Source organism: Odocoileus virginianus, chromosome 27 (assembly GCF_023699985.2).
Source record: "Odocoileus virginianus isolate 20LAN1187 ecotype Illinois chromosome 27, Ovbor_1.2, whole genome shotgun sequence".
Classification (NCBI taxonomy): Eukaryota; Metazoa; Chordata; class Mammalia; order Artiodactyla; family Cervidae; genus Odocoileus; species Odocoileus virginianus.
Window position 1 is genome coordinate 38,149,882 of NC_069700.1, and position 109,152 is coordinate 38,259,033.

Sequence of the window (109,152 nt, forward strand, 5' to 3'; positions counted from 1 at the left end):
GCACACGGTTTGAGTTAATATGTTAAATCTAAAAGGAAGAATGGTACAAATAAAATGTTTATGAGGTGGGAGATTTGTAGCAGACCATGGCAACCCAACACTCAATTTATTGCAGATGTGACAACAAGAGCATCTCCAGGAAGAAGTGCTGCTCCCTCTCAAGGGGGTGCAGATCTGAAAGCTGTCCTTATGCCGTTAAAGTGGACAGACTGGAACTTGTTTACAAAGCTCAGCCTCAGTCATGCACGATACCCATTAAGGAATGGAGAAATGGTCATTTAAGAATACTCTCATTATACATGCATGCATGAATGAATCTGTATAACTGAGTGACTTAGCAGATATTGTTTTGACTTAGAGGAAATGATGACTTTGTGATTTCAAATATAAAGGGAAGCCCTTTATAACAGTTCAGTTGAGTCACTCAGTCATGTCCGACTCATTGCGACCCCATGGACTGCAACACGCCAGGCTTCTCTGTCCATCACCAACTCCCACAGCTTGCTCAAACTCATGTCCATCGAGTAGGTGATGTCATCCAACCATCTCATCCTCTGTCATTCCCTTCTCTTCCTGACCTCAATCTTGCCCAGCGTCAGGGTCCTTTCCAATGAGTCAGTCCTTCCTAACAGGTGGCCAAAATATTGGAGCTTCAGCTTCAGCATCAGTTCTTCCAATGAATGTTCAGGATTGATCTCCTCTAGGGTGGACTGGGTGGATCTCCTTGCAGTCCAAGGGACTCTCAAGAATCTTCTCCAACACCACAGTTCACAAGCATCAATTATTCAGCACTCAGCTTTCCTAGTCCAACTCTCACATCCATACATGACTACTGGAAAAACCATGGTTTTGACTAGATGAACCTTTGTTGGTAGGGTAATGTCTCTGCTTTTTAATATGCTGTCTAGGTTGGTCATAGCTTTTCTTCCAAAGAGCAAGCATCTTTTAATTTCATGGCTGCAGTCACCATCTGCAGTGATCTTGGAGCCCATAAAAATAAACTCTGTCACTGTTTCCATTGTTTCCCCATCTATATGCCATGAAGTGATGAGACCGGATTCCATGATCTTTGTTTTTTGAATGTTGAGTTTTAAGCCAGCTTTTTCACTCTCTTCTTTCACTTTCATCAGGAGGCTCTTTAGTTCCTCTTTCCTTTCTGCCATAAGAATGGTGTCATCTGCATATCTGAGGTTATTGATATTTCTCCCGGCAATCTTGATTCCAGCTTGTGCTTCACCCAGCCCAGAATTTTGCATGGTGTACTCTGCATGTAAGTTAGATAAGCAGGGTGACAATATACAGCCTTGATGTGCTGCATTCCCTATTTGGAACCAGTCCTTTGTTTTGTGTCTGGTTCTAACTGTTGCTTCCTGACCTGCATGCAGATTTCTCAGGAGGCAGGTCAGGTGGTCTGGTATTCCCATCTCTTTAAGAATTTTCCACAGTTTCTTGTGACCCACCCAGTGAAAGGCTTTGGTATAGTCAATAAATCATAAGCAGATGTTTTTCTGGAACTCTTGCTTTTTGTGATGATCCAATGGATGTTGACAATTTAATCTCTGGTTCCTCTGCCTTTTCTAAATCTAGCTTGAACATCTGGAAGTTTTCAGTTCACATACTGTTGTTGAAGCCTCACTTGGAGATTTTTGAGCATTATGTTCCTAGTGTGTGAGATGAGTGCAATTGTGCAGCATTTTGAGCCTTCTTTAGCATTACCTTTCTTTGGGATTGGAATGAAAACTGACCTTTTCCAGTCCTGTGGCCACTGCTGAGTTTTCCAAATTTGCCGGCATGTTGAGTGCAGCACTTTCACAGCATTGTCTTTTAGGACTTGAAATAGCTCAGCTGGAATTCCATCACCTCCACTAGCTTTATTTGTAGTGATGCTTCCTACAGCCCAGTTGACTTTAGATTCCAGGATTTTTCACTCTAGGTGAATGATCACACCATCGTAGTTATCTGTGTCATTAAGATCTGTTTTGTAGAGTTCTTCTGTGTATTCCTCCCACCTTTTCTTCATATCTTCTGCTTCTGTTAGGTTTGTATCATTTCTGTCCTTTATTGTGCCCATCTTTGCATGAAATGCTCCCTTGGTATCTCTGATTTTCTTGAAGAGATCTCTAGTCTTTCCCAGTCTATTGTTTTCCTCTGTTTCCTTGCATTGATCACCAAGGAAGGCTTTTTTATATCTCCTTGTTCCTGCAGTGCAGGTGGGTTTTTTACCATTGACCTATCAGGGAAACCCAGCCCTTTATATACACATATGTATATATTGTGGGGCTTCATGGGTCGCACTAGTTGTAAGAAATCCACCTGCTAAAACAGCAGACACAAGAAATAAGGGCTCAACCACTCAGCTGGGCAGAGCCCTGGAGTAGGAAACGGCACCCCACGAGCCACCGAGCACACAGACATGTGGGTATATCTCATATACACACAACTGATCCTGGAATAGCACAGACTCAACCTGCACAGACCTACTTATACTAAGATTTTTTAATGGTAAATTCTTCAGTTGTGGATAAAGATCCCCTAGAAAGTTATATGCAGATTTTCTACTAAGTGAGGGTGTTCTAACCTCAATATTGTTCAAGGGTCAATTGTAGATTGATAAATAGATGAAGAGATAGATGGATAGGTAGAGGGATAGAGAAATAGATCAATAAATATCTAAGTAAAGAAATAGATAATCTCACTGAGTTGTCTAGTATGAGAATATCTCACAAAGTATAGTAGCTTCGTATCCCAGCCATTTAGAGTTTGCTTTTCAACTAGTTTGGTGATGCTTGAGTCACTAAGTCATATCCAACATTGACTGTAGCCTGCCAGGCTCCACTGTCCATGGAATTTCCCAGGAATACTGGAGGTGGGTTGCCATTTACTTCTCCAGTGTGTCTTCCTGACCCAGGGATCAAACCCACATCTCTTGTGTCTCCTGCGTTGGCAGGTGGATTCTTTACCTCTGAGCTACCTGGGAGCTCCTTCTCATCTACTTTGCTCCCTCTTTTATCTTTCAGTTTGGTGGCTAGTTTTTCTCACGCTTACAAATACACAGATTTTATGGTTTTGCTATTCCAGACAGCCGTTTACCTAAGACCATTATTTTCTCCTTTCTTTTATTTATTATTTATTAGTTTGTTGATTTATTTTACTAGCACTCATATAGTTATAATAATTTGGAACAAGTGTAAAGGAGAGGTCTGTAAACTGTCTGTAAATCTTCTCTAATGTAACCAGTAAGAATCTAAAGTCCTTGATGCCACAGACGTTTTCTATGTTGTTTAGTACTACATTCCTGGTTCTTGGAAGGAATGGAGCCTGTCAAAAAGAAGTCACCTGATAAACATCCGTTGAATTAATGAAATAATAATAATTGCATGTAAATTATTTCCCCAGCTCATCCTTTTATCCCATTTTGTCCCAGTTCTTTCCATGTGCTCCCTGGAACTTCCTTTTCAAGGTGAATAATCAATGCCTTATGTTCTCAGAGTCTACATCACTCATGCGTTTTTGTTTTTTACCAAAATTAAACTATATGTGGAGGTTAACAGCAGAGATTCCCTTTCTCCTTGTACTATCCAAGGGAGAGGTAGCACCAAAACTGTCCTTTGCACCAGTCCAAGCCCAAATGACTGCTTGTCTATCCGTAAGTGAAACCTGGCCCATGGAGAGGCTCACCACTGTGGACTCCCCCCATTGCTGACTTGTCCGCCTTTCGGTCTCCCTTCTCCTCACTCATGTACATCATCACTTGGATCTGTGTGGATGATGCACCCAGGAATCCAGCTTCACATTTCTTGTTCTCCTTAATGTGAAAGACTTGAGTCCACTTTTCTTTCTCAACAAGCCCACACAGCCCCACAAGTGCAGATCACATGCTCCACCTTGTCCTTTATCGTCTCCTGGGATGAGAGGTATTTTGCAGAAATGCAAGACTTTCATCGTATTCTGAGTCAACAGTTGCTTATCTATTTCCTCTCACACTTATGTTCCCACCACAGCTTCCCTCCTCAACCCCAGAGAGATGACTGGATTCTTTACCCTTTTATTTAATTCTAATCTGTCCCAACCTGGACTTAACTTCTTCCCCAACCAGAATAAACCAAGACCCAAGTGGTACTGTACTCATTAGGAAATTTTATTTAATTTTTTTTTTTGCTAGAAAATCCAAGCTTTTAATGTATTTATTTTTATTGAATATAGCTGATTTATAGTGTTGTGTTAGTTTCTAGTGTATAGCAAAGTAATTCAATTATACATATACATACATATATATGTGTGTGTGTGTATATTCTCTTCCATTATGGTTTATCCTATGGTACTTAACATAATCCCCTGTGCTATACAGTAGGATCTTGTTGTTTATCTAGCCTATATAATATATATAGCTGGCATCTGCTAATCCAAAACTCCCAATCCTTCCCCCCTCCATCAGTTTGGTAACCAAAGCCGGTTCTCTACAGCTCTGAGTCTGTTCCAAGATGCATTCATTCGTGCCAGATTTTAGATTCCACATGTAACTGGTATCATATGGTGTTTATCCTTCTCCGTCTGACTTACTTAGTGTGATCATCTGCAGGTCCATCAGTGCTGCTGTTAATGATGTTTCATTCTTTTTTATGGCTGAATAATATTCCAGTGTGTGTGTGTGTGTGTGTGTGTGTGTGTGTGAGTACACACGCATACACGCTCAAGTGTGTGTGTATCAATTCACTTCAGTCACTCAGTCGTGTCCGACTCTTTGCAACCCCATAGACTGCAGCACCCCAGGCTTCCCTGTCCATCACCAACTCCCAGAGTTTAATCAAACTCATGTGCATTGATTCAGTGATGCCATCCAACCACCTCGTCCTCTGTTGTCCCCTTCTCCTCCTGCATTCAATCTTTCCCAGCATCAGGGGCTTTCCAAATGAGTCAGTTCTTCACATCAAGAGGCCAAAGTATTAGAGTTTCAGCTTCAGCATTAGTCCTTCCAATGAATATTCAGGACTGATTTCCTTTAGGGTGGACTGGTTGGATCTCCTTGCAGTCCAAGGGACTCTCAAGGGTCTTCTCCAACACTAGTTTAAAAGCACCAATTCTTTGGTGCTCAGCTTTCTTTATAGTTCAACTCTCACATCCGTACATGACTACTGGAAAAACCATAGCTTTGAATAGATGGAAATTTCTCGGCAATGTAATGTCTCTGCTTTTTAATACGCTGTCTAGGTTGGTCATAACTTTTCTTCCAAGGAGCAAATGTCTTTTAATTTACAGTCACCATCTGCAGTGATTTTGGAGATTCAAAAAATAAAGTCTCTCACTGTTTCCATTGTTTCCCCATCTATTTGCCATGAAGTGATGGGACCGAATACCATGCTTTTAGTTTTCTGAATGTTGAGTTTTAAGCCAACTGTTTCACTCTCCTCTCTCACTTTCATCAGGAGGCTCTTTAGTTCCTCTTTGCTTTCTGCCCTAAGGGTGGCATCCTCTGCATCCCCGAGGTTAACTGATGTTTCTCCCGCATGTGCAATGGTGAAGAATCCACCTGCCAGTACAGGGGTCCAGAAGACAAGGTTCAATCCCTAGCTTGGGAAGATCCCCTGGAGTGAGAATGGTAACCCAACCCAGTGTTCGCCCAGAAATTTCCATGGACAGAGGAGCCTGGGGCAGTCCATGGGGTCACAGAGAGTCAGATACAACAAAGTAACCACACACACAAGGCAGATACATACAGGCCACACCCTCCTTATCCATTCATCTATCAACGAACATTAAGGTTGTTGCCATGTCTCGGCTATTGTGAATAATGTTGCTATGAGCATAGGGATGTGTGTATCTTTTCAAGTCATAGTTTTTCTGTATATATGCCCAGGAGTGGGATTGCTGCATCATATGGTGGATCTATTTTTAGTTTTCTGAGGAGCCTCCATACTGTTTCCCATAGTGGCTGCACTAACTTACATTCCCCCTGATAGTGTAGGAGGGTTCCCTTTTAGGATACATTATTTACTTAAAAAAATAATTTTTTCCCTGATGAAGTTCATGACAGTTTTCACAGCACAGAGAGCCTACTGACCTATGATTTGGGAATAAATGAGTTGGGCAAAGAGTAAAAGTCACTGAGTTTGGTAGCTAGGCAGTCGCTCCTCTTTGGCTTAGAGATGCCCGTCTCCAGGTGGAAAATCAGCCTTGGCATTAGTCACATCACCTTCCTTACCCTGTCTCTGCCATCACAAGCTCTTATGGTTTTTCCTCCTGCATCAGAAGCTGTTTCAAAGATAATTCAATTATTTAGAAATACTTATTAAGACAATATAAATTTGCTTAACTTGATCTTGCAAATCCTCTCTAATTCTTCCTTCTCATTGTCCAATCTTCGCTTTTCATTGTGTATTTGAGGGCAGGAGTGGGTCATCTCATTTTCTCCTGGGCTAGCTATGAGTATATCCTTTATTTATTCATCTTTTAAAAATAGTAAATAGTAGATTATCCCTTACAAATGCATCTGGAGCCGGGACATTTTGCTTTCTAAATCTTGAACGTCATTTCTTCCACTGTGCCGTCATCATACTGGAACTTGCCTTACCATCTTCCTCATCATGACGAGGCAGCAACATGCCCTTCATCTAATTGTAAAGCTAATCATGTTGCATTGTTTCCCACTCTAAGGGGAATATTCTCCCAGCACTCTGTCCAATGTTTTATCTTTTAAGAATAGAATGAATTTATTTAAACCCTTTAATTTAAAACTGTACCTTTCTCTTTACATATTATACATCTTCCTTTGCAGTTGCTAATTCTCAAACCCTACTTTTCTCCTGTGAAAATATCAGGTCTTTAGGATGAATTATTATAAAGAAGCATCTATAGACCTTGTTTTATTCTGTCCATTTTGCTTTTGTTTTACCAATAGAATCTGAATATTTCGCTTCAGCTATGCCTCCCTGGTCGTTATTCTCCTGTTGTTGAAGGGGGCCGTCTCTTCCATACCTTCTTGCCCCTAAACAGTGCCCTTATGATGACTTGTTTTACACATAGCTGGATCGAGGAAGCCAAAAGATGGAAAAAGACAAAATCCTCCCTTCATTCCATTCACACAAATCTGTGGTTCCAAAGTTAACAGCATTCTGGTAGTCTCATGGGAGTTTTGTTCATGCTTATCACTCATTAACGACTTACAAGCAGGTTAAAAGCAGCTACGATTGCAACTTGTTCAGAAACCAAAACCTTCTCCCTACCCCATCAAAGTCCAAGGGTAAGCCTGCTACTAATGCTTAAATAAATATTTTCTCAAGAGTCAAGCTCTGTTAGATGGTCCCCTCTTAAGATTTTCCAATGCAATGACACAGTAATGAGCTCTGCCCCCTCCTTTAAATATTTGAAAAACTTGGTTTAATACAACATCTACATCTACTAGAATAAAGGGTGCCTTTCCCTGTTACCCTGGAGAAGGAAATGGCAACCCACTCCAGTATTTTTGCCTGGAGAATCCCATGGATGGAGGAGCCTGGTGGGGTTGCAAAGAGTCAGATACGACTGAGCGACTTCACTTTCACTTTCCCTGTTACAGAGCACAGAAGAAAAGCCAGTGTTTTACATACATGTGCAAAATCAGGTTGCTACTAGGGGTATACAGATAGATCACTGAAACAGCTTCCAACTACTACCATCTAAAGAGACTTTAAATACAGAACTTTAAATAAATGTCATTTTTTGTATAGTTATGCCTCAGCAAGACCAGCAACCAAAAGTAGCACAGTTCAGTGCTCCTGCCCTAAGATATCAGCTGGTAGAAAGCCTGCTTATCCAAATAGCAAGACACCTCATCCAGTCGTGTTGGTGTTTATTTTTCAACCAGGTGGTCTTGGAGAGTGTATCCAGGTAGTGATGTGTAAAGAAGTTTGATGTTCTGTAAATGATGGACTGGTATGTTTTTAAATGGCTGCAATATTTGACTATATTTTGTTTCCAAGCTAAAATCAGTGTGGCCAGGCTTTCACGTCAGGAACTATCAATCCATCTCTGCTTCAGCATCCTCTGAGATTCTTGCTAAAAAGACAGCTCCCTGACACCACCTGGATACACTGTTTTAGTCAGATGAGACTCAGTTATTCTGATTCAGCTGGTCAAGACTGGCGTTTGACCACTGAAGTATTACCTGGGGACTTGGGGGTCAAATGTCTGTTTTAGTCTTGAGTCCACTATGTCTTGAGGTTGCTTGTTGTCTGTAGACTTCTCAGCTGGAATGAGCAGCATTTCATTGAAGTCATTGTCTTTGTTGGGCTTCTTTGCAGAAATGTCAACACAATCCTGTTTTCATGAGAGGTGAAGTGTATGACTCTGTTAATTTTCAGTTAACATAGCAGCATTCCAGGCTCTTATCAAGACTGCTGAGTATTTTCCTAGTTATGAATCTTCAGTCAGCAATATTGGATCTCAAAAAAGTTACAAGCCAAAGCAAAGCTCATTCCTCCCGATGATGTTAATTTGGACTTAGGTATAAATATACTTCCAAATGGCCGTTTAGAAACTGACTGGAGATAATTTGAAGATAATTAGAACTTAGGGAACTCATATATGTCCTTCACATATCAAATCCTATGACAAGAAACAGTATCTTTAGAGAATTTTCTGTAGGATATGTAGGCTTTTTTTCCTTCCAGTTAAAATGAAATACATCATTATATTATCCTCAGGTGGAGTTGTATTCCTTTATTTCATTGTGTGTATGTGCCAGTGGATAGGTAGATAGATTGACAGATAAAACAAATTGTAGATTTGGGTCTTTAATTTGGGAATTTTCTTCCTTGTTAGCACACAAGCTATATGAAGTCAGGAATTGGGTTGTATTCATAAGATTTGTATGCTAGACACTGGTCTGAGCAGTCCCTCACAAGATGCAGGCACTCAGTAAATCTTCATTGAGGGACTTCCTCAGGGGTCCAGTGGTTAAGACTTTGTGCTTCCCATGCAGGAGGCCCAGGTCCACCCCGGTCAGGGAAGTACATCCCTCATCCCACAACTAAGAGTTTGCAAACCATGACTAAGACTCAGTGTGGCCAAATAAATAAATTAAAAAATTTAAATAAACCTTCATCTACCAAATCGCTAGATGAAGAACCCCTGTCCATCCTTGTACTTTATCTCTGAAAAATGTTAGCAGCAATATGATACATCCTTCAGGAAGGAGAAAAATATTTTGCTTATCACCTACCTAAACATTGTTCTAATATGAAGACCTGACTCTTTGGTGAAGACTCTGATGCTGGGAAAGATTAGGGCAGGAGGAGAAGGGGGCAACATAGGATGAGATGGTTGGATGGCATCATTGACTCAGCGGACATGAGTTTGAGCAAACTCCAGGAGGTAGTGAAGGACAGGGAAGTCTGGTCTGCTGCAGTCCATGGGGTCACAGAGTCAGACACGACTGAGTAACTAACAACAACAACAAACGCTGTTCTAAGGATATAGAGATGAAAAGGATTCAGTCCCTACCCAAGGAAGCTAAACCTTCTGGGAGAAAGAAAATAAATCAAGTTTAAAAATTGCTTTCTAGGTATTAGATATTAGGAGAAAACGTCAGCTTTCTCCAGGGAAAAGAGGCTTTGGAAGAAAAGGCTCCACTGTTGTTGGAAGGCAGAGCTGAGGAAGGCATTCTGAGCAAAAGAGACAAATCCACAATGACGTAGTCATGGAGCAGCGTGAACCCTCCAGAGAACTGCACTTGATCTAAATGAAAGGAAATGGGAGCCCACAGCAGGAAACGGTATTAAATGGGTGGGAAAGTGTGGATAATAAAAGCCTTTGGTTATATTCAAGGAAATCGGAAGCGTGTTATGTAAAGAACAGTTTGGGAATTCTATCTCAAGGAGTGATATGATTAGACTTAGGTTCTTCAGAGTATATGAACAGTCTGTAGCTGGAGAATCTGAGAGCCGCACATTGTTAAGTTTAATTCTCAGATCAGTTTCTATGCATCTATTGATCCTGAAGAATAATGATTGGATCTCATCCAAAGTGGTGGCAATGGGACTGGAAAATAAACATTAGATTTAAATATCCAGGTGAAGATTTGAAGGGAGAGAAGATCACGTTTATGTCTATTTCTATTTATAATAAATCCCAGTCACCACCCATTTTTACAGAAATGAGGCTGTTCCAGTAGCAGTGGTGCTTTAAATGCATATGTGAAATTGTCCTCCCCTCCTTCTCACACTTCTGAAATACGGTGATCAGGGAGGCAAAGGTAGGTGGGGTTTCACACTGTGAGCTGTCCTCTGAATCGTTTATGCCCAGCCAGTGACCTCCACACACACTGGCACAGGTTGCATCCTGTATCCAAACACTGCTGACAGCCCTCTAGACTGACAGTCGGGACTCTGCCCTCACTGGGACCACCGCCCACTCTGTACAGGGGCTGGTGGCCACCTTGCCCTGCAAGGATGATCAGTTAAGACACGGGTGGCTCAGTAAATAATCAACTTAGAATACAGTTAAAACTGAAATGACATTATTCATTAAAAAAACATTAAAAAAGAGAACACTTCAAGAACAAGAAATGGAAAATAGTTTGGGCCTCCCTGGTGATTCAGATGGTGAAGAACCCACCTACCAATTCAGGAGACATAAGAGACATGGGTTTGCTGGAGAAGGGAATAGCTACCTACTCCAGTATTTTTGCCTGGAGAACCCCATGGACAGAAGAGCCTGGTGGGCTACAGTCGGTGGAGTTGCAAAAAAGTTGGACATGACTGGAAGACTAACACACACACATATATGTAAAAGAAACACTGGGTATTAACATGTTGCTGCTTATAAAACATGATGACAAGAAACTAATTTTTGAGTTTTAGAAATTAAATGTTGGGGAAATTAAATTAGGAAAAAAGAGAGATTTTGGATAGAAGCAGACCAAGGTTTATGCTGATAGGAGAGAGAGAAGTGAAAAGGTAGACTTTAGAAAGTTGTTTGATATTTGCAATAAGTCCGTTTGAGAAGTGGGAATTTTCTAAGGAGCACCGAATGCTTGAAGGCCTGGTAAAAAATGGTGTTATGGACTGAGTTGTGCCCCCCCCCCCCCACCAGAAAATACATATCAAAGTCATAACCCCCAGAAGCTCAGAATGTGACCTTATATGGAGATAGAGATTTTGCACAAGCAGTAAAGATGTGGATTTTTGCTTGGCCCTAATCCCTTATGAGTGGCGTCTCTATAAAAAAGGGAGATTTAGGGACAGCACACACAGGATGATGACATATGTGGGTGAAGGCAGAGACTGAAGTGATGGTTCTACAAGCTGAGGACATCAAGGCTAGTGGATAAGCCATTGGAAGCTAAAGATTCAACCCCACAGCCCTCAAGAGGAACCAGCCCCACCTGCACCTTGATTTTGGACTTCTGGCATCCAGAATCGTGAGATAACGCCTTAATGCTGTTCTAAGCCACTCAGCTTGTGGTGCTTTGTTACATTAGCCCCCGGATCACTGCTTTGTGTTTGGAAGTGCCTGTGCCTGCTGAGAGTGTGGAGGAGCTGCTTTGGAAGCCGGTTTGAATGTGTCTGAACCAGGTAGCCTATCTCACAGACCCACCCCCCAGCCCAGGGCCTCACCCATCTCCTCTGACCACTGTTTGGGAGACACTTGGCTCACACAGATCTGCCAGCTTCCTACTCCAAGTCTTCTGTCCTGCCCCTGGAATTAGGCCTGTGCCCTCTCATCAGGAAGCTATGCTTTGGGTCTTCCCACGGTTCTCCATCTGGCTGTTGACTCCAATGACCCTTCACCTGGTCCTACCTACACTGACATTCTTTCCCAGTTCCTGAACCCCTAGCAGGGTTGAGTACTCATTGTTCACATACTGGAGGTTGAGAAGCTCATCCCTCCCCCAGTGCCTGGGGCTCCACCCCTGGGACAAAATCCACCACGCATAGAAACATTTTTCCTTGTGAAATAAACATTTCTACTGACCAGTACTGCAAAGTGAATGCTTTGGATTGCTTCTTTCATGTAAATCTCTCTATGAAAGTTCATGAATGACATGTGGGATGAAGCACAAATCATTTCCATCCTGGGCTTACCATATTCACACAGCATGAGTGGTGAATATTTTTTTATACTTGGAATATTTTTATACTTGGAAGTATAAAAAACTTTGGTTGAAAGTAGAAGTTACCAACAGCAATGCCAGAAAACATAGTACTATAGTTGTGGAAGCAAAATCATTTGATTTAGAGGTTGACGTGCTCAGTGTATTTTAGGATCACAAGTAGAAAGCATCTAAGGCTATCAAAAAGTGTGAAAAAAAGGTCCTTAGCTTGAGTTTTGGAATGGGAGGCAAGGATGTGAAGCCAGGAGAAAAATGGGAATAAGAAAATCACACAGGACTGAAGGGTATGCTGAAGTATAAGAAGATAGAAGGGGGAACAAGATTTGAAAAGAAAGGAGATTGTGTGCTTGGGAGATGTGGTTGATGGTAACTGTCAAAGATGGGTATATAAATATAGTTTCAACCCTGCATTCCATTTGTGCACGGCTACCTTGGCATCATTCCATCTGGAAGTGGGGGTCTGTGTTTCCTTCCCTGGAAAGTAAGCAGAACTTTGCAACTTCCTGGGCCAATAGGATGCAGGAGAAGTGATGCTGCATGATTTCAAAGCCAGACTCATGAAAGGCCATGACAATGTCTGTCTGAATGTCTCAGGACACAGGCTGCAGGAACCCGGAGCTGCATGTAAGAAGCTGGGCTGTCCTGAAGTTACTCTCCTCGACCTCATCGAAAAACTACGTAGAGATAAAGTCTGTGTTTCAGAAATCCTAGCTGTTCAAGGTCCCCCAGTTTAGGCTCTAGACAAGTGACAAAGAGGTTTTCAAGACCAACCCTTTAAAAAAACTGTCTGAGTGCAACCTCAGAGCACTCCTGAGCCAGAACGACTCAGACAAGCCATCCCCACTTCCAGATGCGCAGAAACAGCAAGGGACAGTAAATAATTATTGCAGTTTTAAGACACTATGCTCTGGGATGATTTTTACATACTAATAGAAGAAATAATGAATTGGAAACATAAAGAAAAATGTCAGGGTCAGGAAAACGGGGGTTGCAAGGAACTTTTGTGTATTAATTTTATATCCTTCATCTTTACCAAATTCATTGATTAGTCCTACTAATTTTCTGGTGGCAGCCAGTTATATTACAGATGTGACCCAAAAAGTCGTTTGATTTTTATTTGCACTCAGGAAAAGCGTTTTAGGGTAGAACAAAGATAATCCAATACCTTTGATCCCTCTCCCTTGACCTCCCATCCTTCTCCAGATACTGTCTGAATTTTCTGCTTCATTTTATAATAAACTTCCTTGAAAAAGGAAATACCAGTTACCAAAGATTATTCTGCTTTCACTTTACCCTGAATGCATCTACCTCCAAAATATTCCTCTTATTATCACAAATGACCCTCACATTGCTAAGTCAGTAACCTGTCCTCATTTTATGAGAGTTATTGGTAGTTCATTAAATGCATATCTCTGAGATATTTTAGACTACTGCAACTAAGCACATATCACAATAAAGCAAGTCATAATTATTTCTTGTTGTTGTTTTCCAGTGCGTATCAAAGTTATGTGTTTTGTTTGTTTATTGTCTGCTTATTTTTGGCCACGTGGCGTGTGAGATCTTAGTTCTCTGACCAGAGGTAGAACCCATGCCCCCTGCATGGGAAGCATAGAGTTTTAACCTCTGGATGCCAGAGAAGTCCCAAAAGTTATGTTTATAGTATATGGAGTCTGTTACATGTTCAACACCTTTATGTTTAAAAAATTATGTACATACATTAATTAAAAAATGCTTTATTGCTAAAAAATATGGTGTACCGGGGAATAGAGAGATTCAGGGAGTGAGATGTTATATAATGTCCATATGTATGTATGTTAAAAAAACCTAAGAAATATAGCCCAATATTTGCATGTGTTACCCATCTGTAGTAGGATCACTGTGATTTTTTCCTAGACATTTACAATCAGGAAAAAAATGACAGATACTGTTAATGTTTAAATTATTAAAAATGTATACAAATATGGTAGCAATGAAGTTTTAAAGGTAATAAATAAAGAAAAAACTTTTAAAGGAAAGAAAAGACAGCTGGTAATAAAATAGTGACTATCTCTGGGTGATTTAAAGAAAGATATGTTTGTTTGTTGTTTTTCAAATGATATGCATAAGGACCAAATTCTTTAAAATGAAAAGAAACTGTACCTTGTAAAGGAAAAGAAAGTAATTTAAATAGTATAAAAATGTCTCAACTGGTCTCAACAGCATATTAAAAATTAAAAGTCCTTGTAGGTTATTGCTTGCCATCTCTTTCTTTTTCACTTTTTTTACTGCAGTATAGTTGCTTTACAATGTTAATTTCTGCTGTACTGCGAAGTGAACAAACTTTATGCATACATGTACTCCCTCTTTCTTTTGAATTCTCTTCCCGTTTAGGTCACGGCCATCTCTTTCAGGGTGTACCTTTCTTCCATACTTTCACAGGGAGACTGACCTTATGAAATCATCCAGTGTAATTCAGCAAAAAGCTTCTCCTGTCCTCCTTCAATCACTCATCTCTCTGGAGGGCAATCTCTGAGCAATAGATGACCACATTTCAAAAAATACCACTTCCCAACATAAAGGAAGAAGGTATTAAACTTATGCATAAATGTATGTTGAAGTAATCTGGTAGCAAAAGGTCCCTTCTCCATTTAATAACAAATTGCTGAATCAACAGATATATAACCGTTCCCATAATGGTTGGAATGTGCAATAGACTCTGTGATTAACATGAAACTTCAAGCAGAGCACAGATACCAAGTTAAGAAACAAAAATTTGAAGGAATTAAGTATGTTTTTCAATAGTTGGTCTGGATTATAGTTTTTAGAGCTGTTACAAATTCCTGAAAAATCAGACTCTACTAATAGAAGTTCTAGAACAATTCAAAAAACAGATACAGAGCCACTTTTTTCATATAGGAATAATAGCTCTTTACAGATAAAATCTTCCATGGAACACATTTTTGTAGGAAAATACATAATTTGGCCCTTATATTAGTTTGATTATAAATGATGTTCTACTCTGGCTATAAATTATCTGTGTCAAAGAAAAAATATTATTATTATGTTATAGTTACACTATTTCCCAAGAGCTTGGAAGAAATATTCCCCCCCAAAATTAAAAAGAGGTCAACAAAATACAGTCACAGAGAGATGTTCAATTTTATTTAGAAGTAGCACTGTGAGACCACTGAGATGCTTATGATTGAGGAGATTCATTTACCCAAAGAAAGCAAGACCACATTATCATGCAGTGATACATGGGGACTAACCTAACTTGATGCTGTTAAATATTAAGGCCATACAGATTTAATTATAGATCTAATACCCTTTAATCAAAATTTCTTTTCATTTCTTGGCTTTTCCCTATTGACATTCTACGTGAAAAAAGTACCCAGGCCAGCAGTTAGATTTCTTTTCATGAATAAAGACATTGGCAGTGTGATTAATATTTGCATTTCTCAGATCCTTTTCATTGTTAATAAAGTCCTAAAAGATGGATCTAGTCTTGATTCCATTAGACGAAGTGCCAGAATTGTACTACAGTTTCTCCCAAGGTCATGCTCCTGGTGGAGCTGTTTTGATCTTCACAGGGACAGCCAGTTTCTTCACTAGTGACACATGAACACAGTTCATAGGAACTGTTGTTCCTTTTTTTTTTAATTACTTTTATTTTATATTGAAGTATAGCTGATTTACAATGTGTACAGCAAAGTGATTCAGTTATCCATACACGTATATCCACTCTTTTTTTAGATTCTTTTCCCATATAAGTTAGTACAGAATATTGAGTAGGAATTCCTATGCCTATACAGTAGGTCCTTGTTGATTATCTATTTTATACATAATAGTGTTGTTTCATCCTAAAGTTTAACTTCTTCAATGGATAGAATTCTATCAATGAACACAATTATATGGTTTTTCTAGCAATGAATTGTGAGCCAGTTGCCCAGGTACCTGGGAACAATCACCCAAGCCACACAAACCTGAAGCATGGACTCCTCCCCACCTTCCCCTCCTCCGTTTCTAAAGGTCCCCGCATCCTGTAAATTTCAAATCCTTAACTTTTGAATCTACCATCTCCTCTCCATTGCCACTATTTAGTTCAGGTCTGAACCACGTCTCTCCTAATCTACTGAAACAACCACAAAACACACCATTGCCCTGTTTCCAAACCATCTTCCCTAGCATCGCTGAAGCAGATTTCAAAATCCTGACCCAGATGTTTAAACGTCACCAGCAGTTTTCCTCTTCTCTGTGGATAAACTCTGGCCTCCTTGGCATAAAGGCTGCCTATCATCCAGTCATTTGTCTGTTTTTCCCTGCTCACTATGAATTTCGCTGAAATTAGTTCACTGGAGTGCCCCTCCACGCCCTGGAGCGGTCCTCCCAGGCGCGTTTTCACACTGTGTCTCTGCTTCTCCCCATCCTGTCCCCACCCTGCCCTGGCCACTTCCTACCAGCTCATTAGCAAGACCAGTTCACGGTGGGTGAGGTGACTTAAGTACATCATCATGTTGACCTATTTTTTTCTTTCCTGGTGAGACTCTCCAGTAAAAGACATTGAAAGCCTCTTATTTTACCCTGAATACTGAATGTCCTCATTAATTACTAAATGTCTTAGAACACTGTTTACAGACCTTGTAGCCAAGGAACTCATCACTCTATTTATCTATGTGCGCTACATGTTATATATTATATATTCTATATTCTGCATATAGCCTCTTCCCAGAGCTCTCAAATTTAGGTTAACTCCAAATCTGAAACTGACTAGAATTTTTTTCCTCCAGAAACGGGCATCTTACACAATCTTAAGTAGACAAATGCAAATTTAAGGGCAATGTAGTGGGATATTTTGGGGGGGGGGGGGGAGAAGGGTGGTTCAAATGCCATTAAACACAAAGTAGTTATCTATGCTCCAAAAACAAATGTCTTCCAACATACAGATTTTTCTAACTCATTTACAGTATTTTTATTTTTTAATAAGTTTTTCTTTCTTTCTTTTTATGGTTTATCTGATCCATGAAACTAGGAGCCTTGCCTCAGTTTTTGTTTTTTTCAAAAAGCTCTATGTAGGCTTTAGTAAGTTTTGGTTGGATAGAAATCATAGTATTTTTTTTTTCCCTGTGATAAGGTTTGAGGTCTAGTGCATTTTATTTAGCAGTTATGAGAAAGGATTCTTTATGTGACAAAAAATTGCAGTTAAATGAGATCAATGATTTTTTAGCAGAATTTTATTTATTTATTATTTTACTTTTGTCCGTGTGGGGTCTTCGTTGCTGCCTGGACTTTCCCCTAGTTTTGGAGAGCCGGGCTACTCTCCCGCGGCGGGGCTCAGACATCATCGCGGTGGCTTCTCCGTTGCGGAGCGCGGGCTCCGGGTGCGTGGCTCCCGCAGCGGCGGCACGCGGGCTCCGCTGCCGCTCCCGGCTCTGGGGCACAGGCTGAATCCTTGTGGCGCACGGGCTTAGCTGCTGCGTGTCATGTGGGGTCTTCCCAGTGCAGGGATGGAAACCGTCTCCTGCATTGGCAGGCGGATTCTTCCCCACTGAGGCACCAGGGAAGCCCGAGATCAGTGATTTCTGAGCACGAATTCTGAGGTTTTGGGGTGCCTCTCTGGCAGCTGTGGATGGTGAAGCCAAGCCTCCTGACCAGCGCTTGAGACTTCCCCCCCGCCCCAGATTTCAACCAGAACAACTCTGCTTCCTTCTGATTCGTTTATTTATTGACGGCATTTTATTCAAAACACAATACATGTTAAAATCACGCACCCATTATCATTGGAAACTACTGAAGCTGATCTTTTTACTATTTTCTCTCATCTTAAAACTGTTCTGATTCAACTGCCGCTTTCCACTTCCATAAATAATTGAGTTGAAGGCACTGTTTATTCATCTGGGGGATATACATTTGCATGGGAGCAAAACTGTGTTCTAATTTTTATTATACTCTAATTTAAAATTCAGCACTTCTTGTGCTGTATTGTCACAAAGAAAATCGCAGATATTTTTACACAGTTCTACATTAATGGAAAAATTTCAAATTAGCATCTAGAGTCATCGCTATATTGAAATTACAGTCTTATTAGACCTGCCTGAATTTTGATATTTGCTCTCCTAATAAAGAAGTGCATATATTACTCTGTCATAAATGTGTTTAAATTATTTTGACAAATATGTTTCAATATGATTAACTTCTTTTATAATACCTTTTTTCCAGTCTTCATGGATTTAAAAAGTTATCTTGGAGTACAGTTGATTTAGAATGTTGTGTTAGTTTCAAGCATACAGCAAAGTGACCCAGGTATACATACATATATATCATTCTTTCTCAGATTCTTTTTCCATATAGGCTATTACAGAGTATTGAGTAGAATTCCATGTGCTACATAGTAAGTTCTCTGTTGAAGTATTGCTTTTTTAAAAAAGTACATATATATATGCCTTTAAAAATACTCCTAGGAGGAGGTGTAGGGAGAAAGGAACTTGATGGCACAATAAAATGCTAAAAAGACCCTGCTTTAGATGGTGACGCAGCTGACAATTATTATTTTGAAATAAGCGAGAATATAACCACAGATGCTTTCTCTACCTGTAGGCAATAGCCCTCAACAGCTGTACCTGTTTGGAAAAGATTAGCACCATTCTCCTGATGCCCTGCATTCAGTTCTGCATACGCTCCACTCCAGAAAGTCATAACTAACCTTCCTTGAACAGGAAATTGTGTTTTGGTGTTCTTTTCTTTTGTTCCATCAGTTTATTTTTCTTGTTGCAGTCCCACATAAATTTAACATTTATATGTTTTACTGTGTGTTTTTCTCCTTCCCAAGACCCCTTCACATGCTGCTTCTAACACCATAGTTTCCCCTGGTGATGCCTCCCTGTCCCACCATCAGTTCTGTGGGTTAAAGAGGGCCGATTCCACTGCCTCTGTGATACTGGGCACCCAGCAGGACCAGTGCCTCTTGGCAGGCATGGGTGTGGGAGCATCTAGAGGAGATGGTATTCAATTCAGGAGAAAAAAAAAAAACACAGAGCTGTTACTTAGTCAACAAAGGTCCATCTCGTCAAAGCTGTGGTTTTTCCACTAGTCAGGTGTGGATGTGAGAGTTGGACTATAAAGAAAGCTGAGTGCCAAAGAATTGATGCTTTTGAACGGTGGTGTTGGAGAAGACTCTTGAGAATCCCTTGGGCTGCAAGGAGATCCAACCAGTCAGTCCTAGAGGAAATCAGTCCTGAATATTCATTGGAAGGACTGATGCTGAAGCTGAAACTCCAATACTTTGGCCTCCTAATGCGAAGAACTGACTCATTGGATAAGACCCTGATGCTGGGAAAGATTGAGGGCAGGAGGAGAAGGGGCAACAGAGGGTGAGATGGTTGGATGGCATCACCGACTTGATGGACATGAGTGTGAGCAAGCTCCAGGAGTTGGTAAAGGACAGGGAAGTCTGGCGTGCTGCAGTCCATGGGGTCACAAAGAGTCGGACACGACTGAGCAACTGAACATCAACAGTGGGAAGAGGCCCACTTCCCACTGTGCTTGTAAGAGAGAAGGACGTGGGCTGAGGGCTTGACAGCCTCTCCCACCGAGAGGAAAGAAGCTGCCTGTGGATGGAGCTGACAGACAGGAGGGCAAAGCCTTCAGACCTTGGAGGTTTAAGACCTATAGGAGGTCAGCTCTGCACCCTGATTCTCCAACTCCTGAAACCTCTTTGAGGAAGTCATCAAGGGCGTATGACTGTAGTTTGACCTGTGACCTGGACCTGGGCAATGGGAAGATCCCCCACCCTCACCCCAAATGTACATTGTATCCCCGGTCCCCACAGCAGGGCCATTCTGATGGGCACAGTCTTGAGAGAACTCTCCGAGGCTGAGACCCTCTGGATGGAGCACATGACTGAACCCAGCTAAGGCCTCTCTATACACTTGTAAGATTCTGGCAGGTGAGTGAGGGCATGTAATTGTCTTTGTCCCACCCAAGACCACTTCCTTCTATGTAGGTTCCCCTGCATATTAAATCTGACATCCACCAACCTGGAGTTATCTGCCCCTCTATTCACATTCTTCTTGTCTTTTGTATAAGAGGCCAGTTTGCAAACCAACAGAGTCACTGAATCCCTCTTGAGCTTAAGCCAGTTTTAGTTGGCTTGTATCATAAAGAATAATCATCTTGATAAAATTTGTAATACAAGATTAGTGGCAGTGCCTTTTAAAAGAAAGTAATTGATTGATTTTATGATGCTATAATTACTTGTTAAATAATAATTGTCTTGTGCAATATAACTGGCATTTGTTAATTTTTTGTGATATAAACCCCATATGCCTTCTTAATATTTATAGCAACCATGGCTACCATCAGCACATTTTATAGAGTAGTAAATATAATGATGTCTGATGTAAAGTTATTTACCTACATTTAAGGATAAAGCAATTTTAGTTTGCTGGACTCCAGAGTCTGTATTCTTCCATCAGGCATTCTGAGAACAAAATACGCTATTCCGTTGTATGTGTGTGTATAACTGTATAACTTTACTGTAAAACAGAGATTGACCCAACACTGTAAATCAACTATACTTCAACTTTAAAATATATGCTATAACATATCTTGTGTGTAAATTAAATGCGAGCAATTGCAACCAACAACTCTCCCACTGTGCATCTGCAAACACACAAATACTCCTCCCCCCCTCACTGTAGTCAGTTATTCATACCCATTTTTTCCTAGTTTCCTGTTTAGCAGCATGTTTTATTTCCTAAGTGTCCACTACAAACAGGTCTCAGGCTGTTTGAAAAGTGGAAGCCTCAGGCTGTCCCCAGGTAAATGATTGTGAGGAACAGTGCAATTAAAGTAATGTCAGATCAGTGATGCCTGTCTAGTCCATTCAGGTTGCTATAACAAAATACTGCAGACAGGGAAGCTGACAAGCAACAGGAATTTGTTTCTCACAGTTCCGGAGGCTGGAAGTCAAAGATCAAGGTGCCAACACAGTCATGGTCTGATGAGGACCATCTTCCTAGTCCGTCGCTGACAAGTTGTCACTGTGTCCTCACAAGATGGCAGGAGCAAGGCTCTCTGGACTTCCCTTTCTAAGACACTAATCTCATGCATGAGAATTGCGTCCCATGAGTTGTGTAACCTCCAAATGCTGTATCTATTAATACCATCTCCTCTTGGGTTTAAGAGTTCAGCCTATGAGCTTGGGGGGTCACGAATATTCAGACCATGGCAATGCCTCTCATTAAAACTCAGACAAAAACAGTGTCAAGTGGCAAATACAAGTGGATGATACCTTTCCAGGGGATGAGAAATTTCTGCATAATGGTGAGGAGTCATTTTATAAACATTGTTCTATTGGAAGTGTGAGAGGAACTGTAACTGAAACAACCCAAGTTTTAAATGCACTGGAGTTTGGAGCACCTGTTAAGAAAGATGAGGTAAGCTGGTTTGATCCTAGTGGAACTTGAATTCCCCATATGTTTTCCTGGGCTTTCTTTATGCCTTTTATCCTTTTCCCTGTCCTCAAAGACATAACATTGCCTGAATGATGCAAATTAATGAAGTAGAAACTGAGCATGTTCAAGTGTCTAGGAGCTCTGGAGTTATACTTGAGAGTTTGTATACAAAACAGTTTAGTATTCTAGTTGAAGGAGAAAATAAAAGCACCTTTTTCCCTGAATGTGCAGAGGATGTATAATTTCTTAGTATTTGGCTCTTGTGCTTTCTTAGAAGCATAATATCTGAGATCAGTACACTCAGAAGAAAATAATTGAATTTGGACCTAATTAGGAAAGTTCACAGCTCAGGAAAGATTGGTGAGGAAGTGGTGACAGGAAGCCGCCTTGAATCAGGGATGCTTTCAGAAAGCACGAGCAGAAACCAAAGCTTTATTCTGGACAGTTACTGTTAAGGAGGTTGTTGGAAAAAACACATCTGCTCTTCTTGCAGGTCAACAGCCCCAAGTTGGCCACCATGATAGTCTTCATTTTCTTCGGTAAGTGAATTATTCTTCTGGTTTTTCTGAATTCATAACATCAGTTCTTTGTCAATCAGATGCTGTCTCCAGTCACTTAAATATCAAGCTATGAAAGCTTTATAATATAAAGTATTAATTACAAATTTGTACTCTAATATAGATTGTTACTTTTACAAAAATGTATACCTACTTTTACTCATTTATAACTCTATAGAAAATGCACAATGTGAGAATTGCATTTACCACTCAGATTTTTTCATATATATATATATATATATATATACTAATCCAGTTACTTCAGGTAATTGATTAGGATTTATAAAATTTACATATATATTAGGGCCTTTTAGAAATGAAACCTTCTGGTATTTATTTACAAGTTATAAGATGATAAATTTCATAATATTATCCATTTTTCTTTTAATTTACATTGAAACAAGATCCATTCAGTTTCCCTGATTTTAGATGTTAATATTTAATAAATAGGTGACTGTTCATAGAGTAACACAACATAACCTCAAATGCTTCACATTTCAGTTAATTTTTTAACACAGAGATAAAGTGTGAGCTTATCTCTGTAAAAATAATGTATGCTTAAAGTGGAATCTATGCAGAGCTACTTGGCATACATGCGATAGGAGAAGCTATTATATATTCATCAGCATGCAGTAGAATCTACAAACTGAATTCAGAAAAAGGGACAGTTATAATCATAGATGATTATTGATACTTCACTAATTAAAACAAAGCCAGTACATTTTCTGGTTTCTTTCTGCCAGCAGATATTCATGAATAAAGGCATACTTGTGGGCAACAAGAAAACAAAGATGATTATTTCAAATGTGTTGAAAATGAAAAAGAGTCTGAATAGATTTAGTCAAAATTAAGGCAAGAAGGAAAGGAATCTTTTATATATTTATGTATTTTCAGGTTTGGAGGAGTAAATACTAGTTATTCAAAATTTTGCTCCTTGCACTGATTTCTAAGAATGTTTCTTATTTCTATTATTTATAATAAGGAAAAATCTAGAATACTTTAATCTTTGAAGATCAGGCAGCAATATAATGAGATACACAAAATATATTACAATCTCATTATGCACCCCCATATTCCTGCCCTTGAAAATACAGTGACAGCTTCCTGTTTTCAACTTTCACTTCTAAATTAACCTTGTCAGTAGAATGCAAGAAATCTTATCTAACACTTAGGGTCAAAATTATGCTATTTAATAGGATTAACCAATATTTCCCATAATGCATTCTTTGGAATATTTATTCAGCCTCAAGATTTTAAATAAATCTTGTGATGCCAGAAAGTTCTGCAGCCAAAGAAATGTGAGACAGTAAATTTTTAAAACAAAGCATTTAATATCCTAATGAGTCTTTAAGAGTGTGAAAAAATGTGCACTATTCTCCATCTTATTTATTTTTAAATAGAACCTGTTTTTCACTTGGCATTTCAAAAGGATCCTTGAAAACTCCTGTCTTAAATATAGAGCCACAAGTCCTAGTCCACAATGGATAAGGCTTTGGAAAATTTATTACTTTGATTCTTATGGGCCAAATCCTTGAAGTGGTTTTCCTGCTTGATCCAGTATTTCCTCTGAGTGGAAGATGTGAAAAATCATGTAAAACAATCAAATTGTTATTCAACTTAGAATTTTAAATATGGAAGAAAATAAAACACATGTGGGAAATATAATATGTAGAATTCATTAATGATCATTGCACTGACATATCAGTGAGATTTTGATAATCTACTCAGGAGACCATCACCTATAAGTTTCTTGAGAGAAGTAGTCCCAAGATACAATGATCAGTGGCAAATAAAGGTGTAGCTTCTTATATATTGAGTTTCTGACATAAAATCCTTACTTTAGTATCTTTGGCAAGCTGGAAAGAAACAAGTAACATTGGTACAGAATGGAAGAGGCGCTATTTCTCTTTCTTCAGGTTTTCTTTTTTTTTAATTTTTTAACTAATTTATTTTAATTGGAAGCTAATTACTTTACAATATTGTATTGGTTTTTGCCATACATTGACATGAATCAGCCATGGGTGTGCATGTGTTCCCCATCTTCAGGCTTTCTAACCTAGAATAGAAACTTGGCTAGGTGAGGTTATCCATGAACATACAAAAACAGAAAGCTGATATGTCAATTTCCACTCCAGCCCTCAACAAGAAAAATGTGACCAATCCACACTCATGAGCCTAATCTCCAAATGCAGTGACTCAGTCAGTAGTACATATGATCCAAACAGTTGCCATGGATTCCCCTTAGAAGAGGTTTAGAAAAAGGTAAGATTAAAAAAAAAAAAGATGTTATGGCTTTACTTGAAGCCTATAACTCTATGCTGTGACAGGTCATTCATAATTACCATCATCTTTTTAAAAATTCATATAATTTTTTTGCATAATTTATTTTTTTATTTTTTATTATTTTTTTTCATTTATTTTTATTAGTTGGAGGCTAATTACTTTACAATATTGTAGTGGTTTTTGTCATACATTGACATGAATCAGCCATGGATTTACATGTATTCCCCATCCCAATCCCCCTCCCACCTCCCTCTCTACCCGATCCCTCTGGGTCTTCCCAGTGCACCAGGCCCAAGCACTTGTCTCATGGATCCAACCTGGGCTGGTGATCTGTTTCACCCTAGATAATATACATGTTTCAATGCTGTTCTCTCGAAACATCCCACCCTCGCCTTCTCCCACAGAGTCCAAAAAAAATTCAGATAATTTGACTCTGATGAAGACATAGCTTTTAGGTCTCTTGATTACAGCTAATATACTGTCTTTAAAACTCAATTGTAATTTCCATATTTTTCTATGGATTGAGTAAGCAAGTGTCAGTTTGTATGCTTGCAGAATCAGTTTAAATAATTGTTACAATACATTAAATTAATGTTGCTACTTTCTTAATACTTTTAAAAATTTGCTGAAACCTTTTCTCTTCTACCCAAAATAACTTGTAAATATCTGAAAGGTGTCATTTTTATTAAATACTATCAGTTATTTGTGTATAACTCATCCATAAGCAGCTATTTAAGTTGGTTAAATCAGCATGCATTTATTGAATATATGTAATTCATCATTGCATTGATGATGGGCATACCATTGTGAATTATTCCTAATGCCTGCTGAGTAAAATCCCAGAACCCAGTGATAAAGGCAAAAATGTAAATATACACTTTCCTTACAGAGCAGTAAATTCTATAGCTGGGAAGGTCCCAAGATTGTAGTGAAACAGGCAAGGGATGTTAAATTCAATCTGAATGCAGGAAAGGGGTATTGAATTTAGGAACAGTTTCCATAAAATTGGTAGTTATTGTGTTGAGTCCTAAAGGACCAAATAGGCTTAGTCCAGAATTAAAAGAAAAGCAGCATCTGGTAGTGACTACACAGTAAATGCTCAGACGAACAAGGCAGCATTTAGCATTTGAGAAACTATAAATGCTCAAGGATATCTAGATTGCACATGATGAAGAATATGAGAGTCATGCTATGAGGACCCATTCAGAGGAGGAAGCAGAGAAATGACTGGACTGGATGGTGCATAAGGCAGAGTAAAGGGTGTGAAGAATTTTCCTGAATAAGATGAAGGCAGACTGACTATCTGATGAGTTGTTCAGTTCACAAGATGAGAATCACTGATCTATGTAAGAGTGGATGTGGGAGCGTGAAATTGAGGCTAGAAAAGGAACCTATCATGAACTCAAGCTTCCTAGTATGGGTGCCATTGTGGATGGTGGAATTGCTAATGAAACAGGTGGTCCAACAGATGAGGAGGACAATACCGATGATAGTATTATACGGAAGTGTGTCTGGAACATTTAGGTGGAGAAAACAGCATCTGTGACTAAAATATTGGAAAATAGCAAGATTGCATTAGATATCTGAGAATCATCAATCTTGAGATTTCAGTAAAAACCATAAGTGAATGGAGGTGTCCATGAAGAGCATGTAAAATGAGAATGAGAAAAGTCTGAGGACAGAACCTAAGCTACAGATACACTTTAACAGAAAAGTAAGAGGGTCCTGGGAAGAACACCATGAGCAGAAAATATCAAATGAAGAAGTGGCAAGAGAATTAGAAGGGAGGGTTGCCAAAAGAAAAAAGTTTCAAGAACAAAGTGACAACAAAATTCCCAATGATAAATGCAGGCAAGATGAAGCCTTTAAACTATTAAGTGCATGTTATGGAGATTATTTGGGAGCATTTTTCAGAACAGTTTCAATGGAGCAATAGTCATAACAATAAATTATAAACTGAGAAATAAATAGGCAGAAATAAAAAAAGAGGGCAAATATATATGTTTTGTTTAAGAACCTTATAAAAAAGAAACAAATCTATAGCTGGAGGGGAGGTTAAGATCCATCCTAGTTTTCTTAATGACTTAATCACATTTCCATTTTTATAATTCTGGTCTTGATTATTAAAAACTTAGGTTTGAAGTAGGTAACTACCATGTTGTCATATTGCTGTTTCTGTTGTTCTCTTATTGTTGTTATTCAAGCTGTGGGGCTATGCCTGAACAAGTCCACTTCCCAAACCACAGATTGCACGTCTTTAAAAGAGCTCTGCCTACGTGATGCCGATGGTTGTAAACATGCCTGGAGAATAATGGAAGATGCCTGCAATGTGTCAGGTAAAACAAGTAGTTTAAAATGCACTCAAATACCTTCTATTTACTGAGATTAAAAATAGGAGTTGGTCTTTTTATTTTTTCACTATCCTAGAAAATAAATTTTTCTCTAAATGCCTTACTTAAACTTGGTATTCAAGTGATTCACCTTCAGTTACTTATTAGTGAATTTATATACCTAAGAGTATTCTTTTAAAAAAATATTTATTTTTGGCTGTGCTGCGTCTTTATTGCTGCACACAGGTATTTTACTGTTGTAGAGCATGGGCTTTAGGCAAATGGGCTTCAGTGGTTTTGTCATACAGACTTAGTTGCTCATGGAGTGTAGAATCGTCTCAGACCGGGGACTGAACCTGTGTCCCCAGCATTGGCAGGCAAATTCTTAATCACTGGACCATCACTACTCAAGAACCTTAATGTGCTGACACTGCAGGCAACTTTATGCAAGGTTTCAGATTATTCTTTTACTTATTTTATAATATATAATGTTACAGTTATACGCATGCCTCTCAAAAACATGGCAACATTTTTTACATAAAATATTTTTTGTTCATATGTTACTATGTCAGTGATAACATAGAAAGATATTTGTGAAAATCAAGCACATTATTTGCATGGATGTAACATGATAACACTGGGCTGGAAGAAGCACAAGCTGGAATTAAGATTGCTGGGAGAAATATTAATAATCTCAGATATGCAGATGACACCACCCTTATGGCAGAAAGTGACGAGGAACTAAAAAGCTTCTTGATGAAAGTGAAAGAGGAGAGTGAAAAAGTTGGCTTAAAGCTTAACATTCAGAAAAGTAAGATCATGGCATCTGGTCTCATCACCTCATGGGAAATAGATGAGGAGACACTGGAAACAGTGTCAGACTTTATTTTATTGGACTCCAAAATCACTGCAGATGGTGACTGCAGCTATGAAATTAAAAATGCTTACTCCTTGGAAGGAAAGTTATGACCAACCTAGATAGCATATTAAAAAGCAGAGACATTACTTTGTCAACAAAGGTCTGTCTGGTCAAGGCTATGGTTTTTCCAGTGGCCATGTATGGATGTGAGAGGTTGGACTGTGAAGAAAGCTGAGAGCCGAAAACTTGATGCTTTTGAACTGTGGTGTTGGAAAAGACTCTTGAGAGTCCCTTGGACTGCAAGGAGATCCAACCAGTCCATCCTGAAGGATATCAGTCCTGGGTATTCAGTGGAAGGACTGATGTTGAAGCTGAAATTCCAATACTTTGGCCACCTCATGGGAAGAGTTGACTCATTGGAAAAGACTCTGATGCTGGGAGGGATTGGGGGCAGGAGGAGAAGGGGATGACAGAGGATGAGATGGCTGGATGGCATCACTGGCTCAATGGGCATGAGTTTGAGTGAACTCCAGGAGCTGGTGATGGACAGGGAGGCCTGGCGTGCTGCGATTCATGGGGTCACGAAGAGTTGGACACGACTGAGAGACTGAACTGAACTGAACATGACTTTTATATTCTTTCAACATATATACTCTCTTCTATTTCAACTACATCAAGAGCAAGTTAAAATATATTTTTATTTTTAGTTTGTCCTATGTTACAAACATGTGAAGAGAGGCCCAAGGGGTTAGAGAATATGAAGATTAAAAAGTCATTGTCATTTGTTTAAAAGAAAAAAAAATTCTAGCTATATCAAGTAGCTGAATATATGTTCAATGAGAGCATTATTGTAAGACTCGATTCACTAAAAGTAGATAAAAGATTATGTAGGGAATAATATCCTAATGCTATTAGGACAGAACATTTCAAAAAAAGCTTTTTCTAACATGACAAATTTTATCAACTTGAATAATGAGTGTGATAATACCATAAAAATCCAATTAATTTTTGGCATATTCAGTAAGACAAATTCAAAGTGAAAAAGAAAAACTATATTTTTTCATGGCTCACTTTATTTCTCCAGCTGCTTCATAGAAGAATAAATTCTGTACTATTTGGGGCCCTTGTCTATCTGCCCGTGCTCCTTCTACTTTCCAAAGATGTAAGGTGAAGTGTGTTAGATTAATATACAAAAACCTATAGTTCTGACAATGGAAAAATTTACAATCTCCACTATCAGAGCTCCTGTCTAGCCACAAGATCTCAAGGAATTACACAGGATATAGATAAGGAGTGAGATTTCTTCTCTACCCTGCCCTTGAACAGGGTGCATGTGATGTTCAAATGCCAAGGAAAGTTGTAGGTCTCTATTCAGCATTCTCATTCAGTCAGTTCACTCGCTCAGTCGTGTCTGACTCTTTGTGACCCCATGGACTACAGCATGCCAGGCCTCCCAGTCCATCACCAATTCCCAGAGCTTGGTCAAACTCATGTCCATTGAGTCAGTGATGCCATCCAAACATCTCACCCTCTATCGTCCTCTTCTCCTCCCGCCTTCAATCTTTCCCAGCATCGGCGTCTTTTCAAATGAGTCAATTATTCACATCAGGAGGGCTAAGTACTGGAGTTTCAGCTTCAGCATCAGTCCTTCCAGTGAGCACTCAGGACTGATTGCCTTTAGGATGAACTGGTTGGATCTCCTTGCAGTCCAAGGGGCTCTCAAGAGTCTTCTCCAACACCACAGTTTTCAAAAGCAACATTCTCATTACAGTTCAGGAAAAGAATTTCAAAGGCAAATTTTCTCAAATAGCACAATAATTTTAAGATGAGAATAAAGGACAATGACAAAAAAATCCATTATTTGTTTTGATAATGAAGCTCCTTGGTATATTTTATATGGTAACTTAAACTGTTGCATTCAGTGTATCATAAATTATAGCACATTTATTGAATTTAGTATACAAATAGCAAGTAATTTTTAGTGAATGGTAAGACTTGCATAATTATACTATGCATGAAGCTGAAATAGAAATATTCTCAAACAGACAAATAGTTTTATTTGTAGTTTTATTCAGGAAAAATGAATAAAAGAAAATAGTTGGATGGATGAATAAGGCTTTCTATATTAAAGCAGAGTATGAAATGTTGGTAATTACAAAAGACGCAATAATATTTACTGCATGCTTTCTAAGTGTCAGGACCACGTCGCTTTATATGATAAATTTAGAGTCACTTGGATGTCTCTTACTATAATCTTGGAATGGCATATAAAATAAAATAGCAGGTTAAGATCAAATAGCTAATAAAATTGCTAAACAGACAAAATAGCTAAAATTACAGAGTGTTCTGGTTGCCTCATTTTAAAGGCAGCTTTGATTATTATTAAAGAGCACAAATTGACATTCTAAGTGGGGACAAAGTTCTTTTAAAATACAGAAAGTTTTAGTCTATTTTAGAAAGAAAATACTGGGGGTGAAAACAGTAGAAATAGAGTGCTTTGGTTTTTGTTTTTTGGTTTTTTTTTTTTGCTTGAAAAGTAAATTATATGAACATGCTGTAGTAACCCTAGATAATTTCACTCTAATAATGAATCACTAAAATCAAGGTATTAAAAGCTTTGGGTAGGAGGTGCTACCCAAAGTTTTAGCATAGTTTGGGTAGGAAGACTGAAAACTTTTATTCAGATTAATATCTAGAATGTTGTATGTTTGACTATGAAATCCAGGCAACACCTGCCAGATGAAGGACTCATCCAGCTGTGACCTAAGTATCCAGTCCTTAGCGGAAAGCAATTTACAATTTAAAGATTGTCTCTGCTCTGATGACCTTTACTGCACTATTAACAAATTGCTTGGGAAAAAATGCATCAACGAATCAGGTAATACATTGTTATATGAAATGCTTACAGTCACACATAAGAAAGTACAATGTCAAAAAGAATCACAGCTATGTAGTTTGATGAATTCTTTTGTTTTTTATCTGGTGATTTGATTAGTTCTTCATGTAATTTAAGATTCTGGGAAGTGTAGGTCTCAGTAAGTATATATTTCTATAATCGCTAACCACAATTTCAAGCTTCATTCAACAATAATTCATTAGAATGATAGATTCACTCATCAGTACATTTATTTATGAGGCTCACTATGGCTTTGTACAAGACTTAAATGATAAAAGATAAATAAAGTACCACTTTTCTTGGTAAAGAAAACAAGACCTCTTGAGAAAGATCAAAGTGTAACCACTTACCTAGCATTGTGCTTGCCTTTGCATAGGCACATTAAATTATTTAATATGCATTTATTTACTGCATACTCAAGGTGTTGGCCTGATGGTGAAGTAAAATGAAGTCACTCAGTCGTGTCCAACTCTTTGCCTACCACGCTCCTCTGTCCATGGGATTTTCCAGGCAAGAATACTGGAGTGGGTTGCCACTTCCTTCTGCAGGGGATCTTCCCCACCCAGGGATCGACCTGGGTCTCCCGCATTGTAGGCAGATGCTTTACCATATGAGCCACCAGGAAGTCCTGGTGTCATGTGGTGAAATATGTCATTTGGTGAAGTATGTCATATGGTGAAGTAGTGGTATTCAAAATAGTCGGCTCATGTCTTGAGAGTATGTGCGTATTTTCCAAGGGATGCGTGGGATCCAGTAATCTGAAAGTCATCAGCTTCTAGATCTTCAATGTGTCTATGTACACTCCTCCAGAGTGGTTAGGAATACACCTGTTATCACAGAATTCTCACCTTTTCCTTTTTCAGATTCACCCTTCCCCCACTTTATAAGAAAGAGTTTCATATCTCATCTATCTTAAATGGTCACATAGCACAACCTCTCCAATTTTTCATAGTAAAACTTACTAGACAGTTTCTTATTCCATCATTTTGCCTTTTCCAAAATTTCATATGAATGAAATTATAGAACATGTAGGCTTTTGAGCCACTTTTCCTTTATTTAAAATTATCCATTTGTGATTCACAAAATATTGTCCTCTTTTTTGAGGAGTAGTATTCCTCTGTATGGTTATTCCTTGAATTGGTTATTCATTCACCACTGAAAGTCACTGACATTGTTTCCAGATTTGTAGAGATTATAAAACTGCTGTAAAATATTTGTACAAATATATTATTTCTCCTCAGTTTTATTTATTTATTATTTATTTATATATAATTTATATAATTTATTATTTCTCCTCAATTATTGGGTCATATAGTAAAGTGTATGTTTAACTTTACAAGAATCTTTCACACTGTATTTCAAATTTGAAGTAACCATAAATGTATGAAAGTTCTGGTTGCTCCACATTCAGGGCAGGACTTGATTTCTGGTTTTTTTTTTTTTTTTTTGGCATTTCAAAACATGTTTAATGGTATCACACTAGGATTTTAATTTACACTTAAATAATAATAATGTTGACCATATTTTCATGTGCTTATGTGCCAAAGAAATATATCATTTGGTAAAGTCTCTCTTCAAAATTATGTGGCTTAGGTTTTCTGTTTATGTGTATGATGCATTTTGAGTCAATTTTCACAAGTGATGCAAGTTAACACTCAGGTATGTTCTATTGCCATATGGACATCTAACTGTTCCATCACATTTATTGAAGATATTTTCAGTTTCTGTTTTCTCAAAAGATCACTGGGCTGTATACTAGTGGCTGTCCTCCCAGTTTTCCCAGTCTGTCCCAATGATGTCTATATTTCTATACTTTTGCCAATGCTCCACAGTCTAATTTATTGCAGTTTCATGAGATGTCTTGAAAGCAAGTTGTGTAATTCCTATCATTTTTTTCTTTTAAGTGATTGAATTTTAAAGATATTTGTTGGATTTATGTTGAATTTTTGTTTTTGTTTGCATTTTATTCTTTATTGTAGTTTCTGTCTCTCTAAGTTGTTCTTAATATTCCCAAATTGTCCTTTAATCAACTTGAAGGAGTTATGATGGTGTCATTTTCTTATTCAGGTACTAGACATTCATGTCCTTTTCTCTCTTCTGTCTCTGTCTCTCTGTATTTCCCTCTCTCTCTCTTTTCTCTCAATTTCTCTCTCAGTTTTGCTCTATGTTATTTTGTTGCTGTTGTTGCATTTGATTTGAGTTAAAATTATTGATTTGACTCATCACTCTTGGTTTCTTAAGATGAAATCTTATATCACTGATTTGAGACTTCTTTTCTTATTTAAACATCTCCTTACATAAATTTCCTCCCAAGTGGTGTTTTAGTTACATCCACTAATTTTAAATTAAATAAAAATATGTTTTCATTTTTATTCAGTTCAAAATAGTTTCTTTTTTTACGGCAGACTTCATCTTTGATTCAAGTTTTATTCATAATACCATTGTTTAGTTTCCAAATATTTGAGTATTCCTTAGATATGTTTGTTATTCATCCCTAATTCCAATAGCATTATAGAACATATTTTGTATGATCTCAATTCTTAATTAAAATGATAATTTCTAAATATCACCTATGCAATGTAATACACATAAGATGACACTTACTTGAGGCTATAGAGAAGAAATAATGGCTCCTTGGTGGCTCAGAGGGTAAAGCGTCTGCCTGCAATGTGGGAGACCTGGGTTCGATCCCTGGGTTGGGAAGAGTCCCTGGATAAGGAAATGGCAACCCACTCCAGTATTCTTGCCTGGAGAATCCCATGGACGGAGGAGCCTGGTAGGCTATAGTCCGTGGGGTCACAAAGAGTTGGACATGACTGAGCGACTTCATTTGATTTTTTTTTTTTTTTTTTCGAATGGTGTTTCAGAAGCCTTCAAAGAAGAAATGACAGACTCGAGCCTTTTAGGGTGAATTGGACTCCTTGGGCAGATGAAATAAAATGATATTCCAGACAGAGGAAATAGAATGAACCAGGAGACATTGGAAGAAACACATTCCTGATTAGGCTGGATTATAGAACAGAGGAGTCAGGAGATGATACTGGAAAGAAATCAGACTTTCGAGGAACTTCTAATGCATTTTGGACAGAAGAATCTGGAATCAGTATTTTTCAGGACTCCATTGGCGGTGGTTTAGAGGATGGAATGGAGGCAGGGTAAGATGCAGGCCAAGGATAAGAGCCAACAAAAAGATTTGGGAGCAATGTGACATGTGCCTAGACTTCTGCACTGGTGCTGAGGACTGCAAGGAGAAGAGACGCTTAAGAAATGCTTATGACTCATAATCAGTGGGAATTGGCTACCACTGGATATGAGGAGTGTAGAATGTTATTAAATGTGTGATACAAGTTGCTGGCTTGGGACAAGGGTATCATTCTATATGGAGACAGAGCTGAAAGACAACAGTGGTGAGTTATATTTGGAGAGTTTGCACAGAGGTGGCACACTTTGGCACATTTGTGTTAGGAATGTTAGTATTTTGCTTTACATTTCGCATGATGAATATATAGTTTAGAAAAAGCAATGATGGAGCATTTGGCTGGCATTTGGAAACATGCATTTACATTGAGTACATGCAAGATTTGTGAGTCAGTGATTTGTAAAAAGCAGATACAAGCATGCATGAGGATAAGACTGGCCAGAAAAAGATGTGAAGTGACAATATAAGTATTTTTATAATGTTGTCATGACCTAGTTGAAGAAATCATAATGAAGATTTTAAAGACAGAAAAAAAAAAGAACACAGGAAGAATTTTCAAGCCAATGACAGAGAAGGACATAGAGAAAATAATCACCAGTAAATGCAGAGAAGTAAATAAGACAGAGACTAAAATGGCATTAGTTAGCTAATGAGTAGTCCTTTTCTAGTTTTAGATTGAAGTATGCTGAAACAAAAGTATATAGAAATACTAAAATTATTTGTTGACTTTTGTTTCAAGATGGCAGGACTAGTTCATTTATATCTCAATAACCATTTCTATCAGACCAAGATGCAACAAAATATAGATACCAAAATACAGGTACATACAAATTGAGAGCGCTTAAGTTTAAATCAGTCCCCATTTTTGAATCATTTTTTCCACAATAGATACTTATTAAATGCTACTCTGTGGTAGTATTGATAAAGCAGGGATACAGAAACCCTGCACAGAGGACCTGAATGATGTTACAAATGCACTTCATGATGGACCTGCTCTGACTGTGGTCTTTACACAGAGCATTAACTGCTTGCTTATAATTCAGCTTAGATTGAAAAAGGAAGTGACAATTGAAATCTTACTGTTTCATGTCAACTGCAGCATCTTCCACCAACTCTTTCATCATCATTCCATCAGGATATGATCTTTCTCTCTCTTCCCCTCTTTTGCATTCCCAAAATATTTCTCAACATATAACAGACATGTACTTTTCTGTTCTTTACTATAGATTATAAGCTTATTGAGCAAATCAGTTTTATATTTTTTCTTTTTTTTTCGTAATATGACAAATATTCAAAAGAGTGTCTGATATCTAGTAACTGATCAATAAATATATAATTAATTTGTAAACATATTTTGAACATCTAAATCATGTATTCATTCATAAAATACTGATTATTCTGTTAATAGGTGTAGATATTAAGCACTGGAGGGGGGATATAAAGATAAGTTAAGAGAGTCCCTGCCCTTGGTTAGTTAAAAACATAGCAGAGTAAAATTGACATTTAGCCTGATTATTTCATTTAGCTTAGATTAAATATTAAAAAATATATAATTACCAACATAATGGAACAAGTTATGTGTAGATGGCATTAATTCACACACATCCCATATGCAAGTTTGCATATACTGTCCAAAAGGGGTAAGAGAAATGGTTCTGTGTTCCAGGAGATAAATCTCATGTAAATAATTATAACAATTCATGTGAGCTCTTATTTGACAAATGTGTAAAACTCTATTGCAGTGTGTGTTTCAAAACACATGGAGTAAAGAGTCTGTACTCTGAACAGTGCTTCTAAGAATGCCCTGGTAGGCTTTAAGAAAGCATTTTATGTTATGAAGTTGATTATAATATCTTTAACTTGCATGCATGTGTGCATATTAAGTTTCTTTAGTTCAGTTCAATTCAGTTCAGTCACTCAGTCGTGTCTAACTCTTTGTGACACCATGGACTGCAGCACGCCAGGCCTCCCTGTCCATCACCAACTCCTGGAGTCCACCCAAACCCATGTCCATTGAGTCAGTGATGCCATCCAACCATCTCATCCTTTGTCATCCCCTTCTCCTCCTTCCCCCAATCTTTCCCAGCATCAGGGTCTTTTCAAAGGAGTCAGCTCTTCACATCAAGAGGCCAAAGTATTGGAGTTTCAGCTCCAGCATCAGTCCTTCCAATGAACACCCAGGACTGATCTCCTTTAGGATGGACTGGTTGGATGTCCTCACAGTTCGAGGGACTCTCAAGAGTCTTATCCAACACCACAGTCCAAAAGCAAAAGCATTAATTCTTCAGCACTCAGCTTTCTTTATAGTCCAACTCTCACATCCATACATGACTACTGGAAAAACCATAGTCTTGAGAAGACAGACCTTTGTTGGCAAAGTAATGTCTCTGCTTTTTAACATGTTGTCTAGGTTGGTCATAACTTTCCTTCCAAGGAGTAAGCGTCTTTTGATTTCATGGCTGCAATCACCATCTGCAGTGATTTTGGAGCCCAATAAAATAAAGGCTGACACTGTTCCCACTGTTTCCCCATCTATTTCCCATGAAGTGATGGGACCAGATGCCTTAATCTTAGTTTTCTGAATGTTAAGCTTTAAGCCAACTTTTTCACTCTCCTCTTTCACTTTCATCAAGAGGCTCTTTAGTTCTTCTCCACTTTCTGCCATAAGGGTAGTGTCATCTGCATATCTGAGGTTATTGATATTTCCCTGGGCAATCTTGATTCCGGCTTGTGCTTCTTCCAGCCTAGTGTTTCTCATGATGTACTCTGCATATAATTTAAATAAGCAGGGTGACAATATACAGCCTCGACAGACTCCTTTTCCTATTTGGAACCCGTCTGTTGTTCCATGCCCAGTTCTAACTGTTGCTTCCTGACCTGCATACAGGTTTCTCAAGAGGCAGGTCAGGTGGTCTGGTATTCCCATCTCTTTCAGAATTTTCCATAGTTTATTGTGATCCATACAGTCAAAGGCTTTGGCATAGTCAATAAAGCAGAAATCGATGATTTTTTTGGAACTCTCTTGCTTTTTTGATGATCCAACAGATATTGGCAATTTGATCTCTGGTTCCTCTGCCTTTTCTAAATCCAGCTTGGATATCTGGAAATTCATGATTCACGTATTGCTGAAGCCTGGCTTGGAGAACTTTGAGCATTACTTTACTAGCGTGTGAGATGAGTGTAATTGTGCAGTAGTTTGAGCATGCTTTGGCATTGCCTTTCTTTGGGATTGGAATGAAAACTGATCTTTTCCAGTCCTGTGGCACTGCTGAGTTTTCCAAATTTGCTGGCATATTGAGTGCAGCACTTTCACAGCATCATCTTTTAGGATTTGAAATAGCTCAGCTGGAATTCCATCACCTCCACTAGCTTTGTTCATAATGATGCTTCCTAAAGCCCACTTGATACCATATTCCAGGATGTCTGGCTCTAGGTGAGTGATCACAACATCGTGATTATCTGGGTCATAAAGATCTTTTTTGCACAGTTCTTTTGTGTATTCTTGCCACTTCTTCTTAATATCTTCTGCTTCTGTTAGGTCCATACCATTTCTGTCCTTTATTGAGCCCATCTTTGCATGAAATGTCCCTTTGTATCACTAATTTTCTTGAAGAGATCTCTAGTCTTTCCCATTCTATTGTTTCCCTCTATTTCTTTTCACTGATCACTAAGGAAGGCTTTCTTATTTCTCCTTGCTATTCTTTGGAACTCTGCATTCAAATAGGTATATCTTTTCTCCTTTGCTTTTCACTTCTCCTCTTTTCACAGCTATTTGTAAGGCCTCTTCAGGCAGCCACTTTGCCTTTTTGCATTTCTTTTTCTTGGGGATGGTCTTGATCACTGCCTCCTGTAAGTTGCTTCAGTCATGCTCAACTCTGTGTGACCCTATGTACTGTAGGGTCAAGAAAGTGTTCATTGTGGAGATCCACATGAAGGACCTCAGAGGGAGGGTGAGACATTTTAGAGGTAGGCGGTATACTACTGAGACCTTAGTAAGGATTCTTACACTGAGGTGGTTTTTATCTTCTTCCTATAAAGTTTATATAATTATGGATTGATTGGAATTCTTAGAACATACACTCTCTATGAGGGCTATAACTTCCAAGGGGTGGACATTGGTTCTTGGGGGTGGGCAGGAAACCTCTCACATGTATAAAGCACAGATGCACATACAGCTCCTGAAAAGATACACAATAAAGCTGTGGAATTAAAACTCATGAGGGGGTAAGAGCATTAGGAAAGAACTGTCTAAACAAAGGCTTCTTAAAGTATAGGTATATTTCTAGGAGGAAATAGAAACACACAGAGTTTATACAAAGAGAATAATGGATGGCAGCTCAGCCGGTAAAGAATCTGCCTATAGTGTGGGAGACCCAGGTTCAGTCCCTGGGCTGAGATCCCTTGGAGAAGGAAACGGCAACCCACCCCAGTATTCTTGCTTGGAAAACCACATGGACAGAGGAGCCCAAAAGGCTACAGTCCACAGGGTCACGTAGAGTCAGACACGACAGAGAGATTACCACCTGGGCTTTTCCTAAGCATTGTAAGTGACAATGCTTTCTACCAATCATCATCAAATGTAATGAAAAGACAGAAGGAACTCATGAGGATGAAACAGCAAAAGAAGTTGAGCATTACCATTATGTTTTGTTACATAAACTCTAAATAATCAATATTTTTTATTTCAACTTTTTAAAATATCAAAGTCATTTGTAATAACTGTCTTGAAATAATGTCTTCAGTGGTTTTTGAAAGACAGTAGAATATTTATAAAATATGTCTACACACTTTTTAGGAAACATTAAAAGGGCTTTAAATGAGCTTATTTAAATTTAAACTAAGTGAGCTTTATTTAATTTTAGTCATTTTTAAAAATATAGAAGAATCAGCACTGTCCTCAAATTTGGCTTCACAATCAAACATCACAGAGTGGCTCCATGAGAAAGAGACATCATTAACAATGGGAAAAAAGAGTGACTGCATCATAGCAGCACGTATCTGCCAGGAATCTGAACACTGTGCCCTTTTGTATGAGAGTTTCAAGAAAACCTGCAGGAGGGAATCAGAACAATGCAAGACCCTTGATGGAAGCTACCTCTGTGCAACGTTGAGAGAAAGTCTGCAAGAAACAATCTTGGGGAATTGTCAGTGCAGTGACCCTTCGAAAGCAGAGTGCACTGAAATTTGGAAAAGCTTGTCTGAGGACATTTGTATAAAGGATGCTCAAATAAATCCAGTTCCATCCTTTACTGAAGACAGTGAAAATGAACTCAACGTGGGCATTGTTTCAGGTCAGTATTTAAGGGAAGAATTTTAGCATCTTAAGTATAATCACAAGTGCCAACTGACTAAAGAGTAATTTCTGATTCCAGCTCTGTCATTTCTGCCTGCGTTTGTCCCAGAAAGTGAAATTAAAAAAAAAAAAAAAACTATGACTATATCTAAAAGAGATATGAAGAAAGAGGGAAATGCCAAAATGTTTTAAAATAATGTGAGTTTTATTCATCGATTCGTTGAACAAGTACTTATAAGACAGTGAAAATGTGCTAAGTCCTAAGTCTGGTTGATTAAAAAAAACAATGCGGTAATAATAACACTGCCCTTCATTTTAAAACTTGTTGTTTTTAAGGGAGTTAAAAATTTAAAAAAATAGATAATATAGTAAGGATGATTATTTATTTATTTAACAGATATTTCTTTGATGCTTACCATGTCCTTGGCTGTGTTCTAAGACCTGGGGAAAAAACAGTTAACAAAGCAAACAAAAATCACAAACACACACACAAATCATTGTTCTCTAGGACCTTATATTCTTAACTGAGGAGTGTCTTGGTTAGTTTCTTTGGAAACAGACTCTGAGACAGAGGTTTGCATTGAAAATAGTATTAGGCTGGGGGCTCAAGAACAAAATCTAGGATGAAGTGGGACAAGCAGGATTAGGGGGTGGGAAAAATTGAAATGCAAGGCAATGACCACAGCAAACTTAGTCGACTTCACAAGAAGTTTAGCCCTGGAATGGCCCTTTAGAGATGCTGCCTCTTTGAGCCCCTCATGTGAACTAGTCCTTAGATAGGAGCTGTCCCCTGGGAAAGTCTGTCCCCCTGGGTGTGGCAGCTTCCCTTGGATGGGGCACTGCTGGACGAAGACCAGCAGCTAGGGAAGTGAGTACCAAGATCATCAAAGCGGGGATCTTGTTGTAGACTGTAACATTAAGTAAAAGCATATTAATAAGATAAAAGATTTGGAGGGTATATTTTAAATGGTATGACAGAATGAGTGCTACCAAAGGGGAAATATGGTGGGATGGGGCCATAAATGAGGAGCTTGGGATTAATATACACACACTACTATATATGAAATAAGTAACCAACAAGGACCTACTGTGTAGCACAGGGAACTCTCCCCAAAATTCTGTAAGAATCTATGTGGAAAAGGAACCTGGAAAAGAATCACTATGTGTATATGTATAACTGAATCACTTTGCTGTACACTGAAATTAATACAATGTTGTAAATTAACTATACTCCAATAAAATATAAAACATAAATTAAATTAAAAAAATAAGCAGTATGAATGCTAAGGAGGAAAATAATACAGGTAGGGTAAAAAGGAAGTCTAAGTGGGTGGTTTGTAATTTTAATAGGATGGCCAGGAAGTCGTTCTGAAGAAATTAATGTTTGAGTAAAGATAGGAAGAGGCAAGGGATGAGTCATGTGGATATTTTAGGAAAGAGCACTTCAGGCAGCAGAAGTAGCTCAAGGTGAGCTGGGCATGGTCTGGAAGCTTGAGAAGGCGCAAAGATGACAGTAGGGGTAGAGATGAGAGAGCAGGGGATGAGATACAGGAGATGAGACCAGAAATAAAATAGGGGCAGGATCGTGAAACGCTTTCTGGGTTTCAAAACCTTTGGCTCTTACTCTTAGTGATACAGGAAACCACTGAAGGGTTTGAGCCAGGGGAGTGTCATGGTCTGATGTATATATTTAAGAGGAAAACTCTGGATTTTGTGTTGACAATTGACTGAAGAGAAGCAAATGCCCAAGTAGGAAGACCAATTAGGAAGTTTATGTAATGATGCAGCAAAAAGATGATGGTTGATGGAACAGTGTGGACAGCTGTCAGACTTTTGGTATGCTTGGTATGAGTGGATCACAGGGGGCTGCGGGGAAAAAAACATAATCAATATTGATTCCAAGGTCCTGAATAATTAGAAAGGATGTGGTTGCCATTATTTTCATTTACTAACATGGGAACAACTATAGGAAGAAGAGGTTTTGGGAGTGAGACAGAGGAGAAGTCAGGAGTCAGTCTGGTATGTGGTCAGTGGGAAATGTCTACTAGATACCCACGTGGAAATATCAAGTAGACAGCTCTCAGTATGGAACTGAAGCCTAAATGCTTTGCATGACACATAGGAGTGAGATCTGTGCAGCAGGTATAAATCAGGAGGTCACTCACTGATGGATGGCAAATGGGATCATGACAATAGATAATGCATGGTGTCTTGGACTAGAGAAGGAGAAGGGTGAGAAGATAGCAGAGTTGGCGTATATTTCAATATAAGTGGATCAAGAAGAGGGAACACTGTGTTTTTAAATTACGGTATAGTTGCTTTACAATGGTGTGTTAGCTTCTGCTGTACAATGAAATCAATCAGCTGTGTGTGTGTGTGTGTGTGTATCTCCCTTCCCTCTCGGAGCTCCCTTGCACCTACCAACCCCATCCCACCCATCTGGGTCACCATGGAACACGAAACTAAGGTCCCCAAGCTACAGAGCAGCTTCCCACCAGCCATCTGTTTTACATATGTTAATGCACATACATCAATCCCAATCTCTTCATTTATCCCTCCTTGCCGCATGTCCACATGACTGTTCTCTATGTCTGTGTCTCTATTCCTACCTTGTAAATGGGTTCATCTGTACCATTTTTCTAGAGTCCACATATATGCGTTAATACAGAATATTTCTTTTTTTCTTTCCATCTTACTTCACTCTACATGACAGACTCTAGTCCATCCACATTCCTACAGATGCCCCAATTTTGATCTTTTTAATGGCTGAGTAATATTCCATTGTATATATGTACAATCACAATGAAGAACAGTATGGAAGTTCCTTAAGAAACTAAAAATAGAACTACCATATGACAAGCAATCCCACTTCTGGGCCTATACCCTGAGAAAACCATAATTCAAAAAGACACATGCACCCCAGTGTTCATTGCAGCACCATTTATAACAGCCAGGACATGTAAGAAATCTAAATGTCCATCAACAGATGAATGGATAAAGATGTGGTATATATAAGCACTGTGCATTGTTTGATATGTGTGATCATACGACACAGATGAAGTTCTGGTGCCCCATGCTTCTCTGTGCTCCCACAACATACTGCTCTTTAGCTCCTTTCCAGCAATTAAGCTACAGTCTACAATAGTCTCCAGGAAAAATGTGCACACATACCTATGTGTGCACTACATGAAATTAGAATTCAATGTGCAAACAATTTATTAAAGTGCACTACTCATATTACATAAAATAATATGGATCCAAGATAGAATTATTTTCCCCATGATAAAATAATTGCTTTTATAAGAATTGCTAGTACTTTGAGCAGATTAGTCCACTTGGGCTGCCCTAGTAAAATACCAGAGGTTGGGTGGCTTGAACAAGAGAAATTTATTTCCTCATCATTCTGGAGACTGGAAGTTCCAGATCAAAGTCCAGCAGGGTCAGTTTCTGGTGAGAGCTCTCTTTCTGGCTTGTAAATTTCTTGGCTTCTTGCCAGGTCCTTACAGGACATTCCCATGAGGTGTACACGTGGCCAGGAAGAGTGAGGAAGTTCACTAATGTCTCTTTTTATGAGAACACTAATCCTACCAGATCAGGGCCCCACATTTAGGACATCATTTCACCTTAATTACTTCCCTAGAGACACCATCTTCCAATACAGTTATATCAGGAGTTAGGGCTTCAACTTATGAATCTTGGAAGCAAACAAAATTTAGTTCATAACAATAAGTGAATTCAATGTTTATTTTTATTTTAATGATAGTTTATTGAATACATTTTAAACAATGGCACAGTCAAATCAAACAGTGCCAAAGCACTGCTATTAACCTATCATAGAAGGTCTAGCTAGCCTAGACTTTTGTATCTGTTAAAAAAGCTATAGGATTCTCTGAAATTTGCTTATTGGGATTTCCTTCAATATGGAACAAAAGAAGGAACTTCTCAGAAACATAGGAAGGTGGATTCCTGAAGAGACAGTGATTCTTTAGCTGAGACGTAACCAGTAGAAATATGAAAACCATGTATAATGAGAACAGATGACACAATGCAGAGTCTGGAAAGTCTGACATCTCTGGGGGTAAAAAGAATTGTTTTATGATTGTACTGTCATATATGTGCATAGATAGGCAGGCAGGGAGCTTGGACAGACAGCTCAAGTGGGTACAAGTTGAATCATGAAGAGATACATGCCATAACAGAAATCAATCTCATAATCAATAACCTGTAATGGAAGCCAATATCTTAATCAACCGCCCGTGGCAAAAAAATGAATTTTCATTTTAAAATAAAAATCTGATCATAGTCTTCCCCTATCATTTTATGCATATGTCTATTACTTCTCCTTCTGTTTTATTTTGATTTTGTTTTTATGTTTCCATTTCCTATATAAGTCTTGACAACAGGGACTGAAAATTCATCTTCAGTATGGCATCTGGTATGTAGTGGGAACTTGACCAATGTTTTTTGAATGAAAGATTTTTAGAATTAGATGGTCATCAACCTCTCCAACTCTATAATTATAATTCCTAAAAACTCTGGGAAGCTAAGATAGTCAGAGGTGGAAATAGTCTTTAAATTGCCTTTCAATCTAATTAAGACCTTACCGGGAAGAGTTTTTTGGTTCAGACAATATTTCTTCTGTTCTTTCTCCCCAGGCAGACTCTTTATTTACCTCTCTGCACATGGCCTAGTCATTAGCATTTGTTTAAATCTTCGAGTAACTGAATACTCAGAGCAGAGCTGTTTAGCTGACTTGAATGATGTTACAGTGGTTTGTTTTTCTTCATCTGTACCTCACTAGTTCTGTGTACCAAGGTTAAATAAGGGTTACATGAGCTTATATGTATTTTTACTGGAGTACTCATTGATAAATGTTGTCCACATTCTCCTATTAAATTTAGAAAATTGTTCACTAATAAAATGGTCTCTTTCTTTTCCTTCTAGACAACATAAAAGAGGATAATAAATACAAGTGGAATCTAAGCACTCTTCCCTATCATGGTAATGTTTATAAACAGTCATTTTGATTTGCATTGTGAATACTGGACAATATAACTTGAAATGTAGTTACTAGGCTTCTTCAAGATATGTCATTACAAAATGAGTCATGTGAATTTTAATGCAACAAATCATTGCATCATTGCATTTCTTCCACTAATATTTCAAAGCATCTATTTTGCTCATCTATCATTTATTTACAGTTGTGTGGAGAAATACTCACAATTAAAAACAAAGAATAGATCCAAAATGTGAACATTTTTACATGTTGGAATAGCTACATGGAAACTTTAGTCAAGATTTCTCCTTCAAATAAAAAGTGCAATAGAACAAGGATCATTTTGATTTGAGCCACTGAACACACCATCAGCTAGATTCAAATCCAATTTCTAAAGATGTATTATTTACAGGTGAGAAACTTGGGCTCAAGGATTTTTTTCCTGCAGTTCAGTCTCGGTTTTATACACTCCCCACCACTTCTGGATCATAATACATGTCCAGTGTAGATGAAAGATGGTTCAAGTACCCCACTGCTCAGGACCAGTAAGTTTATACCAACTCTTAAAAAAAAAAGTAAACAAGATAAACAGGAATATTTGCCAAAAGCAATATATGGGCACATTGTTGTATTTTGCTCATGGGTTTCTCATAGTGTTGTGCAGATTCTCTATGCACAGCTCTCTGTTTACTGTTCCACAACCTGGATGTACCCTTCCTTCTAGGAGGCAGAGGGGTCCAGTCCTGCCTGGAAGTGGCAGAGGTTTGTGTTGGGGATGCACTCTGCAATGCTCAGCTGGCCCTTTACCTGAAAGCTTGCTCAGCAAATGGAAATCTGTGCGATGTGAAACACTGCCAAGCGGCCATCCGCTTCTTCTATCAAAATATGCCGTTTAACATTGCCCAGATGTTGGCTTTTTGTGACTGTGCTCCCACTGATGAGCCTTGTCAACAGTCCAGAGAAGCACTCCACAGCAGGCCATGTGCAGTGAACAGAGTTCCAACCCCCACCTGCCTCGATGTAATTCACAGCTGCCAAGATGATGAATTATGCAGGTGAGTAAAAACATGCGCACCCTGCTTTCTGATTTGGCACCTTATTTGTTACACTTCAGTCCCAACACTTGATCTCATTCCATTAGCTAGAGTTCCCACCATCATCCAACATGACGTAAAGAAAGCCAGACAATTCATAGTTTTGAATTTCTGGGATATGTGTAGTATTCTTTTGGAGACTCAAATGCATAATATGTTTTGGAAATAGAAAAAAATCATTATGTCAGGATTGGGTAATCATGAAATAGCATTATTAATAAAATTACAGATTCAAGTGAGACTCATGAATTGCTTAATAGACCTGGCTTATGTGTCGGTTTTATTATTGGCTTTGGGGGGTATGATTATATAAGGCTGATAACCTCTCAGGGTTCTGATGAGGTGACTCTTCAAACTTCACAATAAATCTTTTGTGTTTTGGGATGGAGATGAGGAAGGGGCTAGAGTTCGGATTCCCTCACACACATGTGTCATGGTGTCAGGAATGCACCCCTTCCCCTCTTTCCAACCTCTCACCCTGGATTCTCAGGGCAGTAATGTTAGTCATTTACTTGTTTATTCAAAAAGCAATTACCAGTCATCTAGTACTATTTTACACATCTGGTTACAAGATACAAAAATGCCTGCCCTGCGGAATGTATTCAGTAGGTGTAGACAGAAAATAAATAGGGAAAGTGTGTATTATTCACTCAGTTGTAAATGGGCTTCCCTGGTGGCTAAGATGGTAAAGAATATGCTTGCAATGCAGGGGATCTGGTTTCAATCCCTGGGTCAGGGAGATGGTCTGGAGAAGGGAATGGCTACCCCACTCCAGTATTCTTGCCTGGAGAATTCCATGGACAGAGGAGCCTGGTGGGCAATTCATGGGGTCACAGAGAGTTGGACAGGACTGAGTGACTAGCATTTTTATATTGTATGGTGGTGAGTACTCCGGAGATTCACAAGCACACACACATGCATTAAGGGGTAGAGTGAATGGCAGAAAGAATAAAAGAATTGCAGTCAGTGGGATGGCCCCAGGAGAGACATTTTACGGGGGTTGAAGAAGCGAGAAAATGAGCTTCTCTCAGTGAGTTTCAGAAATAAGAGATACCAACCAGAAGGGTGAGCCAGTGCCAGGGAAGAAATGTACGTGGCAGGCTCTGATGCAAGGAGGAGGCGTATACAAGGCGCAGAGGAATAGGAGATAGGATTTACTCTGAGAGAGCAGAGCCATGCTGAGGGATTTTGAGCAGAGGTGTGAATGATCTGCTCAACTTATTAAAATTTCCACTCCGGCTGCTAGTGGAATCTAGACTTTACCTTTGCAGGTAACTCCTCCTGGGGATCATAAATTGAATCCAACACCCTTACTTTCTCTTTTCCTCACTGTGGTCTTTGAGAAACACATTTCCGTAAAAATTCAAGGCAAACTGATCTTAGGTGTAGTAAGAAAGCCACAGTGAAGTGGGCCTCTTTGGAAGTGAGTAAGAAGATGGAGGAAAGAACAGAATCAAAACTATCCGTAACATTGGTGTTACCACGTTAAAGGAGCTTTCTTTAAAAACCAGCATTCAGTTGTGTAATTATGGGATGAATCTTCTGCTTCCTAGGATAATCATCCCAAGATAATTTATACTAGTTTTCTTGCTCGGTACTTTCTATCAGGGAAAGTATTGCTTAATTATATTTAAATGAATAAAACTCTCTATATAGAGAATTCATTTAAAGATCAAAATAAACATTTAGTGTGGAGGAGGGGCTCAGTGTGGTAGCTCAAGGAGAGATTTGTCACTTTTGTCACCCGCTTGAACCACTGGAAAATGAGATTTAGTGACATCATTTCCTAAAGGGCTGGTTCTTGGTAAAGTGCTTTCCTTCAACTTTAACTCTCCTCACACCTTCACTGTCAGTCATTCCAGCTTGCAAAGTAGCTCCAGGTCTTGCAAATATTTGTCAAAAAAGACAACTACTTCCTTATAATGCAAGTTCTATAAGATAAAGGGTGAAGATCTCAACAGAATGCTTGAGCTTTTTTTTTCCTTCAATGTACCATAGAGAATGCCAAAATTCTTAAGAAAGTTTTGTTCAAGGATCTTGTCCTGTAAATGTTTATCAGTTAGTTTAAGTTTACTATTTCTTTCTCTTGAGATAATACTAAAATTAACATCAAAAAATATTTTTATAATGCAATTTACTTTTTTCAAACTCTTTTATAGCTCAAAAATTCTTCTTAAGTGAACTATTGTATTTCATTGATTCAAAGATGCAGACTTTTTGCACCTTTTAATTCCCCTAATGTGTTTGGAATTAGTCTTAAGCTCAATGACAAACAATTAATAAAAAATTAAAATGCATTTAATGAAAACAATAACTTAATTGCCAAAGTGATTTTAGGTGTAATAAAGTAATGTTATCACCTATAATCAAGGAAATATGGTAAAAATGTTTGCTTACACTAATATTCTCATAGAATATTACTATCTGTCATATATCTATCTACACTAACAGTGAAACCAAATAACATTTTAACCAGCCAAGGAACACTTTTTTTAAGTGATCCATGTAAAAATGCCAGATGTCTCCATGGTGGGTACCCAGCTTTACCTGATTCCAGTGCTAAGGCATTGGATATTCTACCTTATTATCTTGGATTGATTTGTACTCAATTTTCTCAGCATGACATAACTGAGCTTCCCTATAAAATAAAATATTTTAATGTGAGTGATGGAGTCTGCTGCTATAGACCTTTGAGAAGCTCTGTGACGGATTCTGAAACATACACTCTTGCATGAGCCTCACCGTCGCATCAACACTTTCTCAGATTAACTGGTACAGAGTTGCTACTTTTCCTCTACAAGAAACCCTGGGTTTCCTGACCTCTCCAAAGTGCGTAGTGCAGGGTCTAGAACATGATATGCCTTCAGAGATGGACACATGTACAGCCATGGCTGATTCATGTCAATGTATGGCAAAAACCACTACAATATTGTAAAGTAATTAGCCTCTGATTAAAATAAATAAATACATTTTTTAAATGCCACCTCATTTCCCTCCATTTTTGAGTATCTTGTACTTAATGTTTATAATGTTTTAACATACAGACACATGTCTCTTCTTATGTAATTTCTACATTTTGTATATTCATTTAGAGATTAAGGACTGTGTGTCTTCTATTTCTTTTCACCATGTGCAAATAGTCTCTTAATGAATACTTTATAGAGGAGATGGAAATATTATACAATATTAGCTGTCAAGATGAAAAGACAAATTCTGTCATTTGCTCCAGCATATTTTGCCTTAGGGAGATTTCCAGTATTTTTATTAAATTATTGTTAATGTAATTCAGATGGAAAAAAAATCTCCCAATGAAAAACAACTTCTTCAGTGAGAGTGTTAAGAATTTATCAAATATCTTTCCTGCAGAAGTGCTTATACCTGGAGCAAAGCAGAACAGTTAGAATTTAAAATACAATCTCTGTCCCTGTATACGATTCCTCCATTTATGACAGATTTTAAAACTCCTCTGTCTTTGAAAAGACTGAAAAAGGTGATATAAAGACTATTTTTTCAATTAATTTTGCTCAATACAGATATATACACTGGAAAGTGAGATTATATTTTGTCAAATTAAGTATTTAGGGATTTATAGGAAATTGTTTTTTCATATGTATAAACTCCAGAAAGTAGTGAAAAAAATGTTTGCTTAGAAGAAATATTACCTACTTTTTTAGAAACAAAACTTCACCATAAAAATGTTTGCTTAGAAGAAATGTTACCTACTTTTTTAGAAACAAAACTTCATAAACTTCATCTTTAAGTGCCAGAGAATATTCACAAAGTTTGACTACATATTAGGTCACAAAAGCAAATGTAATACATTCTAGATGCAGAAATCACACCGACCACATTCTCTTATGGCTTATGATGCAACCAGAAATTTATAGCAAAACTAAAACAAAATGATCAACTCTATTTTAAAAATTACTCCCTTAGATAATGTTTCAAATAAAAAATCAGAATAAGAAACTGAAGAATATCAAGAAAATAAGGATAATGAAACAGTTACACATCAAAGCATTTTAAACAGAAATGAAAATTCCTATAATATAAAATGTTTGTCATATTTATTTTTCAAATGATTTAGATAATGAGTATACCAATGAGTTTTTATTATATTTTTATTTTTAATTAAATATCCTTCAGTTAGCCGGTTTTTCAAAATTTCAAAACTTTTTATTTCCATTTATTTTTATTAGTTGGAGGCTAATTACTTTACAATATTGTAGTGGTTTTTGCCATACATTGACATGAATAAGCCATGGATTTACATGTGTTCCCCATCCTGAACCCCCCTCCCACCTTCAAAACTTTTTTGAATGAAATAAGTTTTATGAAGACATAAATCATGTAACTTAAACTTTGTAAACATACATTTAAGAAAGAATAAATGGCCCCTCTCAGCCTCATAAATGACAATCAATACTGCCAGTGCTTACATTTAGATGGCATTTTATACATAATTCTCAATTGCATTAAAGGAACATACTTGTTCTTCTGGATTCAGAATTATATGCTCAAATATTTGCAATATTTTCTTAAATATAAATATATGTTAATTTTTACCATTGTATTTAAAATCTGATTCCTTTAAGATGACTTAAAATACAAGATTATTAAAAATGACGCGATTTATGGATTTAAGCAGAGTAACATCATTAAAGCAAGTAAAGTCAGGACAAATGGCATATACTCAGAGGCTTTCCATGCATGTTTTATAGTGATCTATTCAAGAAAAGGAAAAAAAATAATCATAGGTGATAAATATTACAGAGAAAGATTAATATCCTTGGTTCCACTGAGTAGATATCTTCTTACTGTGAAAGTTTCAAATATGAAATTATTGTACATTATCCAGACTTCTATTCAAGGTTAATACAGCAAGAATGAAGTATGTAGTCAGAAAATTTATGAATGGATGTGGTTCTAGCAGATTATCTCAGCTATCAAATAAACTCATGTTTTGCTTTAAATTAGCTCATGCTGCCAGAGAACCCCAGAGCATTAATGTTAATTCTAATTAGTCTGCCTAGAAACATTGAGAAAGAGCACAGGGCCTCCCATCCTATGGGAGAACTCTCATGAAAAGTCAGGAGTCTTTTCTGAGATCACTTGGTGGGAGGTAATGGTCAAATATAGTCTCAAAACCACATTCTGCTTCAAAAATTATTGCTAATAAATCTCCCAAGTAGTTCGTACTGCAAATCATCACCCACTGAAATAAAATTAGTAAGGAAGGAAGAGTCATCCAGGGAATCCTAAACTTAGCCTCTGTCTTTCATCACGGAAGGAAAATAATTCACAAAATTTCTCTAATTTTTCTTCTACACACTCTATTGGGATGTTTGAATGTACAAACTTAGTTTCTAGCTATGTTTAGAAGCATCCAGAAGGCATTTTGTTTTATGTCAGGTGGCTCAGAGGGTAAAGCGTCTGCCTACAATCAGGATCCTTGGGTTGGGAAGATTCCCACAGAGAAGACGGCAACCCACTCCAGTATTCTTGCCTGGAAAATCCCATGGACAGAGAAGCCTGGTAGGTTATGGTCCATGGGGTGGCAAAGAGTTGGACACAACTGAGCAACTTCAGTTTCTTTCTTTCTTTGTTAGGTGAGATATCACTACATGTTAGTGTGAATTAATTACATTCAGAGACTCATTCCATTTCCTGACTCTTTCTAGGAGGCGCTATGGAACATTCCAGGCAAAGTGCTGGCAGCATGTGATGAGAAAGTGCCATGAGGATGAGACATGCATTGGTACCTTAGGCAAGCAAGACCTCACTTGCTCTGGAAGTGATGACTGCAAAGCAGCTTACATTGGTACCCTTGGGACGGTCCTTCAAGTGCAATGCACCTGTAGTACCATCACTCAAAGTGAAGAATCTTGTGCAAGATTTTCCAGCATATGCTTCACAGAAAGTCATGTTTCAGTAAGTTATATATATATATATACATCTGTAACATATATTGATTTTCTGTATACACCACAAAGTAGTAATCTAACATGGAAAATTTGTTCACAACAACAACTCTATGCTTGCTATTCAGTTTTTAAATCTGTTTTTTGATTATGCTTTGTGCACTTGCTATTTTAACTCATTTATCTGCAAGTTGTGCATGTTTTTAATTTATGTGATTGTTCACTCCTAGGTATCATTTATTGGTTTCAATAACAACAGCCTAAAACATTTATCCTACCAGATAACTGAATGTATCAGGTATCTATTACAAGGTACAAACCAACCCCAAACTTGAAATAATAATTTGATCACAATTCTTCTCATGGGGCTTTGCTCTCTTGGGTGGTTCTTCTGTTGGTATTGCTTGGGTGGCTATAGTCATCTGGTGGTGAGGCCAAGGCTGATCTGTGCAGGTTGTGGTTAGCAAGCACAGTTGACTGGGTTCTCCTTCATGTGACTTCTGCAGCAGTAAACCCTGTATCTTTCATAACCATAGCAACATCCCTAGCAGTTAATCCCCAGTGAACAAGTACTTATCAAGTGTCTGCTTCTGCTATATTTTCTAATGCCCCATTGGACAAGGCAAGTCACATGATTGAGCTCACAGTTATTGTGAGAAGGATGTGTATGAGTATGTTTATATTCAAAGTTGGATTCACCAGGGATAGTTAGCAATCTACTATATGGCTGTCCCAATCTAAGTAAAACATATTTACCCTTGGATTTAGTTACCTCCCCTTGGTCTTTAATATGTCTGCTAATCTACCTGTAATGAGAGGATGGGAAACACATTTTCTAAAGTTATTATTTACTCCATTCAGATTTAGGAATTTCAATAATTTGTCTAGGGTCTCAGAGGGAACAAGTGGTTGAGAAGAATTTGGCTATGAGTCTCCTAGGAAGAAATCTAACAATTTGATCACACACTAATTCAGGACCTCTCCATCATCCACCTTCAGGCTTAACCCATCCAACTATATTTGAATCCCAAAACATTCCCAGCCCCTCGATCACTATTTGTAACCTCCAAACTCACAAGTACCAAAACTTAAGGAGGGAATAATAGACATTGACCATCGCAAAATGACCATAAGAAATGAAACTATCATGATATTTATGCAAATTTGTATAGATACAGATCTGCATATATCTTTATATATGTCTATATCTAACTACAAACAGATACAGATATTTTATTCTTTTCTATCTTTCTTTAAAGATACTACAGAGATACACATTAGCCGATATAATAAAAATGGTGATCTGCTATGCATTAGGTAATAGACATCCAGCTCAGAGCGTATGGTTTCAATTCCAACAAAGCTCTCTGTGGGATTCCTACAATTTGTATAATTAGCACTTCAGATGTATTTCAATCGAAATCATGATGCAAAGAGGAAAATTACCCCATGATATATATTGAGTCATATTTTCTAAATAATGTTTTTCTCTGATTAATATTAGGTGGCTAATTCTGTTGGAACTAAAGGTATTTATAATGAATGGCTCCTAATATTAGAAAAGGAAATACCAAATAAAATAACCTAAACCAACAGCAACATATACAATTACACTATCATGATTATTTATAAGTGGTTTCTCCATATTAAATGATACCAGGGGGAAAAAGTGTAGATCCTACAAGTTAGTGATAAACCAGTTCCTTGGGCATAAATTTCAAACACCAGTTCAAGCAACCTAATTCTGCTTCCAAGCCTGGCTTTCCCATATGTTTTTAATTAGTATTATGTTTTGCTTCCATTGTATTTGGCTACCCATACAAAGCTATATATACATACATTGAATATATTCATGAAGAGACAGTGGAAATGGACACAGAAATACATAAACGTTGACAAACTCTATAATTTTTTTAAAAATGAGAATTCAAAATGATTTCACTTTTCTTCACTCACTTCGGAAGACTAAACATGATGAGGTTTTCTCCCCAAGCGTTACTTAATATCAGAATTTTAAGTGACAGGTTTATAGAAGTAAAGGAAACATAAAGGCCTTCTGGCCATCTGTCATAGTTCTGGGTACTTGAACTATAGAAAAAGCTTCAGACAAAAACACAAATGAAATCCTTGGCCTGGTTAGTCCTAACAAGCCTCCATCCTTTGTCCCACGTACCTGGGAAGTGGTAGCATATGGAGATTTTTGAATGAACTTTTCCTAACCACTGCCTCTGAGTTTTTACACCAGCCCAGCAGGCTTCATGCTTTATCAAAATACACTTGTGAGTAACACATCATTGTTAATCAACTGTATTCCATTGTAAAATTAAAGAAATAAAAAAAATAAATATTAGTTCAGACATTTTATCAATCTTTAAGAGAAAAACTGCTCTCATTACAGCTGGTTTCCAAAAACCCCCAGGTTCTTGTTCTCTTTATCTGAAAAGGGCAGAATGAATAGAACAGAGAGGAAGGTCGGGAAAAATTTTCCATTTGTTATGTTTGGCTTCAAGTCATTTTTCAAATTCATTTGACCTCAGAGCACAGTGAGCAATGCATTTTACATTAGATTTTTATGTGCAGTGTCTTCTGTTTTTTCAAAATTATTATTCTATTCCATTTTTTTCAATGCTGATTATCTACTAAATTGACTTCATGACTCACTAATGTGTTGTTCTCAAAAGTTTGAAAAGCATTTGCTCAAAACAAATTAATAAGGAAATCACCTACATCAATGTATCCAAGTCAAAATCTTATAATGATTACAAATAATGAGACAGTTGCTAGAATGAGTGCTTATTTGGGGTCACACTTCTCACCTAACTTTAATTATCCCATGAACTAGACACTATTATTTCTGTGGTTTCCCTTGGGAGATGAAGGAAACTGAGGGGTGAGATGGGTGCTGGACTTCCATCACAGGTTGTGGTGGACATGGGACCCTAGTGTTGACTGGTTGACTACACCCCATGGTGCTGTCCTGTAGGTAAAACCATGAGGACAATTAGAGCTTATGTCCATTCAGGCTGCTCCATAGTCCTCTGAGGCAGAACTTCTACTTTCTGGTCTCACATCTGAGCGTTGAGAACTCACGAGTTCTGAGAACTCAGGGCCTGCCTGCAGGACCTGAGTAATGAGCATCTTGTTGACACTGGTTACAACAGCCACCAACTTGCACTTACATGCAAACTTCTGCTTCTACAGACTCACTCCCCTCTGGCATCTTGCAGCCAAGAACACATTGTGGCAGTTAGAGCTGAGAGATGGAAGAGAGAAATAGAAGAAAGAGAAATTAGTTAAGACAGAGAGGACCGCAAAAATGAAAAGAATTAAGAGATCACTGATGTTTCTTCGTGTTACCGGAAAAATTATGTCCACAACTCAGGTCAGTTCAGTCAAGCAGTCATGTCCAGCCATTTGCAACCCCATGGACTGCATGCACACCAGGCTTCCCTGTTGTCCCAAAAGTATGTGAAGCAGTGAATGTAAGTAGTACCAGCCTGATAGGTGAAAGATAGCTTCAGCCTACCACAAGAGCTTATGATCTGTAAAATTTTCTGTATGTGTATTCAGTCAGTCACTCCTTCATGTCCGACTCTTTGCAACCCCCACGGACTGCAGCAACGAGGCCTCCCTGTCCATCACCAACTTGCGGAGCTTGCTCAAACTCATGTCCATTGAGTCAGTGATGCCACCCAACCATCTCATCCTCTGTTGTCCCCTTCTCCTCCCACCTTCAATCTTTCCCAGCATCAGGGTCTTATGTAGTGAGTCAGTTCTTTGCATCAGGTGGCCAAAGTATTGGAGTTTCAGCTTCAGCATCAGCTCTTCCGTTGAATATTCAGGACTGATTTCCTTTAGGATGGCTTGGTTGGATCTCATTGCAAGCCAAGGGACTCTCAAGAGTCTTATCCAACACCACAGCTCAGAAGCATCAATTCTTTGGTGCTCAGCTTTATAGTCCAACTTGCATGTCCATATATGACTACTGGAAAAGCCATAGCTTTGGCTAGATTGACTTTTCTTAGCAAAGTAATGTCTCCCCTTTTTAATATGCTGTCTTGTTTGTTCATAGCATTTCTTCAAAGGAGAAAGCATCTTTTAATTTCATGGCTGCAGTCACCATCTGCAATGATTTTGCAGCCCAAGAAAAGAAAGTCTGTCACTGTTTCCACATCTATTTGCCATGAAATAATGAGACCAGATGCCATGATCTTCATTTTTTTAATGTTGAGTTTTAAGCCAGCTTTTTTATTGACCTCTCACTTTAATCAAGAGGTTCTTTAGTTTCTCTTCACTTTCTGCCATAAGGATGGTGTCATCTGCATATCTGAGGTTATTGATATTTCTCACAGCAATCTTGGTTCCAGCTTGTGATTCATCCAGCCTGCATTTAGCATGATGTACTCTGCATACATGTTAAATAAGCAGGGTGACAATATACAGCCTTGACGTACTCCTTTCCTGATTTGGAACCAGTCCATTGTTTCATGTCCAGTTCTAACTATTGCTTCTTGACCTGCACACAGATTTCTCAGGAGGCAGGTCAGGTGGTCTGGTATGCCCATCTCTTTCAGAATTTTCCACAGTTTCTTGTGATCCACACAGTCGAAGACTTTGGCATAGTCAATAAAGCAGAAGTAGATGTTTTTCTGGAACTCTCTTGCTTTTTCAATGATCCAACAGATATTGGCAATTTGATCTCTGGTTCCTCTGCCTTTTCTAAATCCAGCTTGAACATCTGGAATTCATGGTCCATGTACTATTGAAGCCTGACTTGGAGAATTTTGAGCATTACTTTGCTAGCATGTGAGTTGAGTGCAATTTTATGGTAGTCTGAACATTCATTGGCATTGTTTTTCTTTGGGATTGGAATGAAAACTGACCTTTTCCAGTCCTGTGGCCACTAGTCCTGAGTTTTCCAAATTTGCTGGCATACTGAGTGCAGCACTTTCACACCATGATCTTTTAGTATTTGAAATAGCTCAAGTGAAATTCCATCACCTCCACTAGCTTTGTTCATAGTGATGCTTCTTAAACTCACTTGACTTTGCATTTCAGGATGTCTGGCTCTAGGTGGGTGATCACACCATTGTGGTTATCTGGGGCATGAAGATCTTTTCTGTATAGTTCTTCTGTATATTCTTGCTACCTCTTCTTAATATCTTCTGCTTCTGTTAGGTCCCTGTCATTTCTGTCCTTTATTGTGCTCATCTTTTATGAAGTGTTCCCTTAGTATCACTAATTTTCATGAAGAGATCTCTAGTCTTTCCCTTTCTACTGTTTTCCTCTATTTCTTTGCATTGATCATTGAGGAAGGCTTTCGTATCTCTCTTAGCTATTCTTTGCAACTCTGCATTCAAATGGGTATATCTTTCCTTTTCTCCCTTGCCTTTAGCTTCTCTTCTTTTCTCAGCTATTTACAAGGCCTCCTCAGACAACAGTTTTGCCTTTTTGCATTTCTTTTCCTTGGGGGTGGTCTTGATCACTGTCTCCTGTACAATGTCACAAACCTCCATCCATAGTTCATCAAGCACTCTGTCTGTCAGATCTAATCCCTTAAATCTATTTCTCACTTCCACTGTCTAATCATAAAGGATTTGATTTAGGTCATACCTGAATGGTCTGGTGGTTTTCCCCACTTTCTTTAATTTAAATCTGAACTTGGCCATAAGAAGTTAATGATCTGAGCCACAGTCAGCTCCAGATCTTGTTTTTGATGACCGTTTATAGCTTCTCCATCTTTGGCTGCAAAGAATATAATCAGTCTGATTTTGGTATTGACCATCTGGCCATGCCCATGTGTGGACATATCAGTCCACACATATGTGTATATATTGCATACTGTCAGGAATATTCTCTTATTCCCTGGTGCAAAGTTGTCTTTTTATGCCAACTATAGATCAGTCTCTAAAAGTGATTTGAAAATAGTCCCCTTCTCTCCCAGAAGGCTCAGTTTCCTCTTTTAAAGGATTATTTTTTAAAAATAAATACATAAAACAGACTATCTATATCTATTAAATCCTGTTAATAGATTTAATAGGTGCTTCCCTTTATAGCTGATTTCCAAAAGCTCTCTGGTCCCATTCTCTTTATCTGCAATGGGCAGAATTGAGTAGACCAGAGAGGGCAGTTGGGAAAAGCTTACCACTTGTGATGTTTGTTTGACAAATATCTGAGTAGGGAATGGAAAGCATCATATTTGAGAGGCAAGCTTAAACAAAATTTGAAGAATATAGAAAGAAAGATCAGCTAAATTCTCCCCCAAATCCCATTCTCTAGAGAGATCCAATGTTTGCAAGTTTGTTGTGCATTTTTGCAGCCTTTTCTTGCTTGTAATGGTATAATATGTATGTACATACACACATATCTTGAACCTTTTGTAGACACTTAAATTGATGCCTCCCTCTCCCTGACACACATACATATATATTTTCAATGAAGTCAAACTATACATCCTGATCGACAGTTTTCTCTCTAATTTAAAAATATGTGATAGACCCATTTGCAAATGTATACACATATGACAGCTTTATTATTTTTTTAAAGGCTGTATAGTAGCCTACTTTTAGAGGACCAGCCTCTTCTGAACATGTGTTTCTGTATCAGAATGGACTTCAAAGCCTTCTCCACTCAGCTGGAAAGCAGGGTAAGCCAGAAGAAAGAAGCTCACAGAGTCACAGAGGGGCATTTTATGGTTTGGAGGTGGAAGCTGTGCACATTGCGTCCACCTGAATCCTGCTGACCATGCTTCAGTCATGTGGCCCACGGCTGTCTCTGAGAGAGGTGGGAAACCGTGGACCAGCTTTGAGTCAGAAGAAAAGGCGCCTATGCTTATTAGTTGACAAGTACGACTCTGTCAACAATTCACCCAATGTCTGTTTCACTCTCCTGTCTACACAGAGAACACACTTACCTTTTATCCAAGGGAAATGACCCAGCGTTTCCCAAACACTCATCTAGCCACAGCCAGTCACTCAAGAGAGGATCTTGGGTGATGTGCAACCCAGATGTTGTAAAACCATGGAGCAGACAGGGCCTGAGAACCAGAAAGAGTAGTTATTCACTACGATCCCCCCAACACAAATCACACACACACACAAGCACGCACACACACTATATATATATAAACAGAGACAGTGTAACCTCAATTAAAGCTCCCATTCAAAGGACCACATTGTGGTTCCCATCTTGCCTCTGGAAGCTTCTTCCTTGCCCACCATCCTCCCTGGCAGCATCTGAAGCAGGTTATGGGATGAATTGAGGAATCCTAAGGAGGATTGCCTCCTTAGGGAACAGGAGCTCTCCTGGAACATATTCTGGCCACAAAAGGTTTGAGACAGTGTGAGTTGTTTTAACGTTTAAGTCACAGATTCTTTGCAAGTGCACTAGTGGCTTCCCTGGCAACAGCATCTCTTAAAAATGTGTTTGGTTTCTAATCTATTTGCTTTCTGTCAGTTCCATGTGCCAGTATCCACAATAGAAAAGTGTTTTCTTGAATTAGTTCCCAAGTCTGTCTATCACCTTGCTGCCTCACTCCCATGCCTCTCTAATGCAGTGATTTAAGCTAATCTAAACAATGGACTTGAGTGAAAATGTAATCCCCTTAATCTGATTTTTGCTGCATAGCTGAGTCAATTTGTTTGACTCAGAAATACTGGGCCTTTTAGGACTGGAGAATCTTGTTCAGTCACATCTCTTACTCCTTTGGGCCTAAGACAGTCAACTTTCATGTTGTAAGGTCCTTATTTTAATCTATGATCTCTGCTTAAAACCAAGGAAGTTTTTGCCTGTGCGCATGTTTATTGTAAAACTCTGCAATGCAGTCAAAAGTAACCAACTCATAAAGTTCCTCCAACTCTTTCAAGTTGTCCTGTTCCTTTCTGGTCCTTCCAAGATGTTTTGAGAAATGCATCTCAGTACAGTATGTCCCCTACATACAAACCTTCAAGTTGCAAACTTTCAAAGATGGGAACATGTGCTCCAAAGTCCAATCAGGTAAATTAGTTCACACATCACACGCATTGTCATGTGTGTGCATCCTCTATAAGTGGCTGTCCTTTTGCATACTTTACTATATAGAGTACAGTAGTACACTATCTTTGTTTCAAGCCCAGGATATATGGGAGCAAGTGTAAAAGCAGTGATATATAACCAATCATGTTAGTTGGGTACCTAGGCTAACTTTGTTAGACTTAGCAAAAAATTGGGCTAACAAACACACTCTCAGAATGAAACTCATTCATACATAGAGGACTTACTGTGTTCTCTTCACAGTAGAAGAAAAGGAAAGACATTTATCCTTTGAATTCTGTCTCCCACTTCTCAGGGGTGGCCCTGTAAATCTTGATTCCCTGGAAACGGTAAACAATGAATTCATAAATTCTAAGCAGACCCCAATGTCCACCTCATGCCTCAGGGACAGAGAAGCTCTGGGGAAGAAAGGAGGAGATGTACAAGGCCAGGTTCAAGGGGAAGAACCATCAGGTTGCTTCTGCACAAAGACAGACTAGGTATTGGAGTAAATATTTTGATGGTAAGGAGCAAAGGCAAACCCATACCCAGAGTAGGTAAAAATTGCAGCAGGAATGCATTTCTGCCTCTTACTGGGTGGAGGGCTTATGGAATCATCAACCTGCCACCCACCTGCCAAACTGATCTGTTTTATTGCTGATTTCACATTTAGTATTGTCAAAACTTTGATGGACCTGCCTGAGGGAGAGCAAGTCCAATCTGTGGGGTCTGTGAGTGGCTGTCATCTCTGCCATCACGTGTTCAGGGCACAGGCCCTGGGTGGCGGAAGAGGACATGGTTGGCCTCCTCTGGGCAGGTCACCAGTTGACCTGGTTGTTGAGGGTCTACTCCATGGTGGGTACTTTCTTCTAGGCATTAACCTGAACTGGAAAGATCTGGCCACTGGTTCTTCCACACGCCTCTTCCCCTCATTTGCTTGCCTACAGTTTCCCAAGGATGCTCTTTCCATGTCTCTGATCAAGCAATCTACCACTGCCCATCAGTCTTAACTTCTATCCATATCTGTCTCTGCAAAGCGAGCAATCAAGAGCATTGCCCATGCTTAGCCATAGGGAGAATACCCACTCACCACTGGTCTCTCAGTCACCTCTAGGTGGGTCTGCGGTGTGACACTTGTTCATTTAATTAGCAATTATATCCTGAACTCAACCTTTCTGGGAACCAATGACTTAATTTCTTAATACCCAGCAGCATGTTAGGAGCTATATTTCAAACGGCAAGTGGGATCCTCCTGTATATGGCATAGCCTTGCTCCAGAATCTAACTAGGAGCTTGCAAGCTCAACCTCTACTAGGGCTTGCAAGAGATGCCATATACATCCAGAGAGCATGAATGGGATTAGGTGTATAAAATGCCTGTTGCACAGGAAATATTCTGTACATTTTAATTGCTATGCCTTTGTATACCATTGATTTTGGCACTACATTCAGGACTGGATTTTGGGTTTCCTTTTGATGTTTTACAAAAACTATATTCATGTTTGGGCTTCCCAGGCGGCACTAGAAGTAAAGAACTAGTGGTAAAGAACCTGCCTGCCAATGCAGGAGACATCAGAGATGTGGGTTAGATCCCTGAATCTGGAAGAGCCCTTGGAGGAGGGCATGACAACCCGCTCTGCCGGGGTCCAGCCTCGGCAGGATCCAGGGGGTACCCTCAGGATGAACAGCATCGGCGAGAGAGAGACGTGAGACCAGCCTTGATAGGACCAAGTCTGCGAGGGAGAGAGAGAGAGAAAGAGAGACAGAGAGTGACCAGACGGGGGTGCAGCAGGGTCTGGCAGAGTCTGGCAGTGCTTTATTTTTTACCGTGGCTTTTATACCCTAAATTAGTACATTTCTAAGGGGAAGATAGTTCAACATTACATCAGCTTGTTCTTCAGGAAACCAGGGTGTTTTCTGCATGCTTCCTTGTTTATGAGGGTCTTGTACATTATCTTCTGGCCTTGGGGCCTATTGACATTTTATGACCTAGGTGAATGCAAAGCTGTTTTCCGTAATCTATTCTTTAATGAACACAAAGGTCAGTCCTTTTGCAGAAGTTATCAGTTAAATTTATCTAAAAGGTTTACCACACAAAGACTCTGCAGCTCCAGTGAGGCAGCCCCTGTTTAGCATTCCTGATGCTAAAATGAACAATTCTAAACTCTTATTTTTCTAAATCTTTAACTATAACCGCTTTTAGAATAATATTTTATGTTCTCTAATAGGGCTTCCTCACCCCCTGAAGGGCTCTGTACCTATTAGGGCCTTTTGTGTGATCAGGTTCTTTATGCTGTTTATGATTAAGGTGTTGTGAGCAGTCCTGTGCATTAGTACGCATTTGCCAAGCAGGCTAGAATGCCAGCAAAGGGGTCTAAATTGAAACACTCCTTTCATCCTGGATAATCTTATAGGATACCACCATCTGGCGGACATATTAATTAAAGTTCTCAGTTGATTCTGTTTGGAAAGAGACTGGGGAAGGCCGTCTACCCATGTCACAGAAATTAGGGAGTAGTCTAATATAGCAAGCATCAGAAAGACAGAGATCATCTTTAAGGTGAGCGCCGGGGCAGCTTTTCGAAATCCCTGAAGTCCTGATCCGCCCTGCCTGTCAGGTCTTCTCCTCACGACCTTGTCATGGGTGGGATCTCGTGTGCTGGCACCCGGTACCACTCCAATATTCTTGCCTGGAGAATCCCATGGACAGAGGAGCCTGGTGGGCTACAGTCCTTAGGATTGCAAAGAGACGGACATGACTGAAGCGACTTAGCACGCACACACACACACACATACTCATGTTTAGAAGTTTCTATACTAATGTTTCACTAAAGACAGCCAGTTCTCTAACTCTGTTAGGAATAGTCTTTCCATTATTAATGAGGAATTTGATGATCACGAAGACAACCCCAAAGCAGTGAGAAGATGGGCACGGAATTCTTGGCTCTCAAACCTGTCCTTCCTTCAGAAATATCTAGGGGTTCATTAAAAATATAAGTATTTGGCCCTAACCTCAATTATTCTAATTCAATAGGCCTGAGGTGGAGCTCAGACATCTGTATAAAAAAAATCACCCAGGTGGTTCTGATTTTCAACCAAGTTTGGGAACCAGTGCTCTAATTCACATGTGGGAAAAACTCCAGTCACTGGCCAGAGATCCCAGAACCTCTTTTAGCTCACACCTCTCAGAGAATGAGAAACTTCTGCGCTCAGAAAGGCAAGAGTAATGCCATGCAGCTCTCAAGGTGCCAGCTTTGCCACAGTGCCTGAAAACCTGTTTGGTACACACTGGCTGCTCAGTAAAGGGTGAGTGGAAGGATGGATGAATGGATGGATGGATCAATGTCTATCTCTATGGTGGCACTGTCTTCTGAATGTCAGTGCTTTCCCCCCTTATAAGAACTCCCTTCACAACATAACTTTCCTATTAAGAACCTCACTCATTTGTGTTTCCACTTAAGCTGGAATTTTCAGTTCAAATATTTGAGCAGAAGAATCAGGAAATTCACAAGACTGGGCTGCTACTGCCCACTTTAATGAAAACATTTCAGACTCTTATATTTTCCAGCAGTTTTCCTCTTTACACTTCTACTTTCAAAAAGTCTGAATAGTAGGAAACTATTTTACAGTTGATCCTTGGGCAGTGTAAACGCTGAAACATTTTTGCTCTTAAATAGGTGTTATCCCCTTAACAAACTGTTGGATACTAGTAGCCCTGTCTGTTGTAACAAGGATGAAAGATTGTCCCTCATAGATTTACAAAACTACCTGGCTTTTGTGAAATATTAGTATAAAAACTACTAAACATATGTATAGTCTTTTGAGAAGCTAGAAAAAAAAAGGCCTTCTGATTAGTAGGTATTTCTATAGCTTAATTTCTCTTTAGTAGCCACACTTCTCACCCACCAGTCTATTGAAGCTTAATCTTAGATATAAACATTGCTAGTAAGACTGTCTTATCCATCTTATTTGTTTCTGTTCCATGGATAGATTATTTACTTGACTGTATTTCATCTTGCATTACATTTCATCTGAAGGTCTCCATCTAAAAATAGCATACTATTAATGAGCATTTTTATAGAAAGTCCTTTAAACATATCCATTTAGGTACAGATGTGCTTAATACATAGTTTTATATATTTTTTCTAAACTGCAAAACATTTTACACATATGTTAGGCAAAATAACTTAAAAATTGTGCAAAGTGGATTAACAGAGGCTCAAACTCACTTTTTTAGATTCATGTTTAATTTTTGTCATCATCTGATCACTGGCTGTCTGAGAAAGTAAGGTTATAGACTATAAATAAAACAGTTAGCAAATGTCTTGTTAAAGATATTTCCATTGAAAAAATTTCTCTCATTTGTTCATGCATATGCATGCAAACACAACACACACATACACACTACCATCTCTTATAGTCAATTCAAATAGGTTGGTATTCCAGGAGCTTTATGTTGAGTTTTGGCTTTAAATAAATCACTTCATCTAGCCAAAACCACTGACTTTTTCTTGGTTCCTACACAAAACTCTAATTCAAGTACAGTTTCCTTCAAATTCAATCCAGGTGCTGAAAAAAAAAACAAAACTCTTGGTTTTCCAAGGAACATTCAACATAATTTTTCTGCTCTGTATTCATATTTATAACATAGTCTGTAAATAGTCTAGTATTTTGTATTTTCTGGATTAAAATGGCTCCATGGTGAATTTGAGGCCCATCCAATTCATAGACACTCATTTATAAATGTGTAAGTGTATCACTTATAAATGTATGTTTTTCCTCTTAAAAAATTATTCCTGTAGTCTTGTTTTTTTAAATTATTTGCAAATGTTTTAGAGAACAGGTACGTGTGTTAGCAGCACAAAGAATAATTAAAATAGATAGAATGACTTTAGTTATCACTCATGTGAATTCAGATCCATGGTAAACTCTTAACTTTTAGGCTTTTAAGATTCTTAGGATTCGAGACATTTCTTTGGGCCTCAGGGATAAATCAATGTATTAAAACTTTATTAACATGCAAATCTAAAATATACACGAGGCTCCTTTTATCTCCCTCTTCCTTAGTTTTAACCTTGATGCTTTTGGCTAAAAGCCATGATCAGCAACAATGCCTTTAATAATCAGATGCCATGTTGAAAGTGTTAATAGACTTTATTCTGGAGCCTGGCCTTAGAGAGGCAATACAGCACCCACTGGCACACTAGATTTGAATAATTTCTCCATAATTTACAGGATACATAACTGTGAAAAAGTTACTCTCTTTGGCCTCAAGTTCTTGTCAGTGAAATGAAAATCAATGTTAACCTAGAATGTTGGTGCAAGTTGGACTGTGAGGAAAGCTGAGGGCTGAAAAATTGATGCTTTTGCACTGTGGTGTTGGAGAAGACTCTTGAGAGTCCCTTGGACTGCAAGGAGATGCAACCAGTCCATCCTAAAGGAGATCAGTCCTGGGTGTTCATTGGAAGGACTGATGCTGAAGCAGAAACTCCAATACTTTGGCCACCTCATGCAAATAGTTGATTCATTGGAAAAGACCTGATGCTGGGAGGGATTGGGGGCAGGAGGAGAAGGGGACGACAGAGGATGAGATGGCTGGATGGCATTACCGACTGGATGGGCATGAGTTTGAGTAAACTCCGGGAGTTGGTGTTGGACAGGGAGGCCTGGCGTGCTACGATTCATGGGGTTGCAAAGAGTTGGACACGACTGAGCTACTGAACTGAACTGAACTGAACTGAGAATGTTGGTGCAAAGATTATATCAGTCAATTCATATAAAGAATTATCCAAAATAGTATAATTCAGTAAATATTAACTCTTCCTATAGACTTTGAGGAATCTGGAAAATCACACAAATCGATAATTTTTGCATCATCATTATGATGTCACACAGATGGTCTGGGAAACACAAATTTCTGGAAGATCTAAGATGTCATATTTTCTCAGGATAAGTGACTTCTTAAGTATATCTTTGAATGACTATAGGGCAGATGATGAATTTGAACATTTGATTTCAAACTTTAATGTATATAAGAATCACCTAGTTTCTGGTTTAAATGCAGATTCAGATTCAGTAGTTTGGGGTGAAGGCCTGGGATTGGCATTTCTGATGATCTCCCAGGTGATGCTAATGCTGCTGGTCCATGGACCACACTGTAAGTGGCTTGGACACAATCTCCTATGGACCTTTAAGGGGAAAAGTCCAACTGAATGCACATCATATAGCTTACGTATCCTGTAACCTCTCTGCAACTGAGAAAGAGACCAAACTAATCAGCCTGGAAAAGACCGTGATGCTGGTAAAGATTGAATGCAGGAGAAGAAGGGAACAACAGAAGATGAGATGGTTGGATGGCATCACCAACTCAATGGACATGAGTTTGAGTAAACTCTGGGAGTTGGTGATGGACTGGGAGGCATCCATGGGGTTGCAGATTCAGACACAACTGAGTGACTGAACTGAACTGAACTGAAATAGCCTGGTGCTTTGTGTCAATCCAGGAAGCAGTAGCATCATTGCATCATGAGAAGTCCAAGCAAATGTCCTTATCATTTTTTAAAATTTTTCTCGAGATAATGGTTTAGCATAGTAGTTCTCAAACTTTCATGCAAGAGAATCATTTACCAGGCATCTAAACACAAATCATTGGGTCCCCATCCCAGAATTTCTGATTCAGTAGTTCTGAGATGGAATTTAGTTCAGTTCAGTTGCTCAGTCATGTCTGACTGTAGCATGCCAGGCATCCCTGTCCATGACCAACACCCAGAGTTTACTCAAACTCATGTCCATTGAGTCGGTGATGCCATCCAACCATCTCATCCTCTCTCATCCTCTTCTCCTCCTAACTTCAATCTTTACCAGCAACAAGGTCTTTTCAAAGGAGTCAGCTCTTCACAACAGGAGGCCAAAGTATTGGAGTTTCAGCTTCAACATCAGTCCTTCCAATGAATATTCAGGACTGATTTCCTTTAGGATGGACAGGTTGGATCTCCTTGCAGTCCAAGGGACTCTCAAGAGTCTTCTCCAACAGCATGGTTCAAAAGCATCAATTCTTCTGTGCTCAGTTTTCTTTATAGTCCAACTCTCACATCCATACATGACTACTGGAAAAACAATAGCTTTGACTAGACAGACCTTTGTTGGCAAAGTAATGTCTCTGCTTTTTAATATGCTGTCTAAGCTGGTCATAATTTTTCTTCCAAGCAGTAAGCATCTTTTAATTTCATGGCTGCAGTCACCATCTGCAGTGATTTTGGAGTCCCCAAAAGTAGAGTCTGCCACTATTTCCACTGTTTCCCCATCTATTTACCGTGAAGTGATGGGACCGGATGTCATGATCTTAGTTTTCCGAATGTTTAATTTTAATCCAACTTTTTCACTCGTCTTTCACTTTTCTCAAGAGGCTCTTTAGTTTTTCTTCACTTTCTGCCATAAGGATGGTGACATTTGTATATCTGAGGTTATTGATATTTCTCACAGCAATCTTGATTCCAGCTTGTGCTTCATCAAGCCCAAAGTTTCTCATGATGTACTCTGCATTTAATTTAGATAAGCAGATGACAATATACAGCCTTGACAGACTCCTTTTCCTATTTGGAACCAGTCTGTTGGTCCATGTCCAGTTCTGACTGTTGCTTCCTGACCTGCATACAGGTTTCTCAAGAGGCAGGTCAGGTGGTCTGGTATTCCCATCTCCTTCAGAATTTTCCACAGTTTATTGTGATCCACACAGTTAAAGGCTTTGGCATAGTCAATAAAGCAGAAACAGATGTTTTTCTGGAACTCTCTTGCATTTTCAATGATCCAGCAGATGTCGGCAATTTGATCTCTGGCTTCTCTCTCTTTTCTAAGACCAGCTTGAACACCTGGAATTTCATGGTTCGTGTATTGCTGAAGCCTGGCTTGGAGAATTTTGAGCATTACTTTACTAGCGTGTGAGATGAGTGCAATTGTGTGGTAGTTTGAGCATGCTTTGGCATTGCTTTTCTTTGGGATTGGAATGAAAACTGATCTTTTCCGGTCCTGTGACCACTGCTGTTTTCCAAATTTGCTGACATATTGAGTGCCGCACTTTCACAGCATCATCTTTTAAGATTTGAAATAGCTCAACTGGGATTCCATTACCTCTACCAGCTTTATTCATAGTGATAGCCTTCCTAAGGCCCACTTGACTTCACATTCCAAGATGTCTGGCTCTAGGTGAGTGATCACACCATCATGATTATCTGGGTCATGAAGATCTTTTTTGTACAGTTCTTCTGTGTATTCTTGCCACCTTTTCTTAATATCTTCTGCTTCTGTTAGGACCATACCATTGCTGTACTTTATTGAGCCCAGATGGGGAGAGAGAGGAAACAGTGTCAGACTTCATTTTTTTGGGCTCCAAAATCACTGCGGATGATGACTGCAGCCATGATATTAAAAGGCACTTACTCCTTGGAAGGAAAGGTATGACCAACCTAGATAGCATATTAAAAAGAAGAGACATTACTTTGCCAACAAAGGTCCATCTGGTCAAGGTATGGTTTTTCCAGTGGTCATGTATGGATGTGAGAGTTGGACTGTGAAGAAAGCTGAGCACCGAAAAATTGATGCTTTTGAACTGTGGTGTTGGAGAAGACTCTTGAGAGTCCCTTGGACTGCAGGGAGATCCAACCAGTCCATCCTAAAGGAGATCAGTACTGGGTGTTCATTGGAAGGACTGATGTTGAAGCTGAAACTCCAATACTTTGGCCACCTGATGTGAAGAGCTGACTCATTGGAAAAGACCCTGATGCTGGGAGGGATTGGGGGCAGGAGGAGAAGGGGACGACAGAGGATGAGATGGCTGGATGGCATTACCGACTCAATGGACATGAGTTTGGGTAAACTGTGGGAGTTGATGATGGACAGGGAGGCCTGGCGTGCTGCGATTCATGGGGTCGCAAAGAGTTGGACATGACTGAGCAACTGAACTGAACTGAACTTGCATGAAATGTTCCCTTGGTATCTCTAATTTTCGTGAAGAGATCTCCAGTCTTTCCCTTTCTATTGTTTTCCTCTATTTCTTTGCACTGATCACTGAGGAAGGCTTTCTTATCTCTCCTTGCTGTTCTTTGGAACTCTGCATTCAAATGGGAATATCTTTCCTTTCCTCCTTTGCTTTTCACTTCTCTTCTTTTCACATGGGATTAGAATTAGGATTCAGATGCAATTAGGGCATTAAATTTGCAGACACTGCTTGTCTGGGTACCACACATTAAGAACGTCAACCAACAAATACAGAAGGCTGTAAAACAAAGAATTTACTTGTGATCTTAAGCATTGTCATTTTGGAGGCACTGATCCAAGCAGCAACTCAAATATACTCTGAGTGAAATAGAAAATGGTCTGGTTCACAAAGGCAACAGACAGAGACACTCCAGAGAAGTACATAGGCTACTTTATGGAACTGTAAATTGAGAACATCAGGCATTCAGTCACTTGCCAGCAGCTGATAGGTTGCTAAACTGTGGTCTTTAGGGAGTGAAGAAGACAGGTTCCTGGAGTCTCAGGAAGACGAGGTGAAACGGACGTTGCATTCAGGGTTGGATATGTGTAACTTTCACTTCCTTAATGAGCTTCCATCTCCATTTTAGGTCCCTTTGACGTGTTGTTGTTGTTTTTCAGTTACTAAGTTGTGTCCAACTCTTTTAGACCCCATAGACTGCAGCACACCAGGATTCTCTGTCCTCCACTATTTCATGCAGTTTGTCCAAACTCATGTCCCCTGAGTCGGTGATGCCATCCAACCATCTCATCCCCTGTTACCCCTTTCTCCTCCTGCTCTCAATCTTTCCCAGCATCAGGGTCTTTTCCAAAGAGTCAGCTCTTTGCATCAGGTGACCAAAGTATTGAAGCTTCAGCATCAGTCCTTCCAATGAATATTCAGGATTGATTTCCTTTAGGATTGAATGGTTTGATCACCTTGCTGTTCAAGGGGCTTTCAAGAGTCTTCACCAGCACCACAGTTTGAAAGTATCAGTTCTTCAGTTCTCAGCCTTCTTTATGGGCCAACTCTCACAGCTATACATGTCTAATGGGAAAAAGCCATAGCTTTGACTATACAGACCTTTGCTGGCAAAATGATGTCTCTGCTTTTTAATAAGCTTTCTAGGTTTTTCATAGCTTTTCTTCCAAGGAGCAAGCTTCTTTTAGTATCATGGCTGCAGTTATTGTTAGCATTGATTTTGGAGCCCAAGAAAATAAGGTCTGCCACTGTTTCCATTGTTTCCCTATTTGCCATGAAGTGTTGAGACCGACTGCCATGATCTTAGTTTTCTGAATGTTGAGTTTTAAGCCAGTATTTTCACTTTCCTCTTTAACCTTCATCAAGATTCTCTTTAGTTTCTCTTCACTTTCTGCCATAAGGGTGGTGTCATCTGCATATTTATATTTCTCCCAGAAATCTTGATTCCAGCTTGAACTTCATCCAATCCAGCATTTTGCATGATGTTCTCTGTATATAAGTTAAGTAAGCAATAGACTCAGTTATTTCTTCCACAAAGATGAGTTTATTAGGAATCAATAGAAAATTGAAATTTGGGGTCTACAGTAAAGCCAAGTCAGATGCAATTTCCTGCAAGCAAGGGAAAGAGAAGGCTTTTACAGAGGGGGATAAGAAACTCTCAGGAGGTCTGCAATGAATAGGGTCTATGGCTTTTTACTGGCTGAGGCTTGTCAGGATAGAAAAGAACTCTTCCTGTTGGCTCTGCTATTATAGTAATGTGTGGTCTTACCAATTCTATTTAATTGAATTTTTTAGATAGTTTTTTTACACTTAAATGCTTTGTAAGTAATTGTAAACACTATGTAAAAATAAAAAATAGTTGCCAGTGTGCAGCAAATTCAAGTTTTGCTTTTTGGAACTTTCTGAAATTTCTTTTCCAAATGTTTTCCATCCACAATTTGTTGGAGCCTTAGATGTGGGACCCAAGATTCAGGGGTTTAATCATTACTGTATTTGGTCTTCAACCTGGATTCTGTTCCTGGAAGAAAGCTCCTAAAACCCTGTGATAAGAACAAAAAGGATGTCTTTTGTTATGTTAATGAGGATACTTAGGGAAAGCAGTGGAAGTGCAAGTCACTCAGTCCTGTCCAACCCTTTGTACAGTCCATGGGATTCTCCAGGCCAGAATACTGCAGTGGACAGCCTTTCCCTTCTCCAGAGGATCTTCCCAATGCAAGGATTGAACCCAGGTCTCCCGCACTGCAGGTGGATTCTTTACCAGCTGAGTCCATTGGGAAGGCCTTGGGTTTCCTAAAAAAGAGGCTGGTTCCTCGGAACCAACAGTGGTATGAGAGGGTTAGAACTTCCAGCACTACTGCTCACAACCTCCAGGGGTGCTGACGGTTGAAATCACACCCGTGGTCACTGATTTAACTGGTCACGACTCTATAATGAAGCCTCCTTGAAAACCTGAAAGAGCAGAGATTCTAAAGCCTCCGGGTGGGTGGAGCAGAAGGTCTCATCACCTCCCATTTATCCCCGTGCAATAAGATATCCCAGAGTAAGAGAGACACTGGTTTCGATAAAAGAATGATGAGGTGATGCCTGTTTCCCATTAAGTATAAATAAGTTAACAAGTTATCCCAGATGTATTAGGACCAAGAATGTTATGTTATAAACATGAAAAGTAAACACAGATCCCTGGAACAACTCTCATTGGCCCCGCAGTTTTGCTGCACACCTTGATAACCAGTGATAAGATGGATAAAAGTCAAAAGTCAGAAAACCTCAGAACAGTGTCATCACTTGAGTTTCTGCAAGTAACATCTGATATTCCAAAAAGAGTACACAACTGAGTGAAATTGTGGTTAGAGATGACGAGCAAGCAAAGGGTGGGGTAAACTAGCAAGATAAGCTTACTTGTTTGAACCTCTAATATGAACCCTGAACCTATTTGAATAAATCATATTTCCCATGCTGATCTCTTCACCTTTCAAAGACACTTAGTCCTGGCAGCTGGAATCTGTGTCAGAACTCAACACAGAAGCATCCAAAGTGCATTACTGAAAATTCAGTCCTTGTGCCCCAGATGCCGAATGAGAATAACAAGGACAAGGTTTTGTGGATAAAGGAAATAGAAATTAGTCATTTTGTCATCAAATGCGGAGGACAACAGACTAACATCTTGAAAACTACCTTCCTGCCTTCTGGGGAGAAAGCAGGTGTATTTAAAGGAAAGTCTTGGGTTTCTATGCTTAAGATGAGAGAAACAAACAAAAACAGCAAGAACATCCACCCATGTTAACCAGTAAAAAAGAACAAACAATAACAAAGAATGTGAACTTTTGTGCCCAGCAATGGAAAGACAGGACAAGAAAAGCAATTTCATATAGAAACCGTCCATCCGTTTCAGCCTTGTGGCCTTGTTACAAGTTCACCCTAGATTTGCCCACCCTTCCAAGGAGAGCAGTGAGTAAGTGAAGCTCAGTTTCCAGGTGTGACTAGGTGGGATGCTCAAACCTGTCCGATGGTGTACTGGGGGCTGCCCTGGAAGGCACAGTCTTTGGAATAGGGACATGGAGTCTATAGATGAGGTTCTCCTGGCTCTGCAAGTTGCTCTGCATTTGACAGCGCTCATTGTGGAAAGCAGTAGATGTCAAGAGTTGGTGCTTTCCGGGCACATTAGCACCTGCCTCAAGGAAACTGTGGAAAGAGTGACTGAAGGCCAGAAGCAGATCCCTACTGCACGGTATTATCATTAACAGTGCCAGGGTCTGGACTGACGCTTGAAAATAATCCTCCCATTTGAGAACCTGCAAAGAACATTTTACTGGATCTCCTTGCCAATTCTCCTCCATGATGTGAAATAAGACCATGGAGAAAACTGAAGTGATACAAAATATAATATCCTTAATATAACGGTTCAGTGAAGATCTAAAAACACTACTTGCCAGTTTAAATCTGTCCCCTGGCTACAGACACTAGCTTACTTATCTTCTATTTCCTCCAGGCCCCATAAACTAATTGAGGGCTTAGGTGTGCAGCACTGATCTATTTATTTGATACCTTGCTTAATTTGTTTAAGCAGTGGGTGAAGCAGATGCTTGCTCTTTCACCAAAGAAAAAATTGAAGCACCAAGAAGTTAGTAACTTGTGCAAGGTCCCATAGAAGGCAATAGAGGCAGAATTTAAACAAGGCAGCTTGGGGCACCAGAAACTGTGATTTTTAAAAATAATATATTTCTCTCATCTAATTATGTGAAATTTATAATTGTCATTGATTATACATGCTACATTTCCCAGGGAGCATTGTATAGGGCAAAAACATCCTTAAAAGTGTGTTTGCTGAAGACAGTATGTGGAAATATAAAATACAAGAGCTTAAGAAACAAGTTTGAACCCCTAATTACCAAGTGATATGGGGGAAGTCAGTTACACTCACCCTAAACCTCAGGTTTCCTGAAAATTAAATTTTAGTAACAGTTTAACAGCTATAGATGATCTTTATATTTGATGTACCCTGATACTCCTGGAGGAGGTGATTTGATATTTGAGGCCAGTACATTTTCAGCAAAACTCCATGCTCCCTGCATATTGGACTACCTCTCAAGAGATTTACTTTTTTCTTTAATGACAAAAGGACCAGTAGTCTGCCAAGAAGTTTTCCTTCCTATGATTATACTAAAATCTTATGGAAGTCTATATCCTTTCTTTCTTTGTCCTTGGAAAAATGCTCATTCTTTCAGAGGTTTAAATTGAGATTTGGAGTAAGAGGGTTTTTCTTTAGTGTTGAATTACCTTTTATTGATTTGTTTTCCAAATTCTGAATAGCTTTATAAATAATGTATCCCAGACTCACTAAATAATCATCATACAGCCTGTTTCTTTGCTCTTTACATGCTTAAATCTATAAAATTGCATATTTTTAACAAGGTACATGGTAGTTTTCACATAAGGCACAAACAAAATAGGAATGAAACTTTTGCTATGTACAAATCCAAAAAATTTAGTCATTATTTGCCACTCTGATCAGGCACGTGTGGGTGTGTTTCAGTGATTATGTGTGTTGGCTTTTGTGTTTGGAAGTCTGTGTGTGGAGGGACTCATGAGCTGATTTAATTGGGGTAATTTCATGTCAGTTTACATAGACACACAGCTTCTCATCTCCCTGAAGATTTCACTAAGAGAGACATCAGACCTGGTTGTACCTTCCATCTTCATTGGCTAAGGTTCCAATCAGATACTCTGTGGAATAATCTGGAAGGTTAGGAGCTCTCTTAGGAGCTTTTAAAATTCAAAACTCCCTTCAGGGCAGAGAGATGGAAGAAGGGAGGGGGTACCTAAAGATTAGCCCATTCCAGTGGAGATAAAAGCTGGCTTGAGTTTCTCTACTAGGTTTACTTGCATGCAAAAGTTCCCAATAAAATCCAGCTGTTTTAAATTTTGTCTGCAGACCTGAAACCCAGCAAATTTGGCTTGGCTGCTTCTTTTGCAGAAAACGCTTCACACAGAAATACTGAAGGGTCTAAACCCTCCACAGCAAAAGCAGGAGAACGGCTGTCCCCTACCTTCGCTTTTCCCCAGTTCTACCCTTAAAGGCTCAGGTGAGGTTAAGGGAGGGGTTAAAGTCTGCCACTGAGCAGGAAAGATTCTGGGAACCATCCAGGACTGCCTTTGTCCTTTGCGCTAAGCCAAAAAGGAAAGATTAAGGAGTTGCCGTTGATGAGTGAGACAACTCAGGTTTTGGCATCACTAGAGAAGGAGGGAGTATTGAAGATCATGGAGGGAAATGAAACAACAAAATGAGACTCTTACAGTTTGAATAATCACAGGCTCCAGTGCATGAAAGCAGGGTGCTATCTTTTCCATTTCCCACCCTTGTGCTTTCCTGGGCTCTGTACAAGCCCCTTGTTGCCCGTAATTGGGGATGGAGTCAGTGCCAGAGCTACATAAAGCAAGCAGGCTTTCCTTTTTACTTTCTGTGCATCATCATTGTGCATGTGAGGTAATAAAAATCATTTATTATGAGCATGTGATTCCTGGCTTAAAGAGCCATGCATTCTTGTGACAACACTATAATAGCATCAGATATATTCCCATAAAACACCATATGTGGGCATTTAATAGTTCCTGACCTGGCACCTACATGCTGGGATATCATCTTAAAGGAGGACTCACAAAGTCCAGTACTTACACAAATAAAATCCCTAACATGAGACAGGTGAGTAGGGAGTAGATATTTTAAAATCCATTGATAATGACAATTGTTCCTCTTCTGTTAGTGTCAGATTGTCTCAAACCAGCTTGTAGAGTTCTTTTCAGCAAGAAAACCCTTCACAGCATTGCAAACATCAGGAAATATTCTTCCAGTCTCCAAGTTGTAAGAATGTCTTAGCATCACATTGGTATCTGAGCTCTAAAAGCACCACCTAATTCTTATTCTTCTCACCCTTATTCTCTGGAAAGCACTTATTGGGATCTTGTGGTACAAATCACAGTAAACAAATGGGTTTTCAAACCAGATAAAAGAATGGAATGAATGGAAGCTGCTTTATCAGGCAGCGTGAGTGTTGGGTGGTGGTTGTAAAGCATGTGTCCATGGCCATGAATGTCCCCACTGTCTCTCCTTTTTGCTGGCTTTTGACTTAGGGCAGACCAGCTTCCTCTGGTTGCCCCTGGGGTTGAACACTGGACTTCCCCAACTTGCAACATGCTTGGAGTCTGACAGAACTCTGAGACTCACATCTGACTCTTGTGTTAGCACCTGGGTCAGTTGGCCAGACACTGTAGGCATATGGTAGAGACTTTCAAAACAATTCAGCTGCAAAAAGAAGCTGCCCACTAGTCTCTAATGGTACACCTACTTCATTCAGTTGGCCTTGGCCAGCAAGGAGATCAAACCAGTTAGTCTTAAAGGGGATCAACACTGAATATTCACTGGGAGGACTGATGCTGAAGCTCCAGCACTTTGGCCACCTCATGCGAAGAGCCAACTCATTGGAAAAGACTTAAATGCCAGGAAAGGTTGAGGGCAGGAGGAGAAGGGGGTGACAAAGGATGAGATGGTTGGATGGCATCACTGACTCGATGGACATGAATCTGAGAAAACTCCAGGAGATAGAGAAGGATAGGGAAGCCTGGTGTGCTGCAGTCCATGGGGTCACAAAGAGTTGGACGTGACCGAGCAACTGAGAAACAACTTCAGTTGGGAGTCAGGCAATCTGAAAGGAGGGAAGCCTTATCCATCAGACTGTGGAGCTCTCCACCAGTCTCCTCTGTCCATGGGATTCTCCAGGCAAGAATGCTGGAGGGGACTTCCATTTACATCTCCAAGGGTTCCTCCCAACTCAGGGAATGAACCCAAGCCTCCTGTTAGGTAGGTGGCACCTTTACCACTGAGCCACCCGGAAAACCCTCTTTTCAAAGGGCATCTTATCTCAGGGATACATAGCCGTGTGTCTGTAAGTCCTGTGTGGGAAGATGCTAAGGATGATGTTTTTAGTTTCTAGACAGCCATCATTTAGTATCTACATCTCAAGCCTCTCACTCTTGCTAGTATATCAGACAGCCTACAATGTACAATGGTAGTTTGTTTAAAGTCCATATGGTAGTTATTACATTGAAAATGTACACTAAGCATATGTCTACAATCCTAATAGCTCTTTCCAACACTTCTACATGGCTGAGTTGACCCAGTTAATATTTCTCACAGTTCTTTGGCCCAAACTCCCATTCCAACACCCCTCCTCTACAATGGAAATATTGTTGGTTTTAATTGCTTTTGTTCTTTTAACACTGCTGGGTGGTTGAAAGGTAACTTCAACTACCTTTCAACTGTGTGGTGGCTAGTTCTCTTACTGATCCAAAGAAATTTTCCTTCTATTGATAAAACTAGCTTTGCAGTTATTATCCCTAACCTGGTCATGCCTATCCATTACTGATTTTTTTCGAAGACTTTATCTGTTAAACATAACTCCCCAACCTCTTCCTCTTTTTTTCCTCACTAAGAACTTCTAAGGCACTAGCTTACAGTAGTGTGGTTTACAATCTGATCTGTTTCTTCCGTCTTCAAAACCATGTGTTTTGTCCTGCCTGATCGTTCTCCATCCTGACCATGCATTGAAAATGTCTAGAGAGCTTTTGAAATGAAGACTGTCTAGCACTTTATCCCCTTTTCTCCCTTGACCTTTAAAACCTGTAGTGATAAGGCCAAGGGCTCTAATTTTAAATGCTCTGTAGTTAATGCTGATATCCAACAACAATCAAAATACAGTTTTCAATTAAAAAACGTATAGCTCCTATGTGGACCCTCTGCACTATACTTGTCTCATTCAATCCTCACAATAAGACAGTAAATATTATAACTTTCATCAAATTGAGTAGGAAACTGGGCACAGAAGAGTCTGTTTGTTAAGTACCCCAAGTCACATATTTAGCGTATTTTACACTTTTTCATTTTATTTCTGCGTTCTGGCTGCCCTGGGTCTTTGTTGCTGCATGCGGGCTTTCTCTAGTCGCTGCAAGCAAGGGCTGCTCTCTGGCTGTGCTGAGGCAGGCTTCTCATTGCAGTGGCTCCTTTTGTTATGGAGCAGAGGCTCTAGGTGCTCTGGTTTCAGTGGTTGTGGAGCAGGGGCTTAGTTGCCCCAAGGCACGTGGAATCTTCCCAGACCAGAGATCAGACCCATGTCCTCTGCGTCAACAGGTAAGTTCCTAACCACTGGACCACCAAGGAAATCTCTTAACACATTTTAGAGCAAGGTTTTGAGTCTGTGGCTTTAAGCCAAAAGTTGACCTCTTTCCACAATCTATACTATTCCTCACATTGCTCTATTGTCTACACTTACTGGTAGCCTCTCTTTATTTCCAGTTCTCATTATGATTTTGTGGGTTTATTTAATGTAAAAAAAAAAAAAAAGCTGGGAAATCTTGTAATGCAATTCAAAGGAGATTAGGAATAAAAATAATGGGGCCCTATTTGATTGTGATATAGTTTAATCCCAGTAGAGATAATGATGTTACATCTCATATTTATTTTTAAGAGTAAGGTGAACTTGACACTGGGCTTCCATGGAAACTCAGCAATAAATAATCGACCTGCAAGGCAGGAGGTGAGCAGGAGACACAGGGTTGATCCCCGGGTCAGGAAGATCTCCTGAAGGAGGAAATGGCAACCCCCTCCAGTATTCTTGCCTGGAAATCCCATGGACAGAGGAGCCTCCAACATGACTGAGTGATTGAGCTTACACTCACGAACTTGACATTAGCATTGATGCATGAGAGAGGGGAGACTGCATGACTATCCCATGCGCCAAAAGAGAGAAAAGCATTCTTATCCCTAAGATGAAGGCCATTCTTCACAGATCTCCCCAGCTTTGTCCAAGTCAGGTCTCTGTCTCCTGTTTTCTCACCTTTCTTTAAACTTTTTTCACTTCTTTCTTCTCCTTCTACCTACCATTCAATTGACAGATATAAGACAGGAGAGAAGAGAAAGTGGTAATATTATTAAGAACCTACCTTCTGTTAACAATTTCCATTTGTGGTTTATTATTACCCCTGAATGAGTCAGCTTTTGCAGGGGTAGGCAGTTAGGCACACTATCCAAAATTCAGTGACTTATAAACCCAAAGACTGATTTCTAGCTTCTGTCACACGTAGGCAGCTCTGGACTGTTAGCTGAGGCTCTGCTCCCTCATTTCTACACTCAGGCTAAAGGCATGGCTCTCTTTGGAACACGACATTCTCATGGCAGAGACAAAATCCAAGCAGTAGAATCATTCAAGCCTGTGCTTGAGTATAACATATACATACAAAAACTAAGCGATGAACTCACTCAAGCCTCTGCTTGAATATAACATACACATTGTCACTGCTTATGTATTTTACTAATTCAAGTCAAGGTCAAGCCCAATGGCAGTGGGCTAATAAACAGATTCTTCCCAAATAAAGTGGTCCTCTAAGTCACATGGCATGGGTGGTGGGCATATAATCCTTTAGAGTGAAAGAGGAGTCCTGCAAAATAATACAATCTAGGGGTAGGGATAGATTAGGAGTTTGGAATTAACAGATATATGCTACTGTATATAAAAAAACAAGAACCTACTGTATAGCATAAGGAACTATATTCAATATCCTGTGATAAATCATAATGCAAAAGAATCTGAAAAAGTATATATATACACACACATAACTTAATCACTTTGTTGTACACCTGAAATTAACACACTTTGTGAATCAACTATACTTCCATTTTAAAATCAAGTAAAATCATACAGTCTATCTCAAATCCCTTTCTACATGTGAGCAGCATGAGGCTCAGAGATTAAGGTAACTTGTCCAAGGCTGTTGCAGCCAATGGGTGACTCAACTAAGATTGTGCTGGAGTTCCGGTTCCAAAGTCGGGGTTCTTTACCCTGAGGTTGAAAAGTAGAGAGGTGAACACTACAGTTCTGCCCTCTATCACACTTTTATCTTTCACTTCAAATCTATTCCGATAGAACCCAAGTCTATTCTCTCAAGAACCCAAAGGTCAAATTAAAAAAAAAAAAAAGAACCCAAAGGTCATTTTTTATTTAACTCTGTACTTTTAATATCAAATAATACTCTAAATTATGTAATAGTTTTTAAATGGTGTAATTTATTGAGCGCTTATTTTGTACCAAACATAATTCTGAACTCTTGTTACTTACTTTCACTTTTAATTTTTAACTAAATTTTGTGGTTGGCATTATCCCATTTTCAAGAGAGCAGAGGAAGAGTAAGTTACCCACAATGACACTGCCGGAGTGAGAAAGACTCCAGATCTGATTCTGATGCTTCTGCTACTCTGCCCTGCATGATTCTGATTTCCAGCAGACATCTCTTTGTGAAATATACCCTTACACTTGGTCTCTTCTCTGCTCTAGCTTCTCCCACTGATTTTCAGTTTTCACCTTCTCAAGCTTAAACTGCTACTGTCCCTTCCTCCTTACATCTCCCTACCAGGGATAGACGAATTCTCAAACTGTCTTGATCATGCTATTTCTGTGGGCTCCCCATGGCCCTTGCTTTCATTCCTCCCACATCTAAAGGCCTTCATTCAATTTTTAAGGGCACCCAGAATGTAAATTAGCCTTATTTCCCCACCATTCATCAGATGTGTACCTTTCCCTGAGGTGTCCCTTGTCAATTCCCACTGCACATGAATCACATTTTCACCTTATCCAAAATTACATCAAGAACAGGGTCATGTATCATCCTACAAATATACGCCATGTTGATTGCCACGGTTCTAGTTTTGAAGTAGGAAGTAATTACTCAACTGGGAGATCATTGCTGCTGCTGCTAAGTTGCTTCAGTCGTGTCCGACCCTGTGTGACTCCATAGACGGCAGCCCACCAGGCTCCCCTGTCCCTGGGATTCTCCAGGCAAGAACACTGGAGTGGGTTGCCATTTCCTTCTTCAATGCATGAAAGTGAAAAGTGAAAGTGAAGTTGCTCAGTTGTGTTCAACTCTTAGTGACCCCATGGACTGCAGCCTACCAGGCTCCTCCGTCCACGGGATTTTCCAGGCAAGAGTACTGGAGTGGGGTGCCATTCATTACTTGGGTCCAAATATGCTGGTTCTATCCCATGGTCCTATAGACATTTATAGGTGACTAGGTATAAATGATCCATAAACTCCTAGTTCTACTGGAATGGCTCTCTAAAGTAGGGGGCAGATTCTAAATTTTCCACATCCCATGTGCACAAGTTTAGGAATTGAAGAATAGCAGATAAGTTGACAGTAAACCTGGAATTAGTGTTGCATCATGCCAACCACTCCAAGAGACAATGAGAGTAGCATTTGAGAGGTCAGGCTTCTCCCAAACCACAGGCTGTAAATTTTGTTTGACTCCCTGGAGTAGAGAACAAGAGAAATTTTGGTGTCAGGTGCTTGGAAATATGTGTACTTAGTAGAGGAGAGGATTTTAAGTTAGTACCTAGATTAGTACCTACGTTGATGGACATAGAATACTGTCTGTATGGTGTTCTATGAACTTCCGTTCACTAAGTACAAATAAGAATCCTTGATAAGCATCTTAAGCCCACACAAATGTATAAATATTTGTCTATACATAACATAGGCCTGTGTTTTATAAAAACTTTTAATGGATTCCCAGATATAACCTACAGAGAAAATAAATTTTGGTAAAGTGTGCCCCACTGGTATAGCTAAAAAATATTGAAAATATTTGCAGCAAAAATAAAAGCCCATGATTTATCGTCTAATCTAGAAGTTTCTGAAGTCATCTACTTATGGACTTTTTTATTTTCTAGCACATAAAGGTATTCTTCATAGCTAATGTTTCATGGTACAGCTTAGAAAACTTTGCCTCTCCTAACAAACTTTCACTTTACTGTGTCTATCTGGAGTAAGGTTTCTGAAATCGAAAATGACAAGATGTTCTACTTCAGTCAGTTGGCCTCAGGAGCTCTTTCCATGGAAAGGAAGCAAGGGAGAAATGAAAGGAAGGGGAAAAAGAAGAGAAAAATAACCATCAAGGGACTTCCCTGGTTGGTCTAGTGGCTAAGACTCCTTATTTCCAATGCAGGGGGCCCAGATTCAATCCCTGATCGAGGAACTAGATCCCACATGCCGCATGCAACTAAGACCCAGCACAGCCAAATAAATAAATGAGAAAAGAAAAAGAACTATTAAAGGAATCCCTTTTCTTATCCTTATTGCCCTTCCCTTCCCACGAGTATACTTTTTTTTTTAATCATAGAAGTCCCCAAGAGCTCTGTTACTTTAGTACTAGTTTTCACTATCAAAAAATCTCACAAACATAGATATTACTAGTCTCATTTTGCAAACAAGAAAAGTGGAACTCAGATAAATTCCCAAAATTCTTGCTGTTAGTTATCTCCTTTACTAATGACCAAGATGCTTAATCTTTGCCCATCAGTGAAGAAACCTGATAGAATTAATCATCAAGTGAAATAGCTTCTTAATAGATGTTTGTTGGCCAAGTACCCATATGCATTGCAGTTTGGACAATGAATTTGCATTTGAAGAAGTGATGACAATATGTGAAAATACGGGATCAATGTGAAGCTCCTTGGCTAACATCAGTTAAAGATGAGAAAGAACCAAACATTATATAATTTTATGGTGTGGCGGTTCAGTCACTAAGTTGTGTCCGAGTCTTATGGCCCCTTGGACAGTAGCCCACCAGGCTCCTCTGTCCATGGGATTCTCCAGGCAAGAAATCTGAAGTGGGTTGCCACTTCCTTCTCCAGGGGATTTTCCCAACCCAGCCATCGAACCTCCTGTATCGCAGGCAGCCTCCTTTTTTGTGAGAGCTTCCCTGCTGGCTCAGATGGTAAAGCGTCTGCCTGCAATGCGGGAGACCCGGGTTCAATCCCTGGGTCGGGAAGATCTCCTGGAGAAGGAAACGGCAACCCATTCCAGTATTCTTGCCTGGAAAATCCCATGGGTGGAGGAACCTGGTAGGTTACAGTCCATGTGGTCTCAAAGAGTCAGACACGACTGAGCGACTTCACTTTCTTTTCTTCCTTTTTTGCAGGCAGATTCTTTATCACTGAGCTACCATAAATGTATGTCATTAGGCAGTGACAGATGTGCTATTTCAGACGTGAAAGTTGCTAATATACACTTTTGGCCATCAGATAACTGCATGGACATGGCATTGTGACATTCATGTTATATTGTAAACTAGATGGATTTGGTGTCTATTCTCAAGAAGGATGCCGTCTAAGGAAAATTTAGAGCATTTATCATACTTTGATAGTCAACTTCTCTCTGAAGATTTACAAATGTATGTGCAGTGAAGAAATACTGCAATTAAATACTTTCTTTTTCCATTTTAAAACTCAATAACTTGCAAAGCTTTCTGAATCATCTCATCATTCCAAATAACTGTGAAGACTCTCAAAAAATCTATCTATATCCTTTATTTTATTTCCCTCTCTTTTCCTTGGTGTTTTCCATCAGCACATGAAAAAATTTTGTACACCAGCCAGGCAAAGTCTTATACAGTTCCAAAAGGGTAGACACTAGTGAATCAATTAATTCCAAATGAAGATATCAGAAAGCTATATGGACAATTAATGGTATTATCACATATACTTTTTCTTTAAAAAATTCTGTACATTAAAATCTCCCATATATGAAAACATAAACTTATATAATTGATAAGGTATTGTGTAAGTTATTTCTATTCTTAGCTTACATTTTTCTTATCACAAGATCTCCAACTACTTATGTAATTCAAGATAAAAGTTACTTGAAAACGTTCAACTTTGGAAACACATTTTGTTTCTATTAAACTCATTCCAGATATTGACAGATTTAAACCATGGGGTTGCTTTATATTTTTTATCTGAGACTCAGGTTGTATTGATGTAGATGTATACTATAGCAAGCACAAAAATAGCCAAGTCTGATTTTAAATAGTAACACTGAGCTTTTGTGTATTATTCTTTGTATGCCCTTTGCCTGGTGAATATTCTGGACAGCTTTACATATGGTCCTAACTCTACATCTGTAAAAACAGAAATATTCTATTGATATCAAAATCTAAGGTAACCACCTTGAAAACTTTGGCATTCATTTTTTTTTTATATTTCTCTTAAATGTCAGTTAAAGTGGTGGTTTATTTGATGACCTTGAAAATGATGAACATATCTCAAAGGTATGTGTAAGACACTGAAAAATCCTACAGCTATATATGAGACATTTTATTAGATTTTATATCTTCTATTGTGAATTTTGGCAACGAAATATATATATATACATATACTTTTTTCCACTTTAAGACTCAAACTTATAACCATAGACATTTGTGATCACATATTACTAAATGTTTCTTATTGTATGCTGCTGTTGCTAAGTCACTTCAGTCGTGTCTGACTCTGTGAGACCCTATAGACTGCCGTCCCTGGGATTCTCCAGGCAAGAACATTGGAGTGGGTTGCCATTTCCTCTCCAATGCATGAAAGTGAAAAGTGAAAGTGAAGTCACTCAATCGTTTCCGACTGTTAGCGACACCATGGACTGCAGCCCACCAGGCTCCTCCACCCATGGGATTTTCCAAGCAAGAGTACTGGAGTGGGGTGCCATTGCCTTCTCCGTTCTTATTGTATAACACTATCAAATTCAACTGGTCTTTATTATTTTTCAAATCTATTTCCTTTTTTAAAAAATCTATTTTCTAATCCAGTTGGCTGCTACATTGGAAAAAGCTGAAAATGTTTTACATGTTTTTGTAGTCTCCATGAGGTTTTTAAAATATATAATTGATTAAAAAAATTTTGCCACAAATCACATTTTCACTATTCATTGACTCTGTGATCTTGGGCAACTATTCTGAATCTGAGTTTCTTTAAGGCGAGCTAGTATTTCCTGTGTGGCTAGTTGTTCTAAAATTTAAACAGTGTCTATCAAACTGCCTTGTAAAGTGTTGATATTAAGCCATATACATGGAAGTGAAGCATTTTGTATGTTGCATAAGTATGTATGTGCATATTCTCTCCCATTCTATATTCTATGTATATATATATGAATATATATGTATATATATATATATATATATATATATATATTATATTTGCTAGAAGCAGAAGCACCTGGCAAGTTTTAAAAGATTCAGAATCTCTGCATTATCCCAGATATACTGAATCAAAACTGGCATTTTAAGGTATCCAGAGATGCATATTAATGTTTGAAAAGTATGGCTATATGTGGCCTGCTTACAGTGTGATTTCTCATGCTCTCTTTCTGCCCATAAACACAGATATGTACGTAGGAGACGGACTCAAGGCTGCAGTGCCAAAAAAGGAGAGTAGATTCGTCATCTTGAGTTGATAAAGGAGCAGTCTGAAAGATACTGTCCATTTTAGTTAGAACTGACCATCAATAGTATTTGGAAGAGTAGAAAGTATTACATGACTCATTCCCGAGATGGTGATGACAGTCAAGAATGAGGCAGAATGCATCACTGTAGAAATTTTGACTAAAATAGTCTAAGAAGTCTGACCAAATTTTGTAATTCTGTCCTACATGCAAATTTGTGTATTTACAGATACATTCATGTATGCACTTCAGTTGTGTCTGACTCTTTGTGACCCTATGGACTGTAGCTCTCCAGGCTCCTCTGTCTACGGGATTCTCCAGGCAAGAGTACTGGAGTGGGTTCCCATGCCCTCCTCCAGGGGATCTTCCTGACCCAGGGACTGAACCTGAATCTGTGTCTCTTATGTCTCCTGCATTGGCAGGCAAGTTCTTTACCACTAGTGCCTCCTGGAGAGCCCCTTACAGATATGTTCTATTCCTATTTTCAATCTCTATCCTTAGAGTCATGTTGTATGTACCCCAAACTGCAGGTGACAGATTTTTGTTTTAGTTTCAACCTTTAAAATCATGGCTTTCTAACACTATATTGACGGAATCTAGTGTTAGTTATCAGAAATAGTATCATTGGCATTCCAAAAGCCATTTCTCAGTGACTATTTCATTATTTGCAGGAACTATTAGGAAGTGTGACTATTTGAGATATTTTAGAGGTGCAGTTGAAACTCACCATAATCACTGAGCAAACCCACTAGATGTGTGAACACTTCTGTCACTCAGTCATGGATAAAAGAGCAGTTGCCAGGCTTGTCAATGTAGTCGTCTCACGCTGAACTTCTGGCTCTTGACAAGGATCAAGGCAAATGTTCTTGAAGGTATGTGTGCACAGTCACTCAGTTGTGTCCAACTCTTCATTACCCCATGGACTGTAGCCTACCAGGCTCCTCTATCTGTGGAATTTTCCAGGCAAGAATACTGGAGTGGGTTGCCATTTCCTATTCCAGGTCTTAAAAATTTATTAATTCCTTTACATGTGTCCTGGTTTTGACATACAGAAAGCTATACATGTTTAATGCAGACAGTTTGATGAGTTTGAACATATCGCAGACGCAGTAAAACCATCACCATAATCTGTATCACAAGCATATCCATCACCTCTAAGGTTTCCTGCTGTGCTCTATTATTATTATTTGTTTGGCCCAAGCTGCGTGGCATGAGGGATCTTAGTTCCCCCACCAGAGACTGAACCTGTGCCCCCTGCATTGGAAGCATGGAGACTTCATCACTGGATCATCAGGGAATTCCTTTTATTTTGTGTGATGATGTAAACAAGCAGGACCTTCTGGGCCTTCCCTGGGGCAGACCCCCTTCTTTAGCTTCTAACATTTGATGCATATTTTCTGAGTTTTTCAGATGCTAAAACCACCACCAAGTGAAAGAAATTAACTGCTTGGTGACCATGAGCATGTAGTCTGGTGCCTAAGGATGGATGATGTTAACTGCCCAGCTAAATCAATATCAACCAATCCGAGAACTGTGCACAAGCCGATCGCATACCCTGTGAGCCCTCCCTTCACCTGGCCTTTAAAAACACTTCCCTTACAGGGACTGTGGGGTGTTTTGAGCATAAGCCACCTGTTCTCCTTTCTGGGCTCTGCCGTAAAACCTTCTGTGTTCCAAATTCTGATGTTTTGGTTTGTTTGCCCTCACTGTGCATCAGGCACATGAACTTGCATTTGGCATCATTTTGAACATTAAACCTAAGATCTTCTTGTCGTTGTTGTTGTTGAGTCACCCTGTCATGTTAGACTCTTTGTGACCCCATGGAATGCCTGGCCTCCCTGTCCCTCACCATCTTCCGGAGTTTGTCCAAGTTCATGTCCATTGCATCAGATGCCGTCCAGCCATCTCATCCTCTGATGCTCTCTTCTCCTTCTGCCCTCAATCTTTCCCAGCATCAGAGACTTTTCCAGTGAGTTGGCTGTTTGCATCAGATGACCAAAACACTGGAGCTTCAGCATCAGTCTGTCCAGTGACTATTCAGGGTTTATCTCCTTTAAGATTGACTGGTTTGATCTCCCTGCAGTCCAAGGGACTTTCAGGAGTCTTCTCCAGCACCACAGTTTGAAGGCATCAGTTCTTTGGCTTTCTACCTTCTTTATGGTCCAGATCTCACAACCATACATGACCACTGGGAAGACCATAGCCTTGACAATACAGACTTTAGTTAGCAGAGTTATTTCTCTGTTTTTCAACACATTATCTAGGTTTGTCATCGCTTTCTTGCCAAGAATCAATTATCTTCTGCTTTTATTGCTGCAGTTACTGTCTGCAGTGATTCTGAAGCTCAAGAAGAGGAAATCTGTCACTATTTCCAACTTTTTCCTTCTATTTTCCATTCAGTATTGGAGCCAGATGCTATGATCTTAGTTTTTTAAATATCTGGTCTTAAGCTGACTCTTTCACTCTCCTCCTTCACCCTCATCAAGAGGCTCTTCAGCTCCTCTTCACTTTCTGCATTAGAGTGGTATCCGCATATCTGAGGTTGCTGATGTTTCTCCCACCTATCTTGATTCCAGCTTGTAATTCATTCAGCCCAGCATTTCTCATGATGTCCCCAGTGTATAGGTTACACAAACAGGGTGATAGTAGATAGCCCTGTTGTACTTATTTCTCAATCTTGAACAAATCAGTTGTTCCATACAGGGTTCTAACTGTTGCTTCTTGACCCGCATCCAGGTTTCTCAGGAGACAGATAAGATGGTCTGGTATTCTCATCTATCTAAGAGCTTTCCACAGTTTGTCATGATCCACAGTTAAAGACTTCAGCGTAGTCTGTGAAACAGATAGATGTTTAACTGAAATTCCCTTGCTTTCTCTATAATCCAGCAAATGTTGGCAATTTGATCTCTAATTTCTCTTCCTTTTCTAAACCCAGCTTGGAAATCTGGAAGTTCTTGGCTTGCAAAATGCTGAAGCCTAGAATGCAAGATTTTCAGCATGACCTTATTAGCATGGGAGATGAGTGCAATTGTTTGGTTAGTACATTCTTTGGTACTACCCTTCTTGGCAAATGGGATGAGGATTGACTTTTCCAGTCCTGTGGCCACTGCTAGGTCTTCCAGATTTGCTGACATAATGAATGTAAAACCTTGATGGCATCAGCCTTCAGGGATTTGAATATTTCTGCTGAAATTTCATCACATCTCCTAACTTTATTAGTAGCAGTGCTTCCTAAGGCCCACTTGACTTCACCCTCCAGAGTTTCTGCCCTGGATCACTAACCACACCATCACAGTAATCCAGTTCATTGAGATCTTTTTATACAGTTCTTCCATGTATTCTTTCCATCTGTTCTTGATCTCTTCAGCGTCTACTAGGTCTCCACCATTTTTATCCTTTATTGTGCACATCTTTGGGCAGAATGCTCCCATGATGTTTCTAATTTTCCTGAAGAGATCTCTAGTTTTTCCCCTTTTGTTGTTTTCTTCTAATATTAAGGATTGTTCATTGAAGAAGGCCTTCTTGTCTCTTCTAGTTATTTTTTGGAACTCTGGGTTTAATTGGATGTAACTTTCTCTCTCTCCCTTGCTTTTCACTTTTCTTCCTTCTTCCACTATTTGTAAAGCCACCTCAAGTAACCACATTGCCTTTTATTTTCTTTTTCTTTTGGGATGGTTTTGTTCACCACCTCCTGTACAGATCTCTGTCCATAGTTCTTCAAACACACTGTTAACTAGATCAAGTCTCTTGAATCTATTCATTGCCTCTACTTTGAATTCATGCAGGAGGCAAGTCTTACCTTGTTGGCCCAGGTTTTTCCCATTTTTCTTTAATTTAAGCCTGAATTTTGCTATAAAAAGCTGATGATCTGAGCCACAGTCACCTCTAGGTCTTGTTTTCGCTGACTTTATACAGCTTCTCCATCTTTGCCTACAAAGAATATGGTCAATTTGATTTTGGTATTGACCATTTGGTGATGTCCATGTATAAAGTCTCTTGTGTTGTTGAAAAAAGGTATTTTCTATGACTAGTGCATTGTATTGGCAGAATTCAGTTAACCTTTGCCCTACTTCATTTTGTTCTTCAAGGCCAAACTTGCCTGTTGTTCCGAGTATATCTTGACTTCCTACTTTTGCATTCCAATCCCCAATAATGAATAGGACATCTTTTTTTAGGTGTTAGTTCTAGGAGGTCTTCTAGGTCTTCATAGAACTGGCCAACTTCAGTTTCTTTGGCATCCACAGTAGGGGCATGACTTGGATTTCTGTGATGTTGAATGGCTTGCCTTGGTAACAAACCAAGATCATTCTGTCATTTTTGAGGCTGCACCCAAGTACCGTATTTAGGACTCCTTTGTTGATTATGAGGGCTACTCCATTTCTTCTAAGGGATTCTTGCCTACAGTAGTAGATATAATGGTCATCTGAATTAAATTCACCATTCCCGTCCATCTTAGTTCACTGATTCCTAGGATGGCAATGTTTATTCTTACCATCTCCTACTTGACCACCTCCAATTTTACTTGATTCATGGACCTAACATTTCAGGTTCCTATGTAATACTGTTCTTTCCAGCACTGGATTTTACTTTCAACACCAGACACATCCACAACGGAGCATCATACCCACTTTGACCCAGCCACTTCATTCATTCTGGGACTATTGGTAATTCTGCTCCGTTCTTCCCCAGTAGCATGTTGGACACCTTCAGATCTGAGGGACTCATCTTTTAATGTCATATCTTTTTGGGCTTTTATACAGTTCATGAAGTTCTCATGTCAAGTATACTGGGGTGGTTTTTTACCTCTTCCAGTGTATCACCTTTGGTCAGAACACCCTACTATGAGCCCTCTATCTTGGGTGGCCCTGCACGGCATGATTCATAGCTTCGTTGAGCCACGAAAGTCCTTTGGTGACCCAAGAAAGGGACTGATCCGCAATGGGTAACTTAAGATCTACCCTTTCAGGAAAACTGTAAGCATTGTTAACAATAGGCCCTATGGTATACAACAGATTCCTAGACTCATTCATTCTGCATAACTGAAATCTTATACCCATTGACTAATATCTCAAGTTTCCGTGTCACCCCAGCCCCTGGCAACTACCATGAGTTTAGCCACAGTGGGAGAAGATAAACCTAAGACATACTTTTCTTTGAAGTTTATGAATTAAATAAAAGACTATGTCTTGTTGATTCCTGTTATAACTGCTTAAGGAAAGCATATTACTTAATTGGTTTAGTTTCGAGGCATACATTTTAGTAACAATGGTGTCATATCCATGTTAGGTGTTTAAACCTTGATTTATCATATTGATAATGTATAGGCTTTTCAGACTTGTTGCTGCTGATATATTTTCCCTTCTCCCAGCAGCAGTGCCCCTTCAATCCACTTTAGAAGGAGGTTTTCATACACTGATGATTGAAAGAGTCCATGATGTATGGAATCTCAATTCTGATCATTAGGTGAAGAAATTAAAAACTCATTTCTAATTTGGGAATTAATATACCTTCAGGTGAGACAATATTGACCAAATTAGAAATAACACCAGGCCTAGGATACACAAGAAGAGTATCCTTTAATTTTCCTTCTCAATAAGATGTTGTCATGGTATCGGTGCTGTTTATTTAAACTTAGAAAGAAGACAATAGAATTTTAACTATGTCATGGGATTCATTAATAGGAATGAATCCAGAGTTTGGGATTAACATGTATACACTACTATGTATAAAGTAGATAACTAACAAGGACCTACTATTTAGAACAGGGAACTATATTCAATATCTTGTAATAACCTATAATGGAAAAAAATTTAAAAATCACGTAGATAGTGCTAAGTTGTGTCCTAGTCTTGTAATCCCACGAACTGTAGCATGCCAGTCTCCTTTGTCCGTGAGATTCTCCAGGCAAGAGTACTGGAGTGGGTTGCCATTTCCTTCTCCAAAAAGTAATGTATATATACATATGTATGTATATATATATATATATAATTTATTAACTTTTAATTAAGGATAATTATAACACTGTTAACTTCTGTCATACATCAACATGAAATATATAAATATACATATAAAACTGAATCACATTGCTATACATCTGAAACTATCACAACATTGTAAATCAACTCTACTTCCATTAAAAAAAGACAGATACATTAATATATTTTAAAAATTATTCTATGAAAATGTTCCTTTCATCAAATTTTTCTCCCAATCAGACTCTTCTGGGTTATGCTTTAATTGGAGGTTGACAAATCTGTAGTTTGTACTCAAGTTAATTTGTCTCAAGAACTCTGACATTTATTTTTAAACCGTGACTTTGTGTCTGATCCGCTGCATTTTTTACAATGCATTTACTACTTCATATAAATTATACAAAGTAGAGGTTTGGGCTGCATCAGCTCTCAGCCACTGCTGTGCAAGATTTTTGGAAGAAAAAAAAAGGAGAGAAATGATCCCATCTCTGTAGCTCATTTGGGGAGAATACTATTTAAATTTGTTCTTACTGTAAGGCTGAAATTAATCTTGATTTCCCGTCAAATGTACAGGGATTTTACAATATAGTTCATAATAGTATCTAATTCCTCTAGGGTAGAAGTTAAGATAAACAAGTCACAGACAATGTTTATCTATAAATATAGCAGATGGTGTGGGACTGAGGTTGGTTATTAACTCTGCCGACTTTAATTTCATGGTTATTAAACACAGTAAATGTCACTGTTTATAAAAGGTGGGGGACAATCTCCAATGGGCTTCAGTAGCCAAGAAACCCTCTGTAACATTAATCTCTTCTAACTGATATTTGGTATTCTCCTAGGGTACAATATTTAAGATTGTGGAGTGACTGCTAGTCACATTAAAATTTTCACTGGGATCATTAGCTAGCATTTCTGTCATTGATCTATTATAACGTTGTTAATGAGTTCCATGTGAGTGAAATTTAGTGAATAAGACAATTCTTTCTAAGCCTTACTAGGTGAATGTTTAACAATTACCTTAGGCAGTTATATATCTAAAAGATAGCCTGATTAATCAAAATCCTAACTTTTTTCTAATATAAAGATGAATTGTGATACCTAACTAGTCAAAACGTACTGAGGCGTAGAATTTCACAAAGGAAAACTATAGCATCATTTGAATAATCAGCCAGTGTACATTACATACATTTACATTTAGTTAATGAATCGTCTAAAATGTCACAAAACACCATAGAATTTAAAAGAGAAGCGAAATAATGTGTCCTTAATATTTCAATTTATGTAAATATAAAATTTAATTATGATCACTTAGTTCACTAAACATCTGTATGTTTAAGTTGATTGAAATTAATTCTTCCCCAAAAAACACCACTGTTATAAAAAAATTTTTTTAAATAGCTCAATTTTTCCATTCTGAGTTTCTAGTGAATAACAGAATTATTTTATAACCACAAAAGTGAAAAAAAACAAAAGCTCTACTTCTATTGCTTTTACATTCAGAAGAGGTTGATTTTTCACATCCTAAGAAGGTCAGACTTCTATAAACATGTGATAATCTGATAGGTGAATTGGGGATTAAATCAATCTTGAGCTAAAAATGTCATAACAGTTAATGCCTGAACTGTGTGCTAATACCCTAACTCCTTGAGAATTAATTTTCAGTGACAAAATTCTCAGGTACCTTTCTAGCTCTTATGTTAGGCTGCTTCTCCTGCACCCACCCTGATCGTTTTATCACTGATCTCAAACAGTCTGGTTCCTGTGATTTCTACCTGGTATTCAGTGTAGACCGCACACCTTGGCTCCAAGGAACTGGCTCCTGACAGCATCAATCCTGGGCAGAGAGGACTAAATGGGACTGTTGGTTAACATGCCTTCTCTCCTTTCCCGCTCAGAGCCTGTTGCCATTGGATGCAATACCCTGTTTATTTGATATACTCACTTCTGCAAAAAAATCTAACCACTCAGACTTCCAGGTCTCAAAATGTGTGAAACATCTGTAAACAGAAGATAGCAAACTCTCTCTCAAGTGGAGGGTCTACCTCAGTTTCCTTCTTTTTTCTTTTCTTTCTTTTTTTTTTTAAGACTTAAAACCCTCCTGAACCATTATCATTAAAGAAATAAGTTATTGGTATGTTTGACATATATGTTTGTGTCAACTTAAATCAAAACTAGGGGTGATTTCACCTCAAAGTTATCAGCAAAATCACCTAAACCAGAGCTCAGTTAAGCTCAAAGATCCAAAGCTTGCAACTTCTTGTCTTATGAGGTGAAGTGAGGGTGGAATACATTTAGGACAAAATAAATGAGAAGAAGAGGGCTACAGACTGGTCAAGAGGACCCCTGACTCTTTGTGACCCCATGGACTGTAGCCCACCAGGTTCCTCTGCCCATAGGATTCTCCAGGCAAGAATAGTTGAGTGGGTTGCTATGCCATTCTCCAAGGATCTTCCCAACCCAGGGATCGAACCCAGGTCTCCCACATTGCAGGCAGATTCTTTACCATCTGAGCCACCAGGAAAGCCCTTAAGTGAGGCAAAAATATGTAAAGCCAATATAAAAAGAGGTGGTTCAAAAAGGGAGACAGAATAGGGGAGTAAGCAAAACCAGATATTGAAGGGTCTAGGTTGAAAGTTGAGCAGAGTGACTGGTTTAGGGACTCTCCTGAATGTACTCTAAAAATTCATAAATACAGTGGGTCCTGGGGAAATGTGCACTCAATCACTCTTGTAATGAAGGAATATTTTTCAGTATCCCAATGTGCAGCTTTAAATTATTGTATTTTTTCCCTAGTCTATGTATAAGGTAAAATGAACTGTATCATAAAATGGAATCATTATTCTAGTAATAATTTTTTTAAAAGCAACTTCAATTATGCAGTTATTTGATTAAAGGTGAAAAAGGCTATTAAAATTGAATAAAAGTGTTCCCCTTCTACCCAAATCTGTCGTATCAATATTATATTAAAATAACATCATAGAAACAAATTGTTGTCTTATAAAGCAAATTACAACCCACGGGATAAAAATAATGCATGACTTTGATATACTTTCACCTCATTTTCATTGTTTTCTTTCAGATTATCTGACCCTGTCTAAGGTCAAAGGCATTGCATTGCAAAAAGGAAAACATGCTAAGGAGATAACTCTCAGTGGATTTCATCCCCCCTTCAATGGTCAGTTAAAAATCCACCCTCTGGTGCTTGCTTCAGCAGCATATATACTAAAAATCCACCCTCTGAAATATCTTCAGTATTTATTCTCTCTAAAAGTCCAGTCCTGTAAAAACATCTTTTACTTCTAGGAGAAGTCATCTATGCTCTCATGTGCATGATGGTCACCTGCGGGATCCTTCTCCTGGTGATGGTCAGACTGAGGTAACTGGATGCAGCTCAGCGGGGAGGGGCTGTAAGGGGACCAGCTCTGTGGGACCACAGGTCGGCAGGGCCGGGAAGGAGCGCGTCTCCCTTAAGACACGGGAATCGTGGGATGGGTCTATGAGAACGTTACTCTGTCTTCACATGTTAGGGAAGTGTCCTCACACTGGATGAATCACGCTGCATTTCATAAGCACATATGCACTGTTCTTCCAGTGAAGTGGCTGTCAATCGTCCCCCCGGTTTTCCTATGAAATCCAAATAGAACTTTGCTGCATTCCTGATTCAGATCCCTTGCAGGATTAATCTGCTCACATAATGCACCTGTCCTGTTTCACACACTTTATATTTACCTGAAGATATAGTCTTTAATTTCTTATAAGCTGAGTTTTATTCTTATTTTTGTACACTTATTAAGTGAGGTATGAAATGAGGCCTCATCAGGCACCTTAAAAGAACTTATTCCTGTTGCCTGACTTAATTTAATTTTTCCAAATCTTCACTTTCCTTGGCTGCCTTCATTGTGAATGTGAGACCTTAGGTTAAAGATATATCAATTGTAGACGTCTAAATGTCTGGGGTTTAAAATTTTTCCACTTATTTAACACTTACAAAGAGATATAAAGTGGTGCTCAGTTGCTTATTTTTAATCAAAACAATAATAAAATAATAAATAATAAGCCATAATAAGTAAAGTATTTGATATTTAAATATCAATGATGTTCATTTGCTTATTAATGATACAAATGTGTAAGAAGTGAAAGTGAAAGTCGCTCAGTCATGTCCAACTCTTTGTGACCCCATGGACTATGCAGTCCATGGATTTCTCCATATATACAAATGTGTATATTTTCGTATAATTTGACTATCCTAAATTTTTTGAAAAAATATATATTAAGTGTGTGTGCATGCATATATGATATATACATTATAAACGTGCACCCAAAATATATTTATCAGTAAGATTAGGCCTGAGGGTGGCAGAGCCAGTGGACGTTTATCTCAGGATTCTCAGAGAACAAGATTCAGTAACTTGATGATGCTGGTACACCTATGGATCCTCAGACCCCAAGTACTCCACGACCAGAGACCAAGCGCAAGACTTAATGGGGAGGTGTGTGGTGGTAGCAAGAATCGGGCACATGATGAGTGTGTGCCCTATCCACAGGCATTCAAGCTTACTTATTTTTAAATGTACTCCCAGCTAAACATATTCCCCTGTTGGATCCAACTCCTCTAACCATTTAATTTGATGCTGACCAATATCAATACCAAACTGTTTTTCTTCAAGGCCTTAAAAGTTGTATTTGTATGAAAAGATATTCTTTGAGTTCCAAGATACAGTTTAAAGGCCAAAGTATTAGAGTCAATTTCAAGGGGGGGAAATAGCATTTGGAATTTATTAAACTTTCCTTTGTTTGGTTTAGAATACTTGAAAGCATGGTTCAGTTACTGGGCCCGCCTAGATATTCCATCACAGAGGACTGATGGGGAGAAGCATAAAAACTTTCCAGCTTAGCAAAATCCTCAGAGGTCCTCAATCTTTACTTTTTAGCCACGCACTTAAAGTATAAAGTTCACATCTGCCACCTGGGCCCAGGGCTTTTTTACAGATTACTCTTGTGTTTCAGGTAAATAAGGCCCATGACTATTCAAAATTTCCTATATATCAGCTGTTAACTTCTCTTTTCTCACCTGCATAGAAAGTCATGTTCCTTTACTGGATGACAATGAGACTGTTACAGGCAAAAATCTTCAGCTGACTGTAACATGTATTGAAAAACAAATTTCATATTATATTATTATTACTTATATGATTAACAATATAATAATTATACTATATTATTAATATTAATAATATAGCTTATTATGTATTATATTATAATATTATAACTACATTATACCATTATTTTATATTATACTTAGCTGTAACTTGCTTTCCATGCAATTTTAAATTGATCCTTACATGGATCTGAAAGATCCAGACTCAGTGTTAAAAAATGAGAAAAGTAAAAGCCATCACGGAAAGAAGGAATGAAATGAAGCAGAAGCATCAGTAACCACAATACCTGTGTCAACTCACACTGGCGATCAATAATGCTTTCTTCATGAAATCAGGCTGCTTGCCACTTACCTGATGGGCAAATCTAATCCATGTGAACACTTGTTTGTATGCAGTAAAGATTTAAGGTTTTTGCATTTGTTTTGTGTTATACTAAATCAAAACAGCTCTAAATTGTCAAAGAATTTTGCAAAGAAGCCAACAACTAAAAATTTGAATATATGAGAAAAAAGACTCTCTTTTTTTTGAAAATGATTTCTTGGAGAACATAGTTAAATGCATGATACTTAGACCTTAGAATATTCTATTTTTTTAAACTTTACTTCCAAAAACTTTATTATCTTCCTCTTCAGGCACAGAATCGAACCAAAAATATAAGCACAGACACATTTGTAAAATCCTTAAAATGGCATATTGTTGACTTTTCCTTTTGTTTTTGTATAGAACCTTCAGAATATTGAATCAAAACAAAAGATCCTTCACCAACCCAAATACCTGGCAGACTCATGACTCATTAAGAGTCACGGATCATTGACAATCACTTTTGTTAAAGCAAGTCAACAGAATATCCTTTCCATCATCAAAGAAAATGTTAGGGTGGATTTAATAATCCTGGATCATCCAATATGTTCATGTAAGGTATAATAATTGGTATGATGTTAGATTTGTTTTTTCTTAAGGAAATATTCAAGTATAAATTTACAGTCATATCTCTTGTGACACTAGATAGAATTATAGACTCTATAGAATTATAGAATTATCCTTGAAGCCAAAAATTGTTATTCTAAATTACAGTCTGCATGATTTGTTTAATGGCAAATTTGAGTCCATGTAAGAGTAACTGGTTGTGTATCATAATGTAACATTTTATAGTTAACAGGTTTTTTTTTCTGATCAATTTTATGAAGTGAAGTGAAGAGAAGTCTCTCAGTTGTGTCCGACTCTGCGACCCCATGGACAGTAGCCCACAGGCTCCTCCGTCCATGGGATTTTCCAGGCATGAATTCTGGAGTGGGTTACCATTTCCTTCTCCAGGGGATCTTCCTGAACCAGGGATCGAACCCCAGTCTCCCACATTGTAGGCAGATGCTTTGCCGTCCAAGCTAAATGCCTATTAACTTGCCAAAAGGAAAAATGCTAACAAAAAATCCAGTATATTTGTTATTTGTATATTCATTTCCAAATCATCAACCAAATCATTAGCATTGACTTTAAGTTTCTAAATATGCTTGATTAGATGATTAGCTGTAAAAATCAGAAGTTATATTTTTGGAGTTTGTAATTTGAATATTGTTGAACTTTTTAACTTGATGTCTTTATGTCATATTCAGAAAGATATAAAGCAACTTCACTGGTTGAAAAAAATCAATGTGCATTTCAATGATGTATTTCATTTGTAAACTTAATTTTTTCTATGCTAATTTTTACTGAGCTTCTGCAATATAAAGTAACATGATAATTGTTACTTTCTGTAGTGTTACTATATTGCTACTTTAGGCCTGACTTGACATCTGAATATAATTATGAACAGAAAACTGTGGAAAAGATGCTTGTTAAGTTTTTGATACATATGTGCTATTCAATTGCCTACAATCACATTGTTACCCATTGATAAGAAAAAATATGAGCTTGTTTTATCTGTAGTGACACAGAGATTCAAATATTCAAGAACAGGAACATATATTTAGTGATAAATTTACAATTAAAAGTCAAACATTTTCTACCAGCTTGGTAGCATATGTATTGTTGCTCACTACACTTCAGGTCAAATTGTCTACATTCATTAAATCTGAAATTAACATTTGGCTGTGTTTAGCTGGAGTAACAGAAAAGCCAACCTTTATCTTTTCAAATGGGGAAAAATGATATTCAGTGAGTCACAAAACTCGTCAAAGAGCTCTCCATATCCCAGAGGCTGTTCATTCTCTTAGTTACATAAGAGAAGGTAAATAGTACTCCCCATCTCCCAGTCACTGCCATTTAATGCAGGCTTGCTAAAGCCTGAGAAATGGGCTGTTTTCTAGAAAACAGAGGGAGGAAATCAAGTTGCTTTTAGAAATGTGTTTGTGTTGAATAGAGAATAGTGGAGGATCAGTCAGTTCAGTTCAGTTCAGTTCAGTCATTCAGTCATGTCTGACTCTTTGCGACCCCATGAATCGCAGCACGCCAGGCCTCCCTGTCCATCACAAACTCCCGTAGTTTACTCAAACTCATGTCCATCGAGTCGGTGATGCCATCCAGCCATCTCATCCTCTGTCATCCCCTTCTTCTCCTGCCCCCAATCCCTCCCAGCATCAGGGTCTTTTCCAATGAGTCAACTCTTCTCATGAGGTGGCCAAAGTATTGGATTTTAGCTTCAGCATCAGTCCTTCCAATGAACACCCAGGACTGATCTCCTTTAGGAAGAACTGGTTGGATCTCCTTGCAGTCCAAGAGACTCTCAAGAGTCTTCTCCAACACCACAGTTTGAAAGCATCAATTCTTCAGTGCTCAGCTTTCTTCACAGTCCAACTCTCACATTCACACATGACTACTGGAAAAACCATAGCCTTGACCAGACAGACCTTAGTCTGTCTTAGTCTTAGCATTTTAATATGCTATCTAGGTTGGTCATAACTTTCCTTCCAAGGAGTGAGCATCTTTTAATTTCATGGCTGCAGTCACCATCTGCAGTGATTTTGGAGCCCCCCAAAATAAAGTCTGACACTGTTTCCACTGTCTTCCCATCTATTTCCCATGAGTTGATGGGACCGGATGCCATGATCTTAGTTTTCTGAATGTTAAGCTTTAAGCCAATTTTTTCACTCTCCTCTTTCACTTTCATCAAGAGGCTCTTTAGTTCCTCTTCACTTTCTGCCATAAGGGTGGTGTCATCTGCATATCTGAGGTTATTAATATTTCTCCCAGCAATCTTGATTCCAGCTTGTGCTTCTTCCAGCCCAGCGTTTCTCATGATGTACTCTGCATATAAGTTAAATAAGCGGGATGACAATATATAGACTTGACAGACTCCTTTTCCTATTTGGAACCAGTCTGTTGGTCCATGTCCAGTTCCAACTGTTGCTTCCTGACCTGCATATAGGTTTCTCAAGAGGCAAGTCAGGTGGTCTGGTATTCCCATCTCTTTCAGAATTTCCCACACTTTATTGTGATCCACACAGTCGAAGGTTTTGGCATAGTCAATAAAGCAGAAACAGATGTTTTTCTGGAACTCTCTTGCTTTTTTGATGATCCAGCAGATGTTGGCAATTTGATCTCTTGTTCCTCTGCCTTTTCTAAAACCAGCTTGAACATCTGGAGGTTCACGGTTCACTTATTGCTGAAGGCTGGCTTGGAGAATTTTGAGCATTACTTTACTAGCGTGTGAGATGAGTGCAATTGTGCGGTAGTTTGAGCATTCTTTGGGATTGCCTTTCTTAGGGATTGGAATGAAAATGGACATTTTCCAGTCCTGTGGCCACTGCTGAGTTTTCCAAATTTGCTGGCATGTTGAGGCAGCACTTTCATAGCATCATCTTTCAGGATTTGAAATAGCTCAACTGTGTGAAATAATAAGTGAGGATTAAAAAGATAAAGCAATTTCTTGTAGTCTTACAGTGGTCAACAAAAAAATTAGTAATTGAACACCAATAAAGTAGATTTCAGAATCTTTTATCTTAAATCCTAAACTCTACTGCTAGTTTCTCCTCCCAGCTGTGATTATGCCATTTTTGCACATAAACAACCAGGAAATAGCTGTTTCAAATAATCTTCTCTGAAGTACTGCCTTTGTCAATTTACATTACTTGTCTAGTAATTAGATGCTTTTAGCTGTAATAAATCCCATGGACAGAAGAGTTGGCAAGCTGTGGTCCATATGGTCACAGAGAGTCTGACATGACTGCAGTGACTTAGCACGCACACACACACACACACACACACACACACACATACCTGTAGTAAAATGCCTTAAGCAATAAGGAACACATAATATTTCCTATATCAAGAGTTCCAAAATAGATCATCTCAAGGATCAGTTGATTTAGCCATTTAGTGACAACTTCTAGGATTCAAATTTTTCTTTTCCACTATTTTCATAGTCAATGAATGACTGGCATAGGTCAAGCTTCATAAGAAGATATGGACATCAGTTCAGTTCAGTCTCTCAGTCGTGTCCAACTCTGTGACCCCATGGACTGCAGCACACCAGGCCTCCCTATCCATCACCAACTCCCTGAGTTTATCCAAACTCATGTCCACTGAGTCAGTGATGCAATCCAACCATCTCATCCTCTGTCTTCTCCTTCTCCTCCCACCTTCAATCTTTCCCAACATCAGGTTCTTTTCAAATGAGTCACTTCTTCACATCAGGTGACCAAAGTATTGGAGTTTCAACTTCAGCATCAGTCATTCCAATGAATATTCAGGATTGATTTCCTTTAGGAATGACTGATCGGATCTCCTTGCAGTCCAAAGGACTCTCAAGAGTCTTCACAACATAGTTCAAAAGCATCAGTTCTCTGGAGCTCAACTTTCTTTATAGTCCAACTCTCACATCCATACATGACTAGTGGAAAAAACCATAGCTTTGACTAAATGGACCTTTGTTAGCAAAGTAATGTCTCTGCTTTTTAATATGCTATCTAGGTTGGTCGTAGCTTTTCTTCCAAGGAGCAAGCATCTTTTAATTTCGTAGCTACAGTCACCATATGCAGTGATTTGGAAGCCCCAAAACTAAAATCTCTTAATGTTTCCATTTTCCCCCCCATCTATTTGCCATGTAGTGATGGGACTGGATGCCATGATCTTAGTTTTCTGATGGTTGAGTTTTAAGCCAACTTTTTCACTATCTTCTTTCACTTTCATCACAAGGCTCTTTAGTTCTTCTTTGCTTTCTGCCAAGTGTGGTGTCATCTGCATATCTAGAGTTACTGATATTTCTCCCAGCAATCTTGATTCCAGCTTATGCTTCATCTAGCCTGGTATTTTGCATTATGTACTCTCCATATAAGTTAAATAAGCAAGGTGACGATACTCACCCTTGTCTTACTCCTTTCCCGATTTGGAGCCAGTCTGTTGTTCCATGTCCAGTTGTAACTCTTGCTTCTTGACCTGCATATAGATTTCTCAGGAGGCAGGTCAGGTGTCTGGTATTCCCATCTCTTTCAGAATGTCCCATAGTTTGTTGTGATCCACACAGTCAAAGGCTTTGGTGTAGTCGATAAAGCAGAAATAGATGTTTTTCTGGAACTCTCTTGCTTTTTCGATGATCCAGTGGATGTTGGCAATTTGATCTCTGGTTCCTCTGCCTTTTCTAAATCCAGCTTGAACATCTGGAATTTAACGGTTCACATACTGTTGAAACCTAGCTTGGAGAATTTTAAGTATTACTTTACTAGCTTGTGAGATGAGTGCTATTGTGTGATAGTTTGAACATTCTTTGGCTTTTACTTTTTTTGGGACTATAATGAAAATTGACCTTTTCCAGTCCTGTGGCCACTGCTGAGTTTTCCATATTTGCTGACATATTGAGTGCAGCACTTTCACAGCATCATCTTTTTGGATTTGAAATAGCTCAACTGGAATTCTATCACCTCCGCTAGCTTTGTTCCTACTGCCCACTTGACTTCGCAATCTCAGATATCTGACTCTAGGTGAGCGATCACACTATCATGGTCATTTGGCTCATGAAGATCTTTTCTGTATGGTTCTGTGTATTCTTGCCACCTCTTCTTAATATCTTCTGCTTCTGTTAGATCCATACCATTTTTGTCCTTTATTGTGCCCATCTTTGCATGACATGTTTCCTTGGTATCTCTAATTTTCTTGAAGAGATCTCTAGTCTTTCCCATTCTATTATTTTCCTCTGCTTTCTTTGCATTGATCACTGGGGAAGGCTTTCTTATATCTCCTTGCTATTCTTTGGAACTCTGCATTCAAATGGGTATATCTTTCCTTTTTTCCTTTACCTTTCACTTCTCTTATTTTCATAGCTGTTTGCGAGGCCTCCTCAGACAAGTATTTTGCCTTTTTGCATTTCTTTTTCTTGGGGATGGTCTTGATCACTGCCTCTTGTACAATGTCACAATTTCTGTCCATAGTTCTTCAGGTACTCTGTTTATCAGATCTAAGCGCTCGAATCTACTTGTCACTTCCACTGTATAATCAGAAGGGATTTGATTTAGGCCATATCTTAATGGTGTAGTGGTTTTTCCTACTTTCTTCAATTTAATTCCGAATTTGGCAAAAAAGTTCATGATCTGAGCCACAGTCAGCTCCTGGTCTTGTTTTTGCTGACTGTATAGAGCTTCTCCATCCTTGGCTGCAAAGAATATAATCAATCTGATTTAAGTACTTACCATCTGGTGATGTCCATGCATAGAGTCATCTGTTGTGTTGTTGGAAGAGGGTGTTTGCCATGACCAGCGTGTTCTCTTGGCAAAACTCTGTTAGTCTTTAACGTGCTTTGTTTTGTACTCCAAGGCCAAATTTGCCTGTTACTCCAGGTATCTCTTGACTTCCTACTTTTGCATTCCAGTCCCCTATAATGAAAAGGACAACTTTTTTTCAGTGTTAGTTCTAGAAGGTCTTGTAGGTCTTCATAGAACTATTCAACTTTGGCTTCTTCAGCATTACTGGTCAAGGCATCACTTGGATTACTGTGATATTGAATGGTTTGCCTCGGAAATGAACAGAGCTCATTTTGTCATTTTTGAGATTGCATCCAAGTACTGCATTTCAGACTCTTTTGTTGACTATGATGGCTTCTCCATTTCTACTAAGGGATTCTGCCCACAGTAGTAGATATAATGGTCATCTGAGTTAAATTCACCCATTCCAGTCCATTTTAGTTCACTGATGCCTAATATGTTGATGTTCAGTCTTGCCTTCTCCTGTTTCACCACTTCCAATTTGCCTTGATTCATGGACCTAACATTTCTGGTTCCTATGCAATATTGCTCTTTACAGCATCGGACTTTACTTCCATCACCAGTCACATCCACCACTGGGCATTGTTTTTCCTTTGGCTCCATCTCTTCATTCTTTCTGGAGTTATTTCTCCACTGATCTCCAGTAGCATATTGGGCACCTACTGACCTGGGGAGTTCATCTTTCACTGTGATATCTTTTTGCCTTTTCATACTGTTCATGGGGTTCTCAAGGCAAGAATACTGAAGTGGTTTGCCATTCCCTTCTCCAGTGAGCCATGTTTTGTCAGACCTCTCCACCATGACCCGTCTGTCTTGGGTGGTCCTACTTGTCAGAGCTTATAGTTTCATTGAGTTAGACAAGGCTGTGGTCCATGCAATTAGGTTGGTTAGTTTTCTGTGATTGTGGTTTTCATTCTGTGTGCCCTCTGATGGATAAGCGTAAGAGTCTTATGGAAGCTTCCTGATGGGAGAGACTGACTGAGGGGGAAACTTATATGGACACACAGGAATTTAAATTGCCAGAATTGACTTAGTCTAATAAGAACTGACCCCAAATCATCTGAGGAAAGGATAAATTCCCATGTAAAATCACAGTTATATTTAGCAAGGATGAAGAGGATAGGAAGCGTGGGTAGGCAGCCAACAGTTTTCTTTTTATTTGTTTTTAATTGGAAGATAATTGCTTTGCAATATTGTGTTGGGTCTGCCATATAACAATGGGAGTCAGCCACAAGTACACTTATATCCCCTCCCTCGTGAAACTCCAACTACCTTCTTTATAAATAAATAATGCCTGTCAAGACATCAAAAAAAAAAAAAAAAAACACTGCATCAGTCTAGGCTTAAATTCTATATTTCCTGAGGCTCTTTGGAACTAACGAGCACAAACTTAAAATAGCATTTCTCAGTGTGTAAAAGGGCTCAAGTTCTATTGATTAGGAATTTTTTTCTATTTATTAATGGACACATTTCATATGGTAGAAAACAATATTGGTTTTTTTGTGTAGGCAGGAACTTTTCATCTCCAGTAAAACTTTTCCCAGGAATGTAGAGATCATCCATTCACTGGCAGAGGAAATTTTTGAAGGCTGTGCTTCTGAAAACAAAGAACCCAGTGGGTGATAAGGGAAACATCACTGCCTGTGTTTCTCCTGGGAGGTGCTCATCAGAGGACTCATCTGTGTATTAGGAACTTCTGCTTCAACAGCACTAGGTTTGTTAAATAAATGTCTCTCAGATACTAATATCATGTTCCCAAATGTTAATAAAACAAAATATCAGAGGTCCCTGATGTCAAACAAGTTCACCATCAGGACAGAGGGGTCACGCCTAAAAGGTAAAGGTGAGGTACAACCTGTGAAGAAAATGCTGGGAAACAAAATTTCCAGAAAGAGGAAATTCAAAAAGAGAAGGTGTTTGTTAGGAACAAGCTTCAGAAAAACCTAAGCTTTTCAGATCATGTCATCAAAATTAGTGTGCAAATAAGCATTGGACTAAAACAGTAGAATTTAAAGATATGTAATAGGAAAACAGAATTTGTTAATGCCCCTAATATCTCAATAGTAGAGATCTTCCTCTCTTTGAAGATCAGATTTGAGGGATTTGGAAGAGCACAATGGTTGATGGACACATAAAGACTTATTTAGCATTTCCATGTTTATTCTGAACCTTGATAGAATGTGGAGGGGGGTGCAGAAGAGTGGAGTGAAAATAAGGAGTGAACAGAACTCAGCACTGTGGGCAGAAATATTGAAATGCACAAGTATAATTCACTGTAAAAATTACAAAGTATATTCCACCTATGATGGTAGTTCTTATTTAAAGCAAATGAATAGATAATAAAGAAAAGGAAATATCATTTTACACAACATCTGATTGTCTTACAAATACTGTAAATTTCTTTCATCACAGTTATTAATCCTTGTCCATATTTTCTACCTCCTCTTCTGCTATCTTTTTTCCTTAAAATTTTCCTAAAAAGTTCCTAAAAAATTTCCATAAATTTTTTTTCTAATTTTTAAAGGTTTATAAAGGCTAGGAGGGAAACAAGTTTAGGAAAGGAGAAATCATCAGCAGAATACTGTGAAAGGACTAAGAAATAGGCACTGCCCATAAAAACACTGAGATCCATTCTTTTAGTCATTTCAGATGCACTTCAGATGAAATAACTTACAAAGTAAAATAAGTGCATTCCTTATCTCATAAGGTGATATCCCCTCACACCTGTTAGAATGGCCATCATTAAAAAGACAAGAGATGAGTGTTGGAAAGGATGTGGAAAAATGGGAATCCTTGTGCACCATTGATGGGAATGCAAAATGAGCCACTATGGCAAACGGTGGTTCCTCAAAAAAAAAAAAAAAAAAAAACTATCATATGAGCCAAGAATTCCACTTCTGGGTGTATACCCAAAGGATATGAAACCAGCATCTTGAAAATATATCTGTACCCCCATGTTGATTACAACATTATTCACAGCAGCCAAGATATGGAAGCAGGCCTAGTGTCCATCTATGGATGATGGATAAAGAAGGTACACACACAGAGGAATATTATTAAGCCATTAGAAAAGGAGAATCTTGTCATTTGCAACAACGTGGATGGAACTTGAGGGCATTATGCTCACTGAAACGGCAGACAAAGAAAAACTGTATGTTCTCACAGTTACATGGAATCTAAAAAAACAGCTGAACTCACAGAAATAGAGACTAGAGTGGTTTCCAGGGGCTAGAGTCTGCAGGAAATGAAGAGATGCTGGTCAAAGGAACATATTTCTAGTTATAAGATTAATATATTCTGGGCATGGTGACTATAGTTCAATATCATATTTTACACTTGGAACTTCATAGGAGAGTAGATGAAGAGAAATGTTAACTATGTGAGGTAACAAAAGTGCTAAATAACAGTGGTGTAGTGTCAGGAAGCATTTAACAGGAGGCTTCCTGTGTGCTGTTTTGGATCTGTCAGGAAACCTTTGGCCCTTATTAATTCCTGAATATTCAGGAATTAAGAGGAGAGGCATGCCTTTCTGGGGCTGAGGAATCCAGGCATTTCCTTTGTTAGTTTCTCATTATGGTGATAAGTACCCTCTTCTCTCTTTAAGAGGGATCGCCTTGTATTTTGTAAGTCTGGAATTTTAATCTTTATCTTTGCTGAGAATAATTACTTTGTAAGACAGTATATATGCCCACACCATGTTGATTAAAGCACCTTTACTCCATCAGACCTTTGGTCCCCGAGTCTTTCTTTCTTTCTTTCTCTCTCTCTCTCTCTCTCTCTCTCTATTTCTGGCTGATTGCCTGGAGTGCGAAAGCTGGCTTCGTAACCCAGGGAATATTAGCATTTTTCCTTCTTTAACTCTCTCATCGTCAACTCCGGACCACCAGGTTCCAGTCCAATAAATGACCAACAGTGTAGGAATCATTTCTCAGTATATAATTGTCAGTTCAGTTCAGTTCAGTCGCTCAGTCGTGTCCGACTCTTTTCGACCCCATAAATCTCAGCACGCCAGGCCTCCCTGTCTATCACCAACTTCCGTAGTTTACTCAAACTCATGTCCATCGAGTCAGTGATGCCATCCAGCCATCTCATCCTCTGTCGTTCCCCTTCTCCTCCTGCCCCCAATTCATCCCAGCATCAGGGTCTTTTCCAATGAGTCAACTCTTCACATGAGGTGGCCAAAGTATTGGAGCTTCAGCTTCAGCATCAGTCCTTCCAACACCCAGGACTGATCTCCTTTAGGATGGACTGGTTGGATCTCCTTGCAGTCCAAGAGACTCTCAAGAGTCTTCTCCAACACCACAGTTCAAAAGCATCAATTTTTCGGCACTTAACTTTCTTCACAGTCCAACTCTCACATCCACACATGACCACTGAAAAAATCATAGCCTTGACCAGAAAGACCTTTGTTGGCAAAGTAATGTCTCTGCTTTTTAATATGCCCTCTAGGTTGGTCATACCTTTCCTTCCAAGGAGTAAGCATCTTTTAATTTCATGGTTGCAGTCACCATCTGCAGTGATTTTGGAGCCCCCCAAAATAAAGTCTGACACTGTTTCCACTGTCTCCCCATCTATTCCCCATGAAGTGATGAGACCAGATGCCATGATCTTAGTTTTCTGAATGTTGAGCTTTAAGCCAACTTTTTCACTCTCTTTCACTTTCATCAAGAGGCTCTTTAGTTCCTCTTCACTCTTTGCCATAAGGGTGGTGTCATCTGCATACCTAAGTTTATTGATATTTCTCCAGGCAATCTTGACTCCAGCTTGTGCTTCATCCAGCCCAAAGTTTCTCATGATGTACTCTGCATATAAGTTAAATAAGCAGGGTGACAATATACAGCCTTGACGTACTCCTTTTCCAATTTGGAACCAGTCTGTTGGTCCATGTCCAGTTCCAACTGTTGCTTCCTGACCTGCATACAGGTTTCTCAAGAGGCAAGTCAGGTGGTCTGGTATTCCCATCACTTTCAGAATTTCCCACAGTTTATTGTGATCCACACAGTTGAAGGCTTTGGCGTAGCCAATAAAGCAGAAATAGATGTTTTTCTGGAACTCTCTTGCTTTTTTGGTGATCCAGCAGATGTTGGCAATTTGATCTCTTGTTCCTCTGCCTTTTCTAAAACCAGCTTGAACATCTGGAAGTTCACGGTTCACGTATTGCTGAAGGCTGGCTTGGAGAATTTTGAGCATTACTTTACTAGCGTGTGAGATGAGTGCAATTGTGAGATAGTTTGAGCATTCTTTGGGATTGCCTTTCTTAGGGATTGGAATGAAAACTGACCTTTTCCAGTCCTGTGGCCACTGCTGAGTTTTCCAAATTTGCTGGCATAGTATATAATTATATCAAATCATAATAGTGTACTTCTTAAATTTACCCAAGGTTTTATGTCAATAAAACTAGGGGAAAGTAATTAATCTTGATTTCCAATCATGTCCATGAGTCTTTGAATCATCCAGTATAAGAGAAAAGAAAGTAGATATTTTATAATTTATATTTTTATATAAATACTCAGAAAATTGATGAGAATAGCCAGAAGCTGGTTATGGGTCTACCAAATCTATGGACTAAGCATTAAGGTGTGGGAGCATCATTAGTGTGGGGTCTGATACAATGCATGTGGTCCATGTTTACATGGGCAACACTTGGAGAAGCTGGCTTTTGTCACTTATCCATCTTCCTTGAGTGACAGGGAGGCAAATATATACAAAGAATAAAAATTTTTAAATAAGTATTTTAGGGGTTGAAGGAGACAAATAGTCCCTCTTATCTGTAAGGATACTGTTGAATAAGAACATTTTCACATTCTGTTGCTTTGTTGCTTGGGGATATTCTTCATTATTGAGACTAAATTTATGATAGTGGCAGCTCTAATCTCTTAACTGATAACTGTAACAGTTCTGAGTAATGTAATCTAAACAACTTATAAAACAGTAAAGGATACAAACATTATACTGTTGTCTTACAGAATATATGCAACATGCATGTAACATGTGTGTAGCATGTGTGTAACATGTGTGTAAGTGAAAGTTGTTCAGTGGAGTCCAACTCTTTGCCACCCCTTGGAATTCTCCAGGCCAGAATACTGGAGTGGGTAGCTGTTTGCTTCTCCAGAGGATCTTCCCAACCCAGGGATCAAACCCAGGTCTCCCGCATTGCGGGCAGATTCTTTACCAGGTGAGCCACAAGGGAAGCCCAAGAATACTGGAGTGGGTAGCCTATCCGTTCTCCAGCGGATCTTCCCCACCCAGAAATCGAACCGGGATCTGCTGCATTGCAGGCAAATTCTTTACCAACTGAGCGATCAGCGAAGCCCTGATACATACATACATATCAGGGCTTCCCTGATATCAGCAAACACGTATGGAAAGGTAATGGATATTTATATTTATCTGGTCTGCTTTCAGAAGCTTCTGTTCCCTCCCGTGATGGGAAACATACCTTAAAGTCTCCAAGAAAGAAACCAGAATGTTTATTCAGGGGAACTTGGTCCTCTTGGAAAACAAGTCAGATATTTTAGCTTTGAGCTCCCAGTTGGGGGACCTCCCACCTGCCCCTCCCGTCTTCCTTCCCAGGAGGGTGAATTTGTGAACGGAGAGCACGCAGAGGCGAGGGCGGCCTTCTGCGCGTTCTCCGGTCTCCGCTGGGAGGCGCTGTTCGGTCTGGTCTCTGGCCACGCTGCGGCAGTCTGCTAGGATGACCGGCCCACACCGCTCATTCGGCCCCGTGTGTCCTTGTCAAGGCTTCCCGTTTTGGAGGCTCCCGTATAGGGTGGTTTTCTCCCTCTAAAGCTGGGCCTCATCTTGCTCCCTAGAGAGGATCGGCGCACTCCTGTCTTCCTCTGGAGAGCCAAAGGGCCAGCCGCGCTCTCTGCACACGGCTATATTATGTGCTATTTTGTTGAAGCGAACCTCAATTCCCTCCTTCAGCCATAGCTCCCATCCCGCTGGAGTTAACAGTGCCATAAAATTTTGGTAATATGATTACTGCACAGCATTGTTGACAGGAAAGAAGTGAAGCCTCTTATACTGGGATTTTCCCCAAACTTCCATGGGTGTAAGCACTGTTCTTCATTTCCGTCCTGGCCCCAAACCCCCGGGGAGATCCATTACAGATGGTGTCTTGTGGTGACTGAGCAGAGGGCAGTGGTCAAGGAGACAGGACAAGATGCCCACACTGAAACTCCTGCCTCCACCTTTTTCTTCCCTCCATCTCTCCACGGTCACCGTCTAAAGTAGACTTCCATCCCTCCATAGCCTCCGTTTCTTTTCCACTATAACTTATAATGCAGCTTTATGACGCAAATCTACCAGAATTAGATCATGATAACACAAGGACATTTTTAACATTTAGAAAACACTACTCTCTTCACAAACCCTGGCTTTCAAAGCCATTATTCCTTTAAGTGCTTGAAAAGGCTAGACTTTAAGCTCCAGCTGAACAATTACTCCTTTGTTCTAAGGCTCTACCCAGTCTTTTACAGGAGAAATGGATACTTGTTGCTTGGCTTTGGAGCTGTAGAGAATCACGATTCAAGGAAAACGAAAAAAAAAAAAAGTGATGACTTAAGATA

General features: G+C 38.9%; 1 protein-coding gene across 1 annotated transcript; it reads left to right on the plus strand.

The window, feature by feature from the left end:
- Positions 1–22,036: 22,036 nt before the first annotated feature.
- GFRAL (GDNF family receptor alpha like) lies at positions 22,037–108,274 on the plus strand. Its single transcript, XM_020878265.2, is given in 10 exon segments — positions 22,037–22,058; positions 26,564–26,695; positions 30,268–30,426; positions 43,881–43,937; positions 44,657–44,987; positions 50,708–50,907; positions 50,910–50,957; positions 92,813–92,908; positions 93,037–93,109; positions 108,028–108,274. Coding segments are annotated over 10 exon segments (1,365 nt in total).
- The last annotated feature ends 878 nt before the right edge of the window (positions 108,275–109,152 follow it).